The 144179-nt window shown below is 37.2% G+C and overlaps 7 protein-coding genes across 8 annotated transcripts; 3 read left to right on the plus strand and 4 right to left on the minus strand.

Moving 5' to 3' along the window:
- The first annotated feature begins 21109 nt into the window (after nt 1–21109).
- On the plus strand, nt 21110–80306 carry nrg2a (neuregulin 2a). 2 transcript variants are annotated; one of them, XM_079406004.1, is made up of 9 exons: nt 21110–21356; nt 31600–31768; nt 33128–33246; nt 49245–49365; nt 60622–60698; nt 72114–72216; nt 72958–73093; nt 73182–73309; nt 79161–80306. In XM_079406004.1, exons 1-9 carry the CDS (start codon nt 21272–21274, stop codon nt 79810–79812), a joined length of 1590 nt encoding a protein of 529 aa, XP_079262130.1. In that variant the 5' UTR covers nt 21110–21271; the 3' UTR covers nt 79813–80306. The 2 variants fall into 2 exon arrangements, with proteins under 2 accessions (XP_079262130.1, XP_079262131.1); XM_079406005.1 differs by having other exon boundaries at nt 72970–73093; nt 79161–80304.
- Nucleotides 80307–93544: 13238 nt separating this feature from the next.
- epdl2 (ependymin-like 2) lies at nt 93545–96774 on the plus strand. Its single transcript, XM_079404562.1, has 6 exons — nt 93545–93784; nt 93927–93961; nt 94180–94314; nt 94432–94618; nt 95567–95657; nt 96527–96774. The coding sequence occupies exons 1-6, from the start codon at nt 93709–93711 to the stop codon at nt 96651–96653; spliced, it is 651 nt and encodes a 216-aa protein (XP_079260688.1). The 5' UTR covers nt 93545–93708; the 3' UTR covers nt 96654–96774.
- LOC306861995 (ubiquitin thioesterase OTUB1-like) lies at nt 96767–100568 on the minus strand. The gene is made up of 7 exons (XM_079404561.1): nt 100478–100568; nt 99974–100035; nt 99309–99407; nt 98980–99098; nt 98599–98683; nt 97506–97700; nt 96767–97360 (listed from the first exon to the last, which is right to left on the minus strand). The coding sequence occupies exons 1-7, from the start codon at nt 100521–100523 to the stop codon at nt 97163–97165; spliced, it is 804 nt and encodes a 267-aa protein (XP_079260687.1). The 5' UTR covers nt 100524–100568; the 3' UTR covers nt 96767–97162.
- A 1015-nt stretch (nt 100569–101583) lies between these two features.
- Nucleotides 101584–102732, minus strand: cox8a (cytochrome c oxidase subunit 8A). The gene is made up of 2 exons (XM_079406049.1): nt 102560–102732; nt 101584–101829 (listed from the first exon to the last, which is right to left on the minus strand). The coding sequence occupies exons 1-2, from the start codon at nt 102677–102679 to the stop codon at nt 101719–101721; spliced, it is 231 nt and encodes a 76-aa protein (XP_079262175.1). The 5' UTR covers nt 102680–102732; the 3' UTR covers nt 101584–101718.
- A 2291-nt stretch (nt 102733–105023) lies between these two features.
- Nucleotides 105024–110063, minus strand: slc22a6l (solute carrier family 22 member 6, like; the record flags this gene model as incomplete). Its single annotated transcript, XM_079404523.1, has 10 exons — nt 105024–105117; nt 105301–105504; nt 106037–106145; nt 106371–106585; nt 106665–106780; nt 106867–106990; nt 108235–108403; nt 108527–108681; nt 108799–108902; nt 109671–110063. 10 exons carry the CDS (start codon nt 110061–110063, stop codon nt 105024–105026), a joined length of 1683 nt encoding a protein of 560 aa, XP_079260649.1.
- Nucleotides 110064–114196: 4133 nt separating this feature from the next.
- pygma (phosphorylase, glycogen, muscle A) lies at nt 114197–124824 on the minus strand. The gene is made up of 20 exons (XM_079404471.1): nt 124468–124824; nt 122770–122871; nt 122610–122688; nt 122314–122417; nt 121425–121556; nt 121228–121339; nt 120815–120897; nt 120212–120355; nt 120003–120095; nt 119316–119462; nt 118493–118656; nt 118176–118290; nt 117896–117997; nt 117664–117811; nt 117142–117200; nt 116919–117060; nt 115775–115982; nt 115492–115626; nt 115231–115297; nt 114197–115148 (listed from the first exon to the last, which is right to left on the minus strand). The coding sequence occupies exons 1-20, from the start codon at nt 124708–124710 to the stop codon at nt 114999–115001; spliced, it is 2529 nt and encodes an 842-aa protein (XP_079260597.1). The 5' UTR covers nt 124711–124824; the 3' UTR covers nt 114197–114998.
- Nucleotides 124825–126885: 2061 nt separating this feature from the next.
- On the plus strand, nt 126886–141111 carry rasgrp2 (RAS guanyl releasing protein 2 (calcium and DAG-regulated)). Its single transcript, XM_079405270.1, has 16 exons — nt 126886–127005; nt 127274–127430; nt 130737–130839; nt 131124–131180; nt 133098–133229; nt 134249–134390; nt 134500–134673; nt 134868–134984; nt 135300–135581; nt 136028–136108; nt 136385–136492; nt 137567–137682; nt 137797–137938; nt 139548–139584; nt 139667–139828; nt 140385–141111. Exons 2-16 carry the CDS (start codon nt 127361–127363, stop codon nt 140438–140440), a joined length of 1779 nt encoding a protein of 592 aa, XP_079261396.1. The 5' UTR covers nt 126886–127005; nt 127274–127360; the 3' UTR covers nt 140441–141111.
- Nucleotides 141112–144179: the final 3068 nt, after the last annotated feature.

A 144179-nucleotide genomic window follows, 5' to 3' on the forward strand; every position in this document is an offset into this window, starting at 1 on the left:
GCACTTTTGAGGCAAACAGCATTATTCTCCACTGATGGGTGTTCAAAAGAAAACCTGTTCAGACTAAAGAAATTAAAAAAATGTTATGGAGAATCAATATTTAACTAAAAAATAAAAAAAATCACTATTTAAAAACATTCAAATTTTTTATTTTATTTTACTGAGGCTTTAAAAGTCACCTTGAAATCAAATTGACAATTCAAAATTGTATTTTATTACATTTTTGGTGTGTTGCACTTTTTATTATAAATAATCCATCTGAGCACAATATTATAAAAACAACAAAAAACACAACAAATAAAGTCGTAATCTTTAATCAATTCCAATTGCACTGAATCAAGTTATTTCTTTCTCTCTTTTTTCCCTCAAGAAGCCATTTCACTCTGGTATACGTCACAATATGAAAGAAAAATCAGATGGAATTTCTGTTTTATGCTGAGAAAAACTATTTTTTGCTCTCTGATGATGGTACATGTTCATGCAGTGTCACCAGCCAATCAGTATAATCATAATGTAATTTTCCTGCAGCTCCAGAGTCATTAGTCACATGACATTTTTGCTCAGATGATTGATTTAAAACAACCTGGTAGCAGAACAGAGCCTCCATGAGCAAAGATGGCAGTCATGTATTTCCGTGGAGTCCTGCACCAGCCAAGCAATTGCCAATGAACAGGAATGCTAACAATTATTTTTCCACAGATATTACAGAGTCAGACCTCCTTGCTTGAGTGCTACTGAGACAACCAATTACCTAGAATGGACTCAGTGTATAGCGCAAGAGCAATCTTGACTGTTTGGCCCGTGTGCATTCTGTCTGTTTTCCTCTTCATCCTCCTGTCTCGTCATAAAGTCCCCATGAGCACTCTCATTCCTTCTCCCTCTACTTCGGTAACAATCCACCTTCTGTCTTCTCAAGCTGTAAGTGTCTCAAAGTGTGATATCAACATCCACACAGAACTGTAGACAGATCAGAGCTTCCCTATTTAGTGAACAAACACACTTACTACAGAAGGCTGTAGTTCACTGTGGATCAGTTATGTACTGCATGGTCTGAATGGAGTTTACATTTGCATACAGTGGCTCCAAAAATTATTGCAGCAGTTAGGCATGCATAGTTCAAATGAAAATTCTGTCATTACTTACTCACCCTCAAGTTGTTCCAAACCTGTGTGACTTTCTTTATTGTGTGAAACACAAAAGCAGATATTTTGAAGAATGGTGGTAACCATACAGCTGCTGGTAGCCATTGACTTCCAGGGAAAAATGCTGCCAGAAACTGTTTGGTTACCACCATTTTTCAAAATATAAATATACAACAATTGTAATTTTTTTGGGGGTGGACTATCTCTATTCAGACACTTAAAATGTCTGAATGCCATTACATTATATAACTAAATTACTCAAAGTTATTTGGTATTTGTTCACCTTTTCAGACTTGTTCAAAAGTTTTGGATCAGTAAGAAAATTAAGTAATTATGCATAATTACATGCATGTAACCCTAAACCAAACCCTAATCATTATCCTAACCATATAGTAAGTACACGTAGTTAATTAATATTACTCAGGACTTAAATGTATAATTACACTAACAAGGACAGCTTAAAATATAGTGCAACCGAAAATTAATTATTTTATTCACTCATTATTCACAATTGTTAAAGATTTTACATTATTAAAAAAAAAAAGAAAGAAAAAAAAGACAAATGTAATGGCTGCAGAAAATATTCAAAACTGTTGTTTTAAATTGTAATAATATTTAATTGTTATCTTCAATCAGATTTATAATATTTAATTGCAATGGTTATTATATTAATGTTGTACTCTATAGTAAACAAATGCAAGCCCGTTCTTACAGACATTATTTAAAAATACTAGATTTTTTTTTACCCTTCTTTTTTCTTTTTTAAGTGTGGCTGTAGTGTTGAAATAGCTTTGAGGACACTTTAACTTTAAATGGATTATGTTTAAATATATTAGAATAGCAAAAGTGAAGAGGTAATTACTAAACTGAATGCTAATTATTTCTACTGTAGACTTTAGTTCTTGTTTTTGTGTTGTCTCTGGTTGTCAAATCTTAGTAGTTAATTAGTTTCAAACATTTTTTTGTAAGTAGTTATGCATGCTGTTAAAGTTTGACTGTTTTTTAAATCAATTCACAATCAGAGTGGAAACTCTAGATTTCTAACATTGCAGTCATTTTTCATGGGTTATGGTATCCATTATTCATAATGATGGCTAACCTGATAAAAATACACACCTTGATCATACTAACGGGCACCGGGTTAGTTATACAGTATGTTATATACTGTTGTCAATTTTTCAATCTATCTTTAACAAGGGCTACCCTGTTATAATTAAAGTTTATAACGTGCTGGGAATAAATGAATCCCATAATAAAGAACGACCACCAGTAACGCAAGTGGTGCGTCATTTTGCTGAAAATGCTGACTTGCATGAGGGTTAACTCTCTGCGTTCCTTACCCAATAAGGTGATCATTTCTGGCTTTAAACACAGTATCTGTGACAAAAGTGACCTTGCTGGGTTACAGTAATGGCAGAGGTGTCTATCGTGTGATAAATTTAAAGAGCTCTGAAAATAGGCCTACAGGGATTGGATTGTCTGCAGAGTGTTACGAAGGGAAAGAGGCGGTAGAGACAAGCCTGCGTAATACCTTGTAATTGACAAGCTGTAAATCTGAGTTAGGGTGTTTTAGGCTCCAGCTGTAAAGGCAGTTGAGTGTGAGCTGTGTGTTTTTATTGGAACTCAATATACTGGTGCACTGTGACCATTTGAGAGAGAAACTGTACACCATTTATGAGTTAACTGCATATTTATATAGGCAATGAGAACATGTTCTGCAAATTACTGTTAAGAACCTAGTGCATGCTTCTTTACCCATATGGGTAATAAATACAGGCAAGATGTCATGCGTGGGTACAGCAAAATATCGGGAGTCAGGTGTTGGATGAGTGTGTTTAGCATTTTACATTCTCTAAGAAGTTGTTGTGTAAAGGAATATTCAAAGGAAATAATAAATGATTTACTGGACCTTACAATATTCAAATCCTGCAAAAAAACAAAACAAAAAAAACTTTCTTTCTGTCTATTCTTGTAATGCCATATGTGACCCTGGACAATAAAACCAGTCATAAGTAGCATGGGTATATTTGTAGCAATAGCCAACAATACACTGTATGGGTCAAAATTATGCATTTTTCTTTTATGCCAAAAATCACTAGGATATTAAGTAAAGATAAATATAAGTACCATAAATATATCAAAACTTAATTTTTGATTAGTAATATGCATTGCTAAAAACGTCATTTGGGCAACTTTAAAGGCGATTTTCTCAGTATTTTGATTTTTATGCACCCTCAGATTCCAGATTCTCAAATAATTGTATCCCAGCTAAATATTGTCCTATCCTCACAAATCATACATCAATGGAAAGCTTATTTATTCAACTTTCAGATTATGTATGAATCTCAATTTGGAAAAAATTGACCCTTATACAGGACCCAGGTTTTGTGGTCCTGGGTCACACATTTAAAGTAGATATGTGAAGTAGAATAGATTTTTGCTCACTGTTTGTCTCTTTTTGGCTGTCTGGGATTTTTTTTTCCACAGAAGGCGGCATCACATTCACCACTTAGAGGCAGTATATGAACAGGATTGTGATAGCCCCAAAATATAACAAACAGGCCCAAGAGCTTGCACCCTTCAAACGCAGTGTGACTATGGTGTTACTCTCTTCAGGTCTGACATTAACACTCTGGGTAATCGTGGCTAATCACCAATGTTTAAACTGCTCTAATGCACAAATGAATCTTGCACCTCATTGTTTTGCCACAGAGAATAACATTTTAACTCCTCTGAAAAATTTGGCATGTGTCATATGTGAAAAGGCACGTCTGTAAGTCATTAGGGGTCCAAGTAGTGAAGCTGCTGGAACCCTGAACTGTTTGCTCTGAATCTCTTCTTCATTATTTCATATAAACCGCAAAGACTTCAGCCCTGGGGTAAGATGGTCCCAGTTCCCACCCAATACTAATCAATTGCATGTCAGGCAATTGTTCTGGCAATAGTTGGTGTTATAATATACAAACAGCCAGAATTTATTTGATCAAAAATACAAAAAAAAAAGTTATATTGTGAAATACTATTACAATACGAAGCAACTCTTTTCTATGTTAATATATTTTAAAATGTAATTTATTACTGTAATGGCAAAGCTGTCTTCAGTGTCACATGATCCTTCAGAAAACATAACAGAAAACAATGCTGAAAGCGGTAAAAACAGTGATAATTTATTTTCAGGATTTTTTGATGAATATAACATTTATTTGAAATAGCTTTTGATCAGTTTATTGCATGCTTGTTCAATACAATGTAGTATGGATTTTCATATTTGGATTTTATTTAATTTTCTTGTTTTCATACTCCTACAATAGGTCGGTCAAGCAAGACATTTGTTTGAGACACACCTGACAAAAATTCTTCGGAAGAATTTTCATTCATCAGATATGAGGTAATCTATTTTTCAGGTGTGGCTTATAATGACTAATTGACCGATAAGTTTTGAATCAAAGTGATGTTGAAATTTGCCACCAAAACAGCTGTATCCATAGGATCTATTCTTGCGATTTGTGGTCATTTAATTAAATTTGTTCAGACTTGACTGTTGCTTGTGGTAGTATTTGCCCTTGGCTTTATTATTGTGAATGCTTGTTTAGATTCATTTGGCTTAATCAGTTAAGCTAGCAGGTATTAGAGGAAGCAGCGATCATCGGAGGTGATCTGGCAAATATTAGTTTTAACTGAACTTGTGGCCCATTTTTTCACGATACCTTCACAGGGAAAATAAATTGAGGGGCTTTTCGAATGTTTAGCTGGGAGTATTTGGGTGGAGGGTCATCAGGAGTAGACATTTTTGCGTTAGTCTTTGCTGTTTGCTATTAAAATGTTTTCTGTTGCCTTCTAAGTTCAAGAATGAAACTTTCTGCCTATAGAATTACATTGGCATTCACTTTTGGATAAACTAATCCTCTTGGAAAGCATGTCTAGTATCACTGCACGCATAGCCAGCAGTGTGACATGAAAGCTGTAGATTCCTCAAAGCATTATTTAGTCATTTCCCACCGTGTCGCAATGTTTCTTTCCTTATTTTCCGGCGTAATAATCAAGGAACTTTGCTGCCGTACCATGGGTGCAGTAAGTGCAATGATATTTTGCAGCGCCTGAAAGTAAAGTGACATTCAGCCAAGTATGGTGACCCATACTCGGAATTCGTGCTCTGCATTTAACCCATCCAACGTGCACACACACAGCAGTGAACACACACACACCGTGAACATACACCCGGAGCAGTGGGCAGCCATTTTATGCTGCAGCGCCCGGGGAGCAGTTGGGGGTTCGGTGCCTTGCTCAAGGGCACCTCAGTCGTGGTATTGAGGGTGGAGAGAGCGCTGGACATTCACTCCCCCCACCTACAATTCCTGCCGGCCGGAGACTCGAACCCGCAACCTTCGGATTACAAGTCCGACTCTCTAACCATTAGGCCACGACTTCCCCAAGTAGACCCCAGCTATATCATAACTAGTTACCTAGCTGGGGACTACTTTTAGGCACTGCATAATATCATTGTGCCTGCTGCACCCATGGTACGGCAGCAAAGTTCCTTTTATAGAGCGATGCTAATGGTCTAATCCGATTCAATGATCTATGCTAAGCTAAGCTAAAAGTGCTACCGCCAGACCTGGAGATTGGCTGAATGGATTAAAAAATGTTCCTTTAAGTTCCAGCTGTCCATCTACTCTGCTGTTTATTGGACTAAATGCAAACTGAGCTCTCAGATCAGGGTCCCATATTTTCAAGTGCTCATTCTCTCCAAGTCATCGTCACTAAAAGTAATGTTTGCTTGATCCCTGCCTCAAGCACATTTTCCTCTGTAGTAAATAATGTATGTGGTGTAAATGTAATGTAGGCACATATGTGACAGGGGAAGGATGTCGTAACAGGTGAAGCGATCACCGTGCACGAACTCATGCTGTGTGAGGACGGATCTTCCTTTTTTTCAATCTAGTAATTTATATATATTTTTTAAATGTTTACATAAACATATTTTATTTTCATAGATATTGTCAAAAATGTCAGGGTGATGCAACTCATTAAAGGAAACAAATTCTTGAAAGGAAAACCTTATTAAGTAGTTTGGAATAATCTCCTACTATTATTATTATTTCTTTATAAAATAATATTTTAACAAAGCTGATTCACTGCTTAGTAATATTTGTCTGCAAAATCATGTGGTATGACTTTCACAAAGAAACATGAAGAAAAAACTACTTGGGAAATGATATGTTAGACACATGCAAACCCTCATGACTGTGTGTGGACAATTGGACAATTTTATTATAAAATATCAGAAATATAATAACTCAACGTTTTTATGAGAAGGCAAGGTTAGTTAATGTTGTAAAATGTCATGCGGTGCAACTCCCCCCCAAAAATAATGATATATATGAATTAATCAAAAATATGTATTTTTTAATAAAATATATATGAGAAAAAAAAGTGTAGGGTTTATGGAAAATTAGTTATTATTTTGCAGTTGATGGTTACACTACCTTTACATTTTTCAGAACATTGCATGCATGTTATTTTAGGATATACTATTATACCTTTTTTATTTTAAATTGGCTTTCATTTTTGTATTTTCCATTTTTAGTTAAAGTTGTAGTAATTTTGTTGTGTTTTTATTAGTTATTGTTCCTTTTTATTAGTTATTGTTTTTTAAAATGTCCATATACTGTAGATTTTATTCATATTCATATCAGCTTTACTTTTAGTTATTTAGTACATCAAGTTAAACTAAATGGAAATGTGAAATGTTGATTTTTGAAGTGAAATAAAATAAGTTTTTAAAATATTTTATTTTATTTAAATAAATTTTTATTTCATTTCAAGTAACTTTTTTAAATGGTTTTAGTTAACTATAACCTTTTCTTTATCATGGTCACTATTTAATGTCATTGATCCTGGCTACAAACACAGTCTCTTCTCTGATGTGAGGGTGAAGAACATTCAGTATGGTTTTTCTCTTCTGTCATTATCCAAACAGAGAGCCTTACAATAAGGCCCAGTAGTTTACAGCCTTGACAGCAAGGAGAAAAAGGAGTGTATGAGATGTAAATAAGAAAGAAAGAGAGAGGGAGAGATTGTACCTGAATGGAAAGATTTTTGCCTCTGCTTTCCAAAGAAGCTGCTCATCAACTATTCATCAGGAAGTCTCTGCACTTTCCCACTGCAGTATGGCATGTGTACAATCCTGCCACTCAGGACTCACGCATAGTGTGCAGCTAAAGGACACCCGGAAAGTGACCTCCTGCTGCACCTGCGCGTTTTCTGTCCCTGGGCTGCTCTGCACACGTCTGCGGGACACTGCAGCATCAGAATCAGAATCAGAATGAGCTTTATTGGCCAAGTATGTTTACACATACAAGGAATTTGTTGTAGTGACAGAAGCTCCACAGTGCAACAGAAAGACAGTAACAGGACAGGACACAGGTAATAAAAACAAAATAACAAGAAATAGTCAATAACCAATGTAAAAAGCAGCAAAAAAAACCCAAAAAAAACACAATATATAATATAGGCGACTATGTATGTACAGGTCAAGTATGTACAAATTAGAAATGAGAAAAATAAAATAAGTGAGTGTGGTGAATGGATAATGAATTAGTTGTGTGTTCCACGTTTATTTATTGAGTGTTCATGAGATGTATTGACTGAGGGAAGAAACTGTTCATGTGTCTGTTCGTTCTGGTGCTCAGAGCTCTGTAGCGTCGACCAGACGGTAACAGTTCAAAGAGGTTGTGTGCTGGATGTGAGGGGTCCAGAGTGATTTTGCCAGCCCTTTTGCTCACTCTGGATAAGTACAGTTCTTGGAGAGTGGGCAGGGTTGTACCAATGATCTGTAGCCTGATCAGCAAACGTCTTAACTTGTGATTTCCCGAGGCCTGTTAATACGATGCCTCGGTTGCTAAAGACACGGGCTGTGTTTCTGTAAACAATTCCTTTGAATAGCTTGTGCTTGAAATGCTCTTATTGTGTTGCATGCAAACTATTAGGAATATTTGTATGCTTTTGCATAATGTAGTGCGCATCTTCTTACATTCAACATATGAAATAATCATAGCATCAGTCATATATTTGGACAGGAATACTTCACTGATATTTACATTAAATATCTCCTGTTTTGTGGACACCATGGTGCAGTAGTTAACATGTGGATGGTCACAGGGTTGTGTTGTATCTTATTGCATTACATGTGCCCACATTCTCCACCACCAAAATTAGAAAAAAATAAAATAAAAAAAGATAAAGTTTTATCTTTCAGGTCACCCAGAAGCAACCTAGGCCAAGTCCAGAGACACATGTACTCATCAGCAGAACATTACTCTGTATCTTTTGAAGATTAAAAAAAAATATTAGACTTAACCCCCCTTGATCGTTTTTATGCTTCTTTCATTATTGTGTTGCTACTTTTTGTCAACACTGTCAGATAAGAATCAAAGTTAGTCTTCATCCTAAAGACCCCGATATACTTCAAACGAAATCGAAGATCAAACTGATATGACGTAATTTTGAATAAAATCAGGTCGAAACGAAGTTTGTTTTGAGTTCGCTTTGGCAGTTCGAAACACCTCACCAATGTGAACTTTCTGGGTGAGTTCGTTACCATTGGTCCATGGCGATTACGCAATCGGTGGGTGTGTTCTGGAGCTCCACCTTTGAAGCGCAATTTCTTTTTTCCCAGTTCACTTCTCATTCAACAAAGGTCAGGTAGGAGAACAACATATCCAAATCACTAGCAACATAAATACACTGTGTCGAGTAAATTAACTGCCACAAATATATCCGCACCTGTACGATCGCTCACGGAGAGACTTTAAAGGTTCAGAGAAAGCATTTAATTCCTAGAAAGAAATTGCAACGAAGTTTGGTGTCGACGACCCGGAGTTTTGCAAAAAGCGACGTAGAGAAACATCAGATGCAAGTTTTCCAACGCCATGAAAAGAATGAAATGAAAGAGTAAAGATATAAAGTAGCAAGTACCAAATACATGTGTCAAATAAATGCTACACCATACTGCTGCTGCTGTTGTTCTTTCAGTAAGCTAATTGAAAATGTATACAATAAATTAAATGCCAAAAGAACATACAATAATAAACCTTTGTTTTTATCAAATTATGACAACACATACAATATAAAACGTGTAATAATTTATCCAGTTTAATAAAAGACCTAGATACACTATCATTGCATCATTGTTGTGTTTAGGGCATACACATGAGTGTCGCGACACATGTTTACATTAATCTACATCCCGCGTCCAGCAGCGCGGGGGTGTTGGAATGTTCGAAAACAATATACCTTCGCTTAGCCTTTTCGAACTTCTTTTTGGCCCCCAATGAAAACAAACTTCGTTTGAAGTATATTGGGGCCTTAATGCTCCTCTTTCCATATTTCACATGTGACCGAGACAGAAAATTATTTTGTCAACACCTTATGATTAAGCTGAAACTGAGTTTGAAACCATATTGTAGTTTCAGTATATTCGTTCATTGAAGTGGATTCTAGATTTTTCAATATTTATGAATATTTGTCACATGTTGTAACGTATATAAAAATATGTTATTTGGAAATAGTAAAAGCAGCAGGAGACTGCACCTTAAAATAGCCTAACCGTTTCTGTATACATATGCGTATGCAGCAATCCGTAATAATATGTGTCCGGAATAAAGCAAACAGTGCCTGTGACAGGAACTTGACAAAACGAAAAGCTGGAAAATAAAAGAGCACGGGAAGGGCATCCGTGTGTTTGTGTGCGGAGTGCCAGATTGTTGAAAAGAGGGTCTGCCGACACTTCCGTTGCGAGCCTTGCGCTCCACTCGAGGGACGTGTCCGGCCATGTTGCTGCACACTCCATGCACATCGACTGCCAGTGTTTGCCTCCTCAGGTATGTCGTAGGAGTGGATTGATGTGTGTCTTAACATGAAAGGGCTTAAAAATAATGAATAGTTGGTTTTTGCTTGTGTTAAGAAGTGGACAGAGAAGGATTTTGCTGTGTGTGTGATGGGGCAGTTAGCTGTCCATAAGGAGAGAGTTTGATGAATGCAGGGACCTGTATGTGACTGAAACTAGATCAGAGCACCATTTATCAGGCCTCATTCATCTAAAGCCCAGCCCATGCAATGACACATTTCACATTACAGCAAAAGTAGAAGCAGTACAGTAAGATACAATGATCAGAAAGTTTGTTTGGAAAAGCTTTTATTTGAAATGATGATAAATTGTTGCCTTTTGATATCATTATGCAGATAAAATTACCTTTGTAATGCATTGCATCTGATCAGTTTGCATCAACTTGCAGGAACACATGCATAAAATGAATTAAATTATTTTGTTGTTGTGTGCTCCCATCTGACTCTTCCTTCCTTTTTCTTTTTTTTTTTTTTTGTAGACAGAAGCGGACAGTAGTGAAGTATTTTTACTCTGCTTTAAAAGTATATTTCAAGTGTTTGTACTTTATCAAAATGTTTTTCTTTAGAAAACTTTTACTTCACAACATTCCAAAGCGTAATATTGTACTTTTTTACTGCACTACGTTTCATATTTAATATAATTTTATACTTAATTACATTAGAAATCTAGTACTTTCTTACTATTAGACCCCAATGGTTAATAGAATTCAAAACAAAATACCTGATTTGCTAACTTTCTGCAATTATTTTTACAAATGTAAAATCATAAAAAAAAGTGAATCTGAATACTAAGACACTGATGTTTTTGTTTATCCTTTTCATCACTTTAAGGAAAAAATATAGTGTATCAATCTTTTGTTTTTCTTACATAAATATCACTTTAAAACTTTCCCTCATACATTCATAATTTGGTGCTACTTTTTAAAATGACTTCTGGTTTTAAACTAAGAAAATCCATCATAATAATATAAATTATAACCTGTTTATGATGATCTAAAGAGTAACCATTGGTTGTTTTACAGCATTCCTGTAGCTCAAACATTAGAGCCTGGTTAGTAACGCCAATATCACGGGTCTAAATCACAGGAAATCCATAAACTGAAAAATAGATATCTTTAAAGCAATGTCAGTCACTTCAGATAAAAGTTAAATGCATCAATGTAAATATTTATGGTATGGAAATTACATGAATTTTTCAAAAATGCAACTAAATTCCACCTCTCCGAACAATCATAAAACGTTTCCCCCTAAGAAAGGTGAAAATTAATTTAATTATGTGCATTTTTGATGCATTAAATATTATCTGTGAAATCAGTAAGACAAAGTTGGCTGTTTTCTTGCAAAAATTAAAAAATAAATAAATCCATTGCAGAATGCCATAGTTTTAAATGCATGATACTTTATGAAAAATTGTGAAATTTGTTAATGGCTTTCAGAAAAAAAAGAATTTTCCTGTGATTTATATATGAATTAATTAATGAATGAGGGATTATTTTATGTTTATGATGTATGTATAAATTTTTAGTAGACAAAAGTGAGTGTGAAAAGTGTGCTTTAAGAGAATATAGAGCTGAACGTGCCTATAGCTGAAGAAGCACTTAAATTCTTGTTGCTGACAGTATCATTGTAGAAACTTGTAGTAACAATATGAAGGCTACCCCAGTATTTTAGTGGAAACTATGGTTGCCATGGCAATTTTTCATAAGGGCCTGTCAGGTCACAGGGTTTACCATATGAGAATCTCTTCAGCGACATGTTTGTAGAATCTGTTGTTTACGTGGAATAATTAATCCAGTTATTATGAGAGCTTTGGGAGGAAATGTGACATGGATGCTTTTCCTTCCACACTAGTCACAGCATGTCAACAACACTCACATTCCCTAGTGGTTTTTATCATGTGTTGTTTTGGCTCTGTAGCTCTCATTTCAGCTTTTTCCCTCTCTTTCAATTTTTTTCATATTCATAGTCTCTTCTTTTTGCACCCCTTTCTTCCACAAACTCTGGATTTGTGAGGTGAGTGTCACCTGTGTGCCACTGCGCGGAGCAAGAGGTGAACTTGCAGTTGGCTGGACCGGTTCCCAGAACAAGTTGTCATTGGATAGGTTGCCAGGAAGAAAGTAGATGCATGCAGAATGGTTGCCTTCTCTCCTTGTTTCGAGATGCTCTCTGGTATTATTGATGCTTGGAAAACTGTTTCTCTCTCTAACTCAATGCTAGATTTATCTGAGGTGAAAAAAAAGCAAAAAAAAAAAAACAAAAAAAAAAGCATTCCAGTGATTGAAACCGACTTCGATTGAGATATTGCCTCTGTATTGATTTACCTCCAGTTGTAGATCTTGAGCACTGGCCTGAGCTGAGTATCTGGTTGTACATGTTCAGAGTGTCAGCAGAGATACAGCTTACCGTAAGTCTTGCTTTCATTCCTGTCTTATATTAATCTCTGGCCATGCTGTTGATGTCATGTTGAGTGGCCCAGACTCTGAAGTTCAGGAGCGTGTCTATCTTCTCAGGAAAACACACACTCTTTCCATCTGGTCGCTCTCATTTTGTTGTTGAAAGATAGTTAGCACTGCAAAAATCATTTTCTTAATCAGTAGTTTTGTCTCGTATTCCAGCACAAATATCTAAACATCCTTAAACAAGATATATTTATTGACACAACCGTTGCATAAGAATTTTTAAGGAATTTACCCTTTTTCTTTTCTTAACTGATTGTAAAAAAATTTGCTTCTTGGTTAAGCATAAATTTCACATTATTTAAGTTTATGCTTAAAAACAAGTAAAAAAAAGAGAAAAACTCTGCAGTCAGAGTAAGAAAAATAAGCTTTTCTCTGATATTTCTATTAAATATTTTTATAGTAGATGTTTTTAGTGAAAACATTCTAATTTTCTCTGTTATTTCATTATTTTATTTTATTTAATTATTTTTCATTTTTTTGGCATTGAGTGGAGAGTGCGTAAACAAAATGAAGGCCTTGCAGAAAAAACTTGGTGTGCAAAATCATTTAAACACAGTAGCGGCCCTGTAATTTGCACTTTGTGAATTCAACATGTATGTGTGTCCATTTTTTGCTATTTTTTTATTCTCTGGATGCTGTGGAATGCAAATCCTCTCCCCCGCATGGTCCAAGGTCAGGGACATGGTGTAAGGGAGCGTTAGAACTGAACGCTTCATATCCCGCAAACAAAAGTGCTCTGCACACAACATCTATTGGCCCAGCATTCCCAAACTTTCCCTCGCAGACTGTCATATTTGCATGAATTAAGCTTTTTCATCTTTTCTAGGCCCCAGCTCAGTTTCGTCTGGGCATCAGCTTTTATCCAGAGCTCGGTATGTTGTACGTCTTTTATGTCCAATTCAATTTTCTCTCGCATTTTTATTTATTTATTTATTTCCCATCACATTACTTATTCTGCCTAGACAGCAAAGAATAGCCAGTTCAAGACGGTGACCGAGTCTGAATGAGACTTCGTATCAGTGACCGGGCCTTCTGCCTGTCACACTGAGATGGCCCAGTTGTGCTCCAGGTTTCCTGTAACCCCCCCCCCCCCCAACCACAAAGGAGCTCGAGCATGAAGGGGCCGTCCTGCCACTCGTAGCCAGGGGCCACACACTTGATCTCTCACCAGCTCTCCCCTCAAATTATCTGAGGCCCCTCTGAAAGAACAACTCAAGCCGTTGGTTTTTGACCAGCAGAGCCATCGACCCCAGAGGACGCTCGCCACTAGCACAGCTCTGTGTTTTTCAGGAAGGCCCTGCTACACTGGAAGAGAAATTGAGAGATAAGCCGGGCCACAGACGCAGCTCTTCTCATAGAAGCGAAAACAGAAATGCAAATGACTAGTGTGTGTGGTGTGTTTTGGGGGGGGGGGGCATGCGGTTTTTTTTTTGGTGAGCACAGGGCCTTTTGGCTTCCTCACTGTGACATGTTTGTGCTCTGCTCCAAGTACATTCTCCAGATAAAGGACGAGCTGAGAGCGCGCAAGGAATTTGATTTGATTCGAAGAATGCGGAGCTGGGAGCGGACGTGTGTCTTTGTGTGCGGAGGGGTATTGATAAGAACTGGACCCTTTCCTATGAGCCTCCGTTTCTTCTCTCTTTCCTATCAAATGTCACTACACCAGTTGCCTTTTTTACAAACTAGACCAGATGAGGCCAAAAAAAGTGCATGCGTGCATGCATGTTTACGTTCTGCCGAAAGGGCATGTATCCATTTGTGTCAATTGACTGGTGTTTGGCTGGTTCCTGAATGCTGAACAGCATGCGTATGTGTTTGTGTTAACGCTGCAACGGCAATGCGGGCGCTTGTTTGTTAAACTGCGTGAGAGTGTGTGGGAGTGTGTTTGTCTGTTCTACTGAAACCGAGAGAGAGAAAGAGAGCAAAAACATGGATGGAGTAGATCTCTCTCTGACACTATCTCAAAAACAATCTGTCGCACATTCGGGTGAGACTCTAATGTACGATCCGGAGACAGTGGTATATCTGAGTGCCACTTGTTGAATAGCAGACTTAAATAACGGGGTGGAGACAAAAGCCTACCACATAACGCCGCTGTTTTATGGAGGCAGAGGTTTGTGTGTTTACCTTTCAGAACGTTGCCCTTTCATCCTTGTAGAGTAATTGCACTAGTCAGTCCTGTTTGATCGTCGCTGAAAAAACAGGACATGATGATCTGCACAAAAGGCTGTTTGGTGGATGTCATCGGGTTATTAAACTTCAGCTGAAGTTGCCATACTTATGGCATCATTGGAAAGCAATACGTAGTCATTCTAGCTGGCTTATTGCTGATTAATGATATTGCTGAGATAATATGCGGCTGGAACGCTAGAAATAATAATAGGATATAGAATAAAGAGAAATCTATGTAGTACAGACCTAGACAAGTTAATGTGTTAGCATACTGTAGATATAGCTCAGATAATTTAGTTTGAATGCACACTGTCTTGGCAAATCCGAGCATAGTTTCAGACATTGTTCAAGGTATAGTTCAAATATGAAATAGAACTGTCAAAAATGATCCCTAAGATGATTGTGTCATAATTTACTGACCCACTTTTCAAAGCTGGAGGATGTTCTTGCCTTTGTGGAACTCAAAAGAGTGTTTCAAATGATTTTGTACATACAGTGAAAGAATAAATAAAAACATTGAACATAACTTTTTTTTTGGGGGGGGGGCAACTATTCCCTTGAAATCTTCATTAAAAACTCTAGAGTAGAAAAGCAGGGGACTTTTGTCCTCCACTTGTAGTAATTGTGTAGGAGACAGAAGATATTAAAGAGATTTATGGTTTTTCTTACTTTCAGTTTGCCATTTATGCACAAATGTAAACATAGCAGTGAGGGATAGGAATAGACCTTGAAGTTGATTAAGCAAATGCAACATTGAAAATCTGTCTTTTATTTAAAAGTTCCAATGAACCAAAAAAAACAAAAACATCAGACTGTACATCTCTCAAACGCAGCGTCATTTTCAATTGCATCGGATGAAAAATAGAAAATACCCTGCTTAAGGTCTACACCGAGGATTATGATCTCGATCATCCCTGATGGTATAAACGGGATGAGCCATACTATTATGACATCCATCTGTGAGGATCTTGGATTAGGCAACTAAACCGTAACACAAGATGTGCAACTGGTTGTCTTGTATTTGACTTCATTCCATTTGGCTTTACCTGTGCTTGTTTGTTCTGTCATAGCTCTTAGCAGACAAGTGAATGCCTTTGTGATCTGATGCACCTCAGTTAGCGTAAGCTGCAAAAAGGCATCTCGCAGCACTTGCCAGGGCTAAATTGTACCCTATTGGCTGTCGTGTTACTATATGACCTGTCCTTTCCTGGTGAGATGAATCTTTGATACCTTGAGCACTCATCATGGATACGCTGTGATGGGGACACATCTAAACCAGCGTTTCTGCCATCCTGTCATTCATAAATCATTCAAATACTGGCTGGATTGATTTGCCGTTGCAGTGTGTGGAAGGCAGTGTATACAGTAGAGGCGGGGCTAAACTGTGCCAGCTCTGTGATTGACAGCTGCATGATGGTACAACCTGACATCTTAGAAAGTGAGTGTGCAGTTAGTGTCACTCTGCCTGTGAAGCATGCTCTCTCTTGCTGCTGCCTATTTCTCTCTGCAGTGTTTCCCTGCGGATTGAGCAGAGGCTACCTTATGGACGTCTCTGTTTTCATGTGGTGCAACGTGTCTCTCTCTCTCTCTATCTCTGTCTCCTGCCTGGTTCTGAATGGTTTCCATGGTGATAGCTGTGCACAGCAGAAACGGTGCAGGGCTGAATTCACACCATCTCACCATTAAACGTACACGCATGCACAAAGGGGGCAAGGTTCTTTATGCTTACACACTTATCCTGATCGTAGTCAAGCATATGCAGGTTGATTGCCTGTGAACAATTTCTTCCTCGGTCTCTGTTGCACGCAATGCATGCAATCGCTCACGCTCACTCTGCCTTTTCATTCACACGTCTTATTGCTTGTGGTCACAAACACAGATGGTTGTTTACTACAACACACATGGCAGTATGGTTAGAAGTTCAATGGCTCATCTGCCCAAAATTTGACCACTGCAGTGGTACAACAGGGTCCTCCTGACTTTGATTGGTCAAGCTTTTGTGAGCGCCTCGAGACATCCCGTCTGATGGGGCGGATGTCTCGGACCCCACACTCTGCCTTTGCACAGATACCTGGAACCACAGATCCTTCCTTTACCGTTTCAGACGTGTGTGATTTTTTTCAGAGATATACCATCAAAGAGATTAAGATTCGACCCTTTTCCGACCCTTAAGGAGCTCTGTATTAGAAACATACCCTGCTCCCAGGCACTGGGCCTGGGCACCCTGATCGTTCACAGATGATCTACCTACAGACTAGTTCAAGGCTAAGCTGTCTTCAAAATTTAAGGTGGGGGTAGACATGGGCCTGATTGTTCACATCTGCATCCAATGATTTTGTACCCAGGTCTCATTTAGAATCAGCACATCCTCATGGATGACGATCCCAACCGTTCTACCCATTGAGGCACCACCAAACGCAACTGTTAACCAACCGTTTGAGCAGCTTGTCGAAATCGACAATGCATCTGTTTTCTTCACTTTATCCTTGCCTTTGCAGTGCCTCTCCACCTCATGGCTGCCCTTGCTTCAACTCTCAGTCAAGTCAACAGGCGAGTGTTAAATGCAGGGATCTACATCCCCTTACCTCTCACTCAGATCCACCATCTCCCCACACACACACCATGCCCTAGGAGAAACACGCAGATCTAAACAACCAGATTGGTGTTTAAAACCATTAGGTCTCCAAAGATAAACTCACCGAGCTCGTGAAATGCCAGCAGTGTCTCGGGGCAGTGTATATGTGTGATGGTGTGCAGGTACAGCAGGAGGCTGGTAGAGGGGGAGGTGGGCTACACTTATCTGCTGTGATTTTTAAGGAAGTTAAGAGGGGGTGCAGCAAATTGCATAGATGGTGCCTGGTAAGGGTATGGGAGTGGGAAAGATCCAGTAGAGTCCAATTCAGGACTTTTAAGGGAGTGGCTTCACGTTCTCTTTATTTACTCTTAATGTCAGGGATCCCCACCCACCCGATCAGAGCAGCGAACGCCTGGGGCCAACCGATGTTGAGAAACAGCAGATGCTATTCAATGGATGAAAAGAGGAACACTTCAGAGCCAGGAGAGGGAAAATGATGGGAAGAGACCTAAAGAGAGAATAGAAGTGGGAAAACACGACAGTGCCCCATTTTTGAGTATTGTCTTCTAAATCTATTGTTTTTGTTTGAATGGCTGTCATTACGGCGAGCAACCCGTCCATGTCACACCGCCGTCTTTAATTTCACCTTGAGCTGGAGGGCTTCATGCTTCTTGCCAGGTGGATGGTTCATAGCAAAAATAAAGCAGAACAAGTCGCTGATACACCCAATTTTTTCTCTTTCTTCTCCTTTTGTTCTGCACCTCCTTGTAACAGCATATTGCAACATAGCACTGGAGGTATTGTATCCCGTGATGTCAGCTCTGCCCACGCTCAATACCTGTGTAGAAACGCTGAAATGCTGAAACGCTAAAAACGCAGAAACGCTCAATACCTGTGTAGTAAATGTAACGCATTCACTTCTGCAGTATGGTAGGGCAAATCTAACACAGGAGCCTTACTGCATTTTAAGGAGGAAATAATATTTTAAGGGAGTTCCCCTCTGAATGAACAGCAACTGTATTCAGATACATGTAGATCTCAATTCTGCATGTGTATGTATACTCATAGGTGCCAGAGAGAGCATGTCGGGTAACAAGTCCCATCACGCCTGGCAACGAGTGGATGGTGACCCGTTACTGTTGATAGATTCACTCACCGCAAAGAGCTGTCATGAGAGAAGCACTTCCACACACACACACACACACACACACACACACACACACACACACTGTTTTTGCCTACAACATGGCGCTTTGATCCTCTCTAAAGTGGAGGCTACACTGCATGTGTTTTGAGACATGCCAGTTCCTGTCTGGTCTCACACACACACACACACACACACACACACACACACACACACACACACTTGCACTCCCACCAGGTAAATGATGACATGGCTCCAAGGAGGTTAGAGTCACGAGAGGCCCCATGGCGATGTCTCGATACCACAGCATGTTTTGTGACTCACCTCGTATGGCACGTAATCTTCAGCTTCCTCCATCATGCTTTTCATTTTCGTCACCATCTTTCTAATGTTCTAGTTTCTTCCAATCCTGCATGGGTTCTGGCATAGCCGTTTACCTTGTATTGATGAAATGTTACTCTGTGGTGGAGATGGAATTACTAAATGCCTCTATTTTTGGCATCAAGGTGCTGGTTCCTTGATGTTTTTTTTTTTTTTTTTTTTTAGATGACAGGATACGTTGTTGCATTATTATGAGGAGGTTTGTTTACAGAATGATATCATGTCAGACAGATTTTGGTCTTGGTGCATCTTGCTTGATGAAAATGGTGATACAAGGTTGTTTGGAGGAAACCCTTATGAAGACACTTTTGATACTGTATCTCACGGCTCTTATCTGAGCTTTGGTGCCTTGCTCAGAGGCGCAACAATACGACATTCAATCATACGGATTTGAACCCGTAACACTGTTGTGCACAGCATTAATGCTATTTGGGCTTAGTGCTCACCCTTTGATTGAAGTGAAACACGTGGCAGTCTTCTAAAATATTTATTCTTTCAGTGTATCGTCATTGTTTGTTATTTTAACATAATTCCATATGGGCCTTGACATGACATAACCTGTATGCTATAAAGCTCATAATTCATAGGAAACTTATCAGCGTTAGTCATAAGGGATAAGAGACAGTGAAATGAATTGCACTGTATGTGTAGCTTGCTTCCTGCAAATTTCCGACTTCAACCATGTTCTTATACCTTCTTTCATTCCAATTCTGGTGTCATGTAAACGTCAGTTGAACTATTTTTCCAGTTTAACTCCTATTCCTTCCTAGTCATATTTTTGGGAGGGGGAAAGAAGATGAAAGTAGAGTGATATCGATACTGTGTTTTGATATTCTGATACTCTGATATTTTCATATCAAGAATCAAGTGACTGGATTCCAGCCAACCAGTGCCCAAGCTTCTGGATGGACCCTTTAAAACTGTCCATGTGGGGCTGCTAGATTTATTCCACATTTATTCCCATTATAACATCTTATGCTTTCTTTCTTTCTTTCTTTCTTTCTTGTATCCTTCATAATTAATTTCCCTCCAGTCTTTTCTTTCTTTCTTTCTTTCTTTCTTTCTTTCTTTCTTTCTTTCTTTCTTTCTTTCTTTCTTTCTTTCTTTCTTTCTTTCTTTCTTTCTTTCTTTCTTTCTTTCTTTTATCCTTCATATTTAATTTCCTTCCTGTCCTTTCTTTCTTTCTTTCTTTCTTTATGATGGAAGGAAGGATGCTTTTTTCCTTCTTGTCTTTTCTGTCTTTCTTTCTCGTATCCTTCATATCTAATTTCCTTCTTGTCTTGTCTTGTCTTGTCTTGTCTTTTCTTTTCTTTTCTTTTCTTTTCTTTTCTTTTCTTTTCTTTTCTTTTCTTTTTCTATCTATCTATCTATCTATCTATCTATCGATCTATCTATCTATCTATCTATCTATCTATCTATCTATCTATCTATCTATCTATCTATCTATCTATCTATCTATCTATCTATCTATCTATCTATCTATCTATCTATCTATCTATCTATCTATCTATCTATCTATCTATCTATCTATCTATTTCTTTATTTCTTTCTTTCTTGTCTTCACGATGGAAGGAAGGATAATTTCTTCCTGGCTTTTCTTTCTTTCTTTCTTTCTTTCTTTCTTTCTTTCTTTCTTTCTTTCTTTCTTTCTTTCTTTCTTTCTTTCTTTCTTTCTTTCTTTCTTTCTTTCTCATATCCTTCATATTTCACTAGGTTCCCAGTCTGTAATTGTGTTCTCACTGCTCACTGCTGGGATTCCTGATCACACAGGAACGCGTTGTGACTCGTTTACAGTAGAGGATGGGAAACAGTTAGCAAAGAGTAAAAAGAGAAAAAGAGTGGGAGAGGCAGAGGGGGACATTGGGGAGTATAAAAGTAAAGAGAGAGAGAACGGTAAGATTGTTTTGTGTCATGTTGCACATTCGTAATTTTCCGATATCAAACGTTTTGGAATTATGATATTTTGACTTTTTTTGTGGATTTTTTTTTTGGCTGAGTAAATGGTTTTTGTCTCCAATAGTGCTAGAGCAGTGTGTGAGGGAGAGATCAGCCAGGGGTCAGCGTTACAGATCAGCTGAGGTTCCTGCTGCCCTGAGACTGTGGGAGAGAGGTGGAAAGGGACATGGCCAAGGTGAGCACTGTGTTGCCTCCAAGCACCAGCTCCAGGGCCTGGGAAACACTGAAAGATCCAGACAGGGAATAGTTAATTGCTTGACAACGATGGGAAATGCCTCCCTTTGCTCCCTCCCTTTCTTCCCCTCCCATTCTCTCTCTCTTTTCCACTGTCTTTGCTACTCTATTTTTTTCTCTCTCTCACCATGCTGCAAGTAGGTGTTTCCTGTGTGATGTGAGAGAGTGAGTGTATATAGGAGCCCAAACGCTCTGACAAGTTCAGAGTCTCAAGTGCGCCAGTCACACTCCCCATAGGACTACTTGTATTTTATTTCCATTGTGGATTTACATTTTTTTCTCTTGTTTTGGTACTGACACAATGTCAGAGGATAAGAAGAGGGAACGGAATGGGAAAAAAAGAGGAGGAAAGAAAGGACGCAAGGAAAGCAAAGATCCCAAAGAAGGTAAATAGAAAAAATATGCAAGGTGTGTGTGCCTGTGGCAGGAGGGGGTTCTGGGGTGTGAGAAATGTGAAAGAATTTCTTTCCCTGTCTTGTCAAAGCTTGCTGCATATATCTGTCCCACAGGTGGACCTCCTAAAGCAGTCAACGTGTAGCAGCATATCTAGCCTTTGTGGCGTAGGTACACAATTGTTGCATTAATGTGTGTTTTGCGTGCAAGCCAGATCCTCATCCAGTTTGGCGTGCTACCTAAAGTCCTTGATAAACTCCTACTCCAGTTTCTGATGTCACAAGCAGTAACGGTTTTTCCCACCACTCATCTATGCCACTCACCTGATTTCTGCATATTGTCACCTAATGAGCTGCATCGTTGCTGAGATTCAGCCAAATTTTGGGCTGCCTCCCATAGGCTCTCGTTCCTCAAGTGCTTTTAAAGGCTCATATTTTGTGTTCATATTTCATATTTCTGTTCATGTTCATATTCCTGTGCTGGTGTTAGCTCTCTGCTCTTCTGCGAGTGGCTGCCACACTGTTTCTCCATTGGATTGCACTTGGTTGTTGCTGTGAAACCTTTCAAATATCATGGCTTAGATTTTCTTGAATGGGGGCTGAAGAGCTGAAGTTCCTTCTCTTTCGCTCTACACTGCTGCAAGTCATGGCTTGTCACTGCAGTCTGACCCTGAGGTCAAGGAGGGAAACACAGCAGGAAAGAGGCAAATCCCTTTTTGCCTGGTCACATACCCCACTATGCTAGTTTATGATGGGATGATTCACCCTTCTCATAGAAGACTCCTATATTTCCCCTATTCCCAGGAGCGTAATAGTCCTTACAAATGACGTGCCTCAAAGATTTTTTTGAGTAAAATGTCTTTAAGTTGCATGTTGTAAAAAAGTGTTTAAAACAAATTATATGAAATGTATTCAGTCCATGCAAATTTGCTCTAAACACAATTCTGTCAGTAGCCCATGCTCAAAACACATACTGTTTTCCAGCGCAATACTAGAGGAGCTATTAGAACTAGTCAAAGCTGCTCTTTTGAATCCAACCAATGTGCATTAATATTGGTTGTCAGATCAGTGGCATGCTAAAAAAAAAAGTTATATACCTCTACACTAGCATATCCTGACCTATGTGAGGAACTACTAAGCGTATTTTTTTTTTTATTAATTTGAAGTAAAGAACTGCTACAGTCTAAATGCCTGGTCCATTCAGAGTTATATCACCTTGGTTGAAACTCTTCAATTACATTAGCGGGTGAAGACATTCACTTAACAGACATGTCTGAGTCTTTCAGTGTCCGATCTCTTGAGGGTGGTGTTCCATACATTGTGTCCCCCGAGGCTTGATTTGAGGGGGACTCTGAAAGAGAGAGTATTGTGTTCTCCAGCTTTTATGTGGTCCTAGTTTCCGTCGTTTAACACGCTTGACCTCCCAATGCTAACACAGGTGTAATTTAACATAGTGTGCTTGTAATTGTGTAAGACATAACATTGTATAGACTGTGGTTTTCTCGCCTGTCTGTGGTCACGTCAAAGTATGTGATGTGGTACAGAAGAACAGTTTCTTAGAGCGATACTAATCACCTGTGCTGTGTCTACGGAAACAAAGCGCAGCTGTGAAAAAAAAAAAAAAAAGTGCCTCTTGAGAGAGAAGACATTTGTGTTAACCCTGTGTGTAGTTGTGTTACTCAGGTTTAGTTTACACTACACCTTCTTGCTAAATTTAACCGGGTCCTGATTTAGCTCGGTTCTGATTTTGAAATGACATGAAAGAAAAGCAGGAAACATGAGTGACTTAACAAAGTGCTTACTGAATCTCAGAATACACAGTAGGTAATTCTGAGAAATGGCATGTTTTACACTGTGATCTATTTAAAAACAACCAAAAGGATTTCAAACTATATACACATTTTTGAAGTGATTGATTGTGTTAACATGCAGCTATATTTGGCATACGTGCAACAAAACGATTGCCAAGACCACACAAGCATATGGCTTTCTGTCATTGTGTCTGAGTGATAAACCACATTTTTAGTTTATACACAAGAATATCTGGAAATTGTTTAATGTTTCTGGATATGTCGACACAGATATCCTGCTCAGTTTTGTGATTGTGAGCTCTACATAACAGTTGGTTTTATTTAGTCTTTGTGGCTAGATAGGTACTGCTGAGACCTGAACATGTTCCACATTTTCTCTTCAGGTATCTTCAGATTTTCTGTGATAATTTTGAAGTTGGACTTGTCTTGTTTATATTATCTGTTTAAAGGAGGAAGAGGAAACTGTAAAAGGGGTTTTATATGATGAATCATATATTTACATGATACTTATTTTGGATATTATAACTGTGGTGTATCATATCTGATCGGCAACATACGGGTGACACGCTGGCCATGTCTGTTCATGATGGTTGAATCACACATCTTGTCAAGCCGCAAGAGAGTGCACAGCATCTCCTCAGGCTATGGAAATTTACTGTTCCTCAAAAACAGGCTTTGCTATCCATAACAATGCATATGTGTAAATCCTGTGTGTGTGTGGGTGAGAGCTGGAACATGCTACTTGTACAAAAGGTATATCCCCATGCGAGGAAACATGCTGGACATTGTTAGGCATGTTAGGCATTCCCATGACGTTCCCATTCCCATGACAGACCGTTTTGCATTGTTTATTTTTGTACCACTTTTAGCATTCAGAACCTTTTAAATGCGTTGTATTAATATCAACTACCTGCACTGACATTTCAGTAAATTCGGTTTAGTATAGATTACTCCTTTTCAGTTTTGGGAGTAACACATTACAAGTAACTTGAATTTTGTAATTGGATTACTTTTTTCAAGTAACTATGTAAGTAACATTACTTTTTAATTGACAAGAAAAATAGCTGAGTTACTTTTTTTTCAAATAAGTAACACCAGTTACTTTGTTTTCCTATTTATTGACTGACATTTCTCCTGTCCCAACATTGAGAGAAATTGGGAGTAAGTGCAGAGGCGTTTTATGCGCTGTGTAAACATGATGGTTACTGTAGCTCTAGATTAAATGCAAACATGCATTTACTCATCTCACTTGTACCAAAACATATTCTCTACTTCTCAAAACTAATAAAAAACAGTGAAATGCAAACTCAGACAATGATGCAAATGTGCAATGATTGAATGTAAAATAACACAAATATTCTTTAAGTATTTAATCCCAATTCATTAACCAATGTCTTTGATGCTGACCTTCAATGATCCAATTCAACAATACGAATAAACAAAAATGACTTTAGTTAAACAATACTTTTGTTGAATTCACATCACATGTGTTTGATTGCTGAAGTAAGAGTGTTGAACTGCAGCACTTTAGAAAGGTGTTTTTTATGCCCTTTACTCATTTCACTTTTGGTGTGAAAGCACTTTTTACATTTGCCAGATTTTTTTTTATATTAAAACAATCAAGCAAGCCCAGCCCAGATGAGAAAAAAATAATGCAAAGTAATCACTTTCCATAAAAAGTGTCTAAGTATTCCAATTAGTTACTTTTTAAAGGGTGTAACGGAAGATTGTAATGCATTACTTTTAAGTAATTTTCCTTAACACTGATCCTTATACACCAAACTCTATGTATTTAGTACGATATTGCTCTAAACTATTGGTTTAGTGTGATAAATGTCAAACTATTACTGCCCACAGAAAGCAAATGGGAAAGACAATTTTATTACAATGTACTTTGTTGATTTTGGCAGCAGAATATTATATGTTGATCAAATGATGGAGAACAGACATGATTGTGCTGTCTGCATTTCAAAGCATATATTCATATATGTGGGTCACAGTTGTGCAGGAATGCAGTACAGTACCGGTAAAATATGCCAAATTGTGGTGGTTTGCTGCGTCCTCTACAGTGGAAAAGACCTTGTGCCATGCAGTGTATGCTCACCAATGAACTTTTGCATAAAATATTTTCATAATTCCTTGAGTGAACCAGGTGCTTAAACAACAGACAATGCTTGCAGTTCCTTGTTAGTGAATTCCCCCAGAATATTTATTATGTTAGCGATTAATTTTGCATTGTCATATAAAAGGAAAAGTAAGCAGGCAAATTCCATTTCACAAGCATATTTCTCAGTTGTGAAATATGTTTTGATGAATCAGGTTCTATGTGGCTGTTTTATACCAAGCACATGCTTGCTAATTGCAGTTGAGATTACTACTCTAATTCAAAAGCTGTTTCATAATGTTATGCTGTTTTGATATTATTTCATGCACTCACTTTGCCAAAAAACTTGATTGCATTATTTTAAGCTTATGTGTAATTAGTATGAATGAAAGGGAATTGTTATTTTGAAATCAACTGCAATAAAAAGTCTTATTAAACTTAGTATTATTGTTAAAAATTAATAACAATAATAATAATTATAATAACAACAACAAAAATCACTATCCAATGATCCAGTGTATCACAAATTATATTTATGTTGTGCTGATTTTCTTAATGTTTAATCAGGCTTTTTATCAGGAACTCTATTTTGTAAAACATAGCTGGATAATAAATATTCTGCTAAAATAATGCTTAAAACTGTCCAAAAAATCCAGTGAATTGTTTTTTTAATCAAGAACACACACATGCCACACACCCGTGTGTAAAACATAAACCTTCAGCACAATGTAGCATCTTACTCTGACAGCTATTGCGTGAGGAATTTTCTTGGAATATTGAAACTATGTATCCAAACAAGATATGTGTCATAACACGAAAGTGAAAATAAACGGTTGATTCCTTGGAAACAGCGGGAAGGCGAAAGGACTGCGATTTGTGCCATGGCTTGATTGCAGAGATTGTGCGGTTTATACCTTTTCCCCTAATCCTTCCCTTGCTCCTAACCACAGAATGATTTCGCCAGCTTAAACTGAGCTTTGGCACTGTCCCTCAGGTTATGCATTTCCAAGCCATTTCTGAATTACAAGCAGGGCCACCGAGACAGTGTCATGCGTCTCGTAAAAGTGTGACAGTTGTGTTAAAGCTCTGATGAAATACGCTACCTGAGGGGTGGTGTGCAGAAATAATCTACATGCTCAGGAAGCGCAAACAAACATTCCCGCCACAGTAGCAGAAGCCGCATTGCTGTTAAATGAACAATAAACTCTAAGAATAATGGTTTTCCATCTCTGCTGGTTATTATTCAGGCTGTGTAGTGCTTTATTCCTTCTCAAATTGAGACATGATAATGCTTGATGTATCATGCACACGTGGCTTTAGTTATGACTTGTCATTTAAGTGTGATTTGACAGTTTTCAGCGCCTAGTTTAATAAACCCCATACTTCTGTTTGATCTTCTTTATGAGGTTGAATAGTCTAGAATGACTCTGGCATGGAGTATGACTGTATAAAGCTCAGAGTATTACTCTGGAGTTGGAAAAACATGAAGCGTACAAATCAGACACCCCACCCTTCTTATCTGAACACGGGCAAGTATAACCCTGCATGTACAAAAGAAACTCGGAACAAGATGCCTCATGTTAATCATTCTCCACAGAACCTCACATACATGTCATGTGCTTAACCGCGACCTTCTCGACCCCCGATTCATCCCAAATGCACCCTACTTAGGCGTTATGCACAAGTATGTATTCGTCACTCGCACTTTCTTCAATAAAGTCACAGTAACGGACGTTGAGCAGCGTGTAATGCGAAACACACTTACTCGGCTTGAGTTCATCATAAGCTGCGTTGCACAACACAGTCAATCCAAAGGCATGCTGAGTAATGAGTAATGCCCTCATTTTAGGGTGAGAAAAAGATACATTGTGGACAAAAAAAGGCCTTTGCTTACTCATCCAGCTTCTAGACAGATAATAAAATTGGTTTAGTTCTCATAGAGGCTCAGACAGCAAAGTTTTCCGTTTTCTTGTGACTTTCTGTTGAGTATCATGGAATCAAATTCCAATGACTTTTTCTTTTTTTTCTCTCAGTCAGTGTTGATGTTTGTTTCTTTATTAAACAGCTTTAACTTTTCTGTTTAATTAAAAGAAAACTGTGCTTATTGAATTTAAGAGGTTTTCGGGCGATTACGGTTTCATTCAGCACAAATATACAGGGAGATTACTGTGTCTTTAAATATTTGTACAAAGAATCGCGTTGCTGGCGCACTGTATCCCATCAGTCTAATGGCCTCTGGGGGGTAACTGTCAGGGTTCTGTCGTGTCTGTCATGTGTTCCCGCCTCATGTTTCCTTATTTGGTTTGTTTCCTGTCCTTGTTAAATGTTATCATTAGTTAATTCTTGTCCAGCCGTGTTCGTCTCATTATCTATGATTTACCTGTTTATTTATAGTCCTGTCTGTTCAGTTTGACTTGGTCTGGTCTACTCGTTACTCCCCGGTGTTGGATGTATTTGTCTTGCCCTGCCTTGTCTTGCCCTGCCTTGATGCCTCCAGTAAAGGACTATTATTTGAGTTTACATCCTCGTCTGCGTGTTCCTGTGTCCTCCCTCGTGTGTGCACCGTGACAGTAACGACAGCAGTGAGCATTAAATGGTGTGGAGCAGAACCACATCGGACACTTGGAGGTTTTTCTGAGAGAGTGCACATCACTAGAAGCTGTCATGGGAAACCTGGGACGTTATTCGACTAACAGTACAATCCAAACATTGTGCCAGAGACAGTCATGCTACTTCGAGCTACGCAACATCAGAACAGACTGCATCATTCAGCCATGAAAGCAGATGTTCGGATAAAACAGCTGCCTTTACTGGGACGGGGAAGTGGGACAGTAGTTCCAAAATTAGGATGACTGTTGATTATCTTAGCAACTTCTGTCAAGATTCTAATTGATGTTAATGCTTGTGTATTCTCATCTGTTTATTTTTTTACGCTTGCCATCTTTTGCAATAATAGCTTAAGGCTATAATTGGGTATTGATCATGTGCGTTGTCAAGTAATGAAGAGGTAGCCACTGTAAAAGTGTAAGTGCCTCCGTGGACTCGCTTTGGGAAGGCCCAAAGAGTTACTCCGACTCCTGCCCCAGCCTTGGGGCACCATGCGCCCTTCTCTCATCCAGGACAGTAGGGTACTGCCACACAGCATCGCCCAGTTCTGCCCTTCGGATGTGGAACTGCAACTCTTTGAAGCCTTGTGATTGCTGTCTGAGTCTGCATTAATCCCATAATGCATTTCCTGAGTGACTATGCATGGCAGCGTCTGGGCATGTGGCAGCCCACATGTAGTAGCTTCCCCTCCTTTCAGCGCTGTTGTCTGAGATTGAGTGTCTCTTTAGGATTTATGAAGTCATCAATTGCCGTTCTTGCATAATTTCAAAATATGTGTTAAAGACAAGCTAAGTCTCTCTGCTTTCTTCTTGAACATTCGTGTTTTGACGACATGCTTTTTCAAAACAAATTTAGGTAAGGCCATTATCTCATTCTAGAAGATTGATTGGGATTAAAGTCTCTGAATGGATTTTGTAGTAATAATTCTTTATAGTAAATTAATAATCTAATTAATAATCAGTTATAAGATGAAGTCAACAAATCATGAATAATTACTTAAGTAACCTAATTTCTAGGGTTACCTTGAATAGTGAGACAAATACTGTTGATTTGAAACAAAGTAGTTAACTTAGGCTACTAAAGGGGTCAGTATTTTTTATATTTATAACTTTTTATAACCCGGGGCGCCGCAGCATAAATGGCTGCCCACTGCTCCGGGTGTATGTTCACGGTGTGTGTTCACTGCTGTGTGTGTGCACGTTGGATGGGTTAAATGCAGAGCACGAATTCCGAGTATGAAGTGACAACTTGGCAGTATGTCACTTCACTTTAAATTAAAACAATTTTTAAGTTGTTTTAATTAGCTCAGCAGCCTCTTTTTGGCACAAAACAATGATTGAACAATCAAATAAACAACTATAAACTAGAATACAAAATATAAAAATGTTAAAATATTCCTAAATATTCCGCTTTTTGTGTGAATCGTTTTTGAAAATCAAACTGAACAAACTAATTCAGAATAATGAATCAGACATTCAAATACTGTACATGCATGGAAGAGAAAGCTGTTTAGCTTGATTCAGTAGAATGAATCCAACATACCAACACTTCATATCAGAGGGATAACCATTTAGCACAAGGTAATGCCCTTGAATGAATCATACATTTTACAGAAAGGACCGCTAAGTATAAACCAAACTGAACACTCCAACGCTTCCTACCCATTAAGCCTGAACCAATTCATTTGAATCAGATTTGAATCAGACATATTAAAGGGGTCATATGATGTGATTTCAAGTTTTCCTTTCTCTTTGGAGTGTTACAAGCTGCATAGATAAGATCCCTGAAGTTGCAAAGACTAAAGTCTCAAAAAAGAGATATTCTTTATAAAAGTTAACACTCGTCCACGCCCCCCTAAAACGGCTCATTCAAACACGCCCCCACATGTCTACGTCACGATGTGGAAATATTTGAGTAATGCCGCCCAAATGTTCACGCAAAGAAAGAAGGAGTGGTTTCAGCAACCGCAGTTAGTGTTGATGCAGTCATGTCAGGGAGACGCTGTGTATTTCTAGGCGAAAGCAAAAGCACTTTATTTGACCTTCCGAAAGTAGATGCATTTAGGAATCATTTAGATTACTTACAACAGAATGGCACAACCCAAATGTTATCACAACGCATTTTATGGACGACAGTTTCGTGAACCTATAGGAGAGGAGGTAATTCTGACTTTGCTATGACAATCTGGCGCTTCTGAATCAGTGACTGTATGTTTTGTTATTAGTTTAAGTATTTGCTATTGAATGCTCAAATGCGGAGTTTTGCACGTCGTGTGTGTGTGTGTGTGTGCTAGCGTGTGTGAGAGAGGGAGACACAGTCACACAACAGCGACTTGTGTACTGCAAACACATACGAGCATCATCACTGTGTCTGTCACGCGACTCTGTTCCCCTCTCGGGCTTGAACTGATGGTAAAACTAAGGACATTATTAACTGTCTTTACTTTTATTTGACTTTGTCTTGACTTGTGCTCGTGGTATTCAGCCAATCACAATGCACTGTGTCAGCTGGCCAATCAGAGTAGACTGCGCTTGTCGGAAGAAGGGGCTTTGTAGAAAACGAAGCGTTTGAGAGAGGCAGGGCATAGAGGACCTACAATAATGTACAGTATTTGAAAAATAGTGTGTTTTTTGAACATTAAAGCATGTCAACATATTCTGTTACACCAAATCCACAAAATAATGATCTTTAAAAAAGCATCATATGACCCCTTTAACACTTTGACAGAACCACTTAGTATGAACCAATGTACTAAAACGAATCAGACATTCTAAAGCTTTATGTCAGTGAGAGAGACTTTTTGCACAAATTGATTCACTTGAATGAATCAGACATATAAATGCTTTGACAGAGAGGCCTGCATAGTATAAACCAATTCACTAAAAATAAATCTGCCTTTTGAACAATAAACATGAGAAAGGACCATTTAGGAGAGCACATTTGATTGCTTCCTCAGTTTGTGCGCAAATGACAGTTAAAAATATATGTGCAAGGCTAGTGCTTTGTCAAGTTGCACTGCTACTTTGTTAATGGAAAAAGCTAACTCGTTACTGGAAAACCTTTAAAAAATGTCAGTTAAAGAGATAGTTCACCTCAAAAGTTAAATTCTGAAAAGAACAACATCATCTTGAAGAATAACCAAACCATTGAGCCACTGAGTATTTTTTTCGACACTATGGAAGTCTATGGCTACTGTCAACTGTTTGGTTACCAACATTCAAAAATATCTTCTTTTGTATTCAGCAGAAGAAAGAAACTCGTACAGGTTTAGAACAATTGGAGGGTGAGTAAATGAAGACAGAATTTTCATTTTTTGGGTGAACTATCTCTTTAAGTTAGTATTGTCACTAGTGTAGTTTGTTGCGCCTAACACTGCCTGTGAATCCTGTTGTTATTTTAGCATGGTTACATGCGTTGTCAAGTCCATGAAAGTGAAGAGCAGCACAAAATGCAGCTCTTTTAGTGTATGCATTGATCCCTGAGAGCAGAGAGAGCTCAGCGCTGGACTGAAAGGAAGAGAGAACTGCCTCACACTGCCAGTGTCTCTGGTGACATCATCTGGCCAGCTAAGAGACTTTTCTGGACTTTTCTCTCTCTGCGTCCCTCCCTTTTCATTTTCTGCTCCATCACTGCATCAACCCTACTACATGTTGATGATAATGCTGATGATGTTGATGAACATGTTGATGATTCTTTCTTTCTTTTTGTTGTTCAGCTGCTCTTCCCTCACTGAAGCGTATGAAAAATTCTGTGTTGGTGGACGAAGGAAGCAGGCTGATTGTGAGGTGTGAGGCCTACGGCAACCCCACCCCGCAGTACAAGTGGTACAAAGATGGCGCTGAACTGAAGAAGAGCAAAGAGATCAAAATTTCCAGGAACGGCAAGTGAGTCAGCATGTCCACTATAGCACACACCAGCAGAACCCATCCTCCAGTTCTAGATGTTTATCAGATGTTCTAAGTGTAGATCGTGACCTTCACATAAGTCAAGAGCTTTATCCTTATGGGCAGTGTGCTAAAGACTGCCTGTGTCCTTGTAATTAAAGTGAAGTGTTTCAGCATGCTTGTCTATTATATTGTTAATGACACGATTAATGAAATAGGTCACCAAAAATGAAAACTCTGCTGAAAACAGTGTTATTAGTTTAAAATGATCTCAGGCAGTTTAAGATGGTCTCACTCATCTGACGGGAAAGCTGGTTTACCAACCTGTGGGTCCAAAGATTCTTTAAAATCTAATTACTTAAAGGAATAGTTTATTCAAAAATGAACCTTTTATCATCATTTACTCACTCTCATGTTGTTCCAAACCTGTATGAGTTTTGTTCTTATGTTGAACATTAAAGAAGATATTTTGAAGAATGCTGGTAATCAAACAGGTGATGGTCCCCATTGACTTCCATAGTATTTATTTTTCTACCATGGAAGTCAATGGGGACCAACAACTGTTTGGCTCTTCAAAATATCTTATTTTGTGTTCAACATAAGAAAGAAACTTATACACGTTTGGAACAACACAAGGGTGAGTAAATGATGATAAAATGTTCATTTAAATTTTCAGTTAAATTAAATTTTAAGCTTATGTTGTTGCAAAATGTTATAATAGCACATTAAATATTTTCCCCAAGTCTTCATGCAGCTCTTTGAAAGACAGTTCTAAGTAACACATGCATCAAAGCTTGAATCAAGCCTGCATTTGGGAACCCAAAGATTTCCAATAAATAGTGACTAAAAGTTTGGTGTGTTCCTCACACAAAGCTTTCATATGACTTCAAGAGAATGAAACATACTAACCAATTCATATGGAGTGTACTTTTAATGATTCTTTATGGTACATTTTTGTCTTTTTGTGGAGTTTGACAGACATTGTCACTATAAGCATAGTCATATAGAGAGCTGATTCTTCAAAAAATATCTACTTTTTGAGTTCCATAAAAATTATAGAGGAATGGAACAATATTGAAATGAGTAAATTGCCTTTAAAATTATCTTCTACAGTAAAGAAGATGTCTAATTTCACTGATTCATTGGTCATGATATTCACCAAAAAGAACCATGTTTGGAATCAATGTGAAGCTCACTCGGATTCTCAGAATGTCATATGTCTCTGTTTTATCTCTGTTTAAAGACTTGTACTGAGCTCTAATTTATACAGAGGATTTCTCTGGAGAGTTTCTCCTTCTTACATTTTTATAGTGGAATCCTTGACTCTTTCTCCTGTTTCTGTCTGTCTTCTTTTTGAAGGAAAACTTCCAAAGTTCAGATCAGCAGTGCAAAGCTGGAGGATTCTGGGAATTACACATGTGTGGCAGAGAATATTCTGGGGAAGGACAACGGCACCAGTACAGTGCACGTACAAAGCAGTAAGTGAAAACTTTCAATTAAAGTCATAGATCAGCGGGAAGGAAGACAAAAGTATGTCTTTGTTGATGGGCTGTCATATATATACATTCGTTTCTTGCTGACAAATGTATTGTGGTGAGAGATGAAGACGTGCACAAGATCACAACATGGACAAAATACTCAAAAACAAGTGTGTGTGTGTGTTTATGTCAGTCTTCCAAGTTGAGATTACTCCAGGTATCTCACCCCTGATAGAAAATCAAGTTCAAGCTGGTATCTGGGTTTTAGAACATGGAAAGTAGTTATAACTATAGTTATTAGCTGGTTTGTAGCTGTATCATGTTCTTAAAACCAGCTTGACCACCTTAAACTGGTGTAAACAGCTGGTATCTGATTTGTGGCTGATCGGAGATGGTCTAGTAGCTTAAGACTAGCTCAGGTTTCAAATTTATTTGATAAAATCTAACTACTATCCTAAGGTGGTCAAGAACGTGTTCCGAAACTCAATTAAGATGGATTTTCCAGAAGGAACGACTTATACTTCACATGCCTTTTTTTTCAGGTTGTGCATTTTTGTAGTTGCGTGTGGAGGTTTAGAGCAGCAGGAGGGTTGGGAGAGGTGCGTGCATATGTGTGTTTGTGTACGTTTCACTCTGATTGTTTGTCGGCATGTCAGGCGCCCCAGAACAAGTCTCACAGTGTCACGGCAGCCAACTTGCACACACGCACACGCACACAGGTACGAGGAAGGTGGAGGCAAGACCAAGCCCATCGGAGGTGGTGTGGCCCCAGGCTCGGGGAGGGGCCTGCCCCCAATACAGTCCTCATAAAGTGAACAAAAAGAGCTTGCAACATAGATCAACAACCTGAATGAGGCCACCACCAATGAAGCTCTCAAGTGCTCAGGGGAGAAACATAAATCTAACAGCTTAGGAAATACCTTCAACTGATTGTATGATACGCTGTTTTACCTTCTGACGGTGCAGAAAAGGCCGATTCTAGGATTTCAGTCTCGGGGGAATCGGGCCCCACCTGAGCAGGACCTGATGTGACTCAGAGGAATATTTTTTGCTTAAGTCTGAGAGGTCACAAGTTCAACTCTTGCTATGGAACCCTTTTTCTGTCTCAGCGTAAAGTGATAATTGTGAGATAAAGTAAAAAATAGTATATAAAGTCTCGAAAGTTGCAGTTATGAGAAATAAAATCGTAACTGTGAAATATAGTGAGATATAATGCTGAATCACGAGAGATAAAACCACGTTGTGAGAAATAAATTCACAATTACGAGAAGCAAAGTTGCAATTGTGAAATATAAAGGCACAATAATGAGAGATATTGTTATGAGATTTGTTATGGGTAACACTTTATAATAAGATCCCATTAGTTATTGTAAGTTAAAGCATTAACTAAAAATTATACAGTATTTATTCATTTTTGCTAATGTTAATTAATAAAAATACCATTCATTGTTAGTTCATGTTAGCGCAATTCCATTAAATAATGCATAATGCATAAACAGCTACAGCGTTTGATAAGGTATTAGTACATATTGAAATAAATGCTTTAGAAGTATTTTTCCTTAGTTCATGTTAACAATGTCTATTATGAGATCGTCACATTGATATAAAGTTGCCATTATGAGAAACAGTGCTGCAAAATGCGAGATAAAATGCCAGAAGGTGAGATACAATGTTGAATTGCAGTTATGATATTTAAGGTCACATTGGGAGATATAAAATTTTAGTTATAAGAAACAAGTGTTGCAATTGTTGGATGGTGAAATATAAAGCTGGATTGCAAAACATAAAGCCATTTTGTGAGAAATAAAGTCGCAATTACGAGAAACAAAGTTGCAATTGCGAGATTTAATGTCACAATGTTAAATTTAATGTCATAGTTGACTCACATTGTGACTTTTTAAGTATCTGACGTAATATCTCAAGGTCGTAATTAGGAAATTCACAACCTATTTTTTATTTTTTTTACTTTGAGGTGACTCCCATATTTTAATCAGTATTTTTGGTTATTTCATTGGAATCCAGAATGTTTGGAAAAGATACTCGGCTCAAGCAATTTCTATGGTGCAAATTATGGGAAGTGCTTGTAATGTCTGCATGATGCTCATGTTGAGGAGAACACAGGCTTTTAATTTATTCCAGTCGCTGACGAGATTGATTTCTTCCCGAGGTCATCAGTTGAACAGCTACTGTCGAGAAAGTCTATGCCGTTTTGGGGGCCTGCGGCAGCTGTACGCACCAGTGCTATCTGTGAATCCGCCTGTGAAGAAGAACGAGAGATGGAGAGGTCGATAGGGAAAAGAAGCATTGGGTCTGGGAGGCGTTGTAAGAGAAGGAAACAGAGGGAAACAGAGAGAAAGATGGAGGGAGAGCAGAAGACAGAGCGATAAAGAGGAGGAGAGCCAGATGCTTTGCAGAGGCAGCTTTTTCAAACCCATTTCATAATGCAGTTGTAGCTCGTCGGCTCTGTCCAGGCACTCGGCCAATCATGTGCTGCCTCTCACCCCGCCGGCCAATCAGATCGCTGGCTGATTTTTGTCACTGCTACACTGGTGGTATGACACAGGAAATTAATCACTCTCTTCATAAAGGCTGTTTTTCATCACACACCTCCCTTTTAAACAACTCCAGTAAACACACACATGCATATTTTGGCTCTTCCAGCAGAACGTTTAACAAGATAAGTGAGCTGAGTAATTGGACTCATTAATTATAGCTGATCAGGGCTGAAGTTATGGCTGTTCAGGGGAGGTGAGCCGAGGGTGTCCAGAGACCCAGTGACCTTAATGAAGACAAACAACAGACGATTTTAGAGCCCACCCCCTTCCCCAGGGGGACTCCTAAACACTGCTTCTTCTGTCTGCGCAGCAGGCCCAAGATAGCCGTCTCTCAGATCAACACCACAGCGCTGTCACCCTTCACTGCCTGCTGCTCCCGTGTGTTTGTGTACTTGTCCGTGTTGAAGGTGACTCTGGTTTACCAAAGCATTGTGGTGTCACAGGTCACCAGTCGGGTGAAATGGGACATGAAAAGGTCAGAAGGTTATGTTGTGGACGAATACTTGGTGGGAAAACAATCAGCCTGTACAGACAGCAGTAGTAGTGTTATAAATGTGTTGTCGCACCAAAACATCCTCATGCCCTGCGCTATTATCTTATCCCATATTAAACAATAGCGTGTAGATTAATGTTCATAAGCCAATCATACAAACCTCTTCATTTTCGTTTGCAGAATCGCTAACAATGGCTAACTCAAATGGCTTTCACAACTCATTTTATTTGCATAAACTATTTTAGAAATGAAACAGCATATCAAATTAGAAAAATGTAGGATGGGATTTGTTTGTAAATGAAATGGCATGCTATAATAATAATAATAATCATTATGGATTAATAATAAAATAATTTAGATAATAATATTAATATTATATTATTGTTATGTAACTTTGGTATTAATAATAATAATAATAATTATTATTATCATTATTATTATTAATAATTGCTGATACTGTTTTTAAAATATGTACTATTGCAAAGTATTACAACAACAACATTAATAATAATAATGTTGTATACTTTTATTTTTATATACATATTATGTAACTTAATAATATAATATAATGTAATGTAATTACTATTAATAATAATATGATAGTTTATTTATAAATAAAAATTAATAAATAATTTTGGTACTGTTTGTAAAATATGTAACATTACAACAAGTGATACAACAACAATGACAAAAACAACAACAACAATAATAATAATAATAATAACAACAACAGTTATTCTTATTAGTAAGAATAAAACAATGAAAACATTATTAATGTCCATTATGCATATTATGTTTTTATTGTTGTAGTCTAAGGATCATGTAGTCATTGTATCAAAAAGCAGAAATTGTATGCATTAAAAATGTATCTGTATCATATTGTTTATAAAATACTGCTAAATTAATCATTGTAAATGTAAAATATCCAGTTTCAGTTTACATTCACTTTTCTATGTAAGGGAAGTTTTAAGATCATAATCCTTTTGGTCATCATATTGTATTTATAACAGGTTTAAAGTGCTGCTCTTGCAGAACCAACAAACTGTAAACATACTGTAAGTGCTTTAGGATGTCAGAATCACATATTTTGAAATGGCATTCTCTGTTATTCCATAACTCCAAGCCAGAGATGAGTCGAGGTGATTCCTCTCTTAGATCTCCTCTGTGCTGACTGCCGGATCGGGAATTATTGGGCTGCAGCCCATTTAAGGAGGGTTTGATGCGGTTTTTGTGCTTCAGCATACATGCACACAGTGCTTGTTTCTCGTGTGTCACATCTGTAGAAAAGTTTGCAACTGGGAATTTATTTGCATAATACCTCGGGCAGTTGCACACATGGATCAGATTTTCAATGTTGACCCCTTGGTCCTGATTGGATCAAATGAAAACAGAGCGATATTCAATTGCACACAATCAGATCATATTCAATCTCATCAGAACCAAAGATGTCTTTTTCAGTGGAAAAATAGGATGATGTGAAATCCAGCCCATGGTCGTACAGATAGGGGGATATTCCTGCCACAGATGGCTCAAGTCTTTCTGTCCATTACATAAAAATCACATCCCTAGGGGGCGCTGCTTACAGCCGCAGAATGAACGAGTGGGACAGAGGGAAATCGTGAGGTGAGAGGAATGTGTTTGATGGAAAACGCAGCTGGGCGACCGATTGTTCCAAACTCATCAGTCATGCTGGGGCCCACCAGCAGCAATCTCTCTCTCCCCCTTTCTCTCAGCTGCTTTCCCGCTCTCTCCAACCACTGTGAAGCTCCTCACAAAACTTCACACACACAACACCTGCCTCTGTGATGAAAGCAAATCCATTTCTGCTTAACTTGACTAATATAAACCATCGCTTATCTTTAATGTAGGATTTTAACTGGGGATAACCACGTTGACCCCTCTGATTCAGGTCCGCCATTTCTTTCCCTCCTTCTTGTCTCTTTCTACATCTGTTGCAAAAAACAGGATCTTCATTTTTCTTCGACAGCCCAAGATTAACTGAGCTTAAAGGATGCTAGAAATCTTTTTGGGACATTGGCAGTGACTGTGCTAGAATGTCAAGTGCCTGTAAGAGAACTGCAGACATTGATTGGTGCGGTTGAGCGGTACGATTGGTGTCGGCACTCAATCAGGGAGATTCATGGCTAGCGAACTGTATTTACAGTCCAACAGGAATAACTGGTGACAGCAGCCCTAATTCAGCACAAATAGGGAGGCTTTACATAACACATCAACAAACAAAAGTCTGCCTAGAGCCCGAATAGCTCTGTTGTTTTGATTTCCACAATATATCTTTATGGAGACTGCTGAGTTCAGGTGTGTGTGTGTGTGCTGGAGCGAATCTCACAAAACCTGTTTGGAATATGTCCTGGTCATTTTTTATACAAAATGTGAAATAAATAGGAAATTATATTTTTGCTTAGGGATTTACTGATGAATAATTCTGGGAAGTAACAGTAAGCTGATTATTATTTTCATTACTGATTTATGACTTTACGTCTCTACCGTTTTTAATATAAAACACATGAAGAACTGAATTTAGGTATCACAACATTATTTCAAGATGTGTGTGTTATCTATACAGTACATACCTATATATTAAAAAGTCAATTAATACAATTTTGTAATATTGAGCATTCCTGATTTTGCCTGTAAAAAAAGTAGCTATTTTTTTTAAAACATTTTTAATTGTATATTTATTTTTGCATTTTGATATTATTTTATGATAATTATGCATATACCCCGTTTAATATTTCTACCGTATTACATATTTGTAACACTTTTTTTTTGTGGTGTCCTTGTTACATGTTACATCTACTCACAATAGTAATAACAATAGATAATGCATAATTACAATCAATTTACCCTAACCCAAACCCTAATCCTGACTCTAACTCTGTAGTTAATTCTACAATATTGTTAATTAATATTGCTCAGTACTTAGTAACAAGGTCGGTTTAAGCATTAATATTGCTCAGTACTTAGTAACAAGGGCACCTTCAAATAATGTGTACCAAAAAAAAGTTTAACTGAATCATTTTACTGCATGACAAGAATTTTGGAGAAATCTATTTTGAATGTCTTAATTATTAAAATAATAGAGAGAGGCTTCATTTACTGTAATTTATTAATGTACTCTAAAATAATTTAATTCAAATATAATTAGTTTTATCTTTACCCTTGTTATTTTGGGTAAAATGTGAGATGTATTAATTCATATGCAAGAATATTATCAAATATCCAAGATTGGGAGGCTACGTTTATAACCCTTAATTTAATTAGTAGGACTTATTTATCCCCTTTACTGTCCATGTTTGTACTGTAGGTGAGGTTTGTATGTGTCAGGGAGTATGTTTTGGATTATAAAGCGTTGACCATTAGGAGCCGTGTGTGACCTTTGACTCGGGGGTCAGATTCTTTAGGCCCATGCGCTGTTTGATGCACTTTCTCTGGTCACATAAGGAATACATATATTTCCCATTCCTGCTTGCTTCTTGTAAAGGTGCTGCCCTTTGTAGTCGTCTACCACAGCTGTCCCTCCCTCTCCCCCCATGCCACATGTTGCTGGTGGTCTTGCCCACAGTATTCATTACTTCATTAAGTGTGTTTGGGTGGGGAGAGCCCCTCTGTTTTCCCCATCAGACCGGATGCTTATATATATGTGAGTGTGTGAATGTGTGCTCCAGCGGGGCGGATTTGCTGCAGCTGGCTGTGACCATCAGAGCTGTGGGCAGTAGGCTGGTGCTGCTGTTTCTGGGTGGGGTCATCCTGGATCTGAAACCCCACATCTAGCGATTTGCTTTTTTTCTGCCAGCTCGCCGCAAGGACCGTGATGCCGCAATTTCACACCCAGTAGTGTGCGAGGGCTGACAACTGGCCTTGAGGTATGTGTGTGTGCAGGGCAGTTTGAGATTTCGTACCAGACACGTTATCCTTATGAGTGCTTGCAGAGGAAGTGCGAGCCGGGAGATATCGAGCAGGATTTGGACGAGCCTCCGATGGACCCAGATGTGTCTGTCTATCCGCTGCCTGTCCTTCTGGTGTCCCTTTGTCAGGGGCAGAGTGTTGGGCTCGTGTCGGGGGCCGGAGTGGAGTGTTTCCCTCCGCCGCAGCCGACCCCACGTCGCCCTCCGAGGCCCTGCTGCAGGGGTGCGTGCGGAGGAAGAGCCCTGCTCCTCGTTCCAGCTTTGCTGCTCCTGCTTCTGGGACTCGGAGCCTGTTTGCTGCTACTCCGCCGGGCTCTGATTCAAGGAGCCGGCCGCAGCAGGGAACCCGACTGGCTGGATCTCCTCAGGGGAGAGGATCAGGAGGAGGGTCTGGGCTCGGATGATGCTCTGTGGATGCACAGCACCCCCGTCTCATCCTTCCGATGGTTCCCCGAGTCTTTACCCACATTTGCCCCGGGCACGGCCTCCTCCGAACCTGCCTCCAGCCCAACGAGCACCCTTGCCCTCACCCCCAACAGCGCCCCACCCCCTCTGGGTAAGTGCCCTAAGTCTTGCTTGTTTACACACGCGTCCTGTTGTGCAATCGCGAGCAGTAGCGCTCTTTGATTTCTCAGAGTCGTCTGTGAAATGATTGTGGAGGACAAGACCAGACACATCAGTTATGCGGCAGGAAGTAGGCAATAGAGGAGAAAAATAAAGACCTGTTAATGAAAAGGAAAAACACATTTTAGATTTGGCCTCCTGCCTAAACAGTGAGCTTCCTTTGAACTTCTAAGTATGTTTGCATCTTCTATGCAAATTTTGTCTAATTGTCTTACCTGCTTGTTTTTGTGCTTGTTCAGCTGTTTCGGAAGAGTCCGTTGCTTATCCTGCCTTTAGGCATAAATATTGAGATTTTTTTCTATGAACTGAATTGTTTTTTTCCCACCAATTGGTCCAATGTTGCTTTTTACAAAGGTTTAAGTAAACATCCAAATACCGGATCACTAAAGCAATCACGCTTCAGGGAAAGCTCTGTTTCCTAACAGGCTTGCCTTTTGTTGCTGGTGTGCGTCGTCGTTAATGCAAACATGAAGAGTCTCAAGTCTGCACTGAAGGTCTTAAAGAGATAATAGATTACACAGGGCCCTTAAAGCACTGAAGAATGCACCCACACCACAGCTGTATTCTACATTCACTGCACATATGTATTTGTTTTACTACACATTTCTACAAGAACACACTTGACAGGGAATTACGTAAAATAGCACATAGGATTATATGTTACCTATAGGGATTATATGTTATCTTGTGTGGACCTTAATATGAAGTAGCTGTACTCTTGCTAAACATACATACTATTTCTATTTATTTATCTTTTGAAAATAAGGGGAATTCTCTAACTTGTCTTTGGCATTTAATTGAATTTTTTTTTTTTAATTTTGGTGAATTTGCGCTCTTGCGCTTGAGCACGCAAACATGCATACTTGCCTACAGATAAAATAACATCAGCTCCACAGTTGAGCTCCAGTCTGCGACACAATCAAAACACCACTGACATCTGAACTCTTGTGCCCTGCAGTGCACCAAAGCTGTTGCTACAAAACTGATAGTGTGATCGCAGTTTTTTCTTTATTTGCTCAGGGTTATATGATTTTGTTTAACAAATGTAGAGGCGCACATATAAATGTGAAATTGAGAAGACCTCTCTGGAAGGCTTTGGCAACCCCTTTAAACAAAAGAGATGCACATAATGGTTTTGCATAATGGAAAGCACTCAAAAGCTGTAAGATTGCATGCTTTATAAATTGACCTCTTGTGCATTGATGGGATTCTGCTCGCAGCGGTAACAAGAGACATCTCCAGCAAGAGGGGGGTGAGACAGTATACTGGCACACGGGGTTGACCATGGTTTCACTATCATGATCTCTCAAGCATCATTTGTCAGCTGCTGGAGTTTTTGAACTTTTTCTTTGGCTCTCAAGCTACCACAGGGCGTACCAGAAATGTGGATGTAATTTGAAATAGCGGATATTATTTGTTTTCACCCCTCAAATAGCCCAAATGTTCTATTGAGTTGTTTTTGTTTGAGGTTCCAGAAACCTGAGTGATTGTGTAAAATAATAGTAATTTTGTAATTAACTTATTTATTTTCTCTTTAAATTATTTTAATATGATCAAGACCCATTTGACATTTTTTGTGATGCTTTATTGTAGCACATGCACTTCTCAGAAATGCAATTTATCCATTTAAAAATAGACAGAATCTCGGAGACCTCCAAAATAAATTTTGAAATCAGATCAACAAAATTTGGAAAGTCATCAACCTGATATTCCACTGTTAAGTTTTTTCCAGCTATTAAGCGATCAAATCTCTGAGACCATAAACAGAGCATGAGGGTTAAGCCTCCAATTAATAGAAAGGCAACAAGATGCCGCAACCACCTGTCTGACATCCCTGCACTCATGAAATTACTCGTTTGGACTTCATGAATGTGTCTCCAGAAGAAAAAATTAAAAGGCTCTCAGCACAGGGACCTCTCCTTTCATTTATTTATGACTTTCCTAGAACCCTTTGGAGAGTGCAGAAAGATAGACATGTTTATGAAGACTTCCAGATGGCCCCGTTTTGCCCCCACCCAGGCCGTCTTTTCAGTTCCTTGGCCATGAAGGATTAATCAAACTCAGGGCTAAGCTCGCTGGCCAAACCCTTGGGTTTTCAGGCAGGAGAAAGTGACCTCTCATGAGAGCTGTAATGCAAATTACTTAGTGCGTGCCATTAAGAACTTGAAGAACTTGGCCTTTAGCATGTCAGGAATAGAAATGCAACCTGGCTAGTGAACATTAGGCTTGGAAAGTGACCTGGCACTGTGGCTGAATGTAAAAAGATGGTGAGTGTGAAGCTGGATAAACAGCAATTGCCAAGGACTGTAGTGAAACTGACCTTGTTAGCTTGGAATGCTTTGTTTATAATTTAGCGTGAACTGTATCATGACTAGCCTAAGTCTGGTTTAGTTTAGCAACAACACTCCAAAGAAACCGACTTAATGTCTATTTAGTAGCTCTTGTTTTACTTATTTTCGCAGGATTTATTTGTAAAAGATTTATTACCATGCTGAAAAATGCTGGTTGGCTGGTCTTAGTTGGTTTAAGCTTGTAAAGCTAATCTCCTTGCCTGACTAAACTGGCTTTAGCTGGTTATTTAGCAGGTCTATCAGCTAAGACCAGCTAAACCACCAAAAGAACGTCCAAACCCCTCTAAAACTAGCCTGCTAAACCATCTATGACCAGGCTTGAAGACTAGCCAACAAGCTTAGTCTGGTTTCAGTTGTTTTTTCAGTGTAAAAAGTGTAGTAACCATGGTTTGTTGCCATAATGATTACTATTTGTATAACCACAGTTTTACTACCAACTCCATGAGTAAACTATGGTTAGTGTAACAAACCCATGGTTAAATTGCGATTACCATGGTTTAACTCTAATGGCCATGGTTTTTTGCTTTTATCTGTAGTAAAACCATGGTTAATTTTTTTTAACAAGGGACTGTGTGCATTTGGCTTATAATAAGCAGTCAATGTTTTGCTAGTTAGCATTTGCATTTAGCAGCATTATTAGCTAGTTATTAGAAAAATCATTTTTTGCATTCACATCTATTTAGAAGTTTTATTTTACTACATTTATGCAATTGACAGAAGCTTTTATCCACAGCATGTTTATGTATATATTGTATTTAATATTAATATTATTTATTTATTTATTTATTTTCTTTACATAAAATGGATTTTTTTGTAGTCAGTAGTTATGACTGTTTGCGTTTGTGTAATGCCATTAGCCTTGTCATTTTTCCCAAGTTTTCCTGCAGCTCCATCGTGATTGGTCACATGAAATTTTCAGCTCAAGTTCTGTGCTCTTATGCAAAAAATATGACAGCAACTTGCTTCGAGATGAATAGGAATGCTAACGTATAGTTTTGTCCAGGTGATGTTCTTAAACCACCTTGGGCCCTACCCATTCTCTCTCTCTGCTTCACACTTTTCCCACTCCACCTCATCTTCCTGGCACATGCTGCCTCAGCAGACAGCTGATGTGAGCCTCAGAAACATGAGGGAATATTGTACAGGCGTGTCAGAGCTCAATTATGGATGGAGGGAGATTTTTGAAGTGTATCACTAGACCAGAGGCATAAACATGACAGACATCGGCAGAATTACCCCACAGGCTGCTGACACGCAAGTTTTCCTGCAGCTTTGGAAAAAACGCTCTTTTTAATCTGACTGTCAAAGAGCGCTTGGAAACTTTCCATTTGGAAAAGTCCAAATTTATGTAATGCATAAAACAAGGAGGGAATTTAAATGAATAGCATACAGCTGTCCAATTTCAGCAAGTTTTGCATGCGCCGGAACGCTTGCTTGCTTTTGCATCATGCACGTTGAAATTCATGAAGTGAATATCATCTTAATATAACCAGCTTTGCAGTGCACCCTCAAGGGGATAAACAGTCAACTGTAAGGAATACAAACGTGCCCGCTCCTGGAGCTCTAGGGGAGTCTGCACATGTTTTAAAGGCCGAGCTGGATGTTCGAGCCTCTGGATGTGGTCTTTATGAGGCTCTGAGGGCAGCTCTCACAGGAACGCTGATTTAATGTCTACGGGCTCCATCTTTCCATCCGAGGTAGCGGAGTCTTGTTGAGCGTGCTGTGTCATTAGTGCTCTGGTGGGGTAAATAGGCACTGAGACGTGCTAAAATTCTCAACGGGCATGGAGGTGCGGAATGGAACGTGCGCCTCCCAGCAACCACTGACTGTCTGTTTTTTTGGTCAGTGGTAGACTTGTTCAGGACACCTGTCTGAAAACAGTCAATATTGTTACAGTTCTGTTTGAGTAGTGTAGAAATTACACATTTTGAATGGCAAAACTTAAAAATCTTATTATTTTAATTTTATTACTATTTAACTATATTAATTTTATAACAAAGATGCCAACATTTGAGGACACTTACTGTGAAAAATATCTATAATTAAAAACTAGAAGATAAACTTGGTAGCTGAGGAAACATAGGCAACAAACAAATGTGACGCTGGGCCACAAAAATATTCATAAGGGTCAGTTTTGTGAAATTGACATTTTTACATCATCTGAAAGCTGAATAAATAAGCGTCCCGTTAATATATATTTTTTTAGGATAAGACAATATTTGGCCGAGGTACAACTATTTGAAAATCTTGAATCTGAGGGTGCAAAAAAAATCTAAATATTGAGAAAATCGCCTTTAAAGTTGAACAAAAGAAGTCCTTAGCAATGCATATTACTAATGAAAAATTAAGTTTTAATATATTGATATATATAGGAAATGTACAAAATATGTTCATGGAGCATGATCTTTACTTAAAGTCCTAATGATTTTTGTCATAAAAGAAAAATCAATAATTTTGACCCATGTATTTTTGGCTATTGCTACAAATATACCCGTGCTACTTAAGATTGGTTTAGGGGTCCAGGGTCACAAATACTGATTTTCCACACATCTGCTCTATTCACTTCAAAAATTTGCATGAGATGTTCTGTAAAATCCCTTGACCAATGGTATGTGTTTGGGGGCGTGACTATCTGGGGGCAGCAGATGTGTTCGGAAAACCTGTTTGAAAACAGTCAATATTGTTACACATTTTGAAAGTCAAAACTTAAAAATAATAAATAAATATATAAAATTAAGCGAAAAAAGCATGCATTTTATAACAAAGATGTCAACGTTTGAGGACAGGTACTGCAAAAAACATCAGTAATTAGATAAACTAGGGGTGGTGATGGCGCAGTGGATAAGACTTTGGTGTGAGAGACCCGGGTTCGAATCCACTGTGAGACACCAATGTGTCCCTGAGCAAGACACTTAACCCCCTAGTTGCTCCAGAGGTGTGCGACCTCTGACATATATAGCAATTGTAAGTCGCTTTGGATAAAAGCGTCAGCTAAATTAATAAATGTAAATGTAAACTTGTTGGCTGAGTAAACAGAGCCCACAACCAGATGTTACTGATTTTCCTCACCTCTGCTATCTTGCATGAGATGTTCTGTAAAGTCACTTGACCAATGGCGTGTGTTTCGGCGTGGGACTGTCTGGGAGCAGCAGACATGTTCTGGAAACCTGTTTGAAAACAGTAAATTTTCTTACAATTCTGTTTAATGATGCTAGGGGTAAGAAATATAAATAGAAAGTAAATATAAATATATAAAATAAATGAATGCAAAGAAGATGGGAGAGTTAAAAACAAAGTATGTATACAAAGTATTGTATAACAAAGATGTCAGTATTTGAGAACAAACTGTAAATAAAAACAAGTGAATAAACTTAGCTCAGTAAACAACTGACGTACACTCATGTTATGCAAGACCACCACAACCAAATGTTACTGATTTTCTACACCGCCTGCTGTATTCACTTCAACAAACTGGCATGAGATGTTCTGTAAGCTGTCTAGGGTTCCAGGGCCACACAATGTGATTATTATTTATACATAAATACACAACCTGACTAGACATGCACTTTCGTGAACATGAAATCAGCAAGAAAGTTCAGAAACTCTCTGTCCCTGAAATCCAAACCTTAACGGTGCTCTGATTTCCCTCATGTGATTTGATGTGGTAACATTAGTACCTCTAGATCATGTTTGATATCAGGGAGGGCCCCGATACGCATAGAGTGCACTTCCACATCTGCTAACGTTTCTCTTTTCTTGGCCTGACTATAGCCGGGTGTTCAACACGTGTATGTGTGGGGTTGCCGGGGTCCTACGACGAGCTGCTCTTGGTTGGAAATCTGCAGCTCTGGACTGCGAGATTATTTTTCATTTACAGAGAGAAAGACTAGAAGAACCAGATGCAGATTTCGTTCTTAGCTGAATTTCTAGCCTATGTTGTTGGAAGCCTGAGGCTACACTTAAGAATATTCCCTTCAAAGTTTCATTTTCACACTTTTATTTTCATTCAAAACCAGACACTCTTCAATCATGTCTGAATGCAAAGATGTAGAAAAAAGAGAAAATGTATCTATTTATCCATTGTTTTGGTTCTTTAAGATATCTTGCAGTACCGTTTGCAGTAAGAAGCATTTTGTCTCATGGAATAAGAGAGTCTGACACTGAATAGAAAATCTGCCATTTCAACCTAAAAAGGGAAGTTGTGGGATTATGTGAAATTTTACACAAAGAAATGCCGTTTAGCCAACTGATTCAACACACTTAACTGACATGTTCATGTAATCTCTCAGAAGAATAAACGTTTGGTTGGTGGTCTGCAGTGGAGGGTTTCAAACATGAATCCAGACTCGAGTAAAACAAATATTCCTGGATGTTTTCAACCTTAGATTGATGTACCATATGTGTGGCATGCTGTCCGTTACCTCAGACCATCATTTCAACTTGTCCCACAGTGTGTATAAATGAATAGGAAATGCAGTTACATTAAATATAACTGTAAAGGGAATAGTCAGTGGGATCAGAATGGCACATATGAGATCTATAGTTTGTGGAGAAATGTCTCTATTTTAGAAGAAGTCTCTTATTCTCACCAAGGCTGCATATATTTGATCAAAAATAGTTAAAAATATTAATACTGTGAAATATTATTACAATTTAAGATAACTGCTTTATACGTGTAATATCACGTAAGTTATACGTGTAATATCAAATTTGAGTTTTCAGCATCATTACTCCAGTCTTCAGTGCCTCGTGATCTTTCAGAAATCATTATAATAGGCTGATTCAAGAAACATTTCTATTATTATCAAAATTGTAAACAGTTGTGCTGCTTAATATTTTTTGTGATTCTTTTTTGATGAATAGAAAAGAAAATCTTTTTTATCTTTACTATCACTTTTGATCAGTTTATTGCACTCTGGCTGATTGGGGCATAAATTGACCTTTTTGACCCTTTATATATACAATAATATGTTTCTTGAGAAAGAGCTACTTTTGAATGGCTCTCAGTGCAGCAACATGTTTGTTTGTTTTTTGCTCCCTAATGGTGTAGTAAGAGCATCTGCCAGCAGGGGCGAACTGAGTCACACTAACCAGCAAATCTAACAACAATAGTTTGGATATCACAATATTTCTTTAATTACATAAATAACGGTGGGCTTTGATGTGGTGAAGCGATGGCATAAAAATAGCTGGAGGAGACACATTTGTCTTTTTCGTTGTGATTAGCGCGATTAAATAAGCATGTTCCTTCTAAACATTTGCTTTGAACGCCGTTTCAGCATGACAAAGATGCTCGACTGTGCGGTGCTAAACAGAAACCATTGCATGTTTGAAAAAGCATCAATTGGATGGCGATGACATGAGTGTTTGTGGACATGTTGAGTTTAACAGCGGTGAGAAACAGCATAGGTATTCACATAATGTGGCTGCGGGAAGCAGTTTGCCCTGTCAATCTTCACGTTTCTGCTTTTGATTACAAATTCAATAAACATATTCATGCGCCCCATTGTACACCCCTTGAACTGGTACCAAAGGCAAACAAACTGCTGTCAGTGTGGCCGTAATGCGATTTCGCCATTTTCTCCAGGCCTCTCATTTTTTCATACCCATGAGGTGCAGTATTCCCAAAACATGTTGAACGTTGCTCCGATAATGCGGCAGGATTACGGATCCATTCCAGACCTGTGAATCAGACGGAGCAGGTGGTGTGGGGGGGTTCCAGCGCTCACTGAAATATTTATCTTTGCCTATCGAACGTCTCGAACCTCAGCTGAGCAGCAAAGATGTACGGAGAGATTTGCGATGAAAGCCAAGGAGTCATTGTTCTAGGGAATGACTGTTATTGTAGGGAATGGGCTGAAATGTGATAAATTATTAAAGTAACATGTAATGAATGTTATCTGAGAAGCTGGCATGTGTGTTTTCGGTTCTTGCGCAACCACGTGGCTCTTCTCTTTATTGTTTACTAAGCACTCACTGAAAGCTCAGTCTTTTGTATTTTGGGTGGCATGCTGATGTCTTAAGATGTTTTTGTCTTTGTTTCCTGCAGTAACCACAACGTTATCTCCGGGTTCAGGCCACGCCAGAAGATGCAACGAGTCAGAGAAGGCCTACTGCGTGAATGGCGGCGACTGTTACTACATACATGGTATAAATCGGCTATCCTGCAAGTGAGTTTCTCTCCTGAGCCTTTTCTCTCATGTCAGTCTGTTTATACTCCTGGTGGATCACATTGTTCTTTGCCTTTTCTCTCTCTTTCTCAGTCACAGACTCTTGTTGATTACACCAATCACAATTTTATTTAAATCAAAGCGATTCTAAATAGTCACTTTCTTAAACTATGGGCATTTTTAGGTCCTGTGCACATGGGGAAAATAATAAATTAAAAATAATAATAAAAAAGCTGTTCAACAGTGTATATACATTCATCAAGGAATTTTATTTTATTTTATTTTATTTTTAAACCAATAAATGGTTTTCATCAAATTTCCATCATATTCCAAATTAACCATAACATTTTAGAATAAAAAAGGCTGGCTTCTTCATCTAGCTAATTTCAGAGTCAACATTTTATGGACTCTAAATAAACTCAGGTACATAATAATTTCATACTGGCATAGTTTAACAAAATTACAGCTTAGAAATTATATACTATAAAAAAAAAAAATCTGTTTGTAATTCAAAATAGGTGTTGTGGAGGTTTTTCTTTTTCTTTTCTTAATTTATAAGATTTAAGTTTTGTATGTAAAAGATGGAAAGTCAAGGGTAAAACAATTGAAATTACACATTAAAATTATTGAAATTATATAATATAGATAATTAAATATTGAAATTATTACAAAAGGCAGCACAAATAAAAGATGAATGCATAGTTTTTAATATGACCAATGACCATCATATATAAAAAGAAAAAGAAAAGTTGAAATGTTTGTTAAAATAATTGTGCCCATAATTAAAAAAACAGCAATATATTTAATGATGTTCTTCTACAATTTGCCTTCTTTCTGTTCTTCATAATGTTTCTAACTGAGAGATTAAGAACTGCATGCTAAGTGAAGTAAGAATCCCTAGTTCTTGGAATTCCTTGTCTCTTTCCAGCAACGACCAAATGGTATCCATCAAGTCACCCATCCTTTTCTACTTAAACTCTCTCTCTCTCTTTCTCTCCATCTTTTTCTCTATCTTTGGTCGAGTCCCTCTTGTGTCGGGGCACAGCGGGTTGACTCACTGGTGCAGATGTTGATGAGTGTGATATGACTGTAATGTGCTTGGGGAATTGAAAAAAACAGGCCTCTCGTCCTGCTCCGGTGGCCCACATTTAGCGTGCTGGAGCAATGTGCATCAAACCATTGTGAACAAATATTTACGAGAGTCAGAGTCCTCCCACAAGGTAAATAAGTTTGCTTACATTTCAATCACAGGGGAAAAGGACACAGAGGCTTTTAAATCAGGGATGCTCAGGGCATCTTGTTATGGGTCGAAAAAACATTTTCGCCCGCATTATCAAAACAAGACCAAGCCGGTTAAGTAGCTGCGAAGGGCGAGATAACAAATAAGGATGCACATGGAAACGAGTTTGTGTTTGTGCATTATATGGAGCTATTTATACAACGGGGTCTTATAGCAATGAACCGTAAGGTGTTGGTTTTCCTCTTTTTAAAAAAAAAAATCTATTTCAGACCGCATGCTGCGCCATGTTATGAGTGACCTGCTGATTTTTCAGCCCAGCTGCATGGTCTGCGCGTCTGCGTCCCTGGAATCCTGCTCGGCAAGCAAACGGCCAGGACATGGCTGCAACAGCCATTCAATAAGTTGTGTACAAATTGGAAGGAGCAATAACTCAATTGCTGCAGCTAATTCACTCATGGGTGAGGCACAGGTCCAGAAAAGTCGGATAATGCAGTCAAGGCCCTCTGGGAATTGTTGCCCCAAAGCTATCTCATTCAATATAGGCCAGACTTCCATAGGAATTACTCACCAGCTGAACAAGTCCAGCCATACAAGCTACCGCATATTTATGCCTGCCTCTTTTTCTTTAAAATACAAAGTTCCACACACATATATGGAGTGAGGGAAGAGGTAATAAATGACCCAGGCCATAATTATGTTCTTGCTGGGATGATGATGGTGGGGGGTATTTTACGGCCTGCCAAGTTACAGCAGCTCCACATCGACACCCCTGTCATGTTTACATAAGACCAGGACAGATGACAGAACTGAGGAGGAGAGAGAAATGCCAGAGGAGATTCATGGCCCGCCCCTGAGGGGGCCCCTGACTGGTATCCGGCGCTGCTTTTTCATGGCCCCCGACACCTTCTTGTGCTGAACATCAAGGACAAGTTCTGATCTGAAGACTGTAGGTTATTGAGTTTAGTGGCTAATTTACTATAATAACCTCTTCTCTTAAACAGTACATATTTGTAATTAACTACTACTATTAATCTACTATTAACCTAGAACATTAGCTAAAATTAAACAAATCAAATATCTTTAAATGGTTAGTTCACCCCAAAATGAAAATTCTGTCATTAATTACTCACCCTCATGTCATTCCAAACCCGTAAGACCTTCGTTCTTCTTCAGAACACAAATTAAGATGTTTTTGATGAAATCGGAGAGCTATCTGACCCTCCATAGACAACAACGCAACTGAAATGTTCCCAGGTCCAGAAACGTAGTAAATACATTAGTAAAACAGTCCATGTGACATCAGTGGCTCAACAGTTTTGCCATGCTACGAGAATACTTTTTTTGCGCAAAGAAAACAAAAATAACATAATTTACTCAACCATTCTTCAGAATCAGAATCAGAATGAGCTCTTATTGGCCAGGTATGTTTACACATATGAGGAATTTGTTATAGTGACAGAAGATCTACAGTGCAACAGAAAGACAGCAACATACAGGACACAGATAATAAAAGAATAATATACAAATATACAAATAGGCAATGTAGAAAAAGACAAAAGACAATATATAATATAGACAATTATGTATGTACAGTTATGATATGTGCAAATTTGAAATGAAAAAAATAAGTATGTGTGGTGAATAAATAATGTATTATAGTGTTGTGTGTTCCACTTTAATGTCAAGAAGAAACTGTTCATGTGTCTGGTCGTTCTGGTGCTCAGAGCTCTGTAGCGTCAACCACACGGTAACAGTTCAAAGAGGGAGTGTGCTGGATGTGAGGGGTCCAGAGTGATTTTGCCAGCCCTTTTGCTCACTCTGGATAAGTACAGTTTTTGGAGAGTGGGGAGGGTTGTACCAATGATTCGCTCAGCAGTCCGAACTACCCTCCGTAGTCTTCTGAGGTCAGATTTGGTAGCTGAGCTGAACCAGACAGTTATTGAAGGACAGAGGACGGATTCAATGATGACAGAGTAGAACTGTATCAGCAGCTCCTGTGGCAGGTTGAACTTCCTCAGCTGGTGAAGGAAGTACAGCCTCTGCTGGGCCTTTTTCATAATGGACTCAATGTGATTGTCCCACTTCAGGTCCTGAGAGATTGTGGTGCCCAGGAATCTGAATGACTCCACTGCAGTCATAGTGCTGTTCATGATGGTGAGTGGGGGGAGTGCAGGGGGTTTCTCCTGAAGTCCACGGTCATCTCCACAGTTTTGAGCGTGTTAAGCTCCAGGTTGTTAAGACTGCACCAGACAGCCAGCTCCTTAACCTCCTGTCTGTAAGCAGACTCATCACCATCCTGGATGAGGCTGATCAGTGTGGTGTTGTCTGCAAACTTCAGGAGCTTGACAGGGGTGTCTTTAGATGTGCAGTCATTGGTGTAGAGGGAGAAGAGCAGTGGGGAGAGAACGCAGCCCTGAAGAGCTCCAGTGCTGATTGTGCGGGTGCTGGATGAGAATTTTCCCAGCCTCACTAGCTGCTGCCTGTCTGTCAGGAAGCTGGTGATCCACTGACAGACGGAGCTGGGCACGGAGAGCTGAGTTAGTTTATTCTGAAGGGTGTTTGGAATGATGGTGTTAAAAGCGGAGCTGAAGTCTACAAACAGGATCCTCACATAAGTCCCTGGTCTGTCCAGATGCTGCAGGATGAAGTGCAGTCCCATGTTGACTGCATCATCCACAGACCTGTTTACTCTGTAGGCAGACTGCAGGGGATCCAGTAAGTGTCCAGTGGAGGCCTTCAGATAAGCCAAAACCAGTCTTTCAAATGATTTAATGGCCACAGACCTTAGAGCCAGAGGGCTGTAGTCATTAAGTCCAGTAATTTTGGGTTTCTTTGGGACGGAGATGATGGTAGAGCGTTTGAAGCATGAGGGGACTTCGCACAGCTCCAGTGATCTGTTGAAGATGGGGGCCAGCTGGTCAGCACAGGTGACACACCGTCTGGGCCTTGTGCTTTCCTTCTTTTGTTCTTTCTGAAGATCTGGTGCACGTCATCTTCACTGACCTGAATTGCAGGTGTGGGGGAGAGGGGGGTTGCAGGAGGTGTTAATGGTTGTGTGGAGAGGTGTTCAGGGCAGGTGTGGGGTGATTTTTCAAACCTACAGTAGAACTCATTCAGATCGTCTGCCATTTGTTGATTCTCCAGTGTGCTGGGGGATGATGTCTTGTAACTGGTGATATCTTTCATACCTTTCCACACTAAAGCAGAATCACTGGAAGATAATTTGTTCCTTAATATCCTTAACATATAACGGTTCGTCCCCTCCTGGAAATGCGCAACCCTGCACCGTAACATTCAAACTGAGGAGGGAGGGTGGGGGCTCTGGAGGAGGACGTGGTGTAGTGGAGGGTGGGAGGAGCCAATGGGAAGCCAGGAGCAGGAGGAGTCAGATGAAGATCCAGAGACCAGCCAGGATGAGGCCCCAGGTCGGAGTCGAGGGAGGGAGGAGCCAGGGTGGAGAAGGCCTTGACGACACCCTGGGGATGACTGACGGAGATGGAACCGATGGAAGGGGAGCCCAGGATGGAGCCGAACAGATGGAGAGCCAGGGTGACATCGAGGATCCGGAGCACCTAGGCGGAGCCAGCTGCTCAGGTGACTGAGGCGGGGGTCTGGAATGCCACGGCAGAGCTGGAGTGACGGAGGACGAAGGTGGAGCTGAAGGGAAGAAGGAGCCTGACAGACGCGGAGGGGCGGAGTGACAAGGCGTAGCCAGAGGAGTGGAGTCCCAAGGCGGCTGATGGTCGACGACTGACCAAGGCGTAGCCGGAGGGACGAGGGAGCCCGGTGGAGCTGGTGGGAGGACAGGCCACGGTGGAGACGAGGGAGCTATGAGCCAAGGTGGAGCCGATGGTTCGAAGGACCGAGATGGAGTCCAGGGCTCGGAGGCTGGAGGTGGAGACAGGGAATCCTCATGCCTTGGCAGAGCTGGAGGCTGGAAGTCCCAAGGCGATGGATCAGAGCACCCAGCTGGCGCAGACTGAGGGTGAGCTGAGGGGCTGACAGGCACCAGAGGGACTTGGACTGAGGAACTGACCAGTTTAAGAGGAGGCGGGAGAGGGAGTCTGGGAGGGAACACAGGAGGACTTGAGCTGGGCAGAACCAGCGGAGACGCAGGAGATTCAGGGCTGGACGGGACCAGCGGAGACACAAGCATTGGGTAATACCTCCCCAAAGCAGTCTATCAAATCCACTTTAAAGAGGTCCATAAGTTCCTCAATATATTGTCCAGTGGCCAGTTGCAGCTCACCCTCAGCGGCGGGAGTGTGGGCGGGGCTTCCCTCCAAGCCCTCGATCTCCACTAAAACTCCCTGAACAGACGATGTTGCCGGCTCAGGCTCCGGGGTGACAATTGGCTCAGTCGTGGGTTTCAGCTCTGGCTCATGCGTCACGGCAGGCTCAGGCTCTCCGTCTGGAGTGGGCTCAGGCGATATCTCCGTACAGCGGGATGACTGCTAGCTGGTCACTGGTTTGGGAGTGGGGCTGGAGATGTCCTCATCAGCGGAGTAGACAGAGAAGAATAGTACATTCTTCTCCAGCACCCACTCCACAAATGCGACGAAATTGTCCCTGGGACCGTCTGCTGGAACGCGTGCCTTCGATCGCTCACTCAGGCTGGCATGGTAGAATACACAGAGCGAGCGATCAGGGTAATGGCTCAGGCACGCGAAATGTAAAAAGTCCTGTGTGTGGTCCTCCAGCGGACGGTCACCCTGCTATATCGGGATTGTCCAAGGTGACAGCGAGTGGGGGGAAAAAAGAAACAAAAAACGCAGCAAAAAAAAAACTGTATTGGTCCGATCTTCTGTCACAGGTTGATGAGGCACAATCACAAGAAGACGAAGGAAATAAATAAAAGGTATTTTAATTAGTAAATCCAGGAAACAGGCAAGTATAACAGCATAATATGGACGAGAACGGACGAAGATTAAGAGAGAACAGAGGACTTATAAAGCATGAACCAAACAAAGGAAACTAAGATAATTAAGACAACAAGTGAACTGAATGACTAATTAAACAGAATGGGGAAAACTAGGTCACAGGAGGAACAGAAAACCACAGACATATAACAAATACATTCTTTAAAATATTTAAAGGTGTCATCGGATGCCCATTTTCCACAAGTTGATATGATTCTTTAGGGTCTTAATGAAAAGTCTATAACATACTTTGGTTAAAATTTATCAATGGTAGTGTAAAACAACACCCTTTTTACCCTGTCAAAACCAGCTCTGTTTTCAGGAAGCCATTTTAGTCCATGTTCCTTTAAATGCTAACGAGCTCTGCTGACCCCGCCCCTCACACAGACAGACATCTGAGATCAGCTTGATATGAGAAAGGGGAAATGATTTAACGAGATTAAAAAAAAAAAAACACTGGGTGGATCTTTATAATTATAGGGTGGTTGTAAACACGCACTGCCAACACACATTTCAAACAACTTGTAAAAGTGCATGTGGCATCCGATGACCCCTTTAATCATTTTAATACATTTTTGGTCTATTTCTACTGCACAACGATAAAGCAAGTAAATCATCTGGTTATATTTTACATTTGAACAAAAAAAAAAAACTGCGTTCATCAAGCTCCAACTTTAATCCTACCAGTTTTTGTAAGACAGCAACAGCTATTTTTCTTTAATTAAATGAAAGTATAAGTTTATCACTAATCACAATTAGCTAGTTCTGTTCTGAATTTGTAACCCTGTTCCCCATTCTGTCTTTAAAACAATATTTATTTGATTAAATGTTATTAATTTTGTATTTAATGTTTATTACTAGAAAACTACAGAATCTGGGTTTAAAACCATAATTTACATGTCACAGGGCTGCAAAAATGTCAAACCTCATATAAAACGGACAGAAAATAAAACCGCTGATATTATTAATATTTAGCTTGACCTCCTGAGGTTGACGATCAACAACCTAAGTGCCTCCTTTCACTGACCATTTGTTGAAGAAACGAAAACTTCAATTTCTAAGAGCTTCAGGCACTTTTGTGTACTCTGTTCGTGGAAAGCGCCATTAAACTTTCCAAATATTAGTGCATGAAAACAGCTGCTTCGAAAGTGGGGTTTTTTTAGTACTTTTTCTTCAGACCAGATGCATCCTTGATTATGCAACACAATGAAGATCAAGAGAATGCGCTTTATTTCCATGAGAATGTCATTTAGGTATGACGTGTGTGCTGGATAAATTCGACATTCTTTGATTGATTCGGACAGATTCACAAGCTGCATAGAAGTGACGCAAAGCCTTCTGGGTCAGAATGGACTCTTCAGCCTCTCAGTTTACAGAGTTACAGTGACCTGATCAATGACTTCACATGACTCATGGCAGCTTTCAACTACAGCCTTACAGTAAAGCTTTAAATAATTGACTAAATAGTTATATAAAGAAAACAGATTAGCAGAATGACAAAGCATGAAGGTTAAGCAAATATAGTACAAATGCATTTCAGCCTTTTGAGGATTTGGGTTAATATTTGTGTGTGATTTGCTAGTGGTGCTGGTTAGAGACTGATGTATGTTTTGAACAGGATTAGATGTTATAATAGCAGACTGAGGGAGCTATTATTAGAGGGTTTTTTTGTGTGTGTTTGCAGTGCTTTCTATTACACAGTGTATTGCATTGTAAATGTTAATGGCTGTTGTTGACTTGCAGATTTTTCTACCCAGTCTGTCTCTGGGTAGAAATTGCTGGGTAGAAATTGCACCCATTGGTTTAATAGAACATTTTTGACTGAACATTTACTGTATATAATGTGCGAAACCACTGTTTAGAAAAGTTTTTCTAGTGAAAATGTTCCTTAAAACAAGGTTAATGTACTTGAGAAGCAAAATTGTAACAGTATGTGTGCATTCAAATAATATATTGTTATAATATATTGAATGAAGTGTATTTTTCTCAACCCATTAGCAAATTGCTATTTATACTTAAACCAAGAACTGTATGCCAGTGGTGTTAAACTTAATTGAATATATATTATCTTACTATTAGTGCTGGGAAACAATTAACCACGAATAATTGCATCCAACATATACGTTTTTGTTTATAATATATGTGTGTGTACTGTGTATATTTATTAATATAGCCTATATACAAAGACACGCATCTGCACTGGCTTGTTGCCATGTTGAATCTTCCCAGTGTGGTAATGGTTCGGCTTCAGTAGATTTGCTGTGTTGTGCGATATATGGTTTGGCCACCTGGAGCTGGATTCTTGGAACTGGTATCTGTGTTCCTGATGTCTAGGATTGTTTGAAATATCATGATGTTTATCTTCTACAGCCCAGTTCTCTCTCACCGCCTTTGTAGACTTTCATTAAACAGAGTATATCGGCTTCTGCTGCCAGTGAGAGAGAGAGACAGGGAAAGAGAGGGAATGAAAAATGCATGTCCAGAGCTGAGGAGGATGCACTCAGGGGTTGGGAAAGGGGAAAGACTGGAGGAAACAAACAGCGTATGAAGAAAAGAGAATAATGCAAAGGATGCATAAGAAATGAAGCAACTGGGAGAATGGAGCAGGTGTCTATGACTGTAAATATTAATAGATAATTAATAGACCAGTCAAAATTTTGGATACATCAAATTTTTATTATAAACTTTTTATTTATTATTAATTATGACTTTATTGCTTAAAGACTACAAAATTGAGATTTAAGTGGTGTTTGCTTTCAAGTTTCAAATTTTGTTAATCAGGCAGCTAAAAATGAAAAATCTCTTTATGAAATGAATAGAAAATAAAACCTGTTATACTATATTTAGTTTGACCTCCTGAGGTTGATGAGCTTTATTATTTACTATTATTAGTAGTAGCAGTAGTAGTAGTAGTAATTGTAGTAGTAATGGATTTATTATTCTAAAATGTGTAAAATAATAAAAAACATTAACCATTATAAAGCCATTATTAATCATAAATACATATAAATGTATTAATAATAAGTATCAGTAACAAGTAATAAAGTCTTTGTCTTTTTAAATCTTTGAAAATTAATATAATAATATATTATTAATAATAAATCATTTAAATAATAAAGCCAGTTCATGCTGGGATGCTTATTATTTATGTTTTTATTTTTTTATAGTTTTTGTGAGAAAGTTTAGCTATTTGTATTTCATGATTTATTTATTTATTATTGATATTAAAGAAAATAATTATATTTTAATAATAAGTAAAATAAGTAATAAAGTCAGTGCATCCTGTGATGCTTTTTAAATGTTTGAAAATTAATTGAATAATATATTATGAATACTAATTCATATAAATAGTAAAGCCAGTTAATCCTGGAATTTTTTTTAAATGTTTGAAAATTAATATAATAATATACAGTATCATTAATAATAATTCATATAAATAGTAAAGTCAGTTCATCCTGGGATGCTTTTTAAATGTTTAATAGTGAAAAAGTTTAGCTGTTTGTCTTTAATGATCCATTTATTTCATTTATTTTTTCTTTTTGTTAAGAAATATAACACAGTTTATTTATTTAAGGTGTTTTGAAGATCATAAAAAAGTCAAAATTTTTGATTGATACATTAACTCTTCAACCAACCTGAAAATATCACCATATTACCGCATTTCTTCACGGTAAAGACACAAGGACAAGTCTGAAACCATACGCTTTAGGCAAACAATGAACATAGACATAACAGGATCTGTTCTTCATTTGGAGAAAGGAATGAATGAAGTTGAGGAGTTGAAACCCCAGAGGTGCTCTCCTGAGAGACACACGTGTGCGCACACGTCGCTCCGTCCCTCTGGCGCTCTCCAGCAGGAGAACATTGTTTCCATGACCTCTGACCCCCTCAGCGGCGTACATGTTACTTAAAGCATGTCTGTGCTTCGGTGCACCCCAGCTTGCTTTCTCCTAAAGACTACAACAGCTTGCGGTCTCTCATCATCTCACTGTAGTTAACACTGGCGTGTTTAACCGTGTGCCAGGCGGTGACACAGCTCAGTAGCAGCGCAGTGAAGAGGTTACGGCCTCAACCTTGCCTCATTTTACACTCTATAAACTCACCGGTGCTTCGTGTGTGTGCTGCATGTATTGTGTCTTGCATAATGCCTCACATCCTACTTCAAAAGCCAAGCATAAAAGCTTTTTTTTTTACTTTTACAGGGCCTTGTATGTACTACTTTAAACATAAATCTCACTAAACGTAGTTAGATTTAGGCTTAAAACAAGAATGAAACATGTTCTCTGAAAACAAAGTTTTATATATATTGCACAATTTTGCTTCTTAAGTATAATGGTCTTTTTACTGGAAAACTAAATAAATGAGATCCACGATTCACTCGTGCCTCTGGCGGTCCAACTTGGGAAGCGCAGGGATATGGCATTCAGCAGAGAAGCTGGTGACAAAAGATAACGCTCCCTCTCACTTTCTGTTTGTCCTGGAAATTGAAGGTGGCCATTCATCAGTGATAGCTGACTAGAGCAGTTACCGAGTTAGAGGAATTAACGGTGTGAAAACATTACCCCCATATCGCTCATTACGCACTGATGAGCCGTAATTTGTTTACTGGAATAACATGAATAAGCCTAATTGGCCAATCAAATCCATGAATGAGAGCCATGTCATAATCAGGCGACCGTATTAGAGATGTGTTGCTTATGGGCTGAGATACAGCTTCAGCTGTTTGTGTTTGCAGAACATGTGGCTGCTTCATGACAGCTTATGTATACTGGACCAACTGTAAAATCATTTTCAATCAGTTTTATTTCTTGTTTTCCAGTAAAAATACTAAAAACCACTCTGACAACAAGATCAATTTACTTGAGAAGCAAAAATTTGTAATATCATGGCAAATATTTTTCCCCTTTGCTTTAAGTATAACAGTTTGTAAGATTACCAACATGAAAAACAAATAGATATACACTACCATTCAAAAATTTGGGGTCAGTTTGATTTTGTGCCGCTGTGTTTATGACCTCGCTGTGCATAAATCCTTCAGTGTGTGAGTGTGTTTGGTGTATATCTGTGTGTCATCTTTTCCACCTCTCCTTCCCCCAGATGTCCGGACGGATACTTCGGCCAGCGGTGCTTGCAGACAGAGCCCCTGAAGTTATACATGCCCAAACCTAATAAAAGTATGTTGACTTGAGATGCACAGCCGCAAACAGAGGACCAGCTGTCACTGGGTTACCACTGTTGTCCCTCCCTTACCTCCTTCCACCTCCCAAGGCTTGCTGGCTTAAGTCTGTCCTGAAATAGACACAGTGGTGCCTCCAGTGGGATCCTCTGCTTCTGCTGTACATAATTGTGCTGTTGTCCTAATGTTCTCTCTGCTTTCTTTTTCCCCTCTCTTTCTCTCTCTCTCTCTCTTTTGCGTTCACCCTCTCTTCTTTCTCTTGCATCTTTTCTCTCTGCTCGACACTCTCTCCCTCTCTCTTTCTTTCTTTGGTTTTGTCTCCTTCCATCAGGTGTCCAAATGACTTTACTGGTGATCGCTGTCAAACCTACGTTATGGCCAGTTTCTACCGTATGTCCATTTCTTCTTCTGTCTGTCTGTTTTGTTTGCATGCTGAAACTGAAGATGTGGAATGTGGTTCTGTAATGGTTAATAATCTACTTCTTGTTCTAACAAAATCTGTTTTTTAACAATTAATCAGATTTATTTGGTCCAGTGTGCCATTCACCCATTGCATCATTGGTTAATTGATTCTACATTATCTCGTAACATCCAAGTGATGCATGTTTTCAAGTATGAATGCATGTTTTTTAATAAATTAAACTGTAACTTAGTTATAATTATAATGGCAATAAAGCAACCCTAATTATATGCTGCATCGTACTTTAACATGTATAACAGAAATATAGTTACTGTCAGTTTACTAACAATAAACACATGCTATAGATTGTCCAACTAGAAAATAATGTGAATGGTCAGCTAATAATTATTTAAATATTTAAAAAATGTACAGTGGTGATTACAAAATGGGAACTAATATTTAATTATTTTGGATTTTTTTTAAATGTCCATAAAACTTCCTATTAAGGATTAACAAGATATCAGCGCCATATTAGTTATTGGTTGTCATTCTTTTTTAATTTATGAATATCTGTTAATATTGCATATATATATATATTGGCTCATATTGGGTATTTAATTATGCACACTCATTTTCTATATATTTTTTTTCAATTACATGGTTTAATTTAGTTGGATATTTTAATTAATAATTAGACATTTAAATTCTTAGTTAATCTCTAAATTAATCTTTTAAAACACTGGTAATCTTTAGCTAATTTACAGCTAAAATTATTTTTTAGTGTTTTATAAAAAAAAGTGTGTTATATAGAATTTCATGTCAGCCATTTATCAGTTATCAGCTGGCTTTTAATATCTTTGGTAGTTCCCATGATTCAACCAGTGGAGCATAGCGATTGTAACACCAAGGTCCTGGGTTCGATTTTCAGGGTACATATGAATTATAACACCGTATTCAATGCAAAGTCACTTTGCATAAAAGCATCTTCCGAATACATAAATATATATAAATAATTTTTCTACCAAATATTTGAAATTACCGTGTTCTGCAATTTCATAATGTTTACAGCCTATTTCATTTGATATGATTATAACAACCTCTGCACATTAGCTCTCAGAGAAGATCAGTTGCAGTCATTTGCATACAATACACCGTTTTTTAGTTTCTCAAGTGCGTGCGGTGTAAAACAAGCCATTGTTTCTCTCGTCACAAATCCCCGTTCAAAAATCCACCCCTTAATTATGCTGTGAAATTAAACCGCTCCACTTCCCCGAGGTGACACATTGTAACCGTATAAGGCTACAGATCTGCGTCTCCACCACACATGCCCATCAACTGCAGAATAACACCTAGATTAGAGGGAGGCACAGGGATCACTAGACCTGACAGCTCATGCCTGTGAGCTATTGGCTCCCACTTGTGTCCGCATAGTGTGTATAATCAGGCCTTTGTGCTCTCAACAGCGTTGCTATGCTGCCGACGTTTACATTTTACTATGAGCTTAATCTGAACATATATTTATTAGTTAATAAAAAGACAGGAGGTAGAACACGAAAGATTGATGTTAACAAAATTATCCGTGGACGGAAAGCGCAGTTAATACAGTTTCCTCGCTGTATAAAAGGAATAATTTATGAGGTGTTGTTAAAAACACTCAAAGTGGTGCAAAACAAGAAAAATTATAATATGACATTTGTGCTATAACCTGTGTCATGTTGTTACGTGTATCAGGACAGCGGATCAAGTCTTTGCATGTGTTGAGCAGCCAGGCTTCCTTTCCGTTTATTGTAGCGCTGTTCATTTTGGGAGGTCTGGAAATGAGTGTCTGTCAACAGAAGATGTTGAAACAGTGCAGGTACTGAGGCTTTTAAGACCTGAGGAAATGTAAATAGTATAAATGTAGCACAATAGGTGCGTGTAGATACAAGCAGCTTGAGGTAAAAATGGCATTGGCGCCACAGGTGAAAGAGAGAAATGAAGGCGTCCCCCATCTTAGTGCATGGTAGGAATATTACAATGCAGAGAACGTCTGACAAGATGTCATGCAAAGCCCGGCTGTAAATCCCAGTGTGCAGGTTGTGCATGAAGACAGATGTGTCCTCAGAGCTGTCGTCTCCAAGAGAAAGTGATTTTCTGTCACTTTCTGTTCATCTCGCTGTTAAGAGAATTGTAATCGCTTGACCAATTAGAGTCATAGTAGAGAGCTAACACGGTAGCTGACCTCCAGCTGGAGCACTGAGACAGCCCAGGGGCTTCTAGACTGCCGGCCATGGAAAAACTGACAGAAAATTATGATTAAAAATATTTATTTATTTATTTTTATAAATACAATGTTTTTGTCAATTGTAGCCCCCCCCCCCCCATTACTGTGGAATAGTTCACTGAAAAGTAATACTGAATATGTATTTTCATGTATAAAGAACAATTTATACTGTTCATTTAATTTTAATTCATTTATTTATTTGTGGAACATAAAAGGAGAAATTTTGAAGAATGCCCAAGCTGCTTTGAATTTGCATGAATTTGGACATTGGCAGGTGAGCTCCAAAACATAAATAAATAAATATATAAATAAATAATTCGCAATCATTCTTTATACATGAAAATATCTAGCTGCCTTTATATACAGTGGGTACGGAAAGTATTCAGACCCCCTTAAATTTTTCACTCTTTGTTATATTGCAGCAATTTGCTAAAATCATTTAAGTTCATTTTTTTCCCTCATTAATGTACACACAGCACCCCATATTGACAGAAAAACACAGAATTGTTGACATTTTTGCAGATTTATTAAAAAAGAAAAACTGAAATATCACATGGTCCTAAGTATTCAGACCCTTTGCTCAGTATTTAGTAGAAGCACCCTTTTGATCTAATACAGCCATGAGTCTTTTTGGGAAAGACGCAACAAGTTTTTCACACCTGGATTTGGGGATCCTCTGCCATTCCTCCTTGCAGATCCTCTCCAGTTCTGTCAGGTTGTATGGTAAACGTTGGTGGACAGCCATTTTTAGGTCTCTCCAGAGATGCTCAATTGGGTTTAAGTCAGGGCTCTAGCTGGACCATTCAAGAACAGTCACGGAGTTGTTGTGAAGCCACTCCTTCGTTATTTTAGCTGTGTGCTTAGGGTCATTGTCTTGTTGGAAGGTAAGCCTTCAGCCCAGTCTGAGGTCCTGAGCACTCTGGAGAAGGTTTTTGTCCAGGATATCCCTGTACTTGGCCACATTCATCTTTCCCTCGATTGCAACCAGTTGTCCTGTCCCTGCAGCTGAAAAACACCCCCACAGCATGATGCTGCCACCACCATGCTTCACTGTTGGGACTGTATTGGACAGGTGATGAGCAGTGCCTGGTTTTCTCCACACATACCGCTTAGAATTAAGGCCAAAAAGTTCTATCTTGGTCTCATCAAACCAGAGAATCTTCAGGTGTTTTTTTAGCAAACTCAATGCGGGCTTTCATGTGTCTTGCACTGAGGAGAGGCTTCCGTCGGGCTACTCTGCCATAAAGAACCGACTGGTGGAGGGCTGCAGTGATGGTTGACTTTCTACAACTTTCTCCCATCTCCCGACTGCATCTCTGGAGGTCAGCCACAGTGATCTTTGGGTTCTTCTTTACCTCTCTCACCAAGGCTCTTCTCCCCCGATAGCTCAGTTTGGCCGGACGGCCAGCTCTAAGAAGGGTTCTGGTCGTCCCAAACGTCATCCATTTAAGGATTATGGAGGCCACTGTGCTCTTAGGAACCTTAAGTGCAGCAGAAATGTTTTTGTAACCTTGGCCAGATCTGTGCCTTGCCACAATTCTGTCTCTGAGCTCTTCAGGCAGTTCCTTTGACCTCATGACCACATCATTTGCTCTGACATGCACTGTGAGCTGTAAGGTCTTATATAGACAGGTGTGTGGCTTTCCTAATCAAGTCCAGTCAGTATAGTCAAACACAGCTGGACTCAAATGAAGGTGTAGAACCATCTCAAGGATGATCCGAAGAAATGGACAGCACCTGAGTTAAATATATGAGTGTCACAGCAAAGGGTCTGAATACTTAGGACCATGTGATATTTCAGTTTTTCTTTTTTAATAAATCATTAATTAATTAATGAGGAAAAAAAAGAACTTAAATGATTTTAGCAAATGGCTGCAATATAACAAAGAGTGAAAAATTTAAGGGGGTCTGAATACTTTCCGTACCCACTGATATAAGGCAATCCCTGGCAAAGCAACCATTATATTTGTGTTTTCTGGTAACACTTTACAAAAAGGTTTCATTTGTAAACATTAGTTAATGCATTAACTAACATGAACTAACAATAACCAGTATATTTTTGCATTTATTAACCTTTATGTTTATGATGTTCATGTTCATGTTAGTTCACAGTGCATTAATGCACATTAACAGATACAACTTTTGATCTTAAAAATATTTAGATCATAGATATTAACATTAGATTAACTAAGATTAATAAATGCTGTAGAAGTTTCATTCATTGTTATCTCATGTTAACTATTATGTAGTTAACTAACGTTAGCAATGAAACCTTGTTGTAAAAAGTGTTTTAATTTATTTTTATTTAATTTTTTGCATTATAAAGTTAAAATAAAAAGTATTTTAAAATCTCTACCTGAGGATTGCTCATCTGTTCCACTTCTATCAGGCCTGTGAAATTCCGCTGTCATGAAAACAGTGAAAAGTTCCTGCAGCTAATTTTAGGCACGTGAGCTGCCCAGAAAAGTGCTCGTCGTTCACTCATTAATTCAAATAATCTAATTATCCTGATCCCAGGGCCCTTTGTGTAAGAATATATTTTGATAGTATTATCAGCTACAGCATACCACCAGTTATAACACTCACAGCTCCGCATTTAAAGCCGCTACGACTGCGTTCTCGATCCAGTCTTGTGTTTTATCCGAAAGGACGCTCAAACCAGACTGAAGATACATGCAAAAATTGAATATAATAATATCTGAATTACTTGGTCTAATCATAATATTTGTTGCATACAGCATGTTTTACTAATATAGAGTGTAATTAGCATCTTGTCATTAACAATTAACATAAAAATGCACCAAAATGTTTTATGAATAATATCAGCTGTCTGTGTGCCCCACAGGTAAGACACATCAGAGATATTTTAATTGTGTAGTTTAATGACCACTGGAATGTATATCAATTAACTTGCATTCTTTCTGTTTTGTTTGTAGTATAACAATAATTATAATAATGATAGAGTTGAAATAACCGCCGTAGAATAACATGAATTAAAGTGTCTAACAGTGCCAGTGAATCGAATCTACTAACCTAGCTGCTCGTTTTAAAATCTCAGATCCTAATCCATGCAATAAATACCAAAATAAACTACTAGTTTGGTGCTATAGATGCTAGTTTGATGATTTCTATTTTATTATGCGCAATTATAATTATCTCTTACACATTAATCCAGGTTTGGTCGTATTTCAGTCGTGCTCTAACACGCATGATCTAACCACTTATTCTCTTTAGTATCTGCATGATGTGTCCACAATGTGACTTTCATAATGCCCATATGTGTTCCTGTGTATGGTGGGATATCTCTCTCTTAAATCTTGTTTTTCCTCTCTCTCTCTCTGTTTTTGTTTTGCTCTTCATTATCAACTATTTGCACTGGCAGAGTCTCTTGGGATTGAATTTATGGGTATGGACCGATCCTTCATTCTGATTTCCAGACTGAACTGTGTAGCTCTCATTCCATTTCACAAAACTCTCTTATGGACTCTAAAGCAAATGAACAAATTGATTAACAAATAAATCTGTCAATCAGCCATTGCTCTGTATAGTAGCCCTTCTTTCCAAGAGTCAGCATGGGAATCATTATCTGCAGCCCTCGCCCCGTCACCATGGGATTTTAAGGCTTTGTTCAGACAGGCAGAAAGAATCGGATCCGACTTAAATCCGTTTCGGAAAAAAACAGATTTTTTTGTTGTTTTTTTTTGGAATGTGCTTTAGTCTGAACGATCATATCAGATTTCAAATGTTTTATTTGAGTTTTATTTTTATCTAGCATTCAGTAACATGACTCATATGTAACATCATACAAATTGCACAATATTCACTGGAGCTTCAGAGTCAAAATAATATATATATTTTGTATGTATAAATGCATACATATTTATATGGACATTTCTGACTTTGTTAAAGGTAATATCCAAATTAATTCAGAAATTAAAAAGATGCTTAATATAGAAAATAATTTATTATAAGAATTGCATTATATATTTTAAATAAATTAATTATGACAAAAAGAATGTCATATTATATTGCCCCTTAAAGTGCCCCTATTATGGGTAATGAAAGGTTTTGGGAGTCCCCAACAACAGGTTAGCATGCATGCATGGTCAAAAACCACTTTCATTGTCTTATAATATGCATTTATTTTTACCTTATTCACTCAACGATTCTTTTTTTTCAAACCGATTGGTCTCATTTTCATTTAATCATGCCTGTAATGCCTGATAAAGCAGCATCTGTGAGTGCAGTGCTGCTTTGTGTACAGCGTTACCCTAGAAACCGCGATTTTTACGCTCCAAAAGCGGAACCTAGTGGCAAAGAATAAAATTGCATTTTCATTCAGACCAACATGAAAAAGTTATGGTTCATGTTTATGTCAACAGCTTGGGATTCGTTTTAAAAACGACGCGTTTCAGTGATTCAGTGTCGACTCTGTCTTTTGAGAGACTTTATACACTTTATACACGGTGCACTTTCAGATTTAAAAATTAGCCGGATATTTTTATTCACAAAATTCCATAATAGGGGCACTCTATAAACCTTTATAAAAAAACTTCCTTTTGTAGCCATTTTACAATCCCACAAGCAGTGTTTTACCCAACAATCCACAGTAGTCTGTATATATGCATCATATAGTCACATCATATATTCAAAATATCCAAAAGATCAGTTTTGACAACTAAATTGGATTTGCCTGCAGTGTTAACAAGTTTCAGTCGGCTCACTGTGTTTTACCCATTTAAAATTAGCCATAAACTTTCTTGCAGCCCTAGACACGTTGCCAGAAACAGTTTTACTGTGAGCATTTAACAACTTGCGTAGTTAGTTCAAGTTTTACGTAAGACTTTTGACAACCATATATTTTGTGGAATTGGTTGGAACGACATAAAGAGTCGGCAAATGAGTCAGTTTTTTGTCATCAACATGAAGATGTACACAGATTTCTTCATGTGTATGAAGCTAGTCACAGCACTTAAGGAGTTAGCATTATGTGGGGGTGATTTGTGTAAACCTCCTGTCCGTTTTACACACCAACCTGGTATTTACTGAACGGTAAACATAACAAGTGTGTAGCTTCAAGTGAATTTATGTGCACTGGAGTTGTACTAACATTTAATCTAATTATGTTTTACCTGGAAAGCCTTGGATCACGTTAATAAAGCGTGTTCATGTTCCCTTACACATGCATTTTCAGGATTTAGCCCGTTTATTGAAATTGAACATTTTTAAAATAATGAAATATAACTTAGTTTATTTTTTCCTACCACATTTAAATTTTTTCTTGTTTTAAACAAACTAAATTGTACATGTTTGTCATTTTAGATAAACGTGAATACAGTAGGTAAATAAAAAACAAAAACAATTCCTAATACTGTATGTAGTTTTCTTATTCAAGTTAATGCATCTTTGATTTGTAGATATTTTAATAGAAAACAATAAAAATACTGAATAAATAATTTTTTATTTTTGGCATTGTACAGCTGTATTTCCAAAGCGTTTACATAAAATCTGATCATGACCAGCTGTAACTTCTCCAGATGGTCTTTTATTGTACAGTTGATCATGGTGCTTTGCCTTCATTGCAATGTGGATGAGTGCTGCAGATAAAAGTTCCCTTTTCTTTCCTCAAACAAAATAGTTCCTTTACTTTCATTTTCTCAAGTTCTTCTCCCTGTTCCATCTGCCTGCTTTCCTGTTGTCTTTGCTGAATTATTTTTCATCTCTATCCTCGCACGCTACTTTCCATTCTTCTGCTTCACCAATGCGATTTCTGCAGCTGTATCTGATAATGGTTCAAATTGAACGCAGTTTCTCTTTGTTTCCTGTTCTTAATTTTACTGGGCTTGAACAAACTAAATCCTAGTGCCCTAGCATGCCAAACTGCATTAGAACCATAATTAGGTTGTTTATATGACCTCTCCCAATCGTCTGTTCTTTGCTTACAAAAACAGCCTCTGTTTTCCCTTGAAAATGATCCATTTTACGTTACATGTAAACTAGGCTCTCTATGAAGTCACGTTGTGTGCTTAAAGCACATACTCGGCTCTGTTCCTACCAGCACAGATGAGGCCCTTCAGAAATAATGTTCTCCTCCTCGCTCTGTACTACCGAGCAAACGACAGCTGGATTATTTCATTATTGATTATGAAATATTTCTCCCCTAACTAGCCCCCATCCCTCTCGGACTCCCATTCTCTTCCTTTTAGAAGGTCTGTGAGACCAAACCAAGGACCATTTCCAAGGAAAATCAGAAGGCTGGATGTAGTCTGTGGTTTGATATTTAAAAAAAAAATAAAAAATCCTTTGGAATTGAACCCAATATTCAGTTTGTGTTAAAGGAATTTTCTGGTTTTAAACAAGTTATGCTCAATCTACAGCATGAGTGGTATAATGTTGATTAGGACAAAAAAAAAAGTTTTCTTTAAAGGTGCCATAGAATGGAAAACTGTATTTACCTTGGCATAGTTGAATAATAACAGTTCTGTACATGGACATGGCATACCGTGAGCCTCAAACACCATTGTAAATCTTGTGAATGCAAAAGACCACTGAAAAATAGTGTGCGCCCCCAACATTTGCATATACCCGCCCATATTCTATGCCAGCCGCTAGCCAAACCTACACAGCCAATTGGTATTGTGAAGAAACGAGCGAGAAAAATAACTGTTATGTTCCAGGCTGTGCAGGGGATGTGAAGTGCAGGGAGGGGTTGCTGTCTGTATTCAGAAAGGCACGGAAAGCAAATAACGCGTTCTAATAAAATAACGCGAGCCACTAAAGGTACATGGTTAGCTTCTTGCTAGTGGTAGTCTGTTACATTACAGAACATAAGATTTCACTTACCACATAAACAGAGTAAGGAGAGATGACTGAGGATGATGGCTAATGATTTACAGATCCTGAGCACCACTGACAAACATCTAATCTTGTAAAATGTGTAAGTACTGCCGCTCCATAGTATAAAAGAGTACGTGTGATTGCGAATCTCGAAAGTGAACGTAAAACTAATAAGCAATCGTGCATTCGAAAGCAGTTTCAATGCCCCGCATATTAATAGCGGCTCCCTGATGCCCGCATTTTATTTACAGTATAATTACCCAATGATATAACTGTGCGAGAAAGTATTGAAATATATATTTTCCCTGTGTTTCCTTCCTGCTGTGAGAGCTACTGAAATGAGCCGCACTGTGAAACAGCCAATCAGAGCAGAGCTCAACATTATTATTCATGAACCTTCCAAATAAGGTAATAACAGACCATTTCATTCTAGGGACAAATCCTAGGGTTTTAAATGGTCATGTAAAACCATTTCTGGAGATTTTTTGCCCTTACCTAAAGCCACATACCTTCTATGTAGATATCCGAGAACAATTTAAAATATTGTATCAATCCATTCTATGGAACCTTTAAATAAGCAATACTCAAGGTTGCAGTGAAGCTTTATAAAAGCACTTACATCAATTCTTTTGTTAAAATGTATTCTCTGAGCTTTTTACAGTCAGTTTAAGGTTTGTTGCATAATGTTATGTTACCACAAAAATTGACGTATCCCTTGTTTTCTTTAAAAACACAAAAATAGAGGTTACAGTGAGGCACTTACAATGTAACTACTGTAAATAGGGAACATTTTTAAGGATTTGAAAGCAGGAATATATTAAAGAAGTTTAAAATTTATAGAATTATTTAAACTATTAACTATTATTTAAACTGTTAACCGTGTAAATATTTTTTTTCCAGTCATTTAAAGCTTTTAAAGAAAAAAAAAAACTTTTTTTTTATTAAAATCATATTAACAAGAATAATGTTAATATCTTATAACTATGCTATTTAAACATTATTTTAACGTCTACATATTGGCCCCATTCACTTCCATTGTAAGAGCCTTAATTTTGCCTTGATTTTTACTTTTTTGTCTTTTTAAAGAAGGCAAATGAAGAGTCAAATTAATTTATTTATTTTGTACTCAAGGCAGCTGTACTCAACTGGCTGTAAAAATTATTTAAATATTTTTATATAATTATTTTCTTTTAAATTTTTTGTGATAATCAGTATACCACAAATGCTGTCAAATGAGCTCGATTTGTTCAACTGCATCCAGAATATTCCTTTAAAGATTTCTATGCATCCATGATTTGATTGGTTTTGAATACATTAATAAACTATAACTGACCAAGCCAAACAAACACCCTGATGATTGTTTCTGTGCCTTCATGTAATCACCTCTTAAACCAATTTGTCCCAAACATTCATCCACATTTCAATTGTCCTCATGATATGCTTTTTGATCTTTTAAATTGAGCTGAATTGCAATGCCCCCCAGTGGAGGAAGGCATCCATGGACTCACAGAAACCATCAGCGCCCATCAGCAGATTGTTCAGACAGACCGATTCCCTCACGTCCACAATAATGATACGCATTATTCCTCACGCAAGCAGTTTCCACTGCTGAGCTGGTCCATTAGAGCCTTTGTTGAGGCCCGAGCCTCGTTCCCATCTCACGATTAATCCTCATATCCATGCTGTTACTGAGAGCATGCGGGATCTGAGTCATGCTGAATGCACAATAGGAAGAACATGTTCATCTGAGCCATATGTGATGTCTCTCAGATTTCATCATAAGATGACGTGAAGGAGGATCGGTGCAGCAGTGGGAACTGTTTACGAGAGAGTTTAGAAGCAGTTTTAGTTGCAGCTGAGGCTGATAATTGTTGTGTGTGTGTGTGTGTGTGTGTGTGTGTGGTGATGTGCAGAGGCAGAGGAGCTCTATCAGAAGAGAGTCCTGACAATCACCGGCATCTGTGTGGCTCTTTTGGTTGTGGGCATAGTCTGTGTGGTGGCCTACTGCAAAACCAAGTAAGTATAAGGCACAACGGCAGTGATATTACTTATAATAATAACATATTACTATAGCAGTAATACTTAATTGTGCCTTAGGGTAATTTTTTGACTGGCCTCAATTGTATAACTAATGTCTATCAAACTTGAAATCACATTTTATGAATATTAATTATGAATGAACTTTTAAAAGAACACTTACTACTGTTCAAAATGTTTTTTATTTTATTTTACTTATTTCTGAGGGTTTTCTCTTATGTTTACCAAGGCTGCATTTATAAAGTAATATTGTGAAATATTATTATGATTAAAAAAATAGGATTCAAAACTGTTTTCTATTTGAATATATATTAAAATGTAATTAATTCCTGTAATGGAAATGCTGAAATACTCCAGTCTTCAATGTCACATACTTCTAATGCTTGCTGATTTGATTTCTTATTATTATCAATATTGAAAACAGTTGTGCTGCTTAATTTTTTTTTTGTGGAAACCACAATTACTTTTTCAAGATTTTTTGCTAAATAGAAAATTCAGTAACACTTTAATGTAGAGATCAATTCTCACTAATAACTAGGTCTACAGTTGCATATTATCATGCCTATTATTAATATTGGCTGTTTATTAGTACACATATTCTGCATGACTGTATTCTACATCCCTAATCCTACGCAATACCTAAACTTAACAACTTGAATTGTGACGTGATGATTGTGACTCTGGGCCGGTGTCTGAGAGAGTGACACTGCCTCACTGTAGCCTCCCCCCCAGGAAACAGAGGAAGAAGATGCACAATCATCTGAGGCAGAACATTTATGTGGATCATCCCAACCGCAACCTGGCCAACGGACCCAATCACCCAGGACCTGGTCCTGAGGAGATACCCATGGTAGATGTACGTCACTCTTCTTAAATGGAATTTGCTGTGATGTAATGCCTTCTGTCAGTAACTGAATGGCTCTTTCCTTCTTCCCCAATTGCAGTATATCTCCAAAAATGTCCCGGCGACTGAGAGAGTCATAAGACACGGAGCAGAGGCACCTTTTCCTGGCAGCCGGCAGTCTTCCAGATCCCACAACTCCTCCACCCGGGCTCATTCCTCCACTCACAGGTACATTCCTGACAGCGTGGCATGTTTGACCACAAATGAGCAGAGGATGTGTGTGTGTAGACTCATCAAGAACCAGGGGTCATGCTTTAGTTGCCCCCTGCCAGAGTCATACGTCTGTTTTCATCTCATTCAGCATTCTTTCCCCTTCACTGTCCCGCTGGAATCCGAGTCAGCAGCCGTTATTCATTCCTTTTAGAATCAAGCCACAGGTGTGAGTGATTGAGTGAGTGCAGAGAAACTCAGAGGTTATACACCATGATCACCTCACAGGCCTCCGGCTTCACGCTTTTCACTCAAGCGGAATCTTACACACATATGGGTTAAACCAGTGGTTCTCGGTTTGTTCTGTCATGATTCCTTTGTAGCAGGAGCTTTGTACACCCTTAACACATCCTCTGTAATCAACCAACCGCATTGTTGGCAAATTTTGTTAGCACGTGTAGTACTTGTTGAATAATGCGGAAGTGTTTGACAGATTGTGATTTGTCATATAACAAATTATCAGTGAAGTTATGGAGATGCGTAGATCTACACTTTTAACGTTTTAATGACTTATCCCAGACTTTTTTTTACTATACGAGTGCCTTGGAGTATTTCATCTTGTCAGTTTGATATTTACCTCCAAATATCCAAAGAGCTCCAGTGATTACGTGAAGAGACCAGTGCAGCATTCTTGGCCCCTTTTGTTTTGTCAAGTTATGGTTTTAATGAAAAAAAAGCACTACTACATTTTGATAGTTTTTACTGTTGTGAATAATGAATTGCCTGTAAGTAAAAAAAAAAAAAAAGAATTTATTGTCAGTGGACCTACGTTATAATTAAGTTTGTATATAACATATAAAAAAATGCATATAAATAATTCAATTAAAACGTTAATTTAATAAATAGTTCACCCAGAATTTAACTGTCGCCAGAGTTTATTTACATTTTTATCGCTTCCAAGAACTAAAACGGTTTAAAAATTAACTTTTTGTTAATTTAAATAAAGCTGAAATTAAATACAAATATTAGAAGAAAAAATTAAACCAATCAAAATTTAAAAATGATGCCTTGACAATTGACAGAAATTCAAGTTACTAAAAGAAGTACTAAAAGCGCTTACTGAAAAAACAAAAATAAAAATGGATTAATAATTAATATTTTAAAAACAACGACACAAGCACAAAACAATAAGTAAAAATGAAATTAAAATTAAAATGCAATTATAAAAAATTTAAATATTATAGTTTATAAAAAACACTGGCCTCATTGTGATACAATTATCTTTGGAACACAAACTGAGATGGATGAGACATGAGAGGATTGTGACCAACTGTCCAGTTTCAAAAATCATATAAAAGTAGTCCATATGATTCCATATTCTCTATATTCTTGTGAAATCATAGTTTTTTGAAGCCAAAGGAAATGAAAGAAATCTAAGAACCTGGGAAGCCTCCCGTCCCCCTACACTTTGAGAACCACTGGGTTAAGCATCTCGTGCACTTTTTCTACCCTGATTTCTTTCCTTCCCTTTTCTTCCATTCTCTTTCTTTCTTTCTTTCTTTCTTTCTTTCTTGCTTTCTTGCTTTCTTGCTTTCTTGCTTTCTTGCTTTCTTTCTTGCTTTCTTTCTTGCTTTCTGTCTTTCTCAGACATGAAGGGAGAACATGGAGTCTGGAGCGAACAGACAGCGTCCTCTCCGACTGTCCTTCCGGCATGATGTCGTCCTCAGTGGGGACCAGTAAATGCAACAGTCCTGCGTGCATGGAGGCACGGGCCAGGCGTGCCGCACACTGTGGCTTTACTGAGCCCCACCGGCCGGCCCTGCAGTACGGCGACTCTTTCGACTCGCTTGGGGACTCTCCGCACAGTGACAGGTGCGCAGGAGCGCCCCCCTCTCTGCAGCCATTGCACTGAGAACCATTTTAGTGTGTGCAGTAAGACTCCTCTGCGTTTTACTGCACAGTCTCCTTTACACCTGGGGACTGGCATGGGTGGCGTGAACGATTCAATAGCAAATATTCACAGCACGTACCATTACAGGGAGGTTTGGGGGTGCTCCGACCCTTCTAATTAAAACCTGAACCCCAAAGACAATTTAACAGCCCATGCAACTTAATAAAATTATTTTACAGTATTATAATAATATAATTGATAAAACTGATAAATAAATGAAAAGGTGAGCAAACTACAATGAAAAAATCTAAATAAGTAACTAAATATATAAATACATATATACACTATGTACATATATATATATATATATATATATATATACAGACACATGCACACTGTGCTGGGTAGTAACTGATAGAGTAAGCAGGATTACATAATCAGGATTACATAATCATTTAAATTTTTCATAATTTGATTTGGCCTAATTCTTCTTTTTTTCTCTCCCTGGCATAATGTAATGTGTGATCTTGATAACAAAAAAATTAATATATTTTAGGTCAAAAGTAATCTAAAAGTAATCAAAAAAGTAGTCAGAATATATAATCCAATAGATTATTCTCCAAAAAAATCATTTTGTCATGTAATTTGTAATCAGTGATGCACCACAATTTGTAAGTACTTCCCTTCACTGTGTGTATACACACAAAATTTAGCATTGTAAAAATGATTGTATTTATAATTATTTAAATATATAATATTATATATTATTTATAATTATATTAAATATTAAAATATTATATTTATTTAAAAATATGACTAAATTTATGTGCTATGTCAGCATAAGAAATAAGAACGCTGACCCCTCAAAAATCATTGTATAAATTACACACTGCATACCATGAAAAATTTAACAGTAAAACTTGTTGCGCAAATCGTGCAGATGCTCTGGCCCAGCTGAGAGTGTCAGAGAGGGAGTTGGGGTCAAGCAAAGCTTCGCTGCTCCAGATACGCAGTATTTGTATCAAGGCAGAGAGATTCTAGCCCACGGCCAGCTGTATTTACAGTTATCTCTTGCCTGCAAAACGCCCACGCCACCATGCAAGGGCCAAAACAGGAGAATGTATACCGTGAGGGGTTCATTAAGTCAACAAGAGCTGAACAACACGTTATCTCAGGGGTGAAACAGGTCTCTGGTGTTCTGCTCTGCACTATTTCCCTCTCTACCTTCTCTCCTGCTCTGCAGCTGACTGAGCTGTTGTGTATACGGCTATCTGCCCTCAGGCTCTGCAAATCTGTGACAGAGCAGCCAGTGTTAATTTATCTGCTCCAGTTTGACTGTGGCCTCCTCTCTCAGGGCACGCTCACTTTAATTCACACAGCACAGGTCAAAGGAACAAGCGCAGATAGGGAGGATTTTCTTTTTTTCTGTCAAAGGCATCAAGGAAAATTACCCGCGTACATGATTAAGTGTAGCATGATGCACGCTAATGGAAGGGAACTCGTAAGGCAAGCGTTGTCATCCATCTGGTGGCATGCTGCAGCAACAATGCTAAGCCAAGACTGGGAGGTTTGACGTGGCCTCATTTGTTCCTGTAGTGTGTACGTCTGCTGTCATTTGTTATTGAGCTTTCAACCGCCATGTCTTAGTGCGCATACTATCCTTTTTCTAGTGCCATAGCAAGGTGGGCGCAAATTGATACAGTACTGCAAAAGTACAAGGCATGAACACTGCATATGGGCAGCAGACACAGAACAGGGATTCCACACCTTTTGACCAGGGGATGAATATTCATGAATTATCCACCTTTATATCATTCATCCACCTTTGAACAAGTGGAGAAATATTCATGAATTATCCATGATGCAGTAAGGATTTTAACATCATTTTAGAGAGGTTGCACTCATAGAGCAAGTTGAGTACTAGGAAAAACTTTTTAAAAAACTGAGTGATTTTCTTTGTATTTCCAGGCCTAAAAATTACAATTTTAAAATTCCAGGTTCTCCGTGAATGGGGGAACTTGAGGAAGAGGTTCTCAACTTTGAGGTCACCCATGTGTGGTCAGAAGCATAAGATATACTTACAGTTTATAATATTCAGTAATCGACAAAGTAACAATAACAATAAAGTGAAACTAATGATTAATAATGAGGAAATTTTGGGGTGTTATAATTTATCATAAATTATGTTGGAAATCACATATTAGTCATGTAAAAACAAAGATGTCCAAATCCATTGCAATATTAAATAGAATAAAACATATTTTGAATGAAAACATTTATATATATATTGTATTGTGCGCTCATACATTACTCATTGTGTGGAGGTGTGGGGTCACACATATTAAACCAATTTAAATTCAATATATATGTTACAAAAGAAAGCTATTAGGATTGTTAAAAGGGTTGATTATTACAAACCAACAAATAAATTGTTTATTAATTTACATGCATTACATGCATGTAGATTTAGTTGATTTATATACTTTACAGTTAATGTACAAAGTTTATAATAATTTACTTCCAAATTGTATTCAGAGGCTGTTCAAAATAAGAGAAAGTCAGTATAATTTAAGAGGATTGTATGTTCAAAAAAGTAAGGGCAAGAACTAATGCAAAAAGTAGGTGTTTATCTGTTAAAGAGGTAAATCTGGGGTAAATCTATGGAATAAATGTGATAAGGAACTAAAAGTATGTAATTCACTTTGCCAATTTAAGAAAATTTATAAAAATAAGGTGATAAATAATTATATGACTCGGTATAAATAAATTGTGGTTGTATTGTTAAAAAAAAGAAAAATTGAAGTAATAGCTGGAGTGTGTATTTTTATGTTTGTTTTGAATTATGTTTGTACATTTTGGGAAATGTTTTTGTTATAATGTTGTTTATATTAATTATGTCTAAAGGGTAGGCTTAATAAGCAAGGCTTCTGCCTACACCTTTTTCGGTAACTGTGTATTTTTATTTGTGAAAATTTTTTGTGAGGACCGGAATAAAATTATTATTAGTAGTATTATTATTATTATATACTGTATTGTATTGTATTGCTTTTTTTTGCACAAGTTTAATAGTCGTCAGTTATAAAAACAATTTGAGCTTAATATATGAAATATTACTTTATTTTATTTTATTTTATTTTATATCCTTTTCAAAATGTATAATATATCCTGTATATTACCATTACCATAAAAAAAGAAATTAATATTTTTATTCAACAAAGATGCAAAATAATGAACAAAAGTGTCAGTACAGACTTTTACATTGTTTAAAAAGAAAATGGTTTCTTTCCAAAACAAAAAAAATTCCTTAAAGTATCATGGTTTCCAATAAAAAAAATAAAAAAGGGACCGGAACTGTTTTCAACATTGATAATAAGAAGAAATGTTTCTTTAGCAGCAAATCAGCATATTAGAATGATTTCTGAAGGATCGTGTGAAACTTAAGAAAAAATGAAAAAAAAAAAAAATCAGCTTTTGGCATCAGGAATAAACTACATTTTAAAATATATTCAAATAGCAAATATTTATTAATTGTAATTATACAATGTTAATGTTTTACTCTATTTTTTATCAAATAAATGCTGACTTGGTGAGCATGAGAGACTTTCATTAAAAATAAAATCATACAGAATGGTAGTGTATTATTATTATTATTATTAATTACATTTCGGAACAAAGACCAATTTTCGACCAGCCTGAATGGACAGTGATCTCCATGCAAATCCATGTCTCCATGATTTGCCACTTGTGAGATCCTAAAGTGAATGGTTTCATTCTGTTATGTGGGTGACCCGAAAAGTTTGAGAACCCCTGAATGCGACTCCTTTTTCGGTGGTGGGTCCCTTCGCTTTTACAGTACGTGTACTTGAGATGTTTGACTGACATGCGTATCTGTTCCACACAACCTTCTTCTCTCCCGCTCTTGCTCGCTCTTCTTCCTCTCTCCACTGTCTCTCTCTCCCTGCCCTTCTCTCGGCACAGGTACGTGTCGGCGCTGACCACTCCGGCTCGCCTGTCTCCCGTGGACTTCCATTACTCACTGCCCCCGCAGGTGCCTACCTTCCAGATCACGTCTCCCAACGCCATCCACGCCATGTCTCTGCCCCCCGCCGCCCACGCTCCCTACCCACCGGAGGAGGACCAGCCACTGCTGCGGCGCTACCAGGTGCCCCTGCACGAGGCCCGGGGCCATGAGCCCTACCGGCAGCAGCAGCGCGGCAGCTACCTGCGAGACAGCACCGGCAGCCTTCCCTCCAGCCCCTACCGGCTGGCTCAGGAGGAAGAGTACGAGAGCACCCAGGAGTACCTCTCCTCGATCGAGCAACCAAAGAGAAGCAGTCGGCGCTGGCGCAGGTCCAGACTCAACGGGCACGTGGCGCCACGCGGCTACCAGCCCTCCCGGGACTTAGGCTCGCGCAGCTGCCTGTCGGACAGTGACTCGGAGGGGGAGGAAGGTGAGAACACGCCCTTCCTCAGTATGCAGAACATGAATGCCACCGAGCCCGTCACCCTCTACAGGCCCGTGCCCGACACGCAGACTTCTCACGCCCAGAGCGGGCGGCACGGGCCACGCGCCAACAAACAGACCAGACTGACGCACTCGCGCTCCAAACTGGACAATGCACCCCACTAGAGAGACCGCCACCTATCCACAAAAACCGATCTACTATAGACATGCACCTATAAGAAATATTTTTATTTTATATAACTGACAGATATTGTAAACAAATGAAATATTTATTTTCATTTTAGCAGAAGTTGTCTACTAGTTAACAGCAAAGACTTTTTTTATAGGGAAAACTCTATTTATATGTACACTTTGATTTACAGCATAAAAAAGATGTGCCAATTTTTTCACAACTTAAAAAAAAAAATAGAGTAATATTGTGGTGCCTTTTGCTGTATGCTGAGGGCCAGAGGGCCAGTGGAGTTTTTTGTAGCCTTTCTTATACGGACGCCTCATTTTTTATACTCGTTTACTCTTTTGTTGTCTCTTTTTGGTCTTTTTTTCCTTAATTTCCTTTCCAGGTTGTGTTCTTTTGGGAGCTGACCCCCATTTGAACTGTGACACCCCCCCCCCCCCCCCCCCCCCCTCCCACCATCATGCAATATAAACCACTCTAACATAAGGTGTATGTTTACATGAATTTGATCCACAGAGATGTTTTATGGTCATGTTGCTTTGCCAACTGGAAATCGATGACAAATGCAATCGGGGGTTCGGGGAAAAAAAAGTATGAGTGTGCGTGTGTGAGTGTGAACGACCAAATGCGAGAGGCCTCGAAATGACTGTGGCTCTGAGAAATATGCTGCAGGTGTGTAGACTTACGCATGTGGGCACTTGATGTCGTCTTACGGATGCACCGCCTTGACTTGCTTTGCATCCCTACAGGGTAAAGGTGCGGTCACATTTACCATTGTTCGGCGAATTTCCAGTCATTTCAACCAGATATTCAATGTGAATTTCAGGTGAGGTTTGTTGGCTGCATTGACCGACAGAAAACTGTTTGGTTTGAAAGTGACTCCTGCGTGAGCGGTGAGTTTTTTTGGCCTCAAATTTTAGCTAATGTGACCGCACCTTGAGGTTTGTCACACGGAAGCCTTCTCTTTCCAAAGGGGATTGTGGGTTAAATGTGAGGGGGCCGTAGGCCGGGCTGTCAGTGCTAATAGCTTTTGACAGATAGCAAAGAAATAAAGAACATATAGTCTCTCCCACTCAACCCACTTTCCCGTCATTTAGTCGAATCGCCCTCATTATCTGCACATCCATCCGGTTAGAGCAGCCAGTGGAGAGATAGACGGGAGGGATGGAAGGCCTCACAGCGTCTCAGGACCTCACTCCACTGCACATCTTCCTCTAGCGCAGGACTGAAGAGATACTGACATCAGGCTGATGGATGTGATCGCTCCACCAGTTGTTCCTGGTACTTTGGGACAGGGAGAGTGAAGGGACCATTCACACAGGACACTTTCATGTGTAGTTTTTCAACTGTTGACTTGTTTGGTGCATTCCATTCGGAAGTGGGATATTCCTATTTGATATTTCCGACTTGTGATCATAAAGGCCCAACCCTTGGAATGTGGTGTATAAAGAAACAAATACCATTTTTCACATACATACATACAGTACGCATATATATGTAGTAATATTATTTATTCTATTATTTACAATACATTTAAAATATATTATTGCAGCATAAGTGCACTTTTTTTTTTTTCGCTTGTGCCTTGTCACATTTTCAGACGCCATGTCAAGTTCAACTCTGGCATGCAGAAGAGTGGATGAGTATCAGACAAAAATCGAAAAATAACAGACCAATCAAATGAATATGAGGGTGTGACGAGCATGTTTATATTTAACAATAATTCATGGGTTGGGTTATGATACTCTTTTCAATTCTGTGCAGGATTTAGCTGATTTTAATGTTCAAATGTGTCCTGTGTGAACGGCCCTGAATGGTTCCTGTGCCGAACACGTAATCACATACACACAAACACAGTCTCAAATGACAAGACAAATCGCTTTGAAAATGATTAGGGGTCATTAAAATACCAAAATATGCAAACTTTATATTCTACTTGTGTTCCAATGCATTTCTCTTTTTTTTCTTTTTTTTTTTGTGTAATGTGGAGACTACTTGTTTCCTGTTGTTGTTTAACTTTAAGTCAATGTTTTTCATTAGGTCCAAATATTTCATAATTATTTAATATAGTCACAGTTAATCTAAGACACCAAATAGTGCAGGTCATTATTATTATTATTATTATATATTGAATGCTATAACATCTTTTTCATATGTGACTCCATGTACATCTTGAAACACTCACTGGGCCCAAACCAAACCAGAAATAGCTGCACTGACTGACTCTGTTTGGATAAAAATGCTCCTACATTAAGAAACAGTCAGTATGGATAAGTCTGAGATGTACTAAGTCTGAAGTGTACTAAAATCAGCTGTTTTAACTCTTCGCCTTCTACAAAGAGTGTCCACAGTCAGCATCAGCTTGCCTCCTTGTTGTAAAGATGTAAAGAATAATATGTTGAGGGAGGTGAAGTCAGTTGGGTTTGGCAAAGAAAATCAACACCAAATAATAGAGGAAGATTAGAACTAGACAGATCCGTGATAAATATGTTTTCATGCACTTCTTCTATATATAAAAAAGAGATGAGTTGTGATCATTTTTTGGTGAAAAATCAATGTACAAGTCCTGATAAAAGGGGTGTAATGCTGTGTTACGGCAGCACAAAGGAATATGTTTTTTTTTTTAATGAAGAGATGTTTTGTTTGAAGTTTGAGCAGAAATTATTTGATCCCCTACCTTTCTTCCTTACATGTTGGGTCTTATTTGTATGTTTGAGAAATGCCAAAAAGACAGTGCTCTAGTTAGTTTAAATGTGATAGCGCTACTCAACGGTTATGTCCTGCCAGTTTATTTCTATTTCGTTTCCCCCGCTTGGAACGTCTAAACACCTCACCTCTGCATGTCCTTGTGGTCAAGGTTAGATGGGTGCATGGTACAAGCAGCAGATGATTTTTTTTCCTCAAGTCAGTGGAAGTGTATTTTTTATTTAATATTTTTTTTTTAATTCAGCAATAAAAAAGGAATATTTCCCCTCACCATGTCCATTCTTGGAAAAAGCTAGAGGATTTAAAAAAGTGAGACAAACACACACGACTGTCATAGATTGTAAAAATAAAATGAAAACACCTGTTCATATGAGAAAATAAATCTTTCTTGGTATCATTTTGACACATGCCCATATCTGACCTGTTGTCTGTCTCGTCTGTGTGGCTATAGATTTTTACAGCTCAAGGTAAAAGGTCTTTTCCAACTGACACAGAACCAGTAATGCTGGGAAGAGACTAATTCTTTGTGAGTCTTGTGAGTTTATTAGACAATATGTTCACCCAAGATTTTTTTTTTTTTTAAATAGGCCTAGGCAAAATACATTATGTTGCCCATTTTAACAAATACTATTTATGTACTATCTAACATTATTTAGGCATGTTTGATTTGAACAATTAACGGAATGAGTGAAATCTTTATTAATATACAGGTTTTTAAAAATAGTAATTTACATTATAGAATGTCTCAAGACGTGCTCATGTGTTTAGTGATCGCACAAAAGTGTAATTTCGGAGGCTATGTAAATTTCTTAAGTTGTTTCTTCGCTTATTCACTTTACTTTTAACGTAAAGCAGGCGCGGCTATTTTTACATTGAATGTGTGAGGCTTCCGGTGTCAGTCAGCTTCTGTCAGGTATGTTATCTTTATAAAACAGTGAGTTATGCTGCTTAAAGTTGCACACCGATGTTTGGTATATTATATTATTTTATTAACTTAGTAATTGTAGAATGGTTTGTTGAGCAACTGATTTAACCGTTTATTGCACTTTGTTATTCTTGTTGTTTACCTGTGCAGCTGATGAATCAGAAGTCTGGCATATTCACAGAATAGTGAAGTTGAAAAAATAAGGCCGATAAAACCATGCAACCACTTTTAGCATTTATGGGTAAAGTTACAGCTTTGTGGGCTTTTTTAATATGGGCTAGAGAAAGCAAAGTCCACTTGAGGATAAGTTTTATGTATGTTCACCTTATCTAATGATTGCCTGTGTCTGTGGATAACTTTTCGAGGCAAAACAAAGTCTGCTTTACAGATTATTATAACCTTGTGTGTGTGACATTACCGCACGGACAGATGGAGGAGGCTGAGGAACAAGATCAGAATGGTTCTCTCACAACAGCTCGGACCTCCAGCTGCACACATCTGAGTTTCACTGTCGAAGAGGCGAATCTTTGGGTCTTGTGAGACATTTCCAAGACATTCATCTGGGGCCCATCATCGCCAACACTTTGCTTTCCACTCGATGACCCTGATCAGCTCTCAGTTTTATGTGTTTCTGCACTCTGGTCAATCCTGACATGCCTAAACATGAAACATATGCCTTACTATATTGTTGAGGAGCTGCCAAGTAAACTCGAACACACTATTCCATGGTAACTTAATTGTAGGTGGACTGCGGCCTACCAGTTTTAAGTTTCACGCTTACAACTTTAAGAGGTAATTACTTGCCTGATTCTACAGGGCAAATGCAGTAAAACAGGCTGAGTATGTTATCTCTATAACCATCATATATGTGGAGATCCCTTGCTAAAGTTATGAAAGCAGTATAGTATTGAGTAGCCTTAAACAACATCTGAAAGCCCTTATTTTTCTAAACTCAGTTACTTCAGTTATTCATAAAAGTGCTAAGGTTTACAGACTATAGTGTAAAAAACTGATTTAGAGTTCACCTAGTTTTTTTCTAATGCGAAAAGCTGACTGCATCCAGTATTTGGCAGGTGTCAAGAAAGTGATGTATTACAGATAACTTGCAAGGGACTTTTGCGCAATTCAGATTAACTTGGCATCTGACATCTGTAGTTTCTGAGCATTTGTGGTGACCCTGCTTAAAAAAAACTAAAACCAGCATAAAAGCCTCACACAGGAAAATTTAGTATGATCATTTTAGTTTCTATCAGGGCATCTAATTCGAACGTTTGCATGATGTTAATGCAACATCGATTTTTTTATGGTGAAAGGTTAAAACTCTTTCCCATCGTATTGCAAAGAAGCCAACCAGTACGTTTTTTTTTTCTTTCTTGCTTTTAGCAACATACCCAGAGCTGGTGCTTTTACATAAAACATGAACTTATTAAAACTACAACCTTCTGCCAATTTTTTAGGACTGATCTGGTCATATAAGGATAAAAGTATTTCTTTTGAAAACATTTGTTTTGGTGTGAACGGGCCTTTTAAGGTGGTTGCTGGTCTCCTAAATCTGGCTAAAGTACTCAGGCTGGCATTTTAGTTGATGTAGAACCTGATTGATGTAGAATTCATAAGTATATGAGATGGCGATTTCATATAAACTCATATGGTCTGAATGAAAATGTATTTGTTTGCAAAAGAAATGTGAGTAGAACATACAAAAACGTACTCTTATTGCCACCAGTATAGCAAATCTTATATGAATTGTCATGAGAGTCTTTGGTTTTAGTAAATTCTGTGTAGGTGAACATTGGAAAAACAGAATGATGTATAGGCTATTGACTGGAGGAAATATATCACCTTGTTTCTAGAGCCAAAGGCAGTTATCAAATTTTATACATATCTGTCTTTCCTCCGTCATGGAAGCAGCAACACTGAAAATCTGGTTATATGTCCTTGGGAACGTCTCTCACTACCTGAATGGACAGTGAATCATTGAAATAGACTGTTGTTGGCATGAGCTCCATTCTTTATTCGTTCACATCAAGGAAAAAAGTATAAATCATAGTGATAAACAGATTGCCTCAGTTTTATTTCAGGGAGAGATATGGTTCCTCCACTACAAGAGAAATTTGATATGATTTCTAATCATTCAAAGGAGTGGAAGAACAGCCTGTGCATGTTTGGAACGGCACCATTGTGGTTTTCTCCTCTCTGGTGAGCTCTGATTGTAAGATTAAGGTGTGGAAAAGCGAATATTAGTCTCCAGATGATAACCTGATATGAAAGGCGTTTGGGTCTCAAACTTTCCAAATGTTGCTTTGCCATCAAAATGTGCTAATCATTTCCCAAATGATTTGGCATCATTGTCTGTTCCCATCTACTGATTGCCAAATGCCGGATAGCCAAAGCATGATCTCATTCATTTCAGATACAGCACCAAAACATTTCAGACAGATTAATTGGCAAATTTACTTCACAATACGCCTGGCGATGTAGAGTCAAGGAATATGTTTAGATTTCATTTATGACTTTGATTCAGTTTGTTCTTGTTATAATGTCATTGTAGTTTAGCAGAATATATGTCAGGTTGCAAGAGGCTGTGAAATCAAAATAAATCAAACAACATAATCAAAACAGTCAAACTTTTCCATCATTTCGAGCTAGAGTGCTTTGTTAAATGTGCATGTACAAACATTCATGATCAATCTGCTAGTAACATAAATAACAGCTTAATCCAGTTTGAGGTGGTTTGCTGGTCTAGCTGCCTATATGAAAAACAAGTGCACTTCATTTTTTGAATGTACTCTTGTAGTGTACTTCAAATCTTAAAAGCGTATTTAAATGTTATCATTTACCCACCCTAATGTTGTTCCAAACTTTCTTCCATTGTATTTTTTGCATACTGTAGAAGTCAATGCTTCTGTCAACTCTCTCTCTTCAAAGTCTATACTTAAAAGTGTATTTTGAATCAATGATTTAATAAGATTTTGTCATGCTTTAAACAAATAGAACACATACTAAGTGTACTCCACTGGTCTCCCAGCATGGCCACCCTAGCTGACCAGTGCCCAGAAGCCCTCTAAAGCCATTAAATAGACCACCATAACCAGATAAGACAAGCAAACCTGTTTTTCTCTGTAAATACAAGATCCTGCTATACATGCATGTCATTTGCATTGCTACTATGCAGATGTGTAAATATTTCCATAAGGTTTTCACAACCTGTCCTGACTTGATACTATCAATTCAGGACTTGAAAATACAAAGTTAACGTGACTAGACTTGACACGAAAAAAAAGACATGAAGATCCAATTACATAAAAGGAGGAAATAGTCTGCAAGAAAATAAATATTCCATCATCTGACAAGGTATCTAAACATGTTAATGTTGTAACATGCACAGACATGATGCCTTCAAAACAGTCTGAGGTCAACAAAATCTGTGAACCGGACTTGCCAACTTCTTTCTAAGCTGATCTCAGAATAATAACAAGACACACCTCAGTGCATGTGAAGAGTTAGGCATCTCTCGCAAAGTTTAAAGCAAAGACCACACGCATTCTGTCCTCGTGTCCGCTCCTGTTGGCTGACACTGAGATGGTTGGTTCTCTTGGGGACACTAGGACCCAGGTGACGCTCGTTTTTTTGCTGGATATATTACAAAAATATATAGTGTAAAAATGTAATATATTGCAAAAATATATATAAAAAGCCTCAAAATAAAACTGAAGATCCACTGACTTTTATGACAAGGCCAGGTTATAAAATGGCATGTAGTTCATATAAACAAACTTTTTGTATTCAAAAATACATTTTAAATATTTATTTATTTATTTATTTTTTAATAGTGATTGGGATGTGTACACAATATTCACCACATAATATTTTTAAGTCATTAAGTTGAAACTTTTTTAGATTAAAATGGTTTTTCAAAACCACACTAAAGCCAACATGAATACAATAAGAACATTTCTAAGAACATGTAGACGTGTTTTAAAAGTTTTTCCCTTTCTTTAATATGGACACTCTTATTAGTCATTAAGTTGTCTTCTAAGACCATCCGATCCTAAGAAGCAGGTGTGTCTCTGAGATCAATCTTCTGCTTAGACAGCTGGAAACTTCCAGCAGTTTAAAAACACAGCTTTCCCACAAACTTTAAGATGTGCGTGTTAATTACACACTGTACACTTTCCCACAAGTGAACTGTCATAATCACGCTCTCTGATTGCCAGGCAAAGAAAACATGAGAGGATGATGCATGTTTCCTCTCAAAAATCCCTAATGGTCATTAGTGAACAACGACACGTGAGGGGTGGCATGTTGCCTGTGCTGCTCTTCATCATAACACAAAGGCTGAATGGAGTCTACACTCCAAACTTCAACACAGATGCTGCATATGAAAGTACTTTTTTTCTGTGTTGTACAAGTTGTGAGGCATGATCTCTGCTCCTGATCTTCAGTATCTTCAGGATCTGCTTCAACAAACTTTTTGCTTCAACTTTTCTCCATCGTGTTCCCTTGATTCATGGCAGAACATAATGATCTCTGATGGAGTGTGGCGGAGGATGCATGTGAAAATGTAATGATTCACATGTGTCTCTGTGATGAAGCAATGGACACATCAATCACTCAATGAACAGGTTATTTCAACACATGAGAAAAAAGCCTGGCGGCCAAGCCAAATGCAACACAACTGTTATCTGGATCATCCCGCATACTGAATATGCGGAGTTATTTGCAGGTGAAGTGTGTCAATTTTGCACCACTAGTGGCACCAACCTCAAATATCAGGTGATTCCCTGAAAAATCCCTATATCTCCCATTGGTTAGAAAAAAACAAAACCTCCCCAATCTCACTCAAACTCATTAGAATTTTTGTGGAGGACACCAGGAAGGGACATGGAAATGACAGGAAGTGTACACTTTTTACCTGTTGGTTGATGCCATAACTACATTTTGTGGTGCACTTTTTTTCACTGGTAGCCAATTAAATAGTAGTCATGTATTCTGTTAAAATCATTTTTGACAGCAGCATATACGTAAATGGCGAAAAATAATTTAAATAAATGAATAAATAAAAATAACTTTAATAATCAATAATTACAAATTAATTCTAAAAATAATGTTAATAATTCAAATTAAACACAAAGTTCTGTCAAACTCTAGATGGTGCAGGCCGATAGGTTCTAACTCGGTCATTATTCGCACAGAGTCGGCGCCAGGGCACCTCCATCAGGGTGGCATTTGAATTTCTAGGGGTGGCACAAATCACCTTGTGTGTGTGGGGGGGAGGGGGTTTCAGGTTGGAAGCATGCAATCTGATGATCGCGTGCAGTTGCTAAAGTGTGCAATCGCTTTCTTATGTGCTGTTTTATCGGTTTCACATTCGCTTTCGAAATCGATCACGTTCAGCAAGGAGGGGAGAGGATGGAAAGTGGGGGGCACAGTAACTCGTTTGGGGGGCACGGCCCGCGAATGCCCCCCCTTGGCGCCGGCCTTGTATTCACATGGCACAGTTGATTGGTTTCTTTCGCATCAGCAGCCATCTTGCTGCTCAACATTGAAATGCTTGGCTAGTGCTTGCAGTAGCAGTTTCAGCGTGCTTCAGAAACCCTCCACCTTCCCCAGCTCCACCTGTATAGATCTGGTATGGGGTGATTCATGTATGCTATATATGGGGGCTATTTCATATATGCTATATGTGCAGCAGCAGTATTTCTTACATGCTCACAGGAGAATGTCTGTGGATGTATTGGCAGTAGCAAGTCTCTGTGCTTGCTCTGCATAGCAGATCTATTCCACAAAGACCAGACACGTTAACATTGCCATGTATATTACCATGCTAAAACTCTCAGAGAGTTGTCATGACAGAGTTACAATTGAGAAGAATGCAGACAGCTTCATCTAGGTATTACAGACCTCTTTGCCATTTACTTGGAGCTGAGTTTTGCACATTCCATGCACTGGAATTACGGTCCTCCTCCTTGTAAAGGAGTCCTGTCTCAAAAGAACCATTTAGACAGTTTTACTGCCATTTTACCTTTCAAGAACTCTTTTAAATGGATAGTTTATCTAAAAAAATCTGTCAAACTTACCTCAGGTATGTACAATGTACAATGAGGTACAATGAGGTAAAATCATTGTAAAGAAATGAGCTCTTAGGTGCTAAGTAATACCCGGTGGCAACCACCAAAATTGTCCGGTCAGAACAATTTAGTTATGTCAGTTGGAAGAGTTAGAAGCACACACCACTCACAGACCACTCTTTCAGAACAGTTTACTTGAGTGTGGTTCTAAATTAGAAACAACAGTAATAAAGTTTACATTAAAGAACATCAGTGCAAATGAATAACAGTCGGCATTTGTATGTCAATAAAACACGGTAAATATTTATAGAGTGATTGCATAACAGGATTAATTTGTGATTAGCTTACAGAGACATGTGTTACGGCATACGCGATAAACCCGTCTTTAAACAAATTAACGGTAGAAATGTAGATATACAGTATAAAAAAAGTGACTTACTTATTGATGCACGCACACATGCGATTTCTCAAGCATCGCGGAGTTAATGACGTTATTATCACCGTTAAGGGGGTCGCACACCGAACGAGAAGCGCAGCGCCGCGTCGCGTCGCGCCATGTCTTTAAAATTCGAACACATTGTTTTCTATGTGTGTACGCACACCGGCGGCGTCATTCGGCGTCTGTCCGCGGCGCCCAGCAACGACTCAGGACACTGTTCAAATTCCTGCCGCGCCACAGCGCGCCATCTGCATTGTTTTATATTAAATAACATCATATTTGTCTCAAATCGTTGTTAATACATTAGCCTATACCAAGATACCACTGCTGCTAAATACTGTACAGCTTATATTAGTTTTACAGCTTGAATAAAATGAAAACATTAATTAACTGTATAATAAACGTAATCCTTTTAATCTTTTATATTTCTCTTGAGACATTTTTATATACGCAAAATATTACATTCACTGTCGTCGGCTGCCACCTACTGGATTTATCAGGACACAGCCGTTACAACACACTTCAGGTCATTTAAATAGCGGAGTAGCGGACCGCAATGGACGACGAAAAACTAATCAACGAAGTAGGGAAATACCCAGAATTATATGCCACAAACCACAGAATCTTCAAAGACAACATAAGGAAGTCATCAGCGTGGAGGAAGATTGCCGATGTCATCGGGTTTTCAGGTAAGAATGTTTAATTTACGATCTGAGGTAAAATGTTCAGTGACAGTCTAGCAACAACTGCATGTAATTGTACAGTACAATCATAAAATAACGTACAGTACAGACATTGTCTTAACTTCATAATGTCCTTAAAAATAACAATAATGTTGACCACAAACTGACAATTGTTATTTTAAGTAAACAATCGTGTTGAATTATGACAACCTAACGTTACCTCAACAGGAATATGATTATAATTGAAGTTAACAAAGAAATAAGCATACCTTACACACAAAAATGTATCATCTTTGTTTTTATTGAGAAAAAAAATCATATTAGTAGCTACAGCATAAGAAATGTTGAAATTGCCTAGTCAACAGATACAACAAAAAAATAACAGATTTTCATAACACAGATACTTTTCATTGATTAACGTTGAAAACTCAGCTATTATCAATTAAAATAATATGTTTAAAATAATAATAATAATAATAATAATAATAACAAATGACGTTAAAACTCACCCATCTTGCAGCTCAGAACATGTTTCGAATTATAGAATGTACGCGTCTGGTGTGCGATACCTCGAGTTGTCCTAGACGCGGCGCTGCGCGGCGCTGCGCTTCTCGTTCGGTGTGTGACCCCCTTTAGGTCCAACGATCTCGCGCTTATTATAATGTACAGCGCTTACACCCTTTTTCTAAACTGCGCCAGCAGCCGGGTCTCTAACGCGGTCTGGGTCCTAACTATAGGTCATTAACTAACTGCCAGACTAATAATCACACAAGAAGTAAAACTATTACACAAATGACTGCATGAACAGACAAAACTGGTCCTCATTTTAGTACAATCATACAAACCTGTATGATTTTTTGTCTTCTCTGAAACACAAAATAATATATTTTGAAGAATGTTGATAACCAAACAGTTTTGAGCATTGACCATATGACCATTGACATATAAAAAGGGCATTTCTCAGTCATATCATCATTATGTTCCACAAAATAAAGAAAGTCATGCTGGAATTTTCATTTTGGATGAACTAACCCTTTAATAATAGGCGTTAAAGGGATAATTAGTTGATTCACTGATAAGTCAAGGTGGAGTTTTAATAAAAATTGGCTATCCATACAGTAGAAACACATTTGATTTCTTTTGAAATTGGTGCTACAACACTAGAGAAAACAGAAAAAGGGCAGTGACAAAAAAAATGTCGGAACACTTCACCACCCATAATGCACTGGACTCAATTACACTATCCATGTGCAGGGATACAAAAATGCAGAAATACGATCTGTAGTTTTCACAAAAGTTCAGAGCTGTCATAAGTCTGCCAGATGACTTGTTTTATGTCATAAGGCAGACTTTTTCTGGCAAAAAAAACATAGTCTTGGTTCAGGTAACAAAGAACAAAAATAATACACATTGTTCATTTATTTATATACAGACATTGAAACAGTACAAAGGTTGAAAATTGGTGAACGTTCCCTTTAACAAAAAACAACAACCTTGAAAACCTTTTTAATCAAAAACTTTTATCTAACTATTGACTCTTTAGTGGACACTCTGCCGTTGATCTCACTCACTAGTGAGTGCACTATTGTGCACTGAGAGGTCAACAGCGTTTATTGCAACTTCAAAGGTCCACAATAATAAAACGGTATGTGAAATAAAATGTGTGGGATTCATCTTACCTAAATCACCAGTTTGGTGACTCCAGTCTCAAAACACTGAATATAATGCTTTGATCCTGCCAAGAATTCAGATAAACTGTAATTACAGTTCATTTAATGCAAAAGACTGAATGAAAGAAAATCTCACAATTAAAATGAGTTCAACTTACTATGTGTTTATTCTTGAACCCAACAATAAGTAACCATCTACAGCTTCTGTGATCAAAGAAGCCACATCGAATGTCATATAAGTTTGATGGATCTCCTGACGGATGATCTGTTTGTCGTACTTTGACTGCAGTAAAGAAGTAATCAAAACAGTAATCCAGACTGTTTAAATCTGTATGTCAAAGGGAAAGGTGTGTGCATGAGAACACGAGAACTCTATAAATGAAGCACTTAACCCTTAAGTGTTTTCTTTGATGTGGCCTTGTGCAGTCGCTAAAATGTGTTCAACATGCTGAGGCTTTATTCACCCTTACTTAAACTTCAGATGGACAGAATGTTATTTACATTGGCAGTGGAATGACACAGGTGTTTAAGTTGCATTAAGATGTAATAAGTGTTGCTTTTTGTTTTCTTTGCTACTTTAATTTTCTTGGTACAGCAGTGAATTTTAAAAAACATCAAATGGCTGGTTTCTGTGATTGACCAATCAGAATCAAGTCTTTCAGAAAGCCATATAATAAGAGCTGTTAACACAGGTTTCCTGCTTGAAGAAAAAAAAAGGATTAAAAAAAAATATAAGATGATTTGCTGATCTTAGCTGGGTTTGGGTTTAGCCCAAAACCAGCAAACCAGCAGCCTGCAACAAGACCAGCAAATCTTCTTAGGATAATATAGGATGTCTTTTTAGCAGGTATATCCTTTTTGGAAAGTTATAATCATCAGATTGTGTCAGTTTTTGCTGAGTGCAACAACAATTTATTTTAGTGTTTACTATCATATGATCTTGTTTTTCTCAGTAAATTATTATATGACTAGCACATACACTTGAACATTGACCTGTGGCATGCAAATCTGAGATCATAATATACTGAGTGTTCATCATGTGACTAATTTGAGTTATACTACAGTCCAGGTTTTACCTGTCACCCATCATCTCCAGAGACACCTGACACCACAAGTATTTCCTATAATTGGAACTTCAAACATATTTAATTTTCATTCTATTTTGCACTCACATTAGGATTGATATTCCAAGTATTGCATACAGTTAAATTGTTTTATCACCTTAAAGACTCCTATTGAACTGAAGCACTGGCCAGATACCCAGAAGGCCCAGTGTGGGTGAAACTGAAAACATGGAGAGATGATCCGGAACTGACGATATAAGAAGGGCCAGACTTGGAAACACTGCTGCTAGTTGCTTTGGCTCCTGTTTGCCAGTACTCTACAATAACAATGAAGATCCTGTTTCTGATTGCAGTTTGCCTGAGCTTGATTCTCAGCAGCTGTGCACAGAAGCCTGAACCCTGCAGTAAGACCTGTTGTCTTTTGCCTGCACATTATAGTAAACTTTATAGAGCTTTAGCAGTTGAAAGAATGAAAAATGAATTTATGCTTGTTTTCGGTTCTTTGAGTAGTCTAAATAAACCTTTTCACTCTCTCTTGACTTCCAGAGTCTCCACCTTTGCTTGAAGGGGCACTGACTGCGGTAAGTGGGGCGTCTTGACGAGAATATTAAACTATTTTGTCCGAAAAAAAGAGAAGGTTCATCAGAGAAACTTGTCAATTTTGGCTTGAATGTACAGTACCTATATAAAGTTTTCTGTCTAACTTCCTTTAGTTGGCTTATCTCTACAGAAAACTACTTCATGAAATTGCTAACTATGAGTTATGTGAAAGTGTTCTCTCACTTTCTCTCCAACACAGTTTATCCCTGGGCAGCACTTGCGTGTTTTTGAGAAATTCTCCTATGATGCCTTCGGACAGAATGTCCGAGTTGTAGCTGCTGGAAAGGAAGGCAACCAGACCTTCTTTGTTGACAGGCTTCTGCTCTTTAGAGAGGTAAAGTACCACAGTTTAGGGATAAATAGCAAAACATAAATTCTGTAAAGTTCATCAATGGGTATTGTGTTGCTGACTCTTGCTAATGTGACTCAGAGTTTGCTCTCCTCTCAACAGGGAGTCAACTATGAGATCCACTACCATAACCACACTTGCATTAAGACAGCATTAAAGGAACCATTCAGACATATCGGGGTTCCCCATGATGCCCATTTCCTGCATCAAATGGTCTTGGGTAGTAGCTCTTTACCTGGACAAGGACTGCTGGTCAATAACTGGAATGGAACAGTGGAGGAAACACAAGGTAATGTGCGTCGTTATGCTGCATGATGATTCTCAGTCAGGTTTTTAACACCCAGCACTGGCTATAACGCAAATGAATAAAAATTAGGGCTGCAAAATGATTATTCGATTATTCAAAATAAAAGTTTGTTTACATACTGTATTTGTGTGTACTGTGTATATTTATTATCTGTATATAAATACACACACATACATGTATATATTAAGGGAAAATATTATTTATATATATATATATATAATATAAATGATACAAGTAAATATTATATATTATTAATACATATGTGTGTGTGTATATATACATAATAAATATACACAGTACACACACATATAGATGTAAACAAACTATTATTTTGAATGCGATTAATCATAATTAATCATAAAAAATATTTTAACTTTCTAATTGTTTTTAACTTTAAAGACTACTATTTCCACACTATAATCATTCATATAATACACAATTAAATATAAAAAATTATTTAAATAATTAAAGACTGACAGGAAGATTTTAACCGAGTTCATTCAGCTTTATTTTAATTTATGAAAAATTGCAGGAAAATAAATACTTTTGTAATAGTCTGATGTAATATTGTCTTCTGTTTTTGGGCTATACTTCTACATTTATATATTCCATTCCTACTATTAACTACATAATAACTGCCTTAATAAACTCTTAATTAGTGCTTATTAGTTAAATTTAGGTATGAGGTAGAATTAATATGTGCTTTGTAAATCCATATGTTGGTAATATGCATAATGCCAATAAGCAACTAGTTAATAGTGAGAACTGGTCCCTAAAGTAAAGTGTTAATACACATAATATAATATATACACATACACACACATACACATATATATGTGTGTGTATGGATAAATTGATTAACATTTTAAGTTGAGTAAACCAAAATAAAATTCCCTAGTTGGCTTATGTTCTTCGTATTTTTCTCTGCAGAACACTACCTGCTGACCTTCACTGCACTTGGCTGTGTGCCTCTCTACTCCCTTGATTTCACACAGAAAGGGGAATTAACCGTCATGACAAGGTTAGTCAAGTAGGCTGGACAAAGTAAGTCTCTATACAGAGACTGTAACCATGTTTAACTCTGCTTTTCATTAAAACCCATGGATAATACTTCTGTAATCAAGTCTGCAATCTTGTACTTAACCTAACCACATTTGTAGTATACTGATGAAGAATAACAGGAGATTATGCAACAGTGATTCTCTTAACCAATTACATGTGTTTACATTGCCTTTCCTCTTCCTCTGATCAAGGCCGTCTTCATGCAAGAATAACATGCACATAAATAAAACAAAATGTGTTTCATGAATGCTGTACAAGATTTCCTCAAGTATGAGAAAAAAAAAACATTTTTAATGACAATAACAAATATAGGATGATGAATGGCTCTCGGATTCAGACATAACCTTAAACCGTAAAGTAAATATTCTTAATGTTTTTAAAGAGGTTTCTCTATATATATATATATATATATATATATATATATATATATGAAAAATTCAGCATTGCATCACAGGAATAAGTTGTTATAACCATTATTTTAAATTGCAATAATATTTAATAATATTAAAAAAAAAAATCTGTATTTTTGATCAAATAAAAGCAACTTTGAGGAGCGTAAGAGACTTCTTAAATTAAACAATCTTTATGTTCCCAAACTTTTAGTATGGCCATATATAAACCCCACTGGAACGCTCTTTCTTGTTTATCTCACCATTTTGGGTTGTGTTTTTTTTTGTGTCTTATTACCAATTATTTCATACTACCACCCATTTGTTTTTGTCCATGCACCTTGATCACCCCCATAGATAAGTAAAGTCACCAAGCTCAAATGCATCTAAAGACCAACATGTAAGACAAGATTTGTTAACCCATTTCTTCTTTCCGTAGCTTCTTTGACCTAGTGGAGGGAGTCGAGGACCCGAACGTCTTCATCCCTCCTTCGTTCTGTGATTCTGTGGAAGTGCTGCCGGCCAAAAATGGTGTCAGGGCAAGATCTTTCATCAGTCTTCTGTGAGAGGAACCACGTGGGTTTTTGTCAGTGCATGTCCAGCTTAAATTGCAGTATGGACACACCATTTTTGATTTAAATAAAGACCATTTTTAAATACACACATTAAACAATAATGTGGCTATCCAAACTATGACTACTGCAAGTTGTTTTTATTCTCATGAAAGTCAAATACAGTGAAACATGGTAAAGCAATTCCTTTCCTATCACAAATGACAGGCAGTTTTCAACTACAAAAAACAAACCCAAACCAAAAATAAACTAAATCAAATAACCATATACTGTATATACAACTGAAAAACAAAGATGCAGGTTATTCAAAGAAAACTGTACAATGTCCAGTGCCTGTTATAACAGATTCTCCAAAATTCTCCAAGAGTCTTTAGGGGGTTTTGACAGGAAATTGCAAAGTTGAGTGCTCGGCTCTCGTGTTCACATTTCACAGGTTTAGAGTTTAAAGTCAAACCCACAGCACAGAAACAGACGAGGCCTTAGCAGCAATAGGTGCAGATCTGTTATTTGTACAGGACATCATAGTGACCCGGTCGGTAGAGGAGGAAAATCTTGGGCTCTCCATCTTCAGGGAAGATGTGGTGATTGACTGTTCCCCCCTCTCCTCGATCCATGTACTCCACCTGGATGCACACGTTTAAAGCCTGAGCCAGAGCTATAATGTGAATGTGGTCACTCTCTTTGGACATGGGCTCCACCTCCTGGCCAAAACAGAACGACATGTTGGTTTAAAATGTTGCAAAGTCATTGAAGAACAGGTTACTCTACAAGAACTGGCTGAAAATGAATCACATCTTCAAAATTACAACACGAGTCAGTCAGAAATGACGCGTTGTTCAGTGTCACCTGTTGGCAAAACTCTCGAACGGTGCGGCCGCCCTCTACGAAGTGCTGGAAGAAGTCTTCCTCTCTCTGCAGGTAGCCAGAGGTCACCAGCCGCAGATAGACCACAAGATAATCTGAAACGCTCTGCTCATTAAAGGAGCTGAGCAGCTCACCTACAGATGGTTGCTTATCACAAGCCTCAATCAGGTCCATGAACTGCAGTGAACAAGAGGAAATTCATTATATATCAAACAGGGCTGATTTGACATTTCCAGTGTTGTTATTTTAAGTAAAACCATTAAAAATTGTTTTAGTTAATGCTGAAATGAAATAAAAATGATATGAAAAAGTTAAACAAAAATTAAGCCATGGCCACACTAGAAGCACACTACAACAATTATGATATGATGTCACATTCAGTGGCATGTTTTAAAAAACAAATTCACCATTATATATAATATATATATAAAAATATATTAATTTATTCAAAAATATATAATCTAATATATAGAGATATCTTATATAATTTATTTATTAAAATAAATTATATAAGATATATATATATATATATATATATATATATATATATATATATATAATATATTATTATATAATAATATAATATACATATTATACTATAATTTATATAGAGATATCCTAGATATCTAATGGTCACACGTCTTCAAGTAATACTAAATCTGAAATTTGTAAAGCAGCAAATTGCAAAAAAATTTAAAAATAAATAATAATAATAATAATTTGCACAAGCTTTCCAGTATTCAAATACAAATAAATGAAAATCAATGGAATGAAAAGTTTAGCGCGACCACCCCTTTAAAAATGTTGACTTAGCAACTAAATGCAAGTACAAAACTTAATAAAACTGAAACTGAATTAAAGCTAAATATTTAAACAAGCAAATAAATACATAAAACAAATACTAAGAATGACAAAAGCACATGAACAAACTAAAATTTTAAATATTCAAATAAAAGCTAATTGGAAATATTAATAAATACTATTATAGTACATAAATAATAAAATAAATAACACTGGACAAAAATGTTAAAAAAATAAATAAAAGGTTTTAGTTCATATTCATCCAAAGACTTACTGTGTTGTGAAAATCTTCAATGGTGAATTCTGTGAAACCTTGGCTCACCAGATCCTGTTTACTCTTGGCAGCAATAGCCTTGAACCTGCCAAGTGAACACAACCACACAGAGTCTTAGAGGAATGCCCTCAAGGTTATAGAAGCTACTTAAGACCATTATCTTCTCCCCATACTTTCATGTAAATGATCTTAACAGGCTTGACACAACAAGTAGTTTGTCTGTCCACACTGAATGTGAAAACAGTGCATGATGTGAAACAATCAGTGTTGTTAAGAACATATTTAATGTTTAATATCCAGTTTTGTAGAATGGGAATCATTTATTCAACCAAATGGATAAACAATGTTCATTCAGCTGAATGTAGGTTGGCAGATGGTTACCCATGTAATTCTTTGCTGTCTTCAAGTAATGACTCCAGATGTGAGAAACCAAAGGCTCTGTAGAAACAGTTCCCATCTGGCCGTGTTTTGCGTATAGATGAGTACTTCTTCTGCAAGTCCTGTTGACAAAACAGTTTGATTTGTTAAAAAAAATAATAATAATAAAACAGAGAGATCAGGGTTTCTCTGCTTGAATATATTTGTGCATAAATAAACATCAAATGCTCTCTTAGCTCTAGGGTATGTGACTTGATAATTGAGATAAAAGATAAGTGCATAATTCATAAACTTCCATAAACATTCATTCACTACTGAAATGGTTCACTTACTCTTATCTTCTGCTGGTAAATGGTGTCATCGTCAGCGTACTCTCGCTTAAGTACAGACAGCTCCCGTCTTTCTGACACCAGAGGAATACTGGTAGCAATCTACAATGACATTCAGGATGGGTTAAAGAGTGACACTTAATGAGCACCATGTGCATATATAAATGCATATATAAATGTGACTTAAATGCCAGAAATAACAACGGTTCCCACACCATTTGAAAAATGAATTCCAGTAACTCATTACATTTTAGTATCATAAAACTATTGCAGTTTTATTAATATTTTGAGTTGTTTTTTATTTCAATTTTATTTAAAGCTTTAGTTTTATTTATTTTTTATAAATATGTCTATATAGTTTTTATTCATTTTATTTCAGTTTTAGTTAATACATCTAATTTTTACAAAATAAACAAGAAATATTTCCTTGGTAACTAACGGAGAAAAATAAAATGAAATACTTAAAATATAAAAATATGTTTTATGGTTTTAGTTAATTATAACAACCCTGGTTTTAATACATTTCTTTTCAATTGTATCAAAGTAAAATCTTCACCCGTTGAGTGCATTGTTTAAATACTTTTTACTAGAGAACCAACTTGTGTATAAAGCATCACAGAACACTAGAAAAATACAAATTATTATTAAAATGATAACTCAACAGTTACCTCTTGTTGAATCTTATCTTGCTGTGCAATAATGGCTTCATCATATGCAAGACAATTCAGCCCTGTCAAAGAACAAACACAATTAAGTGTAAAATATCGTCAGTTTTGCCTATTACTTGACAACGGGCAAAAATCATAATTGTACATGGTCAGTCGTAAACATTATTATTGGTGTTACTACGAGTGTAATGGTATTTTTGCATTTGTTTCACAGTCCAGTGTTTTCTAAAACGCTTGCGTGTCACACTTCGGAGCAATTTCTTTTTATATAACGCTAATGGTCGTAACGTTATATAGCATATTACAAGTATCAGGACACTGAAACTTAAGTGCTTTAAAACATAAACAATGAACTCTCAGCTATTGTTGTTAGCAAGTTAGCAAAGCGCTAGCTGCTCATCCCAGCAGCTCGTGCGCTTCACTCATCTTAAAACAACATCCGCATGAGCAAATCGATACAAACACAAGTTGGTTCTGGACAAATTGCGGTAAAGTCATTCTCACCGTCAGCCTCTTTTTGAGAGATCTCCAGCTGTTGCTCCTCCGCCATGTTCCTGCTCAACAGTCATTTCCGGTCACCTGATTGATTGGAACCGCTGGAGATGAATCCACTTCCGGTTTAGATACATTACCTCAATACCGCTGATGATCAGTACGTTTGTTTTACATGTGTTAAAAATGGTTGCCTATGTGAATGTGCTTTGAATTGAGTTTTCTCCTATAAAAGCTGGTGGTAACTGGTATGTTTTCACAATTATTAATATTTTTTTTCACGAACCAGGCAACTCTTAAAACAAATATATCGAACTAAAATAAATATATAATACCATTAAGTAATTTTAAGGATTTCTGAAATAACGCTAGTTGTATTTGTATGTATAATAATATTCAAAATGTTATAGATTTTAATAAAATGCTAATTATATAATGATGCCATGTGACACTGTTCAGTTAATGGGATTCTTTCCAAATGAGTTGATGATCTGGATCAGGTGTATTAAAAGGAGACAATTAAACAATGGCCAGGATTGCAAATCATTTGAGATTATATGAAATCTTTATGACTCAAAACTCAATTGACATGCATGTTTGTCACCGTATTTTGGAGAACTATCCATATGCAACATTTTTTTCAGACCAAATAAATGATTTATTAAGTGCAAGATTCTATCAATAATCTTATTTGATGTTCAAGCCTTTCTGGGTTACTGTGTAATGCTAATTTCATTGAATTGCTAGTATACAAGATTTAAACTGCTAAACATATTTCACACTCGCGTATAACTATTTAGCCTTTATTTTAAAAATAATGGTATGATGCATTTATTTTTACTTTGTTTTAAGATGACACTTAAGTTGGTCACTGGTGCCTTGCCTCATAGAAGAAGCTACTGAAAAGCATTTTATCTTTTTCCAGTATTGTCAAAAAAAGTCATGGAAAACAGAGACAACGAATTTAAGATTTAAATAATGGTTTATTTAAACTGTAACAGCTTCAGATAAGGATAATTGAATCACCCATGATTATGTTATCACACAGTTGGTAAGAGGGAGCAAACAGCTCAGTGTAACAAACACCGGAGTGTCTGGAGGAAAGTAAACGGTCGCATGGAGAGGTAGCAGGGTGGCTCAAAGGAGACAAATTGTTCCACTGATCAGGTAAGCTGGAGGTCTGTGAGATGGTGGTCCCAACATGTTAAAAGCAATAAAACCAGACAAACTGCATTCAGTCCATGACAGGTGGATCACTCAGACTCGGCAGTGCCCTTCTTTTTGTAGTTTTCCAGGTTGGACAGAATCCACCCAGATGGTCCCAGGATGGTAAAAGAAAATATGGTCAGACCAATCACTGTCTCCTGTGAAAACAGACACAAGAACCAAAGAGCTGTTAGAGCTATAGATGCTAAAACCCGGTTTATTTAACCGTTCATGGCAACATACACGTGCTAATATTTCTGCTTTCACTCCACAATCTATTTTGATATAAATACAAGCTAATCAGTACCACATCTACAACTCAAAACGGCTACTGTGACTACAAACCATAATGAAATACTTTATTGGCTGGCAGGTGAGCATAAACCGAAACATTGAGTATATATATACTGCTAACTGCTGTTGCAGTATTGTGATATTACTGACTGGACTATTTTTTTTTAGCGGAAGCTTATCCGTGATGCCCGGTTTCCTAAATTGCTCAAAACAGAAACAAAATGGCCTTTAAAACGAGTACTAAATTAATTTTTACTTTTTATAGTAAAATTGAAAATAACTTCAAAATGGAGATTCGGTTCGCCATCTATCGCCTGTCAACACCACGACCATCTATATAAAACCGCAATCGACAGAGAAGGTTTTTGCTAACTTTCAGTCTATAAATCCAAAACGAATTCGAAAGTACAAAAATTATCTATTCGTAATCAACACCTGGATTAGGGCTACACTCAAACTAAAAGGACTTGTATGGCTATATATAACGTTTTCGATCATTACAGTGAGTCTAAAGGTGAATGCCAAGGAGATCACGGCCTGCCCTTCACGAGCTGCAGAGGAAACGAGCAGCGCTCTACAGATAACGTTACTCACAACGGGCCCAATCTTATCCTTGGCAGGGCGCGTGGTGATGTTGGCTCGCTGGGTGATGGTTGATCCCCGCAGAACCGGGGCGGCTCGGACACGAGCGATTCCCCGCAGAAATCCAGACATCTTGATCCACTAAAATCGAGTGTGTGTAATGAACAGGAAGAGGTGGACACCGGGATGTGCGGCAGCCGCAAGACTGCAGCAAGGGCTCATGGGTAACATCCGCATGCTTGTGGGAGTTGTAGTTTTTTGCGCGTAAGCCATTTTTCGTAAATTAGTCTGTTAAAAATGAACAATCTTGCACCGACACCAGTTATAAATTATTGAGATTATACAATCAATTCCTGTAGTTATTATGTAACAGTGACACTGTTTTTTCGTCATGATGTAGTTAAATGGTCACTGAACAATATTCTTTTACCTCTTTCATAACTGTCTGGCTTCATAAAATCTGATGGGCCTAGCTAGTAGAACATGCACCAGCTGACGCAAAAAAGCACGTAATTCATTCAGATCATTGTCTGGATACTATTAAACTATAAAGGAGTAAGGGTAAAAACATCACCCAAAATTTTTAGGGTTGAACCATGGCAATTGTTTTCTTAATTCTTTCAGTTGCTTCATGCATACCTGTGCCAAAAGACAAATCAACGCCTTTTAATGTTAGAATTGTTCTAGTTTTCTTTAAAGTACTTTGAAAGTATTTTAGTTGTGAAGTATTTTAGTTATGAATTTTATTTTCATAAATAAAATTATTTTAGTTGTGAAGCACAAAACAATGAAACAGTGGAAAAAAAGTAAAATATATCAAACTACTGTTTTTGCCAAAAGATTGTATTTTATGCTTGGGTTAGATATGACAGTGCAGATTTGACAGAAAAGTGAAGGTAGATTTATGATATTTTTATTCATGAAAAAAGTTTTTCCTGAGGACTTAGTTCAGTTGATCAAATCCACTTTCATTATTGTTGCCACTTGTATCCCAGTATTATTTTGTCCCCTTCTTTACTCAAGAGAAAAGCTTTTAAATAAGTGACAGTGGGCCCTTTTTTCACATTTCTGGAGTTCTCAGAAGCCGTAGCCATCACAGATGGGTGGATTTAATAGTAGTGAATGGGAGACTACAGAAAATAGGATTTTTGCATTCCCATTTGCAAAAAAATCACAGTAGCGTTTCAACAAGGAGAAACTTGCCACTCTCCATTAGACAAGCTTCTTCTGTTAATATCTTCAAGTCCAGGCTAAAGACATTTTTATTTTCTAAAGCGTATGGCTGATGGCATAGTTAAATGATGTCATAATTTTACTGTTTGTTCATTGTGTGTGTTTTTCTGTTTTTAAAGTCTTTCTGGAAAGCACATTGGTCGACAGAAGTTGAAATTAATTGTGCTATGCTATATAAATAAATTGTCATTGTCATTGTCATTGTCAACAACTTTTTAAAAGGAAAAAAATATATATTTTAATTAAGAGTCAAATTTATTATCTCTTCCTCAGCCGTTGTATTAGAAATACTCTCTTGCAGCATTGTTTACTAATTTAATGCCATGGTAATTAACACAAAGTATACCGTTATAAATGTTTATTTATTATTTTTTTTAATGAAAACGTTGGGAGATTTATGATGGTAATTACCATGGAAATGTCATCACAGTCTGTGACAAGGTTCTATATTGGAATATTTGTTGAAGGATAGAATTTATGGAAAAAAAAAATCTAAAGAAATCTAATGAAAATTTAATGAAATTTAAATGTTTAATCTACTGAAACCAGAATGCAACCACTGCTAGGGAGAAGGAAAAAAACAACCTTTTTGTATTACTGAGATATAGCCCTTTGGTTTCACTCATTTCACTCAAACCTACAAACTTTGGTTTCACTCATTTATTTACTGACTTTCTTAATACTTAAATACAAAATAACAATTTAATCTGCCTATGAGTTTATGTAATCAACCACTGTACCACGTGTCAACAAGCTAAATGACAGTGACGTGTACTGTAAATGTTTTACAAAATAATATATATTTGTTCATACTTTGGATGTGTTTATCAGACTACAAATGAAAGAGCTTATAGGCATTAAAATAACAAACACAATCTTTTACAATTTGTGTTCTCTGTTGCTTTATTTCTTTACATCATTCATGTAATACACAGAACAAAAAATCCACAAACATACATACATATATATATATATATATATATAAAACAGTAAAAGATTTCTATAGAGCTCCATTCAAGGCACTGTTTCTCTCACTCTGTACAAGTAAGTAATATTTTTAACATAATAATTACAGTCAGAAAAACAAGATGCTCCACACCATTTATCATTCAAATTCAAGGAAACTCCTTCATAACCTTTGGCTGTTTTCATCATATTAACTCTAAAGTTCTCTTCTGTATGGCAATAATCATCTCTATTTGTGTGTTCCAATACTGTGTTCAGATGCTGTAAAGTGACCATCTCAGACAGACTCTTTCAGGAGGACACAGCTGGGATCCTTCTTGGCCAAATCCTCTTTTTCAGGTAATCTTTTGGCTTTTTTCCATGCAAAACCTCTGTAATAAGTGAAAGAGTCGAAAAACATGTTATGGTTACCCATTTACAAGACACTTTGCTCATATCACTTACACTTTAACATCTGATGCAACATTTTCTTGCGACATAAATTGCATCATGTCTTGTGGATTAGATCCAGCTAGCACAAAAATTTAATGTGAATCAGGCCACCAGCGGCTTACCTGTCATCCACATCCTGGATAGTATCAGGCAAAGGCTGTGCAAGGGTTTCTGGGAGAAAGAAGGCGAAGATCCCACTGAGAATCGGAGCTCCTCCGTATATAAAACCAGGCAGCCATGGGAAATCCTCCCCAAGAAGAAGCACCATGGGGGCCACCATCGCTCCGAACCGAGCCATCATGGACACCCATCCCATTCCGTTTTGACTGAGAGGACACAGAAGAAAATTACATAAGTTGACATCATTATTCTGAAAAATAGTATTTGATTATGTGGATCTTGTCAAAAAGAAACAAAGTGATGGACAATGCAGGGCCGTTACCATAGATATTGAAGGGGATAAGTCACTCCCACTAATTATAAATGGACAAATTATCTCTCCCAATATTTGCTATTCTTGATAATGCTTTGTTTGCTGTTAGGATGACAAAAGGTTTAAAAAGTTATATTATTAGGCTGATCTGCCTCAGCGGTCTAAAAGTGCTTGTCAATGTCAAAATGGCTCAGACTGATATCCTCTGTATCCTCTTAAATCCATTGAAATTCTTTAATTATTTAATTCTCTTAAATAAACGAATATAACTAATAATAATTCATATAATAGAAGATTATAAGACTATTATAAGACTATTACTACCCCCACCCCCAATGTCCAAGACCTGGTTTCGACCTTGTGGACAAGTGCAATTAAACTGAATTTGTTGTTGTTTTATGATGATACTGACACTAGTTAATTACCGGATGACTGTGGGATACAGCTCTCCAGAGTACAGGTAACAGCAGTTGAAGGATGCAGCAAGGCAGCCCTTCCCTATCACTGCCAGACTGGTGCGTAACACTTGCAGGTCTGCACATGCACAAAAATAAGTGTCACGTATACATAGGTACATGATCAGCCATGTGAATGTCAAACTTGAAATGCCAGGGTCTCGATTTCTGAGATATTGAAGGACAGACAAACCTCCAGATCTCACTGGAATAACAGCTATTGAAAACTAATGACCCCACGTGACAATGAGAGTGCAGTTTTATTATTACTGTGCCCTACTGCCAACCAGGCTCAAATTCTCACCATAAGGCACCAGAAGATTAATGAGTATCATTACGCCAGACAGTACAAGAGCTCCGCACTGAGATGGTCTTCGTCCTAACATGCTCATGGATATTGTAACCAAGATTTTGGCTGGTATATCCACCGCTCCAAAGATGATCTGGATAAGGTAAATGCTGACCCCAAATTTCTGCAGATCCATGGAGAGGCCGTAGTAGGCGAAGCTGGTTGAGAACCTGAGATGTTACAGTTCAAAGGTCAAAAGTGTAGTCGTTTTCAAATGCTGGTTTCAAATGCTAGGATTGAGTGACTGACCAGACTGCGCTGAGGCACACGGTGATGGTTCTCATTGAGGATGTGCGCAGGAGGTCTAGAGCGCTGTAAGAGCCCTTTGAACAGGCCATCTCCTTCTTCATGGACTCTTGCAACATCTGCATGCACATCCATAACAGAATAAGCATTCGGAATGATTAGACAATGCTGAAAATGATATGTCATACTGTACGTAATGTCATACCTCTAGGTTGATTTTGTCAGCTTCTGCATGCCGTCCATTTATGCGAGCCACCGTTTTGAGGTTTTTTACTGCCTGCTCTGATCTCTTGGTCAGGACCAGCCACCGAGCAGACTCTAAGAACCACCTGCAGAAGATAATAATATGACTAGAATCCACTACATCAGATCCCATACTGATTCATACATAAGGGTAATTTTTTTTAAATTGAGATTTATACATCATCTGAAAGCTGAGTAAATAGAACAATTTTTAGCTGAGATACAACTATTTCAAAATCTGGAACCTGAGGGTGCAAAACAATCTAAATATTGAGAAAATCGCATTTGAAGTTGTCCAAATGAAGTCCTTAGCAATGCATACTGCAAATCAAAATTTAAGTTTTGATATATTTACGGTAGGAAATTTACGAAATATCTTCATGGAACATAAATACTTGATATCCTAATGATTTTTTGCATAAAAGAAAAATCGATCATTTTGACCCATACAATGTATTTTTGGATATTGCTACAAATATACCCATGTGACTTATGACTGGTTTTGCGGTCCAGGGTCACAAATATGCCAAATACTGTATACATAGACTTTCAAGTGGATGACTTCTTACAAGGAATTTTTAATAGCCATTTTTTATATAGGCATAATGTGTTGAGGATTGCTTTGTGCAAATTGTCATTTGGTTTACAATAATTATTTAAATAATGAATAAACATTGTTAATAGTATAATTAGCATTATATAATAGCATATGAATGTATTTTTATTGCTAAAGTAACAATAAATAATTATTTAATTATTTACTACTTAATATTATTAATTTTATTTAAAAGATGAAACACTAATATACATTACTGTTCAAATGTTTGGGGTTAATACGAATTGTTTTTTAAATTAATTATTATTTTATTCAGAAACTGATCAAAAGTCTTTCACATTGTTACAAATTATTTCTATAAAAAAAAAATCTGAAAAAACTATCAGTTTCCACAAACATATTAAGCAACACGATTTTTAAAAAATGTTTCTTGAGCACAAAATATGCATATTCAAATGATTTCTGAAGCGTCTTGTGACGACTGAAATAGTGGCTGCTAAAAATTCTGCTTTACCATTACAGGAAATTTTTTATAAAATATTATATTTAATTAAAATTGAAAATATATTTTTTCAAATCTGTTGTTATAGCCTAATACTACACAACATTAGGCCTACTGTTTTTACTGTATCTTAGATAAGAGAGGTAAATTATTCAATCTTACCGACCAAGAGTTTTTAATTTCAGTGTATTTGTTATGTAACCCAAAAAGAAGTGGCAAATACTAACAACACTTGTAATGTACTTGACACATTTTGTGAGCAGGAAACGCACCATGAGTAGAGGAAGGACACATAGAAAGGCAGAGAGACGGCCAGAGTGAGCCAGCGCCAGTCTCTGATGCAGTAAGCGACGGCTGCCAGGATCAGCTGGCCTGTGGTGTAGCAGTAACCCGTTCCTGTGCCCACCACCGTCCGCACACGCGTGGGGATCCATTCCACAACTGAGGAGAAGCAACAATGACAATGTCAATGCCAAATACAATGTCAGTCAAATGCAATGTTTTGTCTCAACACATTGAATAGGTGCCAACCTCTAATTTACAGCTGTTATTTACTGTACTCACTTAAAGAGAAGGAATTAAGCACCAAACCAGACAGGGCCATGCCGCAGCAAACACGGAAAATGCAAAACATGGTGAAGGAGGTGGAGAAGGCAGCACATGTTCCTCCAACCGCCATCATCAGGTTAGAGATCAACAATAAAACACGCCGGCCAAACCTGCATCAGAAGACGGAAATTTTTACTGCATTTCTGGGTCAGAAGGTGTAATATAATAGACTTTATGATGATAATATTGATGTTGCTGTTGTATTACATAGTAAAACCTGTCACAACCTGTCAGAAAGTCCCCCAAAAATGACTGCTCCTACAAGGACGCCTCCCATATAGGTAGTTTGACTCATTTGCTTTAGGGCACGCTGGTCACAAACTAAATCCCACTAAAAGAGAGAAAAAAAACCCCCACACATGCTAAACATTATGACTGTATTTTGTTTGCATATAGCATTGTGGACAGGCAGAGGTCATAGACACTCTTAAAAATGAAGGTTGGCATCATTGGCATTGATGATTTCATGAAGAACATCCATAGAACCTTTCCATTGGACAAAAAGTTCTTTATAGTGGAAAAACATTCCTTTAGATTATTAAAATGCTCCTCACACTAAGAAATGTTAATTGAAAGGTCCTTTGAGGGACCAAAAATTGTCGCATCACTGTAAATCCCTTTTGGAACCTTTATTTTTAAAAGGTTCTTTAGATTGTTTCTTGCTGAAAAAACAAAGCTAAAACCAGTCTATGTTTTTAGTGGGTTTAAGTTGGTCAAGCTGGTCTCCCTGCATGACTAAGCTGGTTGGTCTTCCAGCCTGACAAGATCAACATGTCTAGCTAAAGAAGTTGTTAAAAACACTCTAAAAGCAGCCTGATAAACCATCTGTGACCAGACTGGAAGACCAGCTAAAAACAGCCGACCACCTTAGGCTGGTTTCTTCAGCATAGGCACAACGAAAAAACGATTGTTTGAAGAATTTATCAGTGAAAGGTTCTTTTGGGAACCCTACATGGTACTTCAATGCCACTGTTGCAAAACCCCTTTGGGAACCTTTATTTTAAAGAGTGCTGCAACCCCAAGTATTTGCACTCAGAAGTTGCAGCTAAAAAAAAACATTAAATTATTCCATTAATGATGCTAGACCTTTACCATTTACCTCAGTAATGATAGTTGAACTCATTTCTGTCCTGTTGTAGTACCATCCATTCTCACAACTCTGCATCTCTATGTCTTCCACACCCTCTTCCCATAGGCTCTCTGAACTGTTGCCGCTCAGAAGCTGCCATTGAGGATGTGCATAGCGTCTGCAGCGTTCCGGTTTGCCGTTTGTGCCTAAGGGCACAGTGGCCCGCAGCATGTCCCCAGCACTCATGGAGGACATTGAAATGTTGGCGTGTGGGGCGCAGTGGTGTGGAGGCACAGCGGCCACAAAATTCTGCATCAGGTTATGGCTGGCCATCATCAGTATGGGCATACTCAAAAGGGTGACATGCAGGACCTGGAAGCGTCCTGTGCTGCCAACCTGCTCCAGTAGGTCAGAAAAAGCCATGGCTCAGAAGTCAACAACAACAGGAAAAACCACAGGTATCACAATTCACGTGATGAATAAAGTTTATAACCCAATGTTCTGCCTTGAGGGGCAAGTAGGTTGTAAAATTTATCTGTGGAAACATAAAGATAAGGTATTTTAGTCAAAAACCCTGATAAAAAAATGCAATTATAGACTCAGGAATAGGCCATTAATCAAAATAGAATTACATTGCAATCACAAAACAATTATATTCCAACATAACATATTTAAATCTAATAATTTAAGAGATGTGCTTATCCAAATTATTAAAAGCACTAGTGTATCAGATATTATACAGATGCAAATATATTTTGCTTTGAAAAAAAAATCTGTAGGTTGTAAATAGATTATTGTTGTAATAGATTAAGATTATTGTTTTAAAACAAAGTACTATTTCAGTCTTTCTACTTTAAAATTTCTTAATGCAATGCATTACTGTCTGTTTATGCAGCAAATATTTAGTGTGTCTATGCATACGCATATATTACCTTAAATGCAATTAAAATAAAAGTAAAAAAAGAAACTAAAAAGAAACTATTCAAATATGAGCATAAAAAACATGCATGCACACCTGTTGTGGCTTGAAGGATGTCCTGGATTTTCTCCCTAAATCAAATGGAACAAGAAAACGATTCTCAATAGAAGTAAATAGAGAAATTGTTATGCCTTGTTGTATAATCAGCTCTGAAATTCCTCAGGCTTTTGGGTGGAAATGCAGTTCATGTCCGCACTGGATTAGAAGGTCCAGTTTTAAACCGCTTGAAGTACAAACTGTTCCATGGAGCCCAGAGATGCCTCAGCTCGACTGAAGTTGCTGTGCTCCCTCTGGAATCCCTTGGCTAACCTCTGTGTTCGTACCTGCTGTGTCCTGAAGCTGGTCCAGTGTCAGGGCCGGTGGGGTGTTACTGTGAGGAACAGGGCTCAACTCAGGGTAGATTAGTGTGAGGGAGTTTATGTCTCATTATGTATGTGAAAGGGGAGGGGATTATGGGTAAATTAATGATTTTAAGGCATTATTACAGACTTTCTGCTTAGCTGTTGAGTGGGACAAAGGCAGAAAGTTTTGTTTAATCTAGCAATTATGAGTGGGACAGAACAGATAACAGAAAGTAGAAGAGTAACCAAAGATGTTTAGCCCTAGACAGGTTCCTGTAATTCTTCTGACTCTCAAAGTTCAACCTTTTACCTCATAAACACAAGACACTTATACTTGTTCAATCTACTGTAAGGTCATAAATCTGACTGACTTGAAAGAGTCAAAAAATAGTCATCTAAAAAAAATAAAACTTGTATCAATATAAGTTTTATTGTAAAGCCATTGTGTGTGATTAGGATTTTTGAGCATTTTAATACTTTAAATTTTTATGAGCTTTTTATGACCCCCTTATGATGAACCTCCTTTCATGTGTACAGACCCTTTTTGATAAGACAAAATCATCTATGCAAAATAAAATAATTAGCTTTTATTTGTCATCATATTAAAGCTAATTCATTCTAAATAAGTTTTTGAAATATTATCTGTAAAAAAATTTAATGAAAAAAAATTCAGAAAAAAACTTGTTCACCGTCCCGTATCCTAAATATATATTTTACCATGTTTTGTTGTTACAAATTATGTAGGAACAGTAATAGATTAATTTATGACAAGAGTGCACCAAGAGTCTGTGATAAATCTGCATCATAACAGGAGTTCTGACCTTTGTCACAAAAAGTCTTTATTTCCTTGCCTTTTTTCCTATCACGTTTTAGCAATCATTATACGTTATATGCCATTTGAAAGCTTAAAATCTCAAAATTCATCCTGTGAAACCCATTTTGAAATCGGACATTGCGTTACCATAGAAATGGTACTTCAAAATATTTTAGGGGTCTCCTCCCCCTTAGCGGGGGTGTCATATTACGAAATGTATTACGGTCTTTTAGAATCAAAACTTTTTATAATCTTGACAAAGTACATATCGTTGGAAAGGTCTGAGTCTCAACATATTTTGTTATAGATATAATATCGAGAGAGAAATTGATAGGTTTGTGACAGAAATACATCAACAAAAAAATGCAATGGAGTTTGAATGGCACCCGGTGGCTGTTTTTGGTATAACGCCTAAACAAAATTGCATATGAACCTCCATTTTTTTATATAAACTTCAAATTTGGAACACAACTTATGTACTCATATGACTTTAATTTTATAGCAATTTTAGATTTTTTTACTATTTAAAAAAATATTTATTTTATATAAAATAAAATAAAATAATAATACATTTGTTTTACAGTAAATTTAAACTTCTATAACTTTTTAATACTTACATTTTTTTTAATGATTTCACTTCTGTAATAATCTGCTAATTGACTTCTTTAAAAAGAGACCAACCTTAGGCCTGTATTCAAAAGCGTTCATGAATTATAATAATTTAAGTTTGCATAGTCCACTTTTTCGTGAATTTTCAAAAATGCGGATGACAGTTAAGGGGTTAAAATGTCAATTTTTAGATATTTTAGATCATTTTATGTTTATATAATTAATTATATAATTAAAAAAACTGTTATTTTATACAATGCTGTTCAAAAGTTTTAATGTTTATTTAACTTTTATTCAGCATGGGTGTATTAAATTGATTTAAAATGACAATCAAGACATTTATAATGTTTCAAATGAATCTATCTCAAATAAACACTGTTCTTATGAATTTTCTATTCATCAAAAATGTATCACCGTTCCCACAAAAATATTAAGCAGCACGGCTGTTTTCAATATTGATAATTATAATAAATGTTACTTGAGCTTCAAATCAAGCTCTTAGAATGATTTCTGAAGGATCACGTGACGCTTGCATTTAAAGATATTAAAATAGAAAACATTTTTAATTGCAATATTATTTCACAATATTACTATTATTACTGTATTATTTATTCAATAAATGCAGACTTGCTGAGCATAAGAAACTTTCAAAATCATAAACTCTTACTGACCCCAAACTTTTGAACAGTAATAACATTAATGTTTAATAAGTATTAGGAATAATTATAATTACATTTATTGACATTTCATATTGTATTTCATTTTATTATTTTTTTAAATTGGAAGGGTGTGTGTGTGTGTGTGTGTGTGCGAGTGTGTGTGTGTGTGTGTGTGTGTGTGTGTGTGTGTGTGTGAATCAGTGAATATTTTTCATTCCACTATTATTGTTGTAACCCTTGCGAAAACTAAAGGTGGCAATAGAGAAAATATAATAATCTCGAACATGTACACTTTTTTTTTATTACCCCCAGTCCCATACCATTGCGGCCACTGGGGGGCACAGTTTAAAAAAAAACCCTTATGTAAAAGAATATGCTCCATAATGGGAGCTGCCTCAAAGATTATTGATGTGTATGAATGTATTATAAAACCACCCATATACAGTTCAAAATTAAGAAAATAAATCTCTTTGTGTTTGCATGAATTTAGTTTCTTACTCAGTCATCCTGTATCATCAGTTTTTGCTGAATAATGCTGACAGAGAACAGTTGAACATTGATTGAGTTGAAGTTATTCACTGTTAATGTGATGAACTCCACCTGTACTAACTTGAGGGGAACTGACATTACACAATCATCCTAGCCACATGCATTTGGCACAGAATGTTGTTAGAGTGAAGCTACAGACGTTTGCGATAATCGAATGCCTCCTGTTCTGCAGTATGAACAGAAAGTCAGGACCTGTTTATCTCCAAATCGCTCCAGTGAAGAGCAACGCCAGCTGCCAGAGCAAATAACTGAGCGTAGACCGTCTCATGATGGAGCCAGTTTCTTGTGTCCCCTGCCAGTTTGTGAGATGACCTTAAGTTTGAAAGTGCAAGGTGGAATTTAGCATTTCTCACGCAATTGAGGCAGAGTAACCAAGTTCTAGACACTGCTGGTTAGCCATTATAATACTGCACGTCATATTTATTGGCAGCGTAAAGCACAACTGACCCCTGATTTAAAACATTGTTTGTGTGCGTGTGAGAGTGTCTCACACGTGGGTAAATACTGAAGTGCTCAAGTGTCATACATGAATGTGTCAACTGGGGTGTGTTTACATAACACTTCTTCTCATTCTTAGCAAACTGGTGAGAAATAAGACAAAGAAGTGGATTATTAGTAGTTTATTACATAATTCCATCGTTCTTTAACAAAAACAATTGGAAAAGGCCTTGTATTTGTGATTGGTGATTATGATGATTAATAACAGCTGATGAGACTCTTCAGAAGTGCATGATTTTTGTGACTTTTACACAATACACAGTCCAAAAACCTGTTAAAAGTACAGGGACAACTATAAATTCACACATATGTTTGAGCAATGCTTACTGTCTCGCTTTAAAAGCAACTGTAACCCCCTACACCAACCAATTTGCACACATTACTGACAATCTTGTCATTTTAAGCATGTTCCTAAAACTAGCAGCCAAATGCAACAGTGTTTGAGATTGGATTTAATTGGATTTTTTTTCCAAATACGCAGTGCTTGAACAGTTCAGACAGGGGAAAACACTCAATGTCAAAACCCAAATATAACATCAAGAACCTTCTGGGATGTGATGTTTCCTCATCTTATTCTGAGTATGTGATTGAGAGCGTTTCCCAAAAGTATAGTAAGCCTATGTAGATTGTAGAGACCATGTAGAGTTTCGATGAACTACTTAGGCTTACAGTGCTTTTGGAAAATGCAGCCTTGGTTTTTGCTGAATAATGCTGATGCTACCTGTTGGAACATTTGTTGAAGTTATTGATTGTTTGTGAAGTGAATGAGGCAGAACGTTTAAGATTGAAGATTGACAGATTGCGTTCGGGTTGCCATAGTTAGAGCAAGACTGTTTTTTTTGATGAGGGAGCATCTAGTATTGCTAGATCGTATAGGTTGCTCTTGGTTCGAGATGGGCAGGTGGAGGTTTATTTCAGGTCATCAGGTGCAGCAAGCTTCTCCAGAGTGGGCTCTACACCCCAGATCTCACGGGCGTACTGGGAGATGGTGCGGTCGCTGGAGAACTTGCCTGAACCGGCAATGTTGAGGATCACCTTCTTGGTCCATTCCTTAGGTTTCTGTTGATGCAAAAAGAATTATAATTAATCATGATCAAAGTTCTACATTTTTGGCAATGTAACAAAAACAGTTTGCACTCACCTTATACAAAGCACTGACTTTATCTTGGCATTTGATGTAGTCTTCATAGTCAGCAAACACCTTGAACCTGTGCAGCAAGAAACACAATTATATACTCTACGAATGTGATAAATATTTTAAAAAAAATCAAGAATTTGGTTTGCAGGGATGATGACTTGCATATCTGGGAACAATTTTGTAAGAATATTAATATTAATGTAACTGCTTAACTGTTAAATTAATTATTTTGTGGCAATGTGTTTCTTGTTCTTATTTCTATACCTATCATGGTGCATCAGCATGTTGACGATATCCTTGAAGAGGTCTGGCTGCTTTGGGCTGAAGAAGCCTCCTGCGATCTGGTCAATGGCCTGCTTCAGCTCTGGAATACGATTGTAGTACTCGGATGCGTTGTATCTGCAAGATAGAAGGAGGTTGTGTCATATACTGTACATACATTGTGTGAGTGATATTATTTCTCTCAATTCTACCAAATAGTACAATAATTCAAAAGGTACATTTAAAAAATTAGTATTTAAGTATCAAAATTAGTATTTTTCCCAACCCTTTAGTATCCATAGCATCTACATCCTCCACTCTCATGCCGAAGATGAAGAGGTTGCCGTCTCCTGCTTCCTCTGCCATCTCCACATTGGCTCCATCCATGGTGCCGATGGTCAGAGCTCCGTTCAGCATGAACTTCATGTTGCCTGTTCCAGAAGCTTCTGTGCCGGCTGTGGAGATCTGCTCGGACAGGTCAGCCGCAGGGATCGCTGATAGAAAGAAAAACATTAATAGGCATAATATTTATGGTCATTTGACTCATTTGTCAGGTGAAAATAAGGCAGTATATGTAGAAGCAGTTTTAAAGTGGGGAACTGAACATAGATGGTAGTTATGTCACTATACAGAGAAAATTGGGCTAATGAATATTAATTAGCTAATTAATATGCATTTACCACAGAGGCTATAATGCTACCAGGCATGTTCTAAACATCATTTTATTTCATTTTTATTAATTGTAATATCAGTTAGTTTGGAGATTGTGTCTGTAGTAGAAAGGTTATTACAGTTAATAGCTAAAAATATATATATTTTCATTACTTGAAATAAATTAAACTTTAACTGAAATAACTTTCCTTTATTTTCAGCTAGTTGCAAAGGCAACATTTCTCATTTTAATTTAGTTTAACTGACATTCTGAAATAACTACAATAACTAAAACTTGAAAAAAAAGACAAAAAAATAAAAAATACTAAAACTTTAACTAAAAAGAAAATGTAACTAAAATAAAAACCGAAAAAAAAAAAAATCTCTATATATATATATATATATATATACATATATATATATATATATATATATATATATATATATATATATATATATATATACATATATATATATATATATATATATATATATATATATATATATATATACATATATATATATATATACACATATATATATATACATATATATATATACATATATACATATATATATATACATATATATATATACATATATATATATATATATATATATATATATATATATATATATATATATATATATATATATACATACACAGTATAGCTCATCTCCAAGTATCAAAACTTAAATTATATGATTAAAATATTAAGATATGATTAAAAATAAAACAAAATTATTTAAACATAGTAGCATATGTTGTAATTTGGCACCTTTTTCAGCAAGGGTGACTCTGTAGTTCTCCAGGAAAATGACTTTGAGGCGGTCACCCACTACAGGGTCATTGTTGACCACCTCACCAATGGCTGTGATGAGACGAATGATCATTTTAGCTGTGTGGTAGCCTGGAGCAGCCTGGGAAGAATTGAGCAGAACATAATCATCAGAAACAGAATTAAATAAACATCTTACTGCATTTAAATCTCATAAGATCACCTTTCCTCCAATCATAATTGTTCTTGGGGTCCACTGCTTGTTAGGCTCTTTCTTGATGCCTGCAAAGTAGAAGTAACATCCACAAATTGTCATAATACCTTTCTCTAAACCTTCAACAGCTTTATCTGATGATGGATGTGTTAGACAGCGTTACAATTTATTTTTGCTAAATATTTTTATTTTACATTACGGTTATTTGTTCATATATTTTATTTAAACTTTTTTATAAATCAATAAATCTGTCATTAATTTATTATTTTTTCCTTTTCCAAAAAAGTTGAAACATTCTCCTCAGAGAAAAACACCGCTGGCTAATAGCAGTAAGGGGAAGGTGGCAAATATTGTTATTTTATTTTATGGTATTTAATATACATTTTTTTAATGCTTGTTTTCGCTTCCAAAAAAAAAACCTAAAAGTGATGGTGAAATCCAAAAATGATAAAAAAATTCTCCTCCTTCATCCCTGATTAATTGTGATAGTGAGAATGGACACAAATGAATAAAAGTGCAGGAGTCACTCACGGTTGTAGAAAGTGATAATGTGCAGACAGTTGAGCAGCTGCCTCTTATACTCATGGATTCTCTTCACCTGAATGTCAAACATTGAGTTGGGGTTGATCTTCACTTTGTAGTGCTCTTCCAGAAGCACAGCAAACTTCATCTTGTTCTCCTAGAAGAGGTGAGAACTTAAATCAATTTGAAATTCCAAACCTACTGGGCCATTGATATATGCCACATATCCTTTCTTTCTAACCTGTTTAACTTTGGCGATATCTCGAATAAAAGCCTCGTCATTGACAAAATCACGAAGCTTTTTCAGTTGATCCAGGTCACGGATGAAGTCCTCTCCGATTCTCTAACATGTGAGCAAGCCAAAGAATTTAGAGTAGGAGTAAGGCTATCACACCACCATGATATTATACATTATATAAAACTACAATTAGTGCACACAAACTTCTGCTGACAGTCAGGGATCCTGTCACGGTCAGTTATGGAAACAAGCAACAAATGAAGTTATGAATGACTGCACCAACCTCTGCAATGACCTCAGCCAAACCAGGGTTGCACATCACCAACCAACGGCGAGGGGTGATACCATTGGTTTTATTCTGGAACTTGTGTGGATCCATCTCATAGAAGTCCTTGAATCTATTTAGTAAATGAATAGTAATCATTATTCACCGAGAATGACTGTGACCGGGTGATTGAGTCAGTAAGAACAATTCAGCAGCAAATCGTTCAGTCCTTTTTTTTGGAAACAGAACAATGTGTTAACTGATTCAGTTCAGTTTACTAACTTAATGATCCGAATCTCCGATATCTGACTAACATGATGTGTTTGAATACATACACGGTAGCTTTGAGGATGTCCGAGTGGATTCGTGCCACACCGTTGACTGCATGAGAGCCGACGATGCACATATGAGCCATGTTGACTCTCTTCTGTCCGCCCTCCTCAATGAGAGACATGCGGCACAAGCGGTCCATATCACCGGGGTAAAGAGAGGACACACGCTACAACAACAAACAGAATGGGTTCTGTATACAACACACTCACAAAACACACTTTTTGCAGTTATGGCATCTTTTAGGATTGATGATAGGATTTATTTGCTACCATTTTAACTTTTTGGTTGGTAAACTTTTGTTTTTGATGGGAAACAAATATTTAAATATTATTGCAATTTGAAATAACTGTTTTCTATTCTACTGCCCTTAGCCCTTAGTGTCACATGATCCTTCAGAAACTATTCTAATATTCTGATTTGGTGCTCAAGAAAAAGGTTTAAAATGTTGTGCTGCTTAATATTTTGATGGAAGCTGTGATACATTTTTTGCAGGATTCTTTCATTAATTGAAAGTTCAAAAGAACAGTGTGTTTATTTGAAGTTCCTTTTTTAACATTGTAAAAGTCTTTACTGTCACTTTAATGCATAAATTAAATGCATCCTCATTAAATAAAAGTATTAATTAATTTTAAAAAAAAAATCATACCGACCTGAAGCTTTTGAATAGTGGTTTGTGTTAAAAATAATATATTATATACATTTTGGATACTTTTGGATGGCTATTAATAAAGAAACATGCTTTTGCCTGCATCAAATCAGCCAAATCTTAACCACAATTTTCAGTGTAAAAATGTGTTCTAGTTTTGTGCTCTGTTGAAGTCAGACCTCCAGGTGGCGGCGATTGATTTCATAGATGATCTCGAGGTGCCGTGGCAGCAGGGTCTGGAAGAGGTCGATAGGCCAGCGTTCCAGAGCCTCAGGCAGCACAGTGTGATTGGTGTAGGCGCAGGTCTTGATACAGATGTCCCATGCCTGCAGAGAGTGAGGAAATCAACACAGTTTGGCTTACAACTTACTACAATCCAGTAACTTCATTTGTATTGAAGGAATAGTTCAACCCAAAATTTAAATTTTGTCCTCATTTACTCACCCTCATGTTGTTCCAAACCTGTATGAGTTTCTTTATGTTGACCATAAAAGATATTTTGAAGAATGCAGTTGATGGGCCTCCATTGACTTCCATAGTATTTTTTCCCCCTTCTATTTAAGTCAATGAGGGCCAACAACTGTTTTGTCCTCCAAAATTCTTCAAAATATCTAAGTTTGGAACGGTATAAATTTTAATTTGGGGTGAACTATTCCTTGAAGAGCAACTTCAGATTTTTAACACTTTTACAAATAATGTAACACATAAAACATAACAAACAGCGAATGTAATGATGTTCAGAATGATTTTTGAGACTGAGCTTCTTTGTACACTGTTGCCCTCTAGTGTTATGAGTCATTCAGTGCTGTATGAAACTAAATAAAAGATTGATTCAATTATAATGTTTTACAGTAAAAATGTCGGACCTTGTCCCATGGTAGTTTCTCTTCGTCAACCAGCACTCTCATCAGCTCCGGGATGGCTAAGGCAGGGTGAGTGTCGTTCAGCTGAATGGCCACCTGAAAGCAGCAAAACAAAAAGAGAGAGTAATGCCAAAGAGCAGAGCTGTGGCATCTACATCCTTCAACTTCAAGACAAACATTTTTCAGTCAGTGAGACTTTAGAAGATATCAACCTTGTCAGGCAGAGTGCTGAAATCTGTGCGCACGATATCCCTGGAGCCGAACTTGGAGGCCTTGAAGCGGCGGATGATGTCTTGGAGAGTCGCAGCCACTACAAAGTACTCCTGCTTCAATCTGAGCTCCTTACCCTCAAAAAACTACAAGAAGACAGGGACCGAAAGCTTCAGGCAGGTATGTAAAAACCATGTGATGAAACTATGGCTGTCCTTAAAGGAATAGTTGACCGAGAGATTTTTTTTTAATTATATTTTTTTTTTTACGTGTCCTTTTTTACAGCTTGAAAGCCTAGATTTTTGTACATAGTATGAGCAGCCAGCAACAGATTTCTACTGTGTGGGCTGCAAGAGATTTCTGTTTGATAGAACAATGATACATGGTTTCTAGCGTGTTCTGAGTGGTTGCTGGAGTGATGATGTTCTGAAGTTTCTAGGGTGTTATGTGTTGTTGCTATGTTAAGTGTTTGCAAGGGTATTCCTCAAGTTTTCTCATTTTGGGTTTTAAATGACATGAGGGTAAGTAAATATTGATCAAATGTGCTTTTCTGAATTAACTAGGCCTATTCATTTAAGTTGATGATCAGTTGCGTGTTTACTGACGTTATCATTGGGGTAGAGCACACGAGAGATGTTCTCTGCCAGGTTCCTGTCCAGCACGGCCTGAATGTAGCCACCGATATTAACTGAAGAAGGGAGGAGAACATGTGAGTCAAACACCATCTTGAATGTTTAAGCTGGACAAGGTATAGTCACATTGCAAAATTTTGTAGGCAAAAAGGTGCCTTCACGTCCGGATTCTTATGATAGCTTGTTTCCACCACTGAATAAAAAATAAAAAAGGTAATTGTGAATTTTTCTGACACAAAATTTTTTTTATTTTTAAAAAAAAATTTATTCAGTGGCAGAAGCAAGCTTCTCTAGATTCCTATTAGAATGACTGTATTTCACCCCAAAACATTTACCGGACAACATGTCCGATACAGGACTGAACAGTAACTGTTGCTGGTACTCACAGTCTTTCAGGTTGAAATCGCAAGGGGCCTTGGCAGACCACAGCCTCATGGTGTTTACCATGTTGTTTCTGTATCCGGGTACAGGGGTGTCATAGGGCAAAGCTAAGACAACCTGTGCAAACAAAATGTAATAGGTTTATGACTACAGTATTAACACACACAAACACACAGCTTTATGAATGGGAATGATGCTATACCTGAGTATCCACCCATTTCACTCCATCTGGGTGATGCTCTGTCCTACCATAAAAGTGCACAGGGCGCATATATTCTGGACGTGCTTTCTCCCACGGGTTACCATAGCGGAGCCAGTCATCTGCCTCTTCCACCTGTCAATCATCAATATTATCAAAAATTCAAAATGTGTGCAGAGAAATTTTAAGTAATATTTCTTATAGGCATAGTGAATAAACTGGTCTGGGTGATTGCTAAAATTATACTGTAAAAAATGCTTTTCTTACTTAGATTTTTTGTCTTGTTTCCAGCCAAAATATCTAAAAATTCTTAAATCAAGAAGGATTTTCTAGACAAATAAACAAATATTGTCTTGTTTTCAGTAAAAACTAGTCAAAATTAAGGGAAGCATGTGTGTGCATTCCTCTGCTTGAAAACAAGGCACAGCACATCCGGGTTCTACTTCAGAACGCCGGCTCCGGCGTCAGTGGCACCACATGTATGCATGGTACTCTCCTGAACTGAGAAGAAATTGTTTAATAAATTGTCATTACTTTGTTTTCTTTGCGCACAAAAAAATTATTCTCGTAGCGTCATAGAATTACGGTTGAATCACTGATGTCACATGGACTATTTTAACAATGTCCTTACTACCTTTCTGGGCCTTGAACATGTCAGTTGCATTGCTGTCTATGGAGAGTCAGAATTTGAAAACACTCGGATTTCATCAAAAATATCTTAATGGTGTTCCGAAGATGAACGAAGCCCTTACGGGTTTGGAATGACATGACAGTGAGTACTTAATGACATCATTTAAATTTTTTGGATGAACTATCCCTTTAAATTAATATTGTTTTTTTTGTTGTTTTTTTTTTTAAATCAAGTCAGACTATTAAAGGTAATTTAAACTACCTGCCAGCCATTGGAGATTTTCTGGTTGAAGATACCAAACTCATAGCGGATACCATAACCGTAGGCAGCCAGGCCAAGAGAAGCCATAGAGTCCAGGAAGCAAGCTAACAAACAAGAGAGAGACCAAGGGTAAGTGCTTCTTTTCAGAAACCGATTTATCGTGCCTTTGAAAAGTTCTATAGCTTTGAAATGTTCAAGAACAGGCTGTTCCAATATTTTCTTTTGCAAAGTTAAAAAAAAAAAATCTATACCGAAGATGATGGTTCCTCTTTCAAACCTGAGGTCAGATTACTAACCAGCAAGACGGCCAAGACCTCCATTTCCCAGTCCAGCATCTTCCTCCATCTCCTGCAGCTCCTCCATATCCAGACCCAGCTGAGGTACAATGTACGTAATGAATCAATGGTTTCAAACAATCACCTAAAGCATTACACTGGCTTCATTGTGTAGTCTTACCTGATACACGGCTTCATCACAAGCGTTCTCCAGTGCCAGGTTCACCATAGTGTTCTGCAAGGTACGGCCCATGTAGAACTCCAGGGAGAGGTAGTAAACACGCTATTAGACACAAGTAAGATAAGACAGAATAAGTTCTTCATTTTTTAACATATATTAAAAAATACAGCAACATTGTTTACATAATGGTTATGCACATCAAAATATTGATTTAGGGTTACCAAGTCAAGCTCTCCAAGGCCCACCCTCAGCCTGGGAACAATTTTTAGACTTTATTAAAAACTATTTTAATACTTCCTGGCAGAGGGATCATTTACACATGGCAAACTGATACCATCCCTGTTGTAGCCTTTGACATTTTAGGCCTTCCTTTGGTGTTGGGTTTGAAAAGCAAGAGAGAGAAAGAGACAGTGGAGGTGAGAGAGGGGGCGTGTGGTGGCACGACGGGCTGAAACAGACAAGTCAGAGATGGGGGAAGCTCACTGGTGTTATGTAACACTGGCATTTTGACTCCAGCAAAAATAACCAGCAGTAAGGTCGCCAGCAAAGGTTACAGAGTTTGTAATGTTGTTCTGTAAAGCAGCTAATGAAGAAGGCCTGAGTGTAGACCAATGTGTCATACAAGATGTTGAAAACAGTTTAAACTATGAAATAGATGGCAGTGTCCAGGTAAACCACACACTTCTGCCCACACCAGCCATTTCATAGCATCCAAAAGCTTTGAACTCATGGAACTGGTTTCTCACATCACTTCTGCAGTCACATTTAGAAGGAAACAGTCATGAGCCTCATTGGAGCTTTTAATGATCAAGTCAAGGTTTATCGCTGATGTCCACCTACAGAAAAAAAAGAGCCGAATGGAACTCTCCGAAGAAGTCCAGGTCATTTTTGGTTATGATATTTCCTGTAAAAAGGTTTGTATAGTCTTAATGTAACTCTGATTAATTATAAGGCTGAATTATATGTCACCTCTTCCTCCCATATATGTTTCTACAGTGACCTTTCTTTTAGGGAGTAACTTTTGACCTTTATATCCTCGACACCTTTTCCATCCAGGGATTTCAGGCTGAGGAAAAGGTCAGGGATGCTGAGCTGTGGTTTCATCTCCCATCTTCAGACTCAGATTTTGATGCTCTGAATACTGACACATTCTTTTTGTACAGTTTCTGCTGCTTGGTCCTTTGAATATTTATAAAAGATATATAACAAATGTCATTAGATCATTAGTTCCTTTATTATTTAAAGATGAAAAATCACAAGCATAATCATCAAAATTCAAGATGATTTTTGCATGACAGAGCGCATATAAACTGGAGATGCATTATTGTGCTATTAATGTACAGCTCATGCTATTGATCATCTTAAATACTCATTCATGTTCCCAAGTTGAGATATGTATGCTCTTTGAAATCATTGCAAAAATTATATTAAACCACCAAAGATGTGCTAAAGTTGAATCCTGATTATTTATATTTTGCATAGGGTGCTGATCCCAGTGAAGAAGGGTCACAAAAGGTCAACAATGCTGTGGTCAAGCAGGGCATCTCTTCCAGTGCACAAATGGCATGGAATGATTTTATTGGAGCTTCACTGACTCCTAGTTATTAATTGCGTACAAAAAATTATTTGTTTTGGTGCAATCGTGTCATGCATGGACTTGCTTTTATTTTAGTGCAACCTCAACATGCACGAACTTACTTTGGGGTCTTTCTCGTAATAACTCTGCTGTGTTCTGATCCATCTGCCTACCAAGTGGTCTCTGACTGTGTGCGCGAGCGCAAAGTAATAATCCCGTTTGGTGGATACATTCCTGTCCTTCACCAGCGTGAAATGCAGATGGCGATTAAAGTTTTTCTTTAGGTCTGCCACATTCTCCACACCGGCGAGCCCCTTCACAGAAATCTGCTTTTTCCTGTCGTGGTCTGACAGTGGTTTAGACATGGTGACAACAGTCTCGTCTTGGGTTCAGGTAAGAGAATAAACACCAGACCGCACGCGACAGCACCCATAGAACACTGACAGCACTCCATATTTAAAGTCCTCATCATGAATATTAATTAGTGGGCGGTGTCGCGCGCAGCCATCCGCCAATTAAATCTTCGATAAGTTATCTACCCTTTATGAAAATGAGGATACAATGTTTTCTTTTTTACGCGATTGATAAATATGTACAGTAGAAATGAATTATGAATAAACGTATTTTAAGTTGAACTACAACTCCAACAACCCAGAATTCTCTCGAGCCAGAGACATTAATAGCTGCAATGACCCAACTAAAAGGCCATGATATTTGAACGGCATGCGGCTCGCATAGTTCTATACAACAGCTGAGCACCACACATGAATTCTCAATCTTGTTCAAATTAATATGCATTTCAATTATGAAATGCTTTGCAAACGTAATACACTGTTTATTTCATAGAGAATTGCAGTCCCAGATTCTAAGCTAACCCATGGGACCAACAAATCACATTTTGTACACGTTAAAACCAACGAATTATCATTATTACATTTTATAGGCTAATGCATATAAGGCTATTTAATATTCATTCATTTTTCTAAAAATATCGTGCTTTTTTCTTTTAAGGAAATGTTTTTTCTTTTCTCTGCAGACCCCCTGCAGTACCTTCACAAATCCTTTAGAGCAGAACCGGATAAGATGTGCTGTTTTTTGTAAAGATCATAACGATTCATTAGCCCCCTGCATTGCAAAATAAATCATTAATCCCTTCGTATTAGATATATTTGCCTTAGTTTCTAGAGTTTTGTAAAAAAAAAAAAAAAAAAAATAGAAAGCTTAATTCTATCCAAGATCTGCTTTAATGGTTAAGATCCTTCTTAATTTGCTATATTTACACTAAATATAGTGTAAATTTACACTTCAATTCAAGATAAACATGAGACAGGACAACATAATATTGATAATAATAGGAAATTATTCAAGTTTTTTTCAGTCTGGATATTTTCATACCCTAATCACTATCATATATAACTTTAAAATAACACTAGTTTAACTTTATTCCATTAAGCTCAGGGTTTAAACTTTGTTGAAACATTGCTTTCAAAATGTATTAAATGAAAGATGTTTTAATTATTTAATTTTTTTTTTAAATATTATTTGACAATTTAGTTTTAATATCAATTCAAGCTTCAGTAATAGCCAGAGTGAGATATTAAAGTATTTGACACTATGTGGCCACTGAGGGGAGCCAACACAACTGTTCAATTTCACATTGATCACACCCTCAGCGGTGTGAATTATGGACGCTGTTGTGCCCAAGCTTTATAAGCACAGTTCTGTGATGCTCTGATTTACCATTAAAGCAAACAGTCACATGCTTCATTATCCTTAAATGAAGCAAAATTTCATAAGCAAGAATGTTTAATTTTAATTAATTATTAAATAATTTTCTATTATATATGTGTATATATAAATACAGAAAGATAATATATACAGTATTTCTTATAAATAAAATTAAAGTAAAATTTACATGAAACAAAATTTCATAAGCTAATTTGTTTTAAAATAATATATTTCTTCACTTCTCGTGTGTGTGTGTGTGCATGTTTATGTGGTTTATGAGGACACAAATTTGTATAATGACATGGGTATGACAGAGGTATTACAATATGAAGGTGGTTTATGAGGACACTGCCTATGTCCCCGTAATTCAAAAGGCTTAAAAAACATACTAAATGGTGTTTTTTTTGAAAATCTAAAAATGCAGAAAGTCTCCTGTGAGGGCTAAGTTTAGGTGTAGGGTTGGTGTAGGGCAATAGCACACACCGTTTGTTCAGGATAAAAACCATTACGCCTATGGAGAGTCCCCATAAACCACAAAAAACAACATGTGTGTGTAGTTTTGGTTCTCAACTAAGTTTGTCTTTAGATATTTTTAGCCATTTGGATATTTTTTACTGGAACCAATACAAAAGCATTAATTAAGAATTTAGTTGTAAATACTTTTTTTTTCTCACCCTTTGTCCTCCACCCCTTTTTTGTTTTGAATGTGACAAAAAAGTCTCAAAACATTCTGAACAGGAAATGCAACAACTGTACATTTCTCAACTGACAGGAAATGGAGTCTACAGGCAGCTGCACTCGGAGTGAACCCCAGTGAGGCCCTCTGTGGTTTTCAGTACGTGGTTAGAGAGGCTCTACTGAAGCCCAGCGTTCATTAGCACTTCTGTTTTCAAAGATGATCACTGTTTGACCATTGATGCCAGATTCAGCGGGTAAGTTCCTTTGAAAATCTTTCTAAGGCTTATTTTTTTTCTTCTTCTGTTGTCTGAGAACAGTTCCTATGGATCTTTGATTTTTTTTTTTCTTTTATGCACCTTGTTTTTCTGCGGATGAGTCTTGTCCACCGTATTATCCATGTGTGACCAGGATTTGTCTGCTTTTGATGAAAATGAAAAACCAGCAACACCTCTCACATCTGAACCATTCTCTGCTTTATTGATTCTATTTCCTTTGCCGCGCATGGCGTTGTCTCGTTTTCAGACTGAAAAAGAGAGGGATCAAAGAGAGGAGTGGAAAATTAAGTGGGGGGGAAAGGAGGGGCTGTGGAGAACAGTGAAGTAGAAAGGGATGGAGCGCGTTTCATCGGATCAGTCAGCCAGCGTGGATGAGCTGGTGGAAGCCTGCATCAAAGCCTTTGGTCAGTGGGCATATTTGCTTCCTCCTCTTGTGTAAACACTCTGATCAGCCAGTCAGAACACTGGCTTGTTCAACTGTTCGCATTTGTGTCTGTTTCTTGATATTCTTGAAACCTCTTCAGTGTTTCTCATGTTAATTTCTCTAGCTCAGGGGTCTTCGATTTTTTTCAAGCCAATTCGACCCCCTAGTGCAGTGATACTCAAATTTGGCTTGCGAGATCCATTGACCTACCTGTGATTTTCTAATGATCCTGAAGACACTGATTAGCATGCTCAGGTGTGTTTGATTAGGGTTAGAGCTAAACTCTGCAGGAAAGTGGATCTCGCGAGCCAGATTTGAGTAACCCTGTCCTAGTGGATAGAGAAATGGAGCACTGTTACTATATAATTGAGTGTTGTATTTTAGGCCTGACTTATAATAGTGTGAATTTAGTAAAATAAAATATAAATCTGTTTTACATAAAGCTATGATGCTTTCATTGCAAAGCCATTAAATTAATCATTATTAAATGTTATTTGATACAGTTTAACATGGGAAAGACAAAGATATTTTTAGCTGAACTTTAGGTTTGGACTCTTTGGTTGAAGTTAACTCAACGATTAATCGCGATTAATCAAATCCAAAATAACATTTTTGTTTACATAATACAGTCATGGCCAAAAATATCGGTACCCTTGCAATTCTGTCAGAAAATGTAACCCTTCTCTTAGACAATTGTTGCAGTTTCAAATGTTTTGGTACTCACATGTTTTTTTTGTTTGTTTTTTTTTTTTGCAATGGAACAACACAAAAAAAACTGAAGAAAAGTCAAATCTGATACAATTCCACATAGAACCCAAAACATGCACTGGACAAAATTATTGGCACCCATAACTTAATTTTTGGTAGCACCCCCTTTGGAAAAAATAACTGAAATCTATTGCTTCCTGTAACCATGAATGAGTTTCTTACACCTCTCTACTGGAATTTTGGACCACTCTTCTTTTGCAAACTGCTCCAGGTCATTCAGATTTGAAGGATGCCTTCTCCCAATTGCTGTTTTGAGATCTCTCCATGGGTGTTCTATGGAATTCAGATCTGGTCTCATTGCTGGCCATTTCAGAACTCTCCAGCACTTTCTTTATGACCATTTATGAGTGTTTTTTGAAGTGTGTTATGGGTCATTGTCCTGCTGGAAGACCCCTGACCTCTGGTGGAGACGCAGCTTTCTGACACTTGTAAAATTCTTAATTAATCATCAGATTTCATTATACCGTTCACACAGTCAAGGCATCCAGTGCCAGAAGCAGCAAAGCAACCCCAAAACATCTTTGAACTTCCAATATGTTTGACAGCAGGGAATGTGTTCTTTTCTTTGAAGGCCTCATTTCTTTTTTTGTAAACAGTGCCATGATGTCCTTTACCAAAAAGCTCTACTTATGTCTCATTTGTCCACAGTACGTTCTCCCAGAAGCATTGTGGTTTTGTCACATAAGTTTTGGCAAACTCCAGTCTTGCTTTTTTATGCCTTTGTGTCAGCAGTGGTCTCCTACCATAGCGTCCCTTTTCATTCAGATGGCGACAGATCTGGCGAGCTGACACTGTTGAACCCTGTGTCTGCAGATCAGCTTGAATTTGTTTGGAAGTTAATCGGAGTTCTTTATCCACCATTCGAACAATCCTTCATTTTTCATTAAATTTGCTCTTCCGTCCACGTCCAGGGAGGTTAGCTACAGTGCCTGGGCTGTAAACCTCTTGATGATATTGCACACAGTGGACACAGAAACATTAAGATCTCTGGAGATGGACTTGTAGCCTTGAGATTGTCCATGTTTTTCCACTATTTTTTCTCTCAAATCCACAGACAACTCTTTACACTTCTTTCTTTTCTCCATGCTCAGTGTGACAGTGGCTGTGTCCAAATTCAGGGTCTGCATCCTCCTTAGGATCCTTCCTACCCGGATCCTTCCTACCCGGTTGAAGGAGGAGGGATCCTCCGACGTCCGCAAAACCCGGAAGTCGGTGTTTGTGAATTTGGACAGCCTACCCTTCTTTCAGTTCCCTCCCTTACCCGTTGCTCATATCCTGTCGCCTAGCAACCGTGACAGCGCCAAGCAAGAAGCGGGAAAATGGACAAACAAAGAGTTATTCTTCTCATTTTAATTCTTTTGGAAGAAATAAAGCAATTAAATAAATTAAATACTTTCTTTGCTCGTTGTCGGAGAGTTTTTTATATCAGACTACAAGACAGTCACATCCAGGTAAGCCATTATAGCCTATTTTTATTTGTTTTTAAGTATTCTACTAATTTCTCCTACAAATTCATTGAGCCGAAGCATAAACTTTAGCTTGTTTTGTCAGAGAAACTCCTCTCCCACTCCGCTACCGCTCGCTTCGTCCGCCATTACGCTCTGCCGAAAAGAATTATGGGATAGGTAGGACGGGAAAGGATCCACCACACCCATCCTTCCAATTCGGGGAAAAGGAGGACGTATTTGTGGACCGCATTTGAAGGATCCTACGAATTTGGACAGCCTTCGTCACGGCGCTGTGACGTAACATCCTTCAAATGAGTACTCCGAAGGATGCAGACCCTGAATTTGGACACAGCCAGTGTAACTGGTTGCAAGTGTGATTAGTATACTGCCCACACCTGTTATTTACCACAGGTGTGTCTAAATGCAAATTACAGGAGCATCACATGCTTTCTTACAATTTTGACAAAGGTGCCAATAATTTTGTCCAGTCCATTTTTGAGTTCTGTGTGAAATTTGATCAAGTTTGACTTTTCTTCTCTTTTTTGTGTGTTGTTGCAGTGCAAACAAAAACAATAAGCACCTGAATACCAAAACATTTGCAATTGGAATTTTCTGAGAGAAGTGTTGCATTTTCTGACAGAATTGCAAGGGTGCCAATATTTTTGGCCATGACTGTATATGTGTGTGTACTGTGTATATTTATTATGTATGAAAAGCATGTGTATATTTAAGAAAAATATGTTATGTTTATATATTAAATATTATATATATAAATAAATATATACATGTAAATACATGTGAATATTTTCAAAATATATACTGTATGTGTGTGTATTTATTTATAATATGTGTGTCCTGTGTGTATTTATGTAAACAAACTTTTATTTTGGATACAATTAATCGCGATGAATCATTTGACAGCGCTAATATATATATATGTATATATATATATATACACACACACACAAATATATAAGTTTTCAAGCTGAGTATTAAATGAAAGTCATAGGTTAATGGATTCATGGTAATTAATGTGCAAATTTCTGTCTGGTTTTCTATCTTCCTCACAGACAATGAAGGCGTTCTGAAGGAGCCGTCTCTCGTGCGAATGTTTCTTACCATGCATCCCTGGTACCTGTCATCCAGTGACCTAGCTAAGAAACTCCTGCACAAGTATCCTCCTTCAGCAGACCTGTCACATTCTACTTTCTCAGAACTCTGTATTTAAAAAAACTAGCATTAATGTCAAATACCAGACAAAGAAATACAAGTCTTTGTACATTTAGTTTCAGAGGTGACAGGCCGACTTTTATGGTAGACATTTAGAACTTAGTACATTCGGTCATGGGTGGGGTTTGTCATTTATAGAGAGGGCTGACAGCATCACAAACTGTTCCCATCACTCTCCTAACAGCTGATAATAGTAATGAAGTGGATCTACCTTGACAGTATTACAGGTCTCAGGAACAGGATTGTTCTGCAAATCGCCAGTCTCAGATTTGTCACCTTGTCAAGTAGGTTAAAAAGCCATTTGTTCACCTATTTGTTTATTTTTTTTTAAATAACTATACATATACTATATGGCTAAAAGCTTGAAGACATCCAAGGTTCAGCTGTTTCAAATAAACCCATTAGTAACAGGTGCATGAAATCAAGTACAGAATACAGCCGTAAATCATATTCAAAGCTTTATAATAGAGTGGCACCTACCTTTTCTCTTTCAGTATCACAATACCCCTCCAAAGGGCTTTAAATGGGCTTTTCATGCTACTCTTAACCTTGGGTTATCATATTTTTAAACCCTGCTTTAAAAGCAATGTTTCACAAGGGGGTTTGCGCTGCTTTTAACCCTGTGTTACGAAACTCAGTGTGAAATGATGAGGTGTTAGATTAGAACAAAGTCCCTTTCAAAGCCTATTTTGGGCATCCAAGACCAAGTCCTATCTGAATGGGGAAATACTGAAATCACAAAACTGCTTGCCATGCTTACATTTAAAGGGACGGTTTACCCAAAAATGCAAATTCTGTTCTGATCTACTTACCTTCAACAGACGTTGCATTTTGGTTGAGAATGAAAATTGGGTTGACATCAGTTTTTGACGCCAATGTGACGTTTACTTAATGTTGGATTTTAAAAACAACAAATATCAATGTCAGCTTATGTCGGTATTGGACATCAAATTGACATTAGATTTTGAATTGACATAGAATTTTGGCCACCCGACATCGCAACCAGAATTTAACCATATATAACGTCCTATGACGTTGTGTGCCTGCTGGGGTTGAAGATATTTGGAAGATTGTTGGTAACCAAATATTGACAGTAGCCATTGACTTTCATAGTGGTTTTTTGTCATTGGCTACTGTCAACTGTTTGGTTACAAACATGGGTGAACTATCTCTTAAAATATTTCAAATCAACAACAAAATCTGTCATGAACTTTCTCATAAATGTTGTGTAGTGTTAAAAAAAAAAAGCTTTTATTTCAGGCTGGACCAGCCAATGCACCTGTGAAGTCCTAAGTTTCTAACTGTTTCTATAGTAAATTGAACTTCTAATGGCAATGATCTGATAACCTTACCAATTGGCCATTGGTTGTTTTATTTAGAAGGCAGAACTTATTTCGCCATATTGCAAGATGCACTTTTACCTATTTGTGGACAGTGGAGTCAAAAAAATGTAAATGCTGTAAATTGTTAAAACATTTAAGAGAAAATATGTAACAGAACAGTAACAGAAAACATGTTAACCAAAAGGAAAAGGTCATTTAATGGTCTAAAACAATTGTTTAAATGCGCTGCATGCTGTGTTCGCCCAAATCAGTTATATCGACATTCACAGCTTGCAAATTTCCTTAGGGGCCATTCACACACAACACGTTTTTGCGTTTAAAAATGTGAGATGCAGGACAGTGGAATGGGAAAAAATGCATGGCATTGAGACTTCAGTGGCACGTTTTTAGATTGCAGTATCAAAATGAGACGCTGCAAAAGATGGGATATGTAAGAGGAGTGTTCAAAGACGTCCATCTAGTGTGTTTGATGTTAACATAAAAAAAAAAAACTGTGGAAAACCAGCCAAACCGTGTTATGTGTGAACACCCCCTTAAGGAGAACTCCCTATTAATGCTAATGGTTTTGACATGTATGCATTTATGCAGACCTATTTCATGCTCAAAAGCATCTATGTCTGTGGTGTCCACATACTATCTGGCCATGCAGTGCATATTTCTTGTAAAGATGTGGATGTTCTTTGTCATAAGGCAGCTGGGTTGTATCACAGAGGTGAATTGTGAATTCACATAAAGCAGTTGAGGCAAGACTATTCACGGAAAAATACTCGTTCTCCTGATGTCTTGCCTAGACCTATTTCATGCACAGCTACTCTGTGTCATAGCTCTCTCTGTCTTCTGTCTCTCTTTCTCTGTCAGGTACTGGATATCTGAGTTCCCAGCTGAGTTTGACCTGAACCCTGCTCTGGCTGAGCAGATTCGCGGTCTGAAAGAGCGACTGGAGCAGAATGGAGATGTGAGGCGTAGTCTGCTCATCGACATAGACAGCATGTGAGTCACAGGGGCACAGAACTCACCCAAACCGCTGCTCCTTTGATACAGAGGGCTGGAGAATGTGGGGGGATAGTGTACTGAACATCACAAACAAGCTGCATGTCTGACATACTCAAACAGCTAGAAGTTCTTAGGTCAATGACAAATAAGAATGCCAAAGATGATGGAAAAGTCTAGTTAAAAACAAATATACCAAGTTCTTGTAAAAAAAGTTCTTAGTATTTGTGATGTACATATATGTGTATCACAAAAATATACATATATACATGTTTTTTCAACTGCTTACACACATTTTTAAAACATAAAATGCTAAATCTCTTGCAAAATGAAGCACTGCATTCAAAATATCACAAACACATCTCAAAAGCAAACATTTGCAAACACCTTTGCCATAATATTAAATCTTGTTAGATTTTATGTGTTACACAGAGAATTGTGTGTTGTGTTTTGTAAAAAGTGTTTTATGAAATTGAAAACTGAGTCCAAGGCTGAGAATTAGTGTATGGTTTTGCAGATTTGTTGTGTGTGGTTCTGGCGTTTGAGTGTCAGATTTAAAAAATTGTGTGACAAGTAAAGATTTTGTGTGTAAGCAGTTGTAAAAAAAACTGTAATATGCATATATGTACGTGTGTGTGTGTGTGTGTGTTTGTATGTGTATACAGTTATTTCTTATTTCATGGTGACATTAAAAAGGTTTTCGATGTTGGATGTTGATTACAACACACAAACTTTGATTTGATTTGATAAATAACAGAAAAACAATGTTTTTCAAATATTTAACTATATATATAGTGTGTGTGTGTGTGTGTGAGAGGGAGAGAGACAGACAGAGAGAGAGGTGTATTCGACACATTTGTATGAATGTGTCTGTTGTCTCTTGATAACTTAATAGATCTAGAGTGTCATGTCACTGACCCATTAGTGTAATACAATAAAATAGAAGAAGTTGCGTACTTGATATTTAGGCATATAGGACAAGGAACAGAAAAACAATGTCTTGTTTGCTTTGCCTGTAGCCCATCTTTCGAATGGCGACGTCAACTGGATGAAACTGTCCAGAAGAAACGCAAGACCTCTCTTCTTTTTGACCACCTGGATGCTTCCACCCTGGCTGAACACCTAACGTATATGGAGTATAAATCATTTTGCAAAATTCTGGTAAGTCTCTTAATTTATAGATGCAGTATTTAGCCGTGTCTTTGTGCTCGTAATAGCATGACCTCGAGTCTGAGTTCATATTACAAATGAAAAATCTGTTCCCCCTCAGTTCCAGGACTACCACAGTTTCGTGATGCACGGCTGCACGGTGGATAATCCCATTCTGGAGCGTTTCATTACTCTGTTTAACAGTGTTTCCCAGTGGATCCAGATCATGGTTCTCAGTAAGCCTACAGCTCAGCAGAGAGCCACTGTCATCAGTGAATTCATCAAAGTGGCCCAGGTTAATCCAACTCGCTCGATCGCTTATATTTTAAGACATGTAATCTGTTTACAGCGGGGTCCAAAAGTCTCAGACCACATTGAAGATCTGGGGATTCTGAATCTAATTTAAAACTGAAAAAAAAAAATGTTTTAGGATTTTGAAATGAATATATACATATTGTACTCTGTGTGTGTGTGTGTGTGTGTGTGTAGAGGCTACTGCAGCTGCAGAACTTCAACACACTGATGGCTGTAGTGGGTGGGCTCAGCAATAGCTCTATTGCTAGACTGAAGGCTACGCAGGCGCTCATCGGCAGTGAGACTCGCAAGGTGAGGACTGTCAGAGAGCTGCTTTGTAAACACACCTCCAATCCTGGCAAGAAAAACAAACAGCTGTAACACTCCAACTCTGGCTATGACAGATAAGATTCTTAAAGTCCACTTTTGAGTGGATGGATTGAGTGCCATTTTCATACTCTCTGCCAGATTGCACAGAAATATCAATACTCAAGTCAAGTGCTCTGTTTTCAGGCAACCAAACATGAGCAGGAATATCTTGTACCTATGTACCAAAATCCCCTTTCCTCATATTGCGACTGCACCAGGCTTTCATCCTGACCGATGTTCTCTTATGCGTTTAATCAGGTGTTTGATGGATTGGTGGAGCTGGTCACATCCTCTGGAAACTACAGTCGCTATCGTCAGCGTTTCACAGAATGTTCAGGATTCCGCTTCCCAATCCTTGGTGTGCATTTGAAGGATCTGATTGCCGTCCATGTGGCCCTGCCTGATTGGTTTGACCCGGTGAAGACTAGGGTCAACCTAACCAAGACCCATCAATTGTATGCCATCCTAGAAGAGCTGGCACTCATTCAAAGCACTCCACCCAGTATAGAAGCCAATTCAGACCTGCTGAATCTGCTTATAGTAAGTCTGTTATGGGTGGAATGGGTTTGCTCTAATCACAGTTATTATTATTATTATTTTAATGCATTTAAAATGTAATTTATTCCTATGATGGCAAAACTGTGATACTTTTTTCTTCTTCTCTGGATTCTCTGATGAATAGAAAGTATAAAAAAATAGCATATATTTGAAATTTGTATACATTTATATTTTATATAATTTCTATATTTATTTGTAATTCATTTTTAATAGATTTTAGGATTTTATAAGAAAATAAATACATATAAATTAAATATATCTATGAATAAGTATTTTTTTTAAATATTCCTTTAAATTATATACATTTTTAGTTAATTGATAGTTAAGCAGGCGACATTGAGGTTGATATAATGATGTGATGGATTTCTCAAATCTATGTCAATTATCAATTATGGTTCATAATTTACATTTATTGTGTTCCTGTCCAGGTGTCTTTGGACCAGTACCACTCAGAGGATGAGATATATCAGCTATCTCTACAGAGGGAGCCTCGCAGCATTAAACTATCAGTGAGTCACCCCACCGACATAACAACTGCTCAGATAGCAAATCAGTGGCCTCCATGAGGTAGAAACCACCAATTACAACCACTCATGACACAATTTGACAGATTAATTTTCCCATGTTGCTTGCATAATCCACTTATGTTGACTTGCAGCTGGGAGACTGAACCACTACTCTATAATTATTCTGTTCAACCAATGGACAGCAGTCATTTATCCAAATCTACTGGTGCCTTATTTTCACTTGCTAAGTGAATATATCATTGATTTCTGGCCTCTTAGACTTCCAGCTCAAAGTCACAGTCTCCTCTAATAGAACAGTGGTCATCTTCAGTCAAACCCAAAGCAGATCCAACCATCATCAACAAGCACATTGAAAAAATGGTGGAGGTATGTGACCCAAACTACTTTCAATTCACTTATTTTTCTGAATAATTATTTGGTTTTCAAATAAACTAATTGTTTGGAAATAGTATATAAATGCAAGAATTAGCTGGTTGCATGTGACAACAGTCAGTTATGCACTTTTCTTGTTCCAGCCATACTGTCAGTCTATGTTTTAGTTGTGGGGATTTTTCAGTGACTCTTTCTGTTGATTTCATTGTTATGCCAGTAGGTGGCAACAAGTAACTTTCTTTATGACTTAGTAACTGAATCATTCACTCAATTAATACTTTCAAACACTTATTCATTCAGGTGTTATACAATTGGATGACCTTATGAGTGAGACATTTAATCATTAACTCAACTGATTCATTCAAAAAAACTCATTGAATCAGGAATGAAACAAGTGAATGCCCTTATGAGTGAGTTATTAAATCTTTCGCTCAACTGATTTGTTTAAAAACATTGATCCATTCAAAAAAAATTAAACAATTGACTGAACTTATGAGTGGGTCATTAAATCTTTCACTCAACCGATTTGTTCAAAAACACACATACACACACACACACACACAAATTAAACAAGTGACTGACATTTCAAACACACTGATTCATTCAGGAGTTAAATAATTAACTGGCATTATGAGTGCAACACTGAATCATTCACTCAACTGAATCATTCAAAAAAACTTGTTGAATCAGGAATGAAACAAGTGACAGACCTTTTGAGTAAATCATTAAATCTATCACACAACTGATTTGTTCAAAAACACTGATTTATAAAAAAAAAGAAAGAAAGTGGAATGTAACCTTGAAACATGAAACCACTTAATTCTGCTTTTAGTTTACAAATATTTTCATTACTGGAGCAAATGTAAGTTATGTGATAACTTTTTGTTTATAGACTGGCTGATTAAAAAAAATATAATATTTACAATCATGCCATTGTGCTGAACAACAAATAATGATCAACACTGTTGTGTGTGTGATATTGCACAAATTTGACAAGAATTCCAGAAAGTTGCGTATTAAATGAACTTGTGCTGAAAGAGAACTAATTGGAAGATGTCTTACTTTCAGTCAGTGTTCCAAAATTTCGACACTGATGGCGATGGCTACATTTCCCAAGGAGAGTTTGAGACCATCAGGAGCAATTTCCCTTACCTCGGCAAGTTAGATGAACTGGACCAAAACCAGTGGGTTTATCAATACATCTGTCCAGTGTATCTGGAGTAATTATTTTCCCTCATTTGTCAAAGTCTACACAACAGTAAAGGCCCCATCTTTCTCTTTTTCATTTTCACTCCCAGGGACTGTAAAATTAGCCGTGAGGAGATGATTGAGTACTTCACAAAGGCGAGCTCGTTACAGAACTGTAAGATGGGTTTTGTTCACACGTTTACAGAGGCGAGCAGTGTCAAACCTTCATTTTGTCGGCACTGCTCTCATTTGGTGAGTGCACATTTTATTTGGGGCTCAGTCTCTTTATCTTCATCTTCAATGTGATGACAACCCACAAAAGAGATGAAATAAGATCTTTTCAGCATCATGAGAAACAGACATCCAGATCTGTATTTATTTCAAAAAGCACAGATGCACATAATGCCTATTTTATTATCAGTCGTAAGCCAGATCGTATATATGGCTTGCATTCGTTCATATTTGTCTCTGCTGTCAGAGGTTTATAGTGCTTGTGCTGTTTTTGGTGCGAGTGCAGCAGGGTTTAAGGGTTTGTCTGTGGGAAAGATGTTGTTATGTTCACAGTTGGTTACTGGGTGTAGATAGTAACCACTTCCTATTTTCTAATTTCCTGTCAAGGTCCACCCGAGTAAAGAACCTGTTTTCTTTTTTCTTCAGTGTTTTTGTTGAACCAGTATTTTTAAAAAGCTTTTTTCAATTTTATTAAATTTAAGGTACACTCAGGCCAAGTTTTCTTTATTACAAGGTTTTTAAATGTAAAGGAATAAGTAGTATTTTTAGTCCACTTACATGAAATACTGTATAGACTCCAGTCATAACATTAGCACAATTAAGCAGTAAAGTGTGTGTGTGAGAGAGAGAGAGAGAGAGAGAGACACACCCTGGACCACAAAACCAGTTATAAGCAGCATGGATATATTTGTCACAATAGCCAAAAATCATTAGGATATTAAGTAAAGATCGTGTTCCATGAAGATATTTTGTAAATTTCCTACCATAAATATATCAAAACTTAATATTCATTGTAATATTACAAAAAGTAATATGCATTGCTAAGAACTTCATTTGGACAACTTTAAAGGCTTTTTTTTTTTTTTTTGCACCCTCAGATTCTACATATTTAAATAGTTGTATCTCAGCTAAATATTGTCATATTCTAACAAACCATACATCAACGAAAAGCCTATTTATTCAGCTTTTTTTAAATCTCAATTTTAAAAAAATGGACTCTTATGACTGGTTGTGTGGTCCAGGGTCACACACACACACACACACACAACAAAACTGTTGTAACAGAGATGGAAATACAATTTTTAAATACATGAATTATGTTTCCATCTTTGTTGCCACAGTTTTGTTAGTGCCTTTTTCTGGTCTAAAGAACACTTTAGTCCTTATAGTGTCTATACAAGTCATTGGTGTTTGGTGATGAGGCTCAAGGTCTGCATTTAAAGTCACACCAGAGGTGTTCAGCTGGGATCAGGACTTGACTTTCTGCAGACCAGTCAAGTTCTTCCACGCTGACTGAATAAATCATGTCTTTTTGAACCGTGTCTTATACACAGAGGCACTGTCATGTTAGAATAGAAAAGGGTCCTGTCCAAACTATTGCTATAAAATTAGAAGCACACAATTCCCTAGAATATCATTATATGCTTTAACATTAAGATTTGTACTCATAGAAATGACTAAAGTAGTCAACATGTTCATTAGAAGGGGGTGACCCAATACTTTTGGCAATATAGTGTGTATATATATATCCATTTAAAAAATGTTCCATGTTTTTCTTATATTCTCTCATTGTGACTTATTTAATGCAATTATATTTGCATATAAATATATATATATTTAATTCTTGCAGATATGGGGATTTTACAAACAGCGATACAAATGCAAAGGTATGAAACCAAATGTAGACCTTAACTCTTGTCTTTTTCCTGTGCAAATGTGGCCCGGTGACCCTCCTCTGTGTTTTCTCAGTGTGTGGGGTGAGCTGTCATAAAGACTGTTGCAGTCGTTTGGCAATCGAGTGCCGTAAGCGTGCACAGAGTGTCAGTTCTCACAGTGACGCTTCCTTTAAGGCCACACGCTCTTTCAGCTTTCCGCCTCCCTCCAGCACAGAGCCGATAGCAGAGTCCCTGGGTAAATACACATTTAAGCATACTTGAACATAAGACACACGCACACGCTACACTATATAATCCAACACCTACAGATGTGGGGTCCAAAATAGAAATATGGAATTCAAAATAGAATTTAAATTGAAAAAATACATTTAAATAAATACTGAATCACAAAAAAAATAAAATAATAATATAAATTAATTTTATAAAATATTTGATTTTTATTTACACATTTTATTTTGGTTCTGTTTTATTTTATTTGAATTGTTATTTTTATTAAATTATTCTTATTTAATTTTAAAAAAAGATGTTTCTGTATTTTACTGTAAATATACATGCATTGCCATGTCCTTACAGATAAAATAAAAATTTGTCAAGTTGAATGTAATGTTCAATTAGAAAAATGTTAAGCACTTTGACTAGTGGTCTTTGGACAACATTGTGCATATGCTACTGCAGTAGAATCCATGTCCTGTCTAGTAGACTGTACTATTTATCTTTTAAAGAGTAAACGATGATAACTCGCAGAGTGACTCTTTCTCAGCCTTTTATTCTCTCTCTCTGTTACTCCACAGTCATCACAGACGGCTCTCAGGAGGAACAGGATGAGGTTTTTGATGTCCACCTATGATGGGGTTTGAAAAGAAGATGTATATTGCCGACACATTCACCTCGTGGTTGAGAGCTTTTTCATTAAAGTCCTTCTCATGAACAGAAATCCATCACCTGGCATTAGATACGTTCCTCTCCTCTCTATTTCCATAGGAACATCCTGGAGCAAATCCATAAGCAAGCGCAACAGCGGGGACAGAGCTGCACTGCGTGTGCTTGTTCATGCGTTTGTTGTCCAAGGTGATCTATTCTCTTGAACTCTCCTATACTGTGATCTCTCATGGGTTTTTGATCTGAAAATAGTACATGGATTTCAAACAAATATGAAAAAAGCACCAGTTAAGTTGCAAGAAATATTTGAAAAGGTCGTATATATTTGTACTATTTTAGTTTTTCCTTAAAGTACACTTATGATGTTGGTAAATTTAGCTTTTCATAACCATTTTTCATCCTTTTAGTAGACATAATTAAATGGTGTTTAGGATGAAATGGGTATAAAAACAACCCATTACAATGTACAGTATAATCTTTCACCTATGCATACATTATATATATATTATGTTCATATATAGCTCATTTGCAGAAACAGATAACTCCATTTTTAGCAATTTAATTTATTTCATTGTGCATTCCAATTAATCTCAATCAAACTGCAGTTGGTTTATTTTGATTAGGTTAAAAATACAGTTAACTAACACAATAAAACTAATATATATAATATATAATATATATATATATATATATATATATATATATATATATATATATATATATATATATATATATATATATATATATATATATATATATATATGAAGAGTTCAGATGCTGTCTAAGTGCCATCTTAAATTTTCATCTAAAATATGCATTTTTTTAATCAGGATCCTATGTTAGGTTCAGTAATTTTACTATTTCTATGCAATTAAAGTGAAAACTGAACACAGATATAGGAGCCCGATAAAAATGCTCATTTTAGAAGAACATTTCAGACAGCAATTAGAGGCTTTTGCATCTGAACTCTTCATATATATATATATATATATATATATATATATATATATTAGACGACCATCATCATACATGACAATGTGCAAAGGTGCAAATTTAAAAAAAATTTACAATAGTATTTTAATTTTAATTCCTGTAACTGCATGATTTCATTGATCTTTTTAATTCTCATGATATGAATTATGAATAGAAGAGAAGGTCAAATGAATGACATGTTACAGACACTCTTGTGCCACGGCCGTCTCTCATCACAGGCTTCAATTTCACACCAACAGAAGGCGCTGTTGTCCTAAATTGATTTGACTTGTGCTGCCTCATTTGCTTTCTTTTTTTATGTTTATATTTTTATTATGCAGATGACTCATTTGTTTTCTTTGATGTACATTTACATATTTTTGTTTTTGTTTTTTGCTGCTGAGATTGATACATGTATAATAAATAGAACATTTAATCAAAAAAGATATATATTCTAGATAAATATTCTGCTGCCTGCTTGTCATTATTTTTGGAGGCTGATATAGTATTATTACTGTATGTGAGAAACTGAGGGACATTGCTGAAGAAATTGCCTCATTGACATATTCGCTGTCCACACAAACAGCTGTATGCTGAACACAGAAAAGTTTAAAGGTTTCATTTTCACTGTGTTATTTACTGCAAACACTGCTGTGTGAATCATGAGCTGAAATTGGCCTGGATCAGAGGGTTAATCTAGCAGGTTGGACCTTTAGCTGTAAAGCTGCAATTACATTCACAGTTAAATTGTGCTTGCCACTATATCAACATGGGCTTTTAACGTTATTTTTTAACACTTGGGTGAACCATGTCACTTTAGAGCAGAAATTGCTATTGTTCATGAACCGTAGCTGGCGGTACATACATTATGTGCTCAAGACTTCCATTAGCCTCTTATACGAGCAGTGCAGTGACATGTCAAGAACTTTGCAAGTGATCGTTCTTATTTTCCTTTATAGACCATACAAGTCCTATATAATTTATGCTAAAACAGCATACGGTAGGTTGACAAAAATTCACTGAAAAAAAAAAAGTGACGTTAAAATGTGACCCTAAAGTTTGTGGTGCCTGTATAGTTCAAAAACATAAGTGGTAATATGAATCAACCTACAAAATGTTCTTAATCTTAAAATAGACTTAAATAAAATAAAATAAAATTGTAAACTGGAAAAATGTCACATTAAACGTAACTAAATTTAAATAAAATGTAAACAGAAGTGAATTGTGCAAGGAACATCTTTTTTTACTGTTCTTTTACTTAAAAGAATGAAATTAACATTTCCATTTTTGTATTTTTGTTTGTATTTTAAAGTAAATTAAAATGTTCACTCAAAATGTTATGATGACAATTTGTCATCTGTAATCTGTATTTAAAAATATATGTGTGTGTGTGTGTGTGGATTTACAATAGTTATTCTATTTGTAGAATATTTTGAATATTTTATTTGTAGAATATTAGCTATAAGTAAAAACAAATAGCTTGTTTTTGCATAATTTTGTATTTTAAAAAATGTAATAAAATAATTAGAAATGAATAAAATTTAGCAAAAAATGAATACATGTATGTGACCTTGTCTTGGACCACAAGGGTTAATTTTTTTATATCGAGATTTATACATTATCTGAAAGCTAAGCTTTCCATTGATGTATGGTTTCTTATATATTGTAAATACATGTTGGTTTGTAAATATTGATAGGACAATATTTGGCTGAGATACAACTATTTGAAAATCTGGAATCTGAGGGTGCAAAAAAACTAAATATTGAGAAAATCACCTTTAAAGTTGTCCAAATGAAGTTCTTAGCACTGCATATTACTAATCAAAAATTAAGTTTTGATATATCAACAGTAGGAAATTTACAAAATATCTTCATGGAATTTTTTTTTTTATAATTTTGACCCATACAGTGTATTGTTGGCTATTGCTATATATACCTGTGCTACTTAAGACTGGTTTTGTGGTCCAGGGTCTCACACACACACACACACATATATAGTATATAAACATAATTCCAACTTTTCACTCAAAATGTTATGGTGATGATGATAATATAATTTATAATTATATTTAGTAATATGTAAAAAATAAAACAATTATTTTATAAAAAAAATATATAATTTACAATTGATATTTTTTTAATTGAAAAGTTTTAACATGTATCTCATATGTATATGTATATATATCTTATGTTGTTACAAATAATTACACATTTTATAATTGTATATATATATATATATATATAGTTTTAATAAAATAACAATAAAAACATGGACCTTAAAAAGATAATAGTAAAATAATAAATTTCTATTTTATTTTTATTTTTAAAGTGTCTTGTATTTTTTTTTTTTTTTACAAATAGCATACAATATATTTTCTACTTACAAATAAAAAAAAATAATAATAATTTTGCAGAATATAATTCACTGTTATCACAAAAAAAAAAAGTTTCACTTTTAATTTTCATTCTTTATTTGTTAAAATTCAAAACATTTGGACCATGTATAGCTACCATGTGGACTATAAATGCAGGCTTCAATGTATGAATCTTATCACTTGGTGGACAAGCAAGATGATACTATAACCCCACACAAGATTGAATATCAATATTTTCTTCTATTTCTGGAGGATTTTGGAAAGCGAGTAGAGAGAGGAAACCACAGCAGAGGTCAAGGATGGCGCTGGTCTCGTGAGAGCCCCCGAGCGCCACTGATAGTTGCACCTGATACAGAGCAG

The sequence above is a fragment of the Barbus barbus genome (genome assembly GCF_936440315.1).
Source record: "Barbus barbus genome assembly, chromosome: 43".
NCBI classification, from domain to species: Eukaryota; Metazoa; Chordata; class Actinopteri; order Cypriniformes; family Cyprinidae; genus Barbus; species Barbus barbus.

Excerpts from the sequence above, each read along its gene's own strand:
- nrg2a (XM_079406004.1), top strand. The coding sequence starts at position 21,272 with ATGTCAGAGGATAAGAAGAGGGAACGGAATGGGAAAAAAAGAGGAGGA. Across the intron at positions 60,699-72,113 it reads CATGCCCAAACCTAATAAAA|AGGCAGAGGAGCTCTATCAG; the intron begins GTATGTTGACTT and ends GGTGATGTGCAG. Across the intron at positions 73,094-73,181 it reads AGGAGATACCCATGGTAGAT|TATATCTCCAAAAATGTCCC; the intron begins GTACGTCACTCT and ends CCCCAATTGCAG.
- epdl2 (XM_079404562.1), top strand. The coding sequence starts at position 93,709 with ATGAAGATCCTGTTTCTGATTGCAGTTTGCCTGAGCTTGATTCTCAGC. Across the intron at positions 93,785-93,926 it reads ACAGAAGCCTGAACCCTGCA|AGTCTCCACCTTTGCTTGAA; the intron begins GTAAGACCTGTT and ends CTTGACTTCCAG. Across the intron at positions 93,962-94,179 it reads TTGAAGGGGCACTGACTGCG|TTTATCCCTGGGCAGCACTT; the intron begins GTAAGTGGGGCG and ends TCTCCAACACAG.
- LOC306861995 (XM_079404561.1), bottom strand. The coding sequence starts at position 100,523 with ATGGCGGAGGAGCAACAGCTGGAGATCTCTCAAAAAGAGGCTGACG. Across the intron at positions 99,408-99,973 it reads AAGATAAGATTCAACAAGAG|ATTGCTACCAGTATTCCTCT; the intron begins GTAACTGTTGAG and ends ATGTCATTGTAG. Across the intron at positions 97,361-97,505 it reads TTCGAGAGTTTTGCCAACAG|GAGGTGGAGCCCATGTCCAA; the intron begins GTGACACTGAAC and ends TGTTTTGGCCAG.
- cox8a (XM_079406049.1), bottom strand. The coding sequence starts at position 102,679 with ATGTCTGGATTTCTGCGGGGAATCGCTCGTGTCCGAGCCGCCCCGGTT. Across the intron at positions 101,830-102,559 it reads AGGATAAGATTGGGCCCGTT|GAGACAGTGATTGGTCTGAC; the intron begins GTGAGTAACGTT and ends CTGTTTTCACAG.
- pygma (XM_079404471.1), bottom strand. The coding sequence starts at position 124,710 with ATGTCTAAACCACTGTCAGACCACGACAGGAAAAAGCAGATTTCTGTG. Across the intron at positions 119,463-120,002 it reads AGAAACTACCATGGGACAAG|GCATGGGACATCTGTATCAA; the intron begins GTCCGACATTTT and ends CACTCTCTGCAG. Across the intron at positions 115,627-115,774 it reads GATGCTATGGATACTAAAGG|ATACAACGCATCCGAGTACT; the intron begins GTTGGGAAAAAT and ends TCTATCTTGCAG.
- rasgrp2 (XM_079405270.1), top strand. The coding sequence starts at position 127,361 with ATGGAGCGCGTTTCATCGGATCAGTCAGCCAGCGTGGATGAGCTGGTG. Across the intron at positions 134,674-134,867 it reads AATTCATCAAAGTGGCCCAG|AGGCTACTGCAGCTGCAGAA; the intron begins GTTAATCCAACT and ends GTGTGTGTGTAG. Across the intron at positions 134,985-135,299 it reads TCGGCAGTGAGACTCGCAAG|GTGTTTGATGGATTGGTGGA; the intron begins GTGAGGACTGTC and ends GCGTTTAATCAG.